Source organism: Neltuma alba, unplaced genomic scaffold (assembly GCF_004799145.2).
Source record: "Neltuma alba isolate B1F8T4 unplaced genomic scaffold, ASM479914v2 tig00011119_pilon, whole genome shotgun sequence".
Taxonomy (NCBI): domain Eukaryota; kingdom Viridiplantae; phylum Streptophyta; class Magnoliopsida; order Fabales; family Fabaceae; genus Neltuma; species Neltuma alba.
Window position 1 is genome coordinate 138,132 of NW_021635856.1, and position 141,062 is coordinate 279,193.

General features: G+C 35.6%; 14 protein-coding genes, 1 long non-coding RNA gene and 5 pseudogenes across 24 annotated transcripts in view; 9 read left to right on the top strand and 11 right to left on the bottom strand.

Annotated features, from left to right (window-relative positions):
• Positions 1–849, bottom strand: part of LOC114761397 (uncharacterized) — a 1,182-nt gene extending 333 nt beyond the window's left edge. Inside the window, exon 1 of the long non-coding RNA XR_003742143.1 lies at positions 4–849. This is a non-coding gene — a long non-coding RNA (uncharacterized LOC114761397). The remainder of the gene's footprint in view (positions 1–3) is intronic.
• Positions 850–4,127: 3,278 nt separating this feature from the next.
• Positions 4,128–4,977, top strand: LOC114761398 (lachrymatory-factor synthase-like). Its single transcript, XM_028950760.1, has one exon. The coding sequence runs from the start codon at positions 4,169–4,171 to the stop codon at positions 4,676–4,678; it is 510 nt and encodes a 169-aa protein (XP_028806593.1). The 5' UTR covers positions 4,128–4,168; the 3' UTR covers positions 4,679–4,977.
• A 14,199-nt stretch (positions 4,978–19,176) lies between these two features.
• On the bottom strand, positions 19,177–21,103 carry LOC114761390 (pentatricopeptide repeat-containing protein At1g77170, mitochondrial-like). The gene is made up of 2 exons (XM_028950746.1): positions 19,354–21,103; positions 19,177–19,266 (listed from the first exon to the last, which is right to left on the bottom strand). The coding sequence occupies exon 1, from the start codon at positions 20,994–20,996 to the stop codon at positions 19,584–19,586; it is 1,413 nt and encodes a 470-aa protein (XP_028806579.1). The 5' UTR covers positions 20,997–21,103; the 3' UTR covers positions 19,177–19,266; positions 19,354–19,583.
• A 2,641-nt stretch (positions 21,104–23,744) lies between these two features.
• On the top strand, positions 23,745–25,271 carry LOC114761350 (protein phosphatase 1 regulatory inhibitor subunit PPP1R7 homolog). Its single transcript, XM_028950700.1, has 4 exons — positions 23,745–24,140; positions 24,866–24,871; positions 24,977–25,096; positions 25,152–25,271. The coding sequence occupies exons 1-4, from the start codon at positions 23,745–23,747 to the stop codon at positions 25,269–25,271; spliced, it is 642 nt and encodes a 213-aa protein (XP_028806533.1).
• A 6,613-nt stretch (positions 25,272–31,884) lies between these two features.
• On the top strand, positions 31,885–35,316 carry LOC114761351 (protein phosphatase 1 regulatory inhibitor subunit PPP1R7 homolog; annotated as a pseudogene).
• Positions 35,317–40,142: 4,826 nt separating this feature from the next.
• On the top strand, positions 40,143–42,029 carry LOC114761381 (protein phosphatase 1 regulatory inhibitor subunit PPP1R7 homolog; annotated as a pseudogene).
• Positions 42,030–45,941: 3,912 nt separating this feature from the next.
• Positions 45,942–46,478, top strand: LOC114761382 (uncharacterized). Its single transcript, XM_028950739.1, has 2 exons — positions 45,942–46,190; positions 46,296–46,478. The coding sequence occupies exons 1-2, from the start codon at positions 45,942–45,944 to the stop codon at positions 46,473–46,475; spliced, it is 429 nt and encodes a 142-aa protein (XP_028806572.1). The 3' UTR covers positions 46,476–46,478.
• Positions 46,479–47,307: 829 nt separating this feature from the next.
• LOC114761380 (protein phosphatase 1 regulatory inhibitor subunit PPP1R7 homolog) lies at positions 47,308–50,859 on the top strand (annotated as a pseudogene).
• Positions 50,860–52,847: 1,988 nt separating this feature from the next.
• LOC114761378 (SNW/SKI-interacting protein A-like) lies at positions 52,848–55,808 on the bottom strand. The gene is made up of 2 exons (XM_028950736.1): positions 55,608–55,808; positions 52,848–55,041 (listed from the first exon to the last, which is right to left on the bottom strand). The coding sequence occupies exon 2, from the start codon at positions 55,002–55,004 to the stop codon at positions 53,202–53,204; it is 1,803 nt and encodes a 600-aa protein (XP_028806569.1). The 5' UTR covers positions 55,005–55,041; positions 55,608–55,808; the 3' UTR covers positions 52,848–53,201.
• A 945-nt stretch (positions 55,809–56,753) lies between these two features.
• On the top strand, positions 56,754–65,767 carry LOC114761402 (dolichyl-diphosphooligosaccharide--protein glycosyltransferase subunit STT3A-like). 2 transcript variants are annotated; one of them, XM_028950766.1, is made up of 23 exons: positions 56,754–56,950; positions 57,440–57,502; positions 57,838–57,893; positions 58,010–58,081; positions 58,217–58,322; positions 58,398–58,448; positions 58,994–59,089; positions 59,283–59,342; positions 59,424–59,537; positions 60,006–60,092; positions 60,435–60,538; positions 60,627–60,722; positions 61,028–61,148; positions 61,237–61,317; positions 61,407–61,538; positions 61,642–61,749; positions 62,265–62,408; positions 63,499–63,685; positions 63,761–63,858; positions 64,021–64,100; positions 64,189–64,276; positions 65,350–65,436; positions 65,554–65,767. In XM_028950766.1, exons 1-23 carry the CDS (start codon positions 56,834–56,836, stop codon positions 65,608–65,610), a joined length of 2,205 nt encoding a protein of 734 aa, XP_028806599.1. In that variant the 5' UTR covers positions 56,754–56,833; the 3' UTR covers positions 65,611–65,767. The 2 variants fall into 2 exon arrangements, with proteins under 2 accessions (XP_028806599.1, XP_028806598.1); XM_028950765.1 differs by having other exon boundaries at positions 56,755–56,950; positions 61,642–61,869.
• Positions 65,768–67,292: 1,525 nt separating this feature from the next.
• On the bottom strand, positions 67,293–72,785 carry LOC114761370 (protein unc-13 homolog). The gene is made up of 5 exons (XM_028950723.1): positions 72,043–72,785; positions 70,397–71,254; positions 69,582–70,037; positions 68,741–68,930; positions 67,293–68,655 (listed from the first exon to the last, which is right to left on the bottom strand). The coding sequence occupies exons 1-5, from the start codon at positions 72,517–72,519 to the stop codon at positions 67,721–67,723; spliced, it is 2,916 nt and encodes a 971-aa protein (XP_028806556.1). The 5' UTR covers positions 72,520–72,785; the 3' UTR covers positions 67,293–67,720.
• Positions 72,786–92,802: 20,017 nt separating this feature from the next.
• Positions 92,803–93,973, bottom strand: LOC114761400 (ethylene-responsive transcription factor TINY-like; annotated as a pseudogene).
• Positions 93,974–98,775: 4,802 nt separating this feature from the next.
• Positions 98,776–103,205, bottom strand: LOC114761344 (uncharacterized). 6 transcript variants are annotated; one of them, XM_028950693.1, is made up of 10 exons: positions 103,030–103,205; positions 102,418–102,609; positions 102,057–102,294; positions 101,767–101,871; positions 101,519–101,647; positions 101,251–101,300; positions 101,073–101,170; positions 100,631–100,915; positions 99,817–100,318; positions 98,776–99,500 (listed from the first exon to the last, which is right to left on the bottom strand). In XM_028950693.1, the coding sequence occupies exons 2-10, from the start codon at positions 102,485–102,487 to the stop codon at positions 99,346–99,348; spliced, it is 1,632 nt and encodes a 543-aa protein (XP_028806526.1). In that variant the 5' UTR covers positions 102,488–102,609; positions 103,030–103,205; the 3' UTR covers positions 98,776–99,345. The 6 variants fall into 6 exon arrangements, with proteins under 6 accessions (XP_028806526.1, XP_028806524.1, XP_028806525.1 ...); XM_028950691.1 differs by having other exon boundaries at positions 102,418–102,908; XM_028950692.1 differs by having other exon boundaries at positions 102,829–103,205.
• A 699-nt stretch (positions 103,206–103,904) lies between these two features.
• On the top strand, positions 103,905–107,249 carry LOC114761364 (CRS2-associated factor 1, chloroplastic). Of its 2 annotated transcripts, XM_028950717.1 has the most exons (6): positions 103,905–104,761; positions 105,018–105,145; positions 105,669–105,894; positions 106,002–106,129; positions 106,271–106,633; positions 106,664–107,249. In XM_028950717.1, exons 1-6 carry the CDS (start codon positions 103,945–103,947, stop codon positions 107,132–107,134), a joined length of 2,133 nt encoding a protein of 710 aa, XP_028806550.1. In that variant the 5' UTR covers positions 103,905–103,944; the 3' UTR covers positions 107,135–107,249. The 2 variants fall into 2 exon arrangements, with proteins under 2 accessions (XP_028806550.1, XP_028806549.1); XM_028950716.1 differs by having other exon boundaries at positions 106,271–107,249.
• A 2,021-nt stretch (positions 107,250–109,270) lies between these two features.
• LOC114761363 (sugar transport protein 14-like) lies at positions 109,271–132,987 on the top strand. Of its 2 annotated transcripts, XR_003742130.1 has the most exons (7): positions 109,271–109,409; positions 109,836–110,158; positions 110,255–110,884; positions 110,971–111,312; positions 119,201–119,202; positions 131,441–132,805; positions 132,841–132,987. XR_003742130.1 is itself a non-coding variant. In XM_028950715.1 (6 exons), the coding sequence occupies exons 1-6, from the start codon at positions 109,271–109,273 to the stop codon at positions 132,672–132,674; spliced, it is 2,670 nt and encodes an 889-aa protein (XP_028806548.1). In that variant the 3' UTR covers positions 132,675–132,987. The 2 variants fall into 2 exon arrangements, 1 of the variants encoding a protein (XP_028806548.1); XM_028950715.1 differs by having other exon boundaries at positions 131,441–132,987.
• On the bottom strand, positions 112,938–114,816 carry LOC114761399 (sugar transport protein 14-like). Its single transcript, XM_028950761.1, has 4 exons — positions 114,678–114,816; positions 114,257–114,579; positions 113,460–114,089; positions 112,938–113,381 (listed from the first exon to the last, which is right to left on the bottom strand). Exons 1-4 carry the CDS (start codon positions 114,814–114,816, stop codon positions 112,938–112,940), a joined length of 1,536 nt encoding a protein of 511 aa, XP_028806594.1.
• LOC114761346 (sugar transport protein 14-like) lies at positions 116,905–118,929 on the bottom strand (annotated as a pseudogene).
• LOC114761347 (sugar transport protein 14-like) lies at positions 120,876–122,800 on the bottom strand. Its single transcript, XM_028950697.1, has 4 exons — positions 122,662–122,800; positions 122,258–122,580; positions 121,416–122,045; positions 120,876–121,319 (listed from the first exon to the last, which is right to left on the bottom strand). The coding sequence occupies exons 1-4, from the start codon at positions 122,798–122,800 to the stop codon at positions 120,876–120,878; spliced, it is 1,536 nt and encodes a 511-aa protein (XP_028806530.1).
• LOC114761348 (sugar transport protein 14-like) lies at positions 125,189–127,232 on the bottom strand. The gene is made up of 4 exons (XM_028950698.1): positions 127,094–127,232; positions 126,655–126,977; positions 125,720–126,349; positions 125,189–125,620 (listed from the first exon to the last, which is right to left on the bottom strand). The coding sequence occupies exons 1-4, from the start codon at positions 127,230–127,232 to the stop codon at positions 125,189–125,191; spliced, it is 1,524 nt and encodes a 507-aa protein (XP_028806531.1).
• A 3,284-nt stretch (positions 132,988–136,271) lies between the features above and the next one.
• LOC114761366 (protein phosphatase 2C and cyclic nucleotide-binding/kinase domain-containing protein) overlaps positions 136,272–141,062 on the bottom strand; it is a 7,934-nt gene continuing 3,143 nt past the window's right edge. Inside the window, exons 4-15 of one of the 2 annotated variants that reach the window (XM_028950719.1) lie at positions 141,009–141,062; positions 140,479–140,541; positions 139,996–140,078; positions 139,226–139,457; positions 138,840–139,150; positions 138,648–138,735; positions 138,487–138,553; positions 138,012–138,292; positions 137,853–137,918; positions 137,597–137,718; positions 137,058–137,214; positions 136,272–136,952 (exon numbers count right to left, since the gene is read on the bottom strand). The exon at positions 141,009–141,062 is cut by the window's right edge and continues 72 nt beyond it. In XM_028950719.1, coding sequence (XP_028806552.1) covers positions 136,707–136,952; positions 137,058–137,214; positions 137,597–137,718; positions 137,853–137,918; positions 138,012–138,292; positions 138,487–138,553; positions 138,648–138,735; positions 138,840–139,150; positions 139,226–139,457; positions 139,996–140,078; positions 140,479–140,541; positions 141,009–141,062 — 1,770 coding nt within the window. In that variant the 3' untranslated portion in view covers positions 136,272–136,706. The remainder of the gene's footprint in view (positions 136,953–137,057; positions 137,215–137,596; positions 137,719–137,852; positions 137,919–138,011; positions 138,293–138,486; positions 138,554–138,647; positions 138,736–138,839; positions 139,151–139,225; positions 139,458–139,995; positions 140,079–140,478; positions 140,542–141,008) is intronic. The other variant, XM_028950720.1, reaches the window with a different exon arrangement.

The window sequence follows — 141,062 nt, forward strand, 5'->3', positions numbered from 1 at the left end:
TACCTTGTGAAATGAGTTGGTTATACTCTTAGTGATGATTTTATGCATTTACGTCATCACATAATACCCACATTCCACATCTTTTAGTTATATATGGCACTATAAATATACAACAAACAAAGGCAATCAATATAATTAATCTCATCATTGTTTAAATTTAAAATACATACCTTTAAATGGACCCATTGCAAAGAACAAAACCAATACATGGTCTAGTTACATGGATAGATAGCAAGAAGCCTCCAATGATCACTACAATATAAATTTATATGAATGCCACATCATTAAGAAAGTTTTGACTTAACTGAGAGATGAATTAGAACCATGTACCTTTCTATAATTGGTGCTAATTGGGAAATGAAAGAAATCATATGGTTATTTATACCTCTGTTATAAATTGACATTAGCTAATAAAAGCTTGAATCATATGGACACACATCCAGCTCATCAGACTCTTTTCTATAAAATACATATTCAAACACTTAACACAAGAACGATAGAACAATCCGTTATTATTAGGGACATTGTTTTTATCCAAATTTACAAGATCTACAGCCAGACATGACCAATCTAGACTTTCAAATCGAAACCGAATCATCTATTATTAAGCCTAGGAGAACAATATACATATATATTCAAGAATTGAATTTTTTATCCTACCATTTCAGGACCGAATAGTCATCAAAGGATGTATCTTTAATATCTAAAGTTATATCCCTCGTATAATTTGCAATGTAATTAAAAACCTAAATTACATATATAAAGAGGACAATATACCATAACATGTCACAGCCACCAAGGTTGCTCATCAATGCTCAACTCGATAGGCTTCAAGTCAATGAAAGAAATTTAATAACAAGAAACAGTGAACATAAAGTGTACATCATCATAAACATCATAATCAATGAGTTAATTAAAAAAAAAAGAATTGCTCGCAGATATGGAGTCTAATCAAATACATGCTTTGCTTCACATCTCAGAAAATCAAAATGTTTTGTTTTGTTTCTTTGATTGTTAAATAAAATTGACTATATAAGAATATATGTGTGTGTGTGTAAATAAATGGGAAAACAATTGAAATAAAACAAAGGGCATTCTCATATATATATATGTGTGTGTGTGTGTCTCCCTGCTAGCATCATTCGTAGAACAAACAGAACAGGGGTTATAGTTTAGGTAGGATAGATGGATTTAGTCCCTACACACACAGAGACATATGAAATTGTTATGATTTAACTCTCTAAAATGTAAATGATTTTTGCTCTAATATAATAATCAATTCAAATCAGATTTTTGAAACAGATTTTTATATATATAATAATCCACTGTAATCCATTCGAACACCAACAACAATTATATATATTCTCATTATAACAACTCTATTTTTGACTCAAATATTCATTTCCTTAGATAATGTCATTTGACAAACTGTTAATTGTTAAATTTATTGGTGCCAAAAGCAAAAATATTGCAGTGACTTGCCACACTTCAGCAAATTCAACCAAAAAAAGAAAAAGAAGACAAATTTCAACAAGAACCACACAGATTTCAGTAAGTACTTGAACTTTAGCCACAGTTCAACACAAGATTTCAACAATATAAGATACACAAGAACAAATTCTTTTAATAAAACAGCACAAGAATCTGACTTTCCTCAACTGATAAACTATTTTTTTAAGTTATAGCAAGAATCCAAAATGATTAGCATATGCAAAAATTTACTTGGACTGAAGCAACTGCGGTCAAAAGTGAAGAGATCACAAACAAAGACAGAACGAAGAAGGAGCCAAGACCCATCAAAGACCCATATAAACCAAAAGTAGTAGTTATATCAGTATTTTGCACTAGTGATAGCTGATAAATCATAAACATTAAGCATAACCAGACAAGCATTATGAATAATCACTTGATCATAAACACTAAACAAGGCAATCAAAGAACACCAAACATTAAGCCACTGCTTTTGTTAATTATTGAAGACATACCATTCATGGACATCTTGATTTGTTTCTCACTAATTAGTATCTTGCTTGTAGCCTTCAAATATAAAATCAAGGAAGAAATTTCTTATGATCAAGTCTAAAGAGCACTAAGATTGCAATGTCTCTTTTTTTTTTCTTGACTTTGCAGTCAATGAAGTCAGTGAAAATCAACGATCATAAATGAAAAACTTGCAGGTTTAGTTAACTTTCTTGTCAGATCATCTAGCCATAGTGTTAATAAACAGATTATGGGCATCCATAAAGATTACATGCTCAAGATAATTAAACAAACAGTACCTATGAGTATATAACACTAGTACAATTAGCAACGACATATAACCTATTTAAGAGTCCTAGTTAATAGCATCCAATCATCAGTCGCTGCCACTTTCTTTCAATGACATTCTGATATGCCTATTGCTTGCCCCACCCATTTCTCTTATTTCTCACGTTACACTATAGAAAACTTACTCTACTAGTAACTTCTCACTTCTCTAGTTTATTAATCAATGTTAAAACAAGCTAATATATGAAAGATCAAATTGGGTTATAGGTTTTGTTATTATTGATCAACCTTTGACTTAATCCAAAATATATTTAACTCTAATTGCATGGTTCTCAAAACATCAATTCACTCCTACAGAGCATCAAAGAACAAAAGAGAACATGAAAATTTTGCTGACCAAATTCCGAGTCAATTGAACAAAGGTTGCATAGAATAGCAATTGATTTATTTAACATATACGATCTTAAAAAACATTTACACAGAATCTCTATTTTAAAAATAGTTGAAAATGAAGGTTCAGACTATTTTGCTATTGGCAGGGAAGGGTTGCAATATGATTTATCAAATGTAGCTGTTAATCATGAAAATCAACAAGCCCGAAAAAGAAATATAAGAATGGGATCGAAAAGCTCACTCAAACAGCATAAAGTAGGAGGGTCCTTCTGCAAATCCTTGAGCTCCTTCAAGATGCGTTTCGATGCAATAGTCTAGAAACCACAAATACCAACAATAACGCTTTATTAACAATTAGACTGTGAAGGCTAGACGTCAATAAAATAAATTGCTGGCACAAATATCTCGAGGTCGAATGGATACCAAAAGAATAGGTAACATTCTCTTTTGATGACTACACAGAAATAGAAACAAGAGAGATAGGGCATGAAGGCTGGATTACTTGAGGTCCAATTAAAGCAACAGAACTCAGAGACGAAGAAATTGTGGATAAAGCTGTGAGAGAACAAAAATCGAACACGGTAGAGAAAAATAGATAAGGAGGACGAAGAAGCAATCAAAACAATAGTGGAACGAGTACCCACGGTGTGATAAGCAAAACCCATGGTGGTCACAGCATTGAAGACTGAAGAGGGCGAGAGCGACTGAACGATGGAGCGAATGAACAAAGCAGTAGCAAACCCGTGGCGATCAAGCTGAAGAACAATTGGGGCAGAGGTGTGGCCGCGCGAATGAAGTGCCTGGAGGCTTTATTTTTTTTTCCAAAAAAAAAGCTTTATAGCGTCAGGTCATTCCTCGACCAGACTCTATATGTCTTTAATTATGTTTTTCAAAGACAGATGGCGTCAGGTCTTTACTGCACTAGATACGAAAAGTTTTTTTTTTTTAATTTATGACTGATAAAAAATAAAACAAATGCCATATATAAAGAAATTTTAAAATATTTGGCCCGATATTAATATATAATGAATTCAATGTCATTAATATTAATTCATCATATAATTAAATATAGATAACTAATTATATTGTTGTATTATAATGTAATTATATTATTATTTTTAAATTGTTGTTCATTTATTTAATTATTATTTCCCGTGAAATATTTAAAATACATTTATCTTTAAAAATTTTCATAATTTTAACTAGTGGCATTCAATGTATAAAACTTTTAAAATTTAATTTATATATAATATAGTATGTACTGCTTGTGGTACTTGTGCAACAGATGCCATAAGTAATTTACAACTTCGGTTACTTCTGCAACAGTAGTCATAGGTTATATATAGCATCTGTTCAAAGTCGAACAGAAGCAAAAATATGAGACATTAACTATCACTTCTGTTCCTTAATTAACAGAAGTAAAATTGAGTAGTAAAATGAATATTTTGCACTAGTGCTGATACTGATCAGTGTGGGAATACAGTTTGGTTGGTTAATTGGAGGAAAAATGGAAGAAGCTGGTGGGAGAAAATGGAAGGGGAAGGCGAAGACGGAGGTAAGGGGACACAAAGCAGAGAAAGTATGGCCACTCATCACCGACTTCACTGGCCTCAGCAAGTGGTTCCCTACTCCGACATGCATCCCGGTGGAAGGCGTCTCCGGCCAACCCGGCTGCGTTCGCTTCTGTGCCGGCTTCAAGACGCCGGTGGATCATCAAAAGGACAGACAGACAACGAATTGGACGAAGCAGAAACTGCTGGCCATTGACCACACGAACAAGACCTTAAAGTATACGATCACAGAGAGCAACGTGGGATTCTACTCGTACGTAGCCACATGGAGAGTGAAGGATTGTGGAGAAGGAAGTGAAGTTGAGTGGGAATACGAAGTTCAGCCTGCGCAGGGATGGACTCTGCAACAGTTGGATTCCTTCGCTAGCTCTGGCATGAAAGTGATGGGTGAGAGGATGGAGGCTGATCTCACTGCTATGGAACAAGCTCTTCAGGCTTCCAATTGAATTAAGCCTCCTTCGGTTTTAAATTAAAGCTGATCTTATTGGCTGTTGCTGTGTGTGTGTGTGTGTGTTCGCAAGAGTTTAGCAGAATAATTTGGAAATTACTAATGAGTGTGAGTACGTTTGAGTTTCAGGTGGTGTTGTTGCTCTGTGTCGATCAGTGTGATATCTTTTGTAGCCATGTCTTCTTCTGCGCTCATGTTTTACTTGGGATCTTAGGATCTATAATTGATAGTAAATAAGAGGGAGAGGGAGCGGAAAAAGAGAACCATGAATGAGTTCAATATTTTGTTTCCTGGGCCTCTTTGCTCTTGCTTGAAAAATCTCACATTTTCATGGCCATAACATTTTGCTTGAATGCAATATTTGAAGCAAATTAAGAGACTGCCTCGTCTTCTCTCTCTCTCTGAGTTCCTCTTCCTTTTCGAGTGAGTGAGCCATATACAATTCAACAAAGGGTTTCCCTTTCTAATGTAAATTACCATTTTATCATTTATTTTATTTTTATTTGGGTAAGTTGCGTTATTTTATTATCTCTGTCATGGTCATTAAGGATAAAGACAACTGTCTTGGTTACGTTGGTGGTAGAAGTGGAGGATTAGGTGAACTGTTTTGTGGGAAGGGCAGGGCCCAGGATGATTTCATCGTATTTCTTATGATAAGAAAATGAGTTATTTCACAATATGGAGGTTTAATGTAAATTTTTTACATTCTATATTGACATTGATATTGATGATTGATGTTAATATGGTAGGAAAAGTTAACCTAAACCCCTTTATTTTGTCTCAGTTTTTTAGATGGGTCCTCATAGTTTTTTTTTTTGGGAGTATAATACTATCCCTAAGGGATACATGTCGATCAGCAAATCGCATCTACAATTTTTTTTTGGGGTGATTGATGAGGTCTTGGATGTAATTTTACTTTTCTCTTTCTTTTTTCTTCAACCTTTAAATATGACATATTCGATGAAGATGATGACTTTTTTTTTGTAGGTACATTTTTCTTGCTATGCGCACGTATTTTTCATATTGGAAGTAATTTTGTTTGAGGAATTATCAAATACTAAATGTTCTTTTTGACTAGACACGGGTATTATTGGAGGCAATTTTATTCGAGGTGTTATTAGGCATTAAATGTGAACACCTCTTCTAACGGAGATTTAAATTTTAGCTTATCATATTATGGAGAACTAACTTATTCCGCTAGACTTATTATTAAAATAACATTCTTAATATAATCCAATCAATGCTAATTTTGATTTCTTTCTTGCCCATTGGGCCTGCGTTCCTTCGTCTTAGGGCCCAAAAAGTCAGAAGCCTATAGCGCTAAACAATGAATGAATACCCATGCAATAATTTAGTCCTTGTTTGGCATCACTTGTCATCTATAGCTCGTAGTGTTTAACTTCTGAATTGCACAAAACGAATGGGCTGAATTTAATCCTCAGACTTCATGTCAACTTTTCCTCTCTATTATGCTCCTCCGGTCCTTAATATAAGACCCAATTGTTGAGTTGATTTTGGTCCTAAATATAAGACCCATTTCTCATATTTATCAGTTTTCTCTAAATTACCCCTATAAATATTCCCTCAACCATAATCAAGTAGAAAAGGGAGAAAGGTATTAAGAAAAATGATCATGATGTTTTAGGAAAAACATGTCACATTTCTTATAATTAACTAACTTACCTAACTTCCTTAATCTAATCAAATTAGTCAAATGGGTCTTATATTAAGGACCGGAGGAGTAGTATTATATATTGCTTACCATCATTCATTCCAGGTTTTCAACCTTAAAAACCGATATTGTTTCCGTTTTAACTGGACATCACCATTATTCAACTTCTGGAGGCGTATTCTTCCACAAACTAGCTAGTACTATAGTTGTTTTTCTTTTCTTAACTTAAACATCTGCCATTGTAGATGTAAACAACATGCAAACTAATGTTTGGACAGCATATGGCTCTCATAATAGCACCAGGTTTTGATCAAGATAATTCCACGTTTGAAAAGACGGTTTTTTCCAAACAAGTTCCTCAACGTGATAAGTTTTCTTTTTGAAAAACAGGGCAGCATGGATAATATATATTGATTAAATATGTTGCACAAATAGAGAACTAAAAGCTTCACTTATTTATGAAGCCAAGGGATGGGGCAAATACAACATTGGCCGAAGAAAATGAAAAGAAAAGAAGTTATTTCGTGTAATTCTCCATATATAGGAGGCAACAAAGGCTTAAGTGGCAATTTGAAGAAAGGGAGAGAAAGCAAGCCAAGTATAACAAGAAAATTAGTCCCAAATGTCACAAAAGGAAAAGCTGAAAAGGTAGAGCTAGCATACATGAAGCTTGGTATTAGCCAAATTCTTTCATGGCATTTAATTACATATTCTCCTCACAACTGTATATTCATCTAATTTCATGGCATCTTCAAGTTCCAGCATTACATAAACACTAGGAATTTACGCATGCAACAAACAGAACAAGTATTGGATGTAAGAATTGACTACGATTAATAAAAATATTAGGAATTCACTTAATCGGGCAGCGCCATGGGAAGCAGCAGAGGGCCGAACGCGAAGTACAGGAAAACTAAGGAGCAAGGTTTTTTTTACTAATTCTCCTCTTGTTTTACCTGGGATCTTAGAATTTATATGAGGGAAACAATTGAAGTAAATAAGAGGGAGAGATCAGAATGGAAAGAGAACCATGAACAAATTCCTTATTTACTGTGTCAGTTTATTATTATTATTTTTCAATAGATGTTTTACTTATTTACCTCAAAAATCTCAGATTTTCTTTTTCTCTCTTCCATCACAAACAAATTCGCACGCTTTCATTCGGTTTCCGGATCTTGACGGCCGATCCAGCCAGCTTCCCCCCCCCCAAAAAGAATTATATTAAAAGAACATTTGTTTTTTGATGTTGTATTAAAAGAACATTTAAGTTCCGTTTAATACGAAGCATTAAAAATAAAATATAAGAATTGAGGTTGAGAGTGAAAAATTATATTAAAAAAGTGTTTAATATGAATAATTGTGTGATACTTGGGATTAGACAATCTCATATATGTGGGATTGGAGAATACCATGTGTCCAATCCCACATATATGGAATTGTTTAATCCCATGTGATAAGAAATTACTCATGTTAAATATTCTTTTAACATATGTTTTCAACCTCAATCATAATTTTTATCTCCCATTTTTAATGCTTTGTACTTTAAAGTACAATGTTCAGTGTAATGTTCATATGACAAATAGCAGGAAAATAAAAGAGCTTGCCAGAAAACTAGGATCGTTAATATAAAAGCAAATATTGGAGAAAGAATTAAACATACGAAGAATATCAGGCCAAACAGCATTGAGAAACACGTCACAGTCCTGTTCTTTAGGAAATCAGATTTAGGGCAAATGACCATTGAGTTGTGGTGAGGTTGCCATTCATTACATTTGAGTATCCAATATGGCTTCTTTTCCCCTTAACCTTCAGCAAGATGGAATCCATCGGGCTATTATTATTTTATTTTTTTTGAAAAAAAGCTTTATAATAGGCCAAAAAAGATATAAAAACTAGATAATAAATTATGTGGAATGATGTAAAATGTTATGAAAATGTTAAAAAATAAAATTTAATTTATTTTTTAGTGTCATTAAAACAGAAACCCTTGGAAAATCAGAACAGGAGCAAACAGTCGAGTTCTTGGTCATGCTCATGAAACTTCATTGGATGCAAGATTTGAAGCAACAAACTGCCTCGTCTTGTATTTATTTGTCTCTTCCTCCCGGTTCCTATTGATATGCATGGTTGATATCACTTTAGGTAGAATTTAATTTTAGGGATAATTAATCTCCAAGTCCTTATAGTTTCATCTGATTTTTAATTGGGTCCTTATAAAATTTTTTCTTTTTATCAGATCTTTTTACTTTCGTGTGTTTTTAATTAGGTCCTTCTTTTTTTTTTTCTTTTTATCAGGTCCTTATAGTTTCACTTATTTTTTAATGGGATAATTAATCTCCAAGTCCTTATAGTTTCATCTGATTTTTAATTGGGTCCTTATAAAATTTTTTCTTTTTATCAGATCTTTTTACTTTCGTGTGTTTTTAATTAGGTCCTTCTTTTTTTTTTCTTTTTCAGGTCCTTATAGTTTCACTTATTTTTTAATTAGGTGCTTTGTAGTTTTTGAAAAATTATTTATTAACTTTATTCTTTAAAATTAATTTTATTTTTAAATTAATAATTATATAATTGGACAAAATAATTAATATAATCATTTAGTAATTAATAAATAATCAGAATAATAATTGTACTTAAATATAAATTATTTATAATCATATTTTAATTTTAGAAAAATTTATTATTATAATTTGAATTTTATAATTATAAAAATTCGAATTGAAAATAAATAATATATTTGTTTAACTAAAAATTTAAAAGAATATTAACATAAGATTGTTACAATAATTTATTATTTTTAAAATGTTATTATTTGTAAAATAAAGAATAAAAACTACAAGGACCTAATTAAAAACAAAGTAAAACAATAAGGACCTGATAAAAAGAAAAAAATTATAAGGACTTGATTAAAAATATATGAAAGTATAAGGACCTGATAAAAAGAAAAAAAATTATAGGGACCTGATTAAAAACCAGTTGAAACTATAAGGATTTATATATTAATTATCCCTTAATTTTATGAATACAATTTTTTTTTTTAAAAAATACATTTCTTTCTTCCCCATTGGGCGCAGGTTCATTCGTCGTATTAGAAAAAGATATAAGCCCATTGAATTAAGCATCGCATACCCGTGGAATGATTTAGTGTTGGACTTGTAAATATGTCCTAATTATGATGGACATATTTGACCCAAACAAAATCCGCACCCCTTTCAGAGTTCCTTCGATGGCCCATTTGGTAGATTGAAAATAACATGTTAGCTTTCTTACGTCCTATATTTCCTGAGACACTGAATATGAGGAATATAATCTATTCGTCTTGCAAGACACCTGGCTGTTCTGGCATGAAGAAGAAATGTACTACTTGTATATCACATTTTTTCAGAGCTCCATTAATTACTACTTCATTCTTGCAAGCACGCGTGGGATTCCATCTTGTGTATAGAAAAATCTTTCCTCTATAAAGCCAGCTCATTTCCCGATTCGAGGACTTGTTACTTCACTCTTGCAAGCCCGCACCGAGAAGATAATTGATGCGAACTACACTAATACAGTTGGTTTGTGATTACTTTCTGCGCTTGCTCGGATTAATATTATTTGGATCAATCTAAAGAACAGCTAAAAATTAAAAGTTAAGAAAAAATGTTACTCATAGCTTCCATTTGATTTTTGACCCAAAAATATTTCGGCTGCGTGTTCTGCTACGGCTCCTGCGGAGGGGTCACATCACAAGGCGATTTGGATGAAGTGATGGCCTAAAAAATTTGTGCTCAAATCGTCTTCTGCGGATTTCTTTGTGGACCTGGCTTCTCTCCGCTGCCAGGTCACCTCTGCTTCCCTCCTCTGTCCAAAACACTGCCGTATTGGGTGCAAAATAAGACGGGCTGATTGCTTCTTCTTTTTTTGGCATTTTGAAGTTTTTTTAATAACATCTAACATTCTGAAATAATTTTTAGTATACTTAATATATTAAAATATTTTTTTAAAAGCACCTTGCATTCTAAAGTAATATTTTCTAAAATATTTTTCCAGTAGCACTTAGTATTTTATAATAATTTTTGGTTCATTTATCACCCTAAAACATTTTTCCAGTAATATCCAGTGTCTTAAATATATTTTTTAGTAGCAACAAACACTCTAAATCTAGGACATTTTTGCTACTTCAAAAACACTTTTAAGGTAAAAACTACTTTATAAAATTGGATGTCACTAAAAGAATATTTTATAATACTGGGTGTAACGAAAAATTATTTAGAATATTGGATGCTTATAAAAAATATTTTAATATACTAAGTGCATCAAAAATTATTTTAAGATATTAGATGCTACTTAAAAAACTTCAAAATACCCAAAAAAAAGAAGAAGAAGCAATCAGCCCCTCTCATTTTCCACCCAAAACGACACTGTTTTGGGTAGAGAAGGGACGCGGAGGGGACCTGGCAGCGGAGAGGAGCCAGGTCCCCGTCGGGCGTCAGCATAAAGTAATGCCATATCAAATTTGTGCTAACATAAAATTTAATTTTTTTATAAAAATATTATAACAAATAAATTCCAAATTGCTTAAAAAAAAAAAAAAGAATCGAATGAGTGGGTCAATAAAAGGACAAAAGAATGAGCAGTGAACAGCCGTCCCCACCATCAACATCTCTCAGTCCGACCAACGTGAAATCCATATTGTGGAGGGATCAAATCGAAGGGTGCTTTATTTTGCCAAAATTACGTCGTCTGTGATTGCAAATTCCAAACATGATGATGATGCGAGACCAAGTCTACGGGGCGTGTTTGGTAAGAGGGAAATGGAAGGGAGAGGGAGGGAAAAATTTTAGTGAGATCGATTAAAAAAATTTAAAAAATAGAGTTACAAAATGTTAATAAAGAGAAAATGTAATACAAAAGAGTAAGAAAAATTAGTTAAGAAATTTTAACTCTATTTCTGAAATTTTTCGAAACGAGTTTATTAAAATATTTTCCCTTCCTCTTCCCTCCACCTCCTTAATACCAAACGGACCCTAAGTCCGGGTCCCAGTGGCCGTAGCCCCCTCCAAGAAGTTTCACATCCGCCTATAAATATATTGCTACGCCGAATGAAATCCAAGGCTCATGATCGAGTCTGCGGTAAAAGATAGAAGGCTGACGATTAAACGAAATCCCTTGTTGCTTTCTTTCCATCATCGTTGCCGCCATGGCTTCAAAGAGGAGTGAGGTTGCTCAGCTGAACAACATTGTGTGCCAGTACCTGGAGCGTCTAAGTATGAGCGAGGAAGCAAAGCTGGAGTTTACAAGCAAAGCTAATTCCATGCTACGACTTGAATCCCACCGCTCCGTCTGGTTCCGCAGGATCACCACTCAGCTCTCTCAAATTCTGCACCAAATCCAACAACCTCGTCCTGAAATCGATCTCAATGAACCTGCTGATCCCCGCGACGATAAGGTGTATATATATATAACTAACTCAACACTTCCTCTTCCTCTTCTTCTTCCTCTTCCTCTTCTTCTTCTTATATATATATAACTGTTATAAGTTCCACGTTGGGGAATCTTACAAGTGTTGTGCGGTTTATGAGTTCAAGGGGCTCTCCCTCCCAATAGGCTAGTCTTTTAGAATTGGGCTCTCCCTTTGAGTTTATGCTTATCATATTGGTGCTTTCATTGAGAGTTGGCCAATCGAAAAAGGCTACCTGCGGAGGGTTCTGACCAGTAAGAAGACCGAGTGAAATGCCGTAGAGTAGAGTCATCGGGGACGTTGGCTCTCGAGAGGGGTGCTCTGTTATAAGTCCCACATTGGGAAATCTCACAAGTATTGTGGGGTTTATAAGTTCAAAAGGCTCTCCCTCCCAATAGACTAGTCTTTTGGGATTGGACTTTTCCTTTGGGCTTATGCTCATCACATTAGTGCTTTCATTGAGAGTCGGCTAACCAGAAAGGGCTACATGCGGAGGGTTTTGACCAGGTAAGAAGACCGAGTGAAGTGCCGTAGAGTGGAGTCGCCAGGGACGTCGACTTTCGAGAGGGGTGCTTTGTTATGAGTCCCATATTGGAAAATCTCACAAATGTTGTGGGATTTATGAGTTTAAAGGGCTCTCCCTCCCAACAAGCTAGTTTTTTGGGATTGGACTCTCTTCTTGGGCTTATGCGCATCACATTGGTGCTTTCATTGAGAGTTGGCCAACCGGAAAGGGCTACCTGCGAAGGGTTCTGACCGGTAGAGCTGGGAAAACAGGCCGAACCCGTCGGACCGGCCCATTTAAGTTGAGGGCTAGACTTGTATTTTGAAGCCTTGAAAGGGAAGTTGAGTTTAAAAGGGCCGTCCCTGTAGGGTCGAAAAATAAACGGGCCGGCCCGTTTAGACCCGCCAATTTTTTTTTAATTTTTTTATTTTTTTTCTTAACTTAAAAAAGGAAACCTTAACATTTTAGACATAGCATACTCTTAGTTTTACTTATCCCAACTGCTCACACAGATAGCATTCACAAAAAAAAAAAAGGAATCATTATAGTTGTGGGAAAAATAACAAAAAAAAAACGTGAAAATTGCAAAATTTAAAACTAAGCATATTCACAAAAATATATTGTTATTTATAAGTTGTCAAAACTTATTAAAATATTGTATGTGTAATTTTTACAGTCTTTATTTATTATTCTCTCATATTTTTTATACTTAAAATATAATTGATCAAAAAATCTTTTGAACTAAAATAAAGATCTATATCATTTTTATAGTTAGAAACAAATTTAGAACTAAGGATGATGGACTCTTTTCTTTTTTGTCGATATGACAAATGTCTATTCTTTATGTATACTATGTTTGTTAGTTAAACTTTTTTATTAATTATTTATAATTAAACCAGATCATTTGCATTGTAATTATCTACTGAACTTAGTGCTTATTTAGTTGTTTATGTCTGTCCTCTATTTAGTTTGTTTATTCAATAGACTCTATTACACTGTGATATATGTTTAGACATGATGATATTTATATTTGTGAGTTAATTTTATTTATATTTATACCTTTTATTAGTAATTTTATTGTTTTATTTTTATTATTTTGATAAAATATGCAAAAACAATTTTTAAAAAGTTCATTTTAATTAAAAGGGCCAAAAGCCCGCGGGCCGGCCCGAGCCCGTCATCTCACGGACTGGGCTTGAAAAAATAAATCATTTTTGGAACTCGGGCTTAAACGAGCCGGCTCGTTTTTCCAGTATTACTGACCGGTAAGAAGACTGAGCGAAGTGCCATAGAGTGGATCCGCTAGGAACGTCAGCTCTCGAGAGCGGTGCTCTATTATGAGTCCCACATTGGGAAATCTCACAAGTATTGTGGGGTTTATAAGTTCAAAGGGCTCTCCCTCCCAATAGGCTAGTTTTTTGAGATTGAGCTCTCCCTTTGAACTTGTGCTCATCACAATAACTAACTCAACGCTTCTTCTTCTTCTTCTTCGGTAATGAATAAGGGCATGTTTGGATTGCCATTACAAAAGCTAAAAGCACATGGGAAAGGCTGTAACCGAGGTTGGTGGCTTATTTGAGGCAAAATGATTGTTTGGATATGTTGCTTTTGAAACTGACTTGTAACCAAAACTGACTTATTTTCAGACGCTACCAGCTCTAGCTTTTCCACCGTTCATAATGCATTTTACCGTTACCAGAGCAATTATTATTTCTCTCACCTATCATTTTCACCCAACCCCAAAGCTCAGAACACTCGACCCTCAACACTCGACCGAGCTCTCTTCCTCTGCATTCGGCCTTGGAGATCACTCTCGGCACTCTCTCGCCTTCTCCCGTGGGTCTCCGTCCGTCACTCTCTCCGGCGTCTCCGTCTGTGGATCTCGGCGGCTGTTCTCCCTCCATCACTGTTGCGACAGGTCTGTGTCATCCTTCCTTACCATCACCGGCGTGTGTGTGCAAAGAATCGCGGCTGTCTTCCTCCGTCGGTCAAGGTACCATGGTTGCCTTTCTGTTATTTTTCCTGTTCGACTTTAAATCCTCCGTTCTCCTCTTGTCGGTGCTGACCGTGGCTAAAGGAGGCGGGTGATTTTTTTTTCCCTTTCTCCTCTGGTAGTAGGCGCTGAAGCGCGGTTGAGAGAGGGCGGAGGCCAAAGGGATAAGATACCTAACTCTCTCGAGCTATCTACGTCTGAATTGAATCGCGAGGGAGATTTAGAGACTGCGTACTCAGAAGAAGAGAAGGAAAGTCGGAGATGGCGACAACTTCATTGTGTTCATCGACGCTTCAATCTCAAGTCAATGGATTGGCTGGGGGAGTCAAGCTTCACAAGACTTCTCTCTTCCAACCTCGTTCCGTCACTTTCTATAGGTATTGCTATCATTTATTAGAAATTGTGTAATTGGGAAGCAATTGTGTTGTTAGGAAAAATGCCAATGCTGAACATTTCATAAATCTTCTATGCATACCTTGAATTGTTGATTATAACCGCCATTTTCTTGAAACGTTCTTGAATCCCTTGTGCGGTGATGGGTGTCCATGGTAGTAACTTATTCTGGATGAGAGGATCTGTTTTTGCTGACGAGACCTGCAGAATTTAGGAAATTCTGCGCTTCTTTTCCACTGATTTAAATTAAAAAAAGATTTTACGAAAAGAATTACCTCTATGTATCACGCCTTACTGATATTTTAATAACCCCAATTCCGCATAGCGCCATGATTATGAGAATATTGTATGATTTAATTTACTCCACTCCACATGCATGCATTGTCATTTTTTCATATCCATTCAATAGGACATCGATAACCTTCTCTGGTGGTGAAAAAAGACTCAAATGGCTCTTGTTTCCACTTTCTATACTTAAGATCAACTGATGATTTTTGAAGTTAAGATCAACTGATGATGTTTGAAGTATTCCGTCCATACTATAATAGGCTTAGTACACGTTAAATCCACTGCTTTATTCAATTGAAATCCATCCACTTGTCAGTCACTTTATTTTAAATTTGTCTTGGTAACAAATATTTTTATCTTATAATCTCACAAATAAACTATTTTTATTTTATCATAATAATTTTAGATATTTTTTAACAATTATCACATTAAAAATATCAAACACTACTATTTAATAAAGTATATGTCCTTTTTAGTCATTTTACAACTGAACTAACTTTTTTATTCATCCAAACAACTTTTAACTTTTCCAACTGACTTTTTAAAAGCACCTATCCAAACATACCATAACTGACTTTTACTCTAACTTCAGTTACAAAAGTCAGTTGGACTAGAAGTCAGTTTTGTCCAATGCCAATCCAAACATACCCTAAGTACGAGTGACTTGTGCATGCCTCAATATATAACACCGTTTAGTGTTGATGATCATCAGGTGGAAGATGATTCCCATGGAAAACGTAAGAGGGTAGGAAGCCAGAGGATCACTGGTACTGCACTGCGCACCCGTAATGAGAGCAAGGAAGGACCATCGGGCATGCCAAAGCCCAACAGCGTTCGTCCCTTCCACAACGATAACGACCAAGTTTCGCTGATTCTGCTGTCAGACTCTGATTAACAGCCACAAATCTACATCCCAGGAAGGCTTACCCTCTCTCTTTTCTGTCCTGTCATGGATCCCCCCCAGTTTGTGTAGTGTTTCCTGTGGAGTCTTTTTATTGTTCCCTTTTTTCTACTCTTTCCCGTTTGTAGTAATGTCAGAAATTAAAAGGGGGAGTGATGTTTTGTTTATGAGCCTTTCATCAGCAGTGTTTTTTCCTTAATCTAGCCACAACTTTTTTGATTTATTTGAATTTAGATCGATCTTAACTTTATGATCTCTCTTTTTTTATTTTAACCAGCACTTTATGATTAATATATACTTATCTAGAAACATTTTTACCCTTAAAAAAATTAAACAAAGTTAATTTTCCCCGAAATTCTTAGATGAAAGTATGCGGCCTCCTGTTATGGTAATTAATTAATGTTGCCTATTATTGGCCTCAATTCACTCTTAGAAAATAGGAACAATTTCGGTACTTATCACTTTGATGAACACCTTAGATTCATCAAATTTAGATCGTTTATATTTCATTTGGATGACTCAGATTTGATTTCTTTTTTATTTTTATTTGTTCAAAATAATTATTTTAATATGTATAGAATCTAAAATAGAAATAATTCCTTAACTATCATTTTTTCAAAAAATAATTTTTTATATTTAAAAATAATTAATTAAATATTTTCAATTTGGACTGTTCAAATCAAATATAAACGGTACAAATCTGATGAGCTTAAAATACTTATCAAAGTGATAAGCACTAAAACTGATTCCAAATAAAAAACTTGATCGAACTTACTGGAAAATAATTCTCCGTGTCCCTAATACCACGAGGGGAAAACGAACTTAATTGTGCTTGATACACTTTTTCTTCACTCAATCCTGTAATCAACAAGAAATGAAGATTTGTACCAAAAAAACAAGAAATTAATATTGCAAAAGTTTATCCTTCGCCCATATTTGACATTTCATTTTTCACCCCTACTGTTGACAATGTATCCCCAAGTATTCCCATATGACACTGCCACAAAAGCTATAAAATCAATATTAAAAAAATAGACCGGTTATTGACCCAGTCAAATTAAAGTACTAGCTTATAATTCAATAGTGGGGCCGTGATCTAAGCTGTATTCGGATCTGTTATGAATAAATTAATACTATCTCCGGTTCTAATTATAAAAACTGATTGATTAATTTAAAAAAATTAAGAAAATAAATTAAGTTTGTTATATGTAATAAATAGGTGTTGTTCTTCCTAAAATATTCTTACTAGTGAAGTGTGTTGGTTAAAATTATTATTATTAGGAGGACTATCTTAAAAAAAATGCACAAATATTAGAGACAAAGTAGATTGAGTCTTATATTTAGAACTAAAATAAAAGTCAAACGAGGTCTTATATTAAAAACTGGAGGTAGTACTACTTTTTTTAATACAAGCACTAGTTAATTAATTTGAGTAAATTAAAAAAAACTAGTTAAATTAATAATTTATAATATATAGGTGTTGTTTTCCTTAAAATATCGTTGTTAATCAAGTGTACTGGCTACAACTATCATTATTACAAGAACTATTTAAAAAAAAGAATAAATATGAGAGACAAAGTAAATTCAAATTTTATATTTAGGACTATAATATAAGTCAAATAAGTTTTTATATTAAAGTCCAAAGGTAGTATATTTTAAATTATGTAAGCCTAAATTAAAGGTAAATAATTTTTATTATAATAAAATGAATGTTTAAATCGGAAACAAATAATGTATAATACATAATTTATAATTATAATTTGACAAACATACATACATATTTCTTGTTATGTTATTTTATTTTATTTTTCTTCATTTTTCAAAGCTTATTGAGTATAGATATGTGTAAATTGTCATTTAAAAACATGATCAAGGGCTTGTTTGGCAAATACTTGAAACCATGGTTTTGGCACCCAAACCATGGTTTAAGTCAAAAATTTGCCAAACAGGGGGGAAAAAAATCAGCATACCACAGTTTTGGGCTCAAAACCATGATTTTAAAAGAAGTGAATCAATTCTGTTTCTGGCTCAAATTAGAGAGTATGATTGTACCTATCAGAGTAGATCTTAACGATAATACGACTTTAACACACCTAAATTAATTTTCTATAAACATGTTTAATATTATATTTTATAAATACATATACACATTAATTATTAATTAATTATATTATCTTATATATTATTAATTATGTTGGTAAAAAATATATTATTAACAATTTTATTCCTTCAAATTAAAATATATTATAAAATCTATCTTTTATATAATTATCATATTAACTTATACCCTTTTAAGTAATTTACATATATAAAAAGTGCTTCTGATAACAACTATCCAAACACTTTCACTTTATCAGAATAACTTTTTCACAAAATCTATTATTAGGTGTTTGGATGAAACCAAACCATGATTTGGAGAATAGTTTCTGGAAAATAGATTTTTTGAAAAATAAATTTTGTGAAAAAGTAACTCTGATAAAATGAGAGTGTTTGGATAATTGTTATTAGAAACACTTTTATATGTACAAATTACTAAAAAGACATAAGCTAATATGATAATTATATAAAAGATAGATTTTATAACATATTTTAATTTGAAGGAATAAAATTGTTAATAATATATTTTTCACCAACATAATTAATAATATATAAGATAATGTAATTAACAATTAATTAATATGTATATATATTTATAAAATATAAGATTAAATATGTTCATAGAAAAATAATTGAGAGATGTTAAAATCATATTACTGTTGGGATCTATTTTGACAGACACAATCATACTTTCCAATTTAAACAAAAAATAGAATGGATTCACTTTTTTTGAAACCATAATTTTAATCTAAAATCGTGGTTTGCTGATTTGTGCCCCTGTTTGGCAAATTTTTTACCCAAACCATAATTTCAGATATTTTCCAAACAGACCCAAAAGCTATTCTCCAAAAGTTATTTTCCAACCATATTCCATCCAAACACCCTTTTCAAAAAAAAAAATGTGACCGATTCACCCACCAGTTCTACCGATTCTTTGTTTGGTCGATTTCCTCTCATGGTGAAACTGAACTCAGTACCTGTTTCCCAATTCAACTTGACACCGTTTTATAAACTACTACAATCATCATCATTATTCGGTAAAGTAACTTAGACCAATGAGAGAATTAACAAACTGTGGCATTAAATTCTGCCAAATATGTCCTGTGAACAATCCCCTACTCTCATCCCCGGTATGTTCGTATGGTAGATATGGCAGAGAAAGGAAGAGAAGGGGACGTACTACTTGGAAGGAAGTGAAAGCTGCATGTACAAAGGAATACCCCACTGTCATGAGCCAATGTAGCCATGCACAGACTTCAACTTCACCACAGCCGCAGTGGGATCTTATGACGGTCAACTATGAAAAGATGGAGAAGCTCAAGTCACAATACAATTAAATGATTTGTCACAAATGGTAAAAAGAATACTGGCATATCATGCTTACTTTTCAGGAAAAAGAATAATATAATGGGAAAACAATTCTTTTTGCTTTCTGGTATTGCATTCTGGCCTTTCAGAGTAAAGATGTAAAAACTGCCAATAGGTGGGCATTATATTACACTGCAGTGCAGCCGTACATGGGTCATGGGACAAGTCTTCTCCAAGAAAATATAAACATTTCTGTCCACGAGGTGAGGCAAATCAAAGTCAAAATAGGCTTCCACCACCGCACGTTTAATCTGACTTTGTTGCTAAGCTGTAGGCAGGGATTTTGGCAAGGCTTCTCCGCTTCATGACTGATCTTACATGCTCCACCTGCTTCCACATGCCTTCATTGGCATAGATATTAGACAACACTACAAAAGCCCCATCATTCCAGGGTTCCAATTCTTGCAAATGTTTAGCCACCCACTCCGCCATATCCACATTCACATATTTCTCACAAGCACCCATCAAACAACCCCACACTACTGCATTGGGCTTCATTGGCATCTCCTCCACCATTTTTCTGGCCTCACTGAGCAATCCTGCTCTACCCAATAGATCCACCATGCATCCATAATGTTGCAATCGCGGTGTTATGCCATAAATATTCCTCATCATGTCAAAGTAGAATCTTCCTTCTTCGACTGTCCCACCATGCACACAAGCACTAAGTACTCCAACAAAAGTCACATGGTTAGGCTTCACCCCTGCCTCTCTCATTCTCCAGAAGCATTCAAACGCTTCCTCTACATGTCCCTGCATTGCATAACCCACAATCATGGACGTCCATGATGAAATATTCCGTTCTTCCATCGATTCAAAAACTTTGAAGGCTAGGTCCATCCTGCCGCATTTTCCATACATGTCTATCAGTGAGTTAAACAATAAGATTTCTATCCGATCTGTGGATTTCACCTGCAAAACACATTTGTGGAATTGAAAGGCCATGACCAAGTCACCAAGGCTTCCGCATGCAGATGTCACGCTAACCATGGTGACACCGTCCGGCACGAACCCATTTCTCATCATCTCCACAAACTTGTTTATTGCCTCCTGAGCAAGTCCGGCTTGGGAAAGACCACCTATTATGGCATTCCAAGAACCCAGCTTTCGCTCAGGATTTTCCTCAAACAGCTTGTGGGCGCTTTCAAATTCTCCCGCTTTACAGTACAAATTTAAAAAACCACTTTCGCAGAACTCATTGAACTGTAGTCCAAGCTTAATACCGATAGAATGGATCTGCTGTCCTACTTCAAACGCAAAAGACTGGCAAACAGCCTTCAGAACGATGGGAAGGGTGTAGCAATCGGGGAAAGTTCCAGTTCGCAGCATCGCAACATGGACGCGAATAGCCTTGACTGGAGAGTCTAGCCTAGTGTAGGACCTTATGATATTGTTCCAATGAAAGGGAGCAGGATTAAATTCCAAGAAATGGGTTCGGATAATACGAGCATGTACTATGTCCAATTCCAGTAAACATCTGCAGTTTGACAAGCAGGTTGCTATATCTTTCGAGAAATCATTTCCAGAATGAAGGGACGACAAAGTTGTGGGGTATCGCTGACGGTCTTGGGCAACAAGAGCTAAAGTAGAGAAACTTGGATCGAAATAACGAGAAGCGGCCAGAAAAATTGGAACTTCGTGTTTCAAAAGCCTTATCATTAAATAGCAGCTGGCGTTTGAAACCAATCTCACTAATGTCGAAACATAGATGCCTCTTGATTTTACCAAATCGTTTGCCGGATCAGGGAATTCATCGTGATACCGGCAGCCTGCGGCCGTGCCTGTCTGAGGTCAGGGCAGGTGAGGGCTGTGCTTAGTTTCGATGTCGCACTGTGGAGAGTTTAGCGACCAGAAAATGAATTGTGGGAATTTTTCAAGGATTGAGGTCTGGATTTCTCAATCGGCCTTTGGCGATTAAAAAATTATTGATTAAAAATATTGGGTATAGTTATATTGGTTTTATCTTCTATTCATTCAAAAAATATAATTTTAATAACTGACGATATCAATATAATTAACGAAGTAGCTGTAAGAAAAAAATTTGTGAGGCTGCTACTTCATTGTCACTCCTCCATTTTTTAACAAGTTCTCAGTTAAAATTAAACTTGAGGGACAATTCTCAAGTAAATTCAAAATAATTAATTTTGATGATAAATCGTATGTCAATTGCATTTCTCCTAAACTCTCTTTTTGTTCAATTATCAAACGCGTAACCTAATGTTCAAGCCAGTACATGTAACTGTTAGCTTGAGCTTTATCCAATACTGACATATGTTTGATATATCTTTGTTTAATCATTTAAATATAATAAATATGAAGAAAATAGATTCCTACTATTCCTCAGATGAATTCCCTTTCTAACCCAAAATGCTTTTGGATGTATAATATCGAAACACTGTTTAATAAAATCAATTATTATTGACAACATTGTTTATAATGTTGTGGTTAAACGCACCTTGAATGTATAGATAGTGAACAAAATAATGGAGACTGGCTGATTTAATTATTTTTGCTAATTTAAAAAATAAGTAAAGAATAGATAAAGGTCAAGGCCATTGAATTTTTCAACAAAGTAAAAAATATTTGCATGGAGTTTAGTAATTATTTTATATGCAGTAACATGTGTGGAAAACCGAAAGCATGGACATATTTTTTTTTGTTTGTTAAAAAGTCAATATATATCAGAAATAACAAAATGAAATATCACTAGCAAAAAAAATGGAAACGATCATTTTCCATAAATTTTTACAGTTTATATTAATTATAAAATAATATGTATAAAAAGATAATATTATCGCATATTCTTAATCTTGTTGAAACTTTAAAATTCATCCCACCTAAGCCCTAATTTTTGCAAATAAAAAATTTCCTATAAATGTTAAGTAATTAATGAAAAACACCTAAGATAATTTAATTTGTTTTAAGTTTCAGTCAGAAATACTATGAAAAGATTTATACATTTTTTTCAATTTTTTTAGATTTGTTTTCTTATAATATTGACGAATTAGAATTAAAATTAAAATTGTCTTTACGCAGATTCTCTATAGACATGTACCATGATAAAGGGAAAGAATAATAATCAATCACTTTACCCGTCTACCGTCTTAACCCCGCAACGATGACGTATTTACTAATTATACTTCCACGCACTCGCAAATTTTGTAGCCTCCAATCAATTCAATCGATCACATACGCTAATAATCGAGGGAACGAGTTTCGGTGCGAAGCGGCTTGATAGTAGCTCATCACCACGGCACACCGTTTCATTAAGGTTATGAATGCTCTTAACCGTTCGATGATGAGCGATAATTTTTCATTAAAGTTATGAATGATCTTAACCGTTCAATGATGGGTGATAATGACTGCTTGTTGCGGATAAAAATTCTGAAGTCATGGACCGTTTCAATCCTCTCTCTTCTTCTTCAGGATGCTTTCATGTGCGGCTAAGCTAAATTTCTAATCAAGCGATTGAAGAAATGAGAGAGGGAGGAAGGAAGTAGGGGGCTAATGATTGTGACTTTTGCTCCTTATTTCACAAAATCTTTGGAGCCAATGTCAACAAAATGCTTCAAGTTTCTTCATCTCCTTGTTAATTCTGTTCTCCTGCACTTCATCTCTTTCGAAAGACACACTGGTTGGTGGTTAATGTCAACAACCAGGGTGAACAAGCACTACCCCAATCCCATCCAAATGGCTACTCTTTTGCTCTTCTCTTGACTAAAATCGGATAAACTAACATACCCGAATCATTTTTACTTTTCATGATCTCTCCTTCGCTAAAACTTCGTGGCAAACTGGAAACCGATCAATTGTATTTTTAGCCCAATCACTCACAAATTCAACATCCAAAAAACCAGATCAGTAAAAAGAACAATAAGCAGATAAAAGAGATCAACAATTTGAAACCCGTCAATTAGCAAGTGAAGAATGTCCCTAAGTGAGCGTAGGTTTGAAGGATCTTGCTGGATAGTTTGGGTGCAAAGTGCTGTGGCTTTGAGATACTTCTCTAACTTAAAAAAAAAAACTCATTACCCTGATCTGTCAGAGATATTTTTTCTCCTTCTGCTGAAGCTGGGGAGTTGCCATTGGTATTCATCTTCAAGTAGAAGAGACTCAACTGCGAAAATTTGGAGCTTGCTCATTATTTGAAAAAAACAAAAAAAGGTTGGAACTTGCCTTGCTAAGCGTTTTCTCTTCCTTCAGATAAAGAAAAATAATATCGTGAGCACAAATTTACAGATCCCAGCAAAACGACGTTGCTTGGCCACTGAATGATTATTAAAACGGTGCGCATAAATGATGAGCTCTTGGTGCTCATCATTATGCTTAGCATGGAAACTGAGTCCATAATCGAGCGGGGTATTGCATCTGTCCGAAACCATCGATCTTCAGCTTCAAAGATGAACGATGGAGCCCAATCTCCTGCGGCTCGTGATCCCAATGTTCAGGATTCCGGCAGAGGTTGAGGAGGATCCTTCTTCCACCCTCCTTGATCTCACCGGCTGTCAACTTCACGACCTCGACTCCGTCGACTTGCCTCCCTACCTCACCGAATTGGATCTCACCACCAATCGCTTATCCGCCTTGGACCCTCGTATAGCCCACCTCTCTAACCTCAAGAAGCTTTCTCTTCGTCAGAACCTTCTCACTGATGCTGCCGTTGAGCCCCTTTCCGCCCGGCACGACATTGCCGGTCTTGAGGTAATTCAAGTTATGCTTTTGCCTCCCATTGCTTTTTGCTTGCTAGAAAGGTTTGGGAAAATTGGTCCTTGTGTTCTCTATGCGTTTCCGAAGAGAAACATGGTACATAAATATCCCCCTTTTTTTTTTTTTTGAGGCTTAGGTGGGTGCGATGCTGTGAATTTGATCTTTGGTTGCTGGAAAATTGAGCGTCAATGAGAACCCTTTCAACTTTCTTTCAAAACTTTCCTAATGAGAGGAACTTAAAATTGTAAAGCAGGGAGGACTTTGAAGGATTTTGGAAGGTTTATTCTACCGTCTCTGTTAACTATTCCTAAGCAAGGGAAAGGTTACAGAAAACCTTCCCTTCCCCTCTCCATCCTAACATAGCCCCCGAGAAAGGCATGACAATGCAGGATGATTCAGAAGACATTTATAATGGAATTTGACGTCTTAAGTGAGATAGATATTTTCCTTAAAAATGTTCATGTTTATGCTCCTACCAATTTCAGATGATGGGAGTGAGTTAAGGAGTTAATTAGTTCTTTCATATTCTTCACACTCTATTAGTTGCTTGAAAATTTTAATCTAAATGGAAATCTATTTGCCTCCAAACATTGAATCTTCATAATTGGAACGAAAGAGGAAAAGGAAGTTTCCAGACCTTGTTAAATAACTTCGGATGAATTTTACATACAGTTGCTTTAATTTATAAGCCACAAAGTAGTTGGTGGTCTGTGTAGAATGCCGGTTAGAAATGCTTCTTTCTCATGTACAGTTGTTCTTGTCATTGGTTATGATTATCCTGTTTCTATATTTAAGCTGATGACAAACTGGTATTTATGCAGGAGCTGGTGCTACGTGATAATCGATTAAAAAAAAAAAATCCTGATGCCAGCATATTTAAGAAACTTGATTTTTTATTTTCTTTTAATGAAATTATTTCACTGAATGGATAGTGTCGGACTGTCGGGTCTCCAAAAGCGCTCCATGTACCTAGAAATGAAGTGATGAAGATGGAGGAGACTGATCACTTTCATGAACTGCAGATTCTTGAGCTCGGCTCTAACAAATTACGGGTGAGTAATATGGTTTGTTGTAGGAGAACCTATCACATAGTATTATTTGAGACAGATGCCACTTTGTGCTGGCGTACATGATATATTGGGTGGGAGCATGATTGTGTGCCCTGCGGAAAAGTGGGCAGTGACTTTGCTCGCTGTAGCTTCTAATGTAGCGTTGCTTGGGTTCTGATTTATTTGCATTCCTGATTGAGGCAATGGAGAATCTGCAGAACTTGACAAGTCTTCAGGAGCTTTGGCTTGGACGTAATCGAATTAAAGCCGTAAACTTGTGCGGGCTCACATGCATCAAGAAAATTAGCTTGCAAAGCAATCGGCTGACTTCAATGACAGGATTTGAGGTATTTAGTTCGATATTGTTTTCCCTCTAAGTTTGATACAGAGTATTGAGGGAAAATATTAAAAAATCAATCAAAGCCCTATTATGAGTTATGTCTTATCCTCTCGCGAAGCCCTTGATCTATATGACAAAAATATGTAATCAAGTGTTTTGAGAATTGGACCGCCTTTGTGATTAGACAGTAGTCAGACATTGAGAACCAAAACGAACAATGGAGAATTGGACGAGTAGATCTGGGGAGAAAAATAATTAGATACCACATTGTTCAGCTTCTTGAAGTGTATTCTTCACAAACTTGTATTGATATGCTACTCTTAAACATCTCAGTAATATATAAAAGGGCTGCTGCTTTCAAAAAAGGGTGGGAAAGCATAATATCGACCCATTAATCTAATGATATAAAAAACGGAAGTTTCGCTTGTTTTTAAATAGGATCCATCGAGTATGACTTGTATTAATTTTGCGGATTCAAAGTCCATAAGGAAACTTTTGAGAGTGAGTTTGCTCCTTTGTTTGGTTTTCATACAAAGTACAACTTCTTTGCGATGGTGTAAAGGCAATGAAATTTTTGGAGAAAACATAAAAATTAAAAGAGGAAAAAAAACGCTTGCAAACACAGTCATAATAGCGGCAGCAAAAAGAATCGGGGTCAAATCACATGCTCACATCACGATAATGCGAATCGAACTAAAGAGACAAAGTGATAAAATGGTCTCTAGATTTGTAACTCCCACGGTATTTTCGGTGGCATCAGCATCGTCATGAGAGAATCTCGTTTTCTTACCCACGCCTTCCCCTCTTTTCTTTTTCTTCATCTCCTAATTGTTATATTACTCTTCTAGTCTTTAATATAAAAACTATCTAACTAATTTAACAAGATTATAAAAGTTAAGTAACTTAGTTAATTATAAAAAATATGACATGATTTTTTAAAAATACCATAATCATCTTCTTTAATATCCTCTCTTATTTTTCTACTTAATTATGGTTGAGAGAGTATCAATAGGGGTAATTTAGAAATAGATATGATAAATAAGTCTTATATTTAGGATCAAGATTAACTCAACAATTAGATTCTATATTAAGAACATGAGGAGTAACATTTAAATGATTAAATTTTACTCTTTCATGATAATATTATAAAAAAGTTAAATTATAAAAAAAATAATTTCAAATTGCCAATTTTTTTTTTGAATTGTTTAAAATTATAGACAAAAAATTAAAAGCACTAAATTTAAACTGAAAAATATTAATTTAATTATTGAGGTAAAAAATGGAAGAGAATTTGTGGCCTGGATGGCGAATTATGAAAAGTAAAGCTGTATATATAAATCAAAAGTAAAGTTGTGTACATAGCCTCATATATTCGCCACTAGCTTGGGGGGTTTTAAATTAAAGCTCTTATTGGCTGTTGCTGTGTGTGTTCATAAGGGTCTGTTTGGTTCAATGAAAAGAAGAGGAGGGGAGGGATTTTAATGGAGGAAAGGTGAGGGGAGAAAAGTGAAAGGATTTTAATATTACATTGTTTAGATTTATAAAAAAAAAGGAGGGGAGGGGAGGAGTTTTAATATTACTTTGTTTAATTCATGAAGGAAGGGGAGGGAAAAAATTTTAATATGGACAATTTTGCCCTCATTTTATTTAAGATATGGGCATAATGGTCATCACATAGTAAAATATGAGTATAATAGTCACAACATGGCAAAATATTGCCCTTTCCCTCTAAATCCTCTCAATTTTGGAGGGGAGGTTGAGGTAGGGGTGTGCATGGACCAGACTACACTATGTTTGTTATCAACCCGAAGTCTGAGCCAGTAAAGGCCTTGGGCTAAAAATGACAGCTCGAGGTCTGGTCCAGTCCAGTACCAACCCGATGTCGGGTTGGACTGGACTTGGTCCTCTGGACTGCCTGGACTAGGACCTAAATTTAATTTTTTAAAAAAAAAATTTCTTCAATAGGAGACAAAATTGTGACTTACTATATAAAATTTTACACATATTTTAATCCACAGTTCATCAAATTTGATCATTTCCTTTCAATTTTCCAATAATGTCATGTTTTATTAATTAATCCTCGTTAATATAAATCTTATATTACAGAAAATATATATGTATGCTCATTACTTAGGAAGTTAATAGATAAATCTTGATTATTTGAATAGACAAAAAACTTATATGAAAAAATTATATAAATAATAATTAAAAAAATCGGGCTAGACTGAATTGGACCAACTGGTCTGAGGGGCCAGTCCCTAGTCCGGTCTAACCCGATGAGATCAGTTTGGTCCAGTCTGGTCCAGTTTTGTTTCGTGCTAATTTTTTCTTGACCGGATTGGACCGGGTTTGCTTAGATTGAACTGAACCATACCGAACTACCGAGTTTTTACACAACCCTAGGTTGAGGAGGGGCGGGGAGAGAAAATTTTTTTAAAATTTTTCCTCCCCTCCTAAAATTTTTATTGCCAAACAAGAAAAAATGATTAAAATCCTTCCTTTTCCCCCCTCCAAATCCTTCATACCAAACACATCCTAAGAGTTTAGCAGAATAATTAGGAAATTAGTGATGAGTGTGAGTAGTGTTGTGACTTGTGAGTTAATGCATGCAGTGTGTGCCGTTAACGCAGTGTCGTTAGTGTGTTCTTGCGCCCTCATCATGCTTTACTCGGGAAAGAATTGAAGTTAATAAGAGGGACAGATCAGAATGGAAAGAGAACCATGAATAAATTCCTTATTTCCTGTGTTTTTTATAGACGTCTGTTTATTTACTTAGTACTTCTGGTCCTAATTATAAAGTCTTGTTTTATAATTATGACTAGATGTGGTATTAAGAAACCTATTTTTCTCGCAAAACCCTTGATCTATGTGACAAAAATATGTAATCAAGTGTTTTGAGACTTGGACCGGATGAGGATTAGACAGTTAGACATTGAGAACCAAAACGAACAATGGAGAATTATATTGGACGAGTAGATCCAGTGAGAAAAAGAACCAGTAGATACCACAATGTTCCAGCTTCTGGGTGTAATTTTCTTCACAAACTAGCACTGTGACATTAATTTTGCGGATGCCCAAATTCCATCAACAACACAATCCGACCAAATGCACGTCCGCGAGGGATCAAATTCACATTTTGGCACTAAAACCCAAGTTTGGAGGGCAATTCCATCACTTAGCGAGAGAATTACTGCCCCCAAGCTTACTCTTTTAGTTCTATTTATAAAGTAGAGAGAAAATATATTTTTTAATCTTATTTATAGAGTATTGAGAAAAATATTTTGTATGAATGTATAATTTCACCATCCACTTATTATGGTGTTAGTTTTGTTTACATAAAGAATAATATATATTAAATAGTGATAAAATTAAAAAGTTGTTAAATGTAAATGAGAATTAATTGAGTTTAAAATTTTTTTAATCTGTATAAAATATATTAAAAATAACTTATAAATAGGACTAGAAGAGTATATCAGAACTACCCAACTCACCCATATTCGTGGCCTTCATTAAACGAGGGGCTCAGCTTCCCTTCGCTGACGTTACCATCCGCTGCGGATAAACGACAATGCGTTTGGAGTATTTTGTCAAACGCGGCAGAAGTGACGTGCCCTAAGGTCCAAGTCCTGACTCCTGAATTAAGGAAAAGGAGGAGTCCACTCTCATGTCTTTGATCCTTTGATGCGGTGATTGTCACTCATCAGCAAAATTTTATTTTCATCTAAAAAAATTATTTGTAAATAAACAAAGATTCCTGTTTGACCTAATAAAATTCTCCATTGAAAAAAAGTCATATAAACCAAGAAATGAATCCCATTAAATAAATTTTTTTTAACAATATTTATATCAAGTTTTTTTTATATTAATTATGTCAAGTTTTCTAATCATATATAACCATGTGTCATATTTTTAAATTATTAACATTTAATAGCATTTAGTCATAAATTTACACAAAATAAAAAGGAACATATGGTTATATATGATTGGAAAACTTGAAGGAACTTGATCGAGGTTTCCTCCAAATTTTTTGAAAAATATACTACCTCCAACCCTTAACATAAGGGCTGGCTAGAGATTCAATCTTGGTTTCAAATATAAAACCTCCATTTATTTTGTCTTCAATATTTATCAATTTTATCCTAAATAATCTTTATAATAATAAACTAATGTTTAACTGAATTAGTCGAAATTAACTGTTACCCATATGAAATCAGATTTATCAAGATTATAAAAATTAAGTTAACGTAAAATTTTGAAAGAAAAAAATAGAAGTTGAAAGATATTGATGTGTTAGGTCAATAAAATATGAAGTGTTATGATTCATTAAAAGATAAGTATAAAGTTCATTTTTTTCATTGAGAATTTTAGTTACTACATATGGTTCTTGATATATAAGCTAATTATCTAATTTTTGAAATTAAAAAAAATTAGTTATTTATAATAAATATATATTATCTTTTCTAAAATATTGTTCTTAATTATGTGTATTTGAATTATCTTTAATATATGCAGTTATTATAAAAATTACTTGAGAGTAAAATGAATAAATATTAGAGACAAAGTGAATTGAGATCTTATATTTAGAATCAAATTGAATCTCTAACTAGCTTTTATATTAAAGATTAGAAGTAGTATATTTTTAAAAACCTTTTATTAAATAGGATTTATTACTTAATTTATATGGCTTTTTTTAACATTGAATTTTATTACGTAAAACGGGAATATCCGTTTACTTACAAATAATTTTTTTAGATGAAAATAAAATTTTGTCCTGGGTGAAAAAAGTCCTCGTCCAACAAACAATCGAAGAGAGTGACCAAAATTAAAAAGTCCTCGTCCTGGCAGGCTCAGCCTGGCTCCGGGTATTGGATATTAATTTTGGTCACTCTCTTCGATTGTTTGTTGGACGAGGACTTTTTTCAGAGGCTCGGGTATTGGATGGCAGGCTCAGCCTGGCTCCGGGTATTGGATATTAATTTTGGTCACTCTCTTCGATTGTTTGTTGGACGAGGACTTTTTTCAGAAGCTCGGGTATTGGATGGCAGGCTCAGCCTGGCTCCGGGTATTGGATATTAATTTTGGTCACTCTCTTCGATTGTTTGTTGGACCCACCCAGGGGCACTTGCTTCCGCCTATATATTCCCTACGGGAAATGAAGTCCCGCACTGAGCTATCAGGTAGCCAGAGGACTGAACATCCAGTTCCCTTGTTGCTTTCTTCCGGTCAGCGTTGGCGTCATGGCTTCCAAGAGGAGTGAGGTTGTCCATCTGAACAACAGTGTGTGTGAGTACCTGGAGCGACTGGGTATGAGCGAGGAAGCCAGGCTTGAGTTTAGAAGCAAAGCTAATTCCATGGTAGGACTTGAATCCTACAGCTCCCCCTGGTTCTCCAGGTTCACAGCTCAACTCTCTCAAACTCTGCACCAAATCCAACAACCTCGTCCTGAAATCGATCTCAATGAACCTGCTGATCCCCTCGATGACAAGGTATAACTAACCATACACTTCTTCTTCGTCGTCAATGAATACGTACGAGTGACTTGTGCATGCCTGAATATATAACACCGTTTAGTGTTGATGATCATCAGGTGGAAGATGATTCCCATGGAAAACGTAAGAGGGTAGGAAACCGGGGTATCATCACCAGTACTGCACAGCGCATCCGTGAAAGCAAGGAAGGACCATCTGGCAGGCCAGCGCCCAGCAACGTTCGTCCCTTCGGCAAGCGTAACAGCCAAGTTCCGATGATTCCGCTATCGGACTCTGACTGACAGCCCCAATTCTACATCCCAGGAAGGCTCACCTCTCTCTTTTCTACCGTGTCATGGATACCCCCCAGTGTGTCTTGCGTTCCTTGAGAATGATTGTCTTTTTAGTTTTTAATGTTCCCTTTTTCTGCTTCCCCGTTGGTGGGAAGAATAATCAGTAGTCAGAAATTAAAAGTGGGGGACTGATGTTCTGTATGAGCCTTTCATCAATGGTGTTTTTTCTTTAATTTAACTGCTACTACTTTCTTATTTGAATTTAGATCCTGACTTTATGATCAAAGTATGTATAATTTGAAAAGACTAAAAAAATTATTAAATTACTTATTTGTAAATAGAGAAAATTGATTTGAAAAAAAAATAATAAATATAATACTTAAAAATCAAAAATACCATGAAAAGACTTAAAATTATGTTTTTACATAGATTCTCCATAGACATGTAACATGATAGAGGTGGTGTTTAGATAAAATCAAATTATGGTTTAAAGAATAGATTTTATGAAAAAGTAATTCTGATAAAATGAGAGTGTTTGAATAGTTGTTATCAGAAATACTTTTTATATTTACAAATTATTAAAATGAGAAAAAATAATAATCAATCACTTTACCCGTTTACCGTTTTAACCCCGCAACTATGACGTATTAGCTAATTATACTTCCGAGCACTCGCAAATTCTGTAGCCTCCAGGCAATTGCTCCCATCCCATAATAATCGAGCGGGGTATTGCATCTTTCCGAAACCATCGATCTTCAGCCTCGAAGGTGAACGATGGCGCCCAATCTCCTGCGGCTCGTGATCCCAATGTTGAGGATCCGGCTGAGATTGAGGACGATCCTTCTTCCACCCTCCTTGATCTCACCAGCTGTCAACTTCACGACCTCGACTCCGTCGACTTGCCTCCCTACCTCACCGAATTGGACCTCACCACCAATCGCTTATCCGCCTTGGACCCTCGCATAGCCCACCTCTCTAACCTCAAGAAGCTTTCTCTTCGTCAGAACCCTCTCACTGATGCTGCCGTTGAGCCCCTTTCCGCCCGGCACGACATTGCCGGTCTTGAGGTAATTCAAGTTATGCTTTTGGCTCCCATTGCTTTTGGCTTGCTGCAAAGGCTTGGGAAAATCGGTCCTTGTGTTCTCTATGCGTTTCCAAAGAGAAACATCGAGCATGAATATCCCCCTTTTTTTTTTTTTGGAGGCTTAGGTGGGCGCGATGCTGTGAATTTGATCTTCGGTTGCCAGAAAATTGAGCTTCGATGAGAACCTTTTCAACTTTCTTTCAAAATTTTCCTAATGAGAGGAACTTAAAATTGTAAAGCAGGGAGCACTTTGAAGGATCTTGGAAGGTTATTCTGCCCTCGTTATTAACTATGCCTAAACAAGAGAAAGGTTACAGAAAACCTTCCCTTCTCCTCTCCATCCTAACATAACCCGGAGGACATTTCTAATGGAATTAGACCTCTTAAGTGAGATAGATATTTTCCTTAAAAATGTTCATGTTTATGCTCCTACCAATATTAGGTGATGGGAATGAGTTAAGGAGTTAATTAGTTCTTTCATATTCTTCACACTCTATTAGTTGCTTGAAAATTTTAATCTAAATGGAAATCTATTTGCCTCCAAACATTGAATCTTCATAATTGGAACGAAAGAGGAAAAGGAAGTTTCCAGACCTTGTTAAATAACTTCGGATGAATTTTACATACAGTTGCTTTAATCTATAAGCCACAAAGTAGTTGGTGGTCTGTGTAGAATGCCGGTTAGATATGCTTCTTTCTCATGTACAATTGTTCTTGTCATTGGTTATGATTATCCTTTTTCTATATTTAAGCTGATGACAAACTGGTATTTATGCAGGAGCTGGTGCTACGTGATAATCAATTAACAAAAATTCCTGATGCCAGCATATTTAAGAAACTATTGGTTTTTTATGTTTCTTACTTCACTGAATGGATTGTGTCAGGTCACCAACACATTGAAAGAGCTCTATGTATCTAAAAATGAAGTGATGAAGATGGAGGAGATTGATCACTTTCTTGAATTGCAGATTCTTGAGCTCGGCTCTAACAAATTACGGGTTAGTAATATGGCTTGTTGTAGGAGAATCTATCATATAGTATTATTTGAGACAGATAGCACTTTTGTGCTGGCATACATGATATGTTGGGTCGGAGCATGCTTGTGTGCCCTGTGGAAAAGTGGGTAGTGACTTTGGTCGCTATAGTTTCTAATGTAGCATTGCTTGGGTTCTGATTTATTTGCATTCCTGATTCAGGTAATGGAGAATTTGCAGAACTTGACAAGTCTTCAGGAGCCTTGGCTTGGACGTGATCGAATTAAAGCTGTAAACTTGTGCGGGCTCACATGCATCAAGAAACCATTGATCTTCAGCCTCGAAGATGAACGATGGCGCCCAATCTCCTGCGGCTCGTGATCCTAAAGTTGAGGATCCGGCTGAGGTTGAGGACGATCCTTCGTCCACCCTCCTTGATCTCACCAGCTGTCAACTTCACGACCTCGATCGACTCCGTCGACTTGCCTCCCTACCTCACCGAGTTGGACCTGACCACCAATCGCTTATCCGCCTTGGACCCTCGCATAGCCCACCCCTCTAACCTCAAGAAGCTTTCTCTTCGTCAGAACCTTCTCACTGATGCTGCCGTTGAGCCCCTTTCTACCTGGCACGACATTGCCGGTCTTGAGGTAATTCAAGTTATGCTTTTGCCTCCCATTGCTTTTCGCTTGCTAGAAAGGTTTGGGAAAATCGGTCCTTGTGTTCTCTATGCGTTTCCAAAGAGAGACATCGAGCATAAATATCCGGTTTTTTTTTTTTTTTAATTTTTTAATGAGGCTTAGTTGCGTGCGATGCTGTGAAGTTGATCTTTGGTTGCTGGAAAATTGAGCGTCAATGAGAACCTTTTCAACTTTCTTTCAAAACTTTCCTAATGAGAGGAACTTAAAATTGTAAAGCAGGGAGGACTTTGAAGGATTTTGGAAGGATTATTCTACCCCCCGTGTTAACTATTCCTAAAGAAGGGAAAGGTTACAGAAAACCTTCCCTTCCCCTCTCCATCCTAACATAACACCCGAGAAAGGCATGACAATGCAGGATGATTCAGAAGACATTTCTAATGGAATCTGACGTCTTAAGTGAGATAGATATTTTCCTTGGAAATGTTTATGTTTATGCTCCTACCAATTTCAGATGATGGGAGTGAGTTAAGGAGTTAATTAGTTCTTTCATATTCTTCATACTCGATTAGCTGCTTTAAAATTTTAAGCTAAATGGAAATCTATTACCTCCCAACATTGAATCTTCAGAATTGGAACGAAAGATGAAAAGGAAGTTTCCAGACCTTGTTAAATAACTTCGGATGAATTTTACATATAGTTGCTTTAATTTATACGCGACAAAGTAGTTGGTAGTCTGTGTAGAATGCCGGTTAGACATGCTTCTTTCTCATGTACAATTGTTCTTGTCATTGGTTATGATTATCCTGTTTCTATCTTTAAGCTGATGACAACTGGTATTGATGCAGGAGCTGGTGCTACGTGATGATCAATTAAAAAAAAAAAAATCCTGATACCAGCATATTTAAGAAACTAATGGTTTTTTATGTTTCTTACTTCGCTGAATGGATTGTGTCGGGTCTCCAACACATTGAAAGAGCTCTCTGTATCTAAAAATGAAGTGATGAAGATGGAGGAGATCGATCACTTTCATGAATTACAGATTCTTGGGCTCGGCTCTAACAAATTACGGGTTAGTAATATGGTTTGTTGTAGGAGAACCTATCACATAGTATTATTTGAGGCAGATGCCACTTTTGTGCTGGCATACATGATATATTGGGTAGGAGCATGATTGTGTGCCCTGCGGAAAAGTGGGCAGTGACTTTGCTCGCTGTAGCTTCTAATTTAGCGTTGCTTGGGTTCTGATTTATTTGCATTCCTGATTGAGGCAATGGAGAATCTGCAGAACTTGACAAGTCTTCAGGAGCTTAAGGCTGGAACCTTGTGCGGGCTCACATGCATCAAGAAAATCATCTTGCAAAGCAATCGGCTGACTTCAATGACAGGATTTGAGGTATTTAGTTCAATATTGTTTTCCCTCTAAGTTTTGTACAGGATATTTGAGGGAAAATATTAAAAAAAAATCAATGAAAGCCCTATTATGGGTTATGTCTTATCCTCTCGCAAAACCGTTGATCTATATGACAAAAATATTTAATCAAGTGTTTTGAGAATTGGACCGGCTTAGGGATTAGACAGTAGTCAGACATTGAGAACCAAAACGAACAATGGGGAATTGGACGAGTAGATCTAGTGAGAAAAATAATTAGATACCACATTGTTCAGCTTCTTGAGGTGTATTCTTCACAAACCTGTATTGATATGCTACTCTTAAACATCTCAGTAATGTATAAAAGGACTGCTGCTTTCAAAAGGGTGGGAAAGCATCATATCGATCCATTAATCTAATGATATACAAAACGGAAGTTTCGCTTGTTTTTAAATAGGATCCATCGAGCAAGACTTGTATTAATTTTGTGGATTCAAAGTCCATAAGGAAACTTTTGAGGTTGCCATCGATAAGAATTAATGACTTAATTACATCTCCTTAATTCTAATCAAGCTAAGTGGTTATCCAAGAGACTATACACACGCACCCGAGAATATTATAAAAAAGAAGTTAAATTATAAAAAAATAATTTCAAATTGCCAAATTTTTTTGAATTGTTTAAAATTATAGACAAGAAATTAAAAACATTAAATTTAAACTGAAAAATATTAATTTAATTATTGAGGTAAAAAAATGGAAGAGAATTTGTGGCCTGGATTGCGAATTATGAAAAGTAAAGCTATATATATAAATCAAAAGTAAAGTTTTATACACAGCCTCATATATTCGTCACTAGCTCGGGGGGTTTTCAATTAAAGCTGTTGTTGGCTGTTGCTGTGTGTGTTCGTAAGAGTTTAGCAGAATAATTAGGAAATTAGTGATGAGTGTGAGTAGTGCTGTGAGTTAATGCATGCAGTGTGTGTCGTTAACGCAGTGTCGTCAGTGTGTTCTTCTGCCCTCATCATGTTTTACTTGGGAAAGAACTGAAGTAAATAAGGGGAGAGATCAGAATGGAAAGAGAACCATGAATAACTTCCTTACTTCCTGTGTCAGTTTTTTTTTTTTAATAGATGTCCGTTTATTTACTTAATACCTTCGATCCTAATTACAAGGCTTCATTTTATAATTATGACTGGAGATGGTATTTAGAAACCTATTCTTCTCGCAAAACCGTTGATCTATGTGACAAAAATATGTAATTAAGTGTTTTGAGGCTTGGACCGGATTAGGTTAGACAGTCAGACATTGAGAACCAAAACGAACAATGGAGAATTATATTGGACGAGTAGATCTAGTGAGAAAAAATCAGCTAGATGCCGCATTGTTCCAGCTTCTGGATGTAATTTCTTCACAAACTAGTACTGTGACATTAATTTTGCGGATGCCCAAATTCCATCGACATCACAATCCGACCAAATGCACGTCCGCGTGGGATCAAAGTCGCATTTTGGCACAAAAACCCAAGTTCGGAGGGCAATCCCGTCACTTAGCATGAGAATTACTGCCCCTGAGCTTACTTCTATGGTCCTATTTATAAGACAGAAAGATAATACATTTTTTATCCTATTTATAAGGCACTGCGAGAAATTTTTTGTATAAATGTATAATTTCACCCTTCATTTATTATTGTGTTGGTTTTATTTACATAAAGGATAATGTATATTAAATAGTGATAAAATTGAAAAGTTGTTAAATTTTAAATGAGAGTTAATAGAGTTTAAAATTTTTTTAATCTGTATAAAATATATTAAAAATAATTAATAAATAAAATTAGAAGAGTATATCAGAGCCACCCAACTCACCCAATATTCGTGGCCTCCATTAAACGAGGGGCTCAGCTTCCCTTCGCTGACGTTACCATCCGCTGCAGATAAACGACAATGCGTTTGGAATATTTTGTCAAGCGCAGCGGAAGTGATGTGCCCTGGGGTCCAGGTCCTGACTCCGTAATCAAGGAAAAGGAGTCGTCCAATCTCGTGTCTGTCAATCATCAGCAAAATTTTATTTTCATATAAAAAAGTTATTTGTAAATAAACAAAGATTCCTGTGTTACCTAATAAAATTCTCCATTGAAAAAAAGCCATATAAACCAAGAAATGAATCCCATTAAATAAAATTTTTTGAATAATATTTATATCAAGTTTTTTTATATTAATTATGTCAAATTTCTAATCATATATAACTATATGTCATATTTTTAAATTATTAGCATTTAATCATAAATTTACACAAAATAAAAAAGAACATATGATTATATATAATTGGAAAACTTGAAGGAACTTGATCTAGGTTTTCTCCAAATTTTTTGAAAAATATACTACCTCTAACCCTTAACACAAGGGCTGGCTAGAGATTCAATTTTGGTTTCAAATATAAAACCTCTATTTATTTTTTTTTCAATATTTATCAATTTTATCCTAAATAATCCTTATAATAATAAACTAATGTTTAACTAAATTAGTCGAAATTAATTTTTATCAATATGAAATCAGATTTATTAAGCTTATAAAAATTAAGTTAACGTAAAATTTTGAAAGAAAAAATAGAAGTTGAAAGAAATTGATATGTTAGGTCAATAAAATATGAGGTGTTATGATTCATTAAAAGAAAAGTATAAATTTCATTTTTTTCATTGAGAATTTTAGCTACTACATATGGTTTTTGATATATAAGCTAATTATTTAATTTGTAAATATTAAAAAAATTAGTTATTTATAATAAATAAATATTATCTTTTTTAAAATACCGTTATTAATTATGTGTATTTGAATTATCTTTAATATATGCAGTTATTATAAGAATTACTTGAGAGTAAAATGAATAAATATTAGAGACAAAGTGAATTGAGATCTTATATTTAGAACCAAATTGAATCTCTAACTAGTTTTTATATTAAAGATTAGAAGTAGTATATTTTTAAAAACCTTTTATTAAATAGGATTCATTACTTAATTTATATGGCTTTTTTTAACATTGAATTTTATTACGTAAAACAGGAATATCCGTTTACTTACAAATAATTTTTTTAGATGAAAATAAAATTTTGTCCTGGTCCAACCAAGCAGGAGTGACCCTCTTATTTCTGTCTTAATCACAAAACAATCCAAAATCGAAGAGAGTTTGTAAGAGCAGCAATGATTAAGACAGAATTTCTGTCTTAATCATTGCTGCTCTTACAAACTCTCTTCGATTTTGGATTGTTTTGTGATTAAGACAGAAATAAGAGGGTCACTCCCTTCGATATTTCTGTCTTAATCATTGCTGCTCTTACAAACTCTCTTCGATTTTGGATTGTTTTGTGATTAAGACAGAAATAAGAGGGTCACTCCCTTCGATTGGACTTTTTTCCACACCCAAGGGCCCCGGCTCCGGCCTATATATTGCCTACGGGAAATGAAGTCCCGCAAGGAGCTATCAGGTAGCCAGAGGACTGAACATCCAGTTCCCTTGTTGCTTTCTTCCGGTCAGCGTTGGCGTCATGGCTTCCAAGAGGAGTGAGGTTGTCCATCTGAACAACAGTGTGCTTGAGTACCTACGGGCACTGGGCATGAGCGAGGGAGCCACGAGTGAGTTTAGACTCAGAGCTGATTCCATGGTAGGACTTGAATCCTACCGCTCCGCCTGGTTCCGCAGGATCACCACTCAGCTCTCTCAAATTCTGCACCAAATCCAACAACCTCGTCCTGAAATCGATCTCAATGAACCTGCTGATCCCCTCGACGACTGAAAGCCATGACAGCCAAGTTCCGATGATTCTGCTGTCGGACTCTGACTGACAGCCGCAATTCTACATCCCAGGAAGGCTCACCTCTCTCGTTTCTACCGTGTCATGGATATCCCCCCCAGTCTGTCTTGTGTTCCTTGAGAATGATTGTCTTTTTAGTTTTTGATGTTCCCTTTTTCTGCTTCCCCCTTTGGTAGTAAGAATAATCAGTTGTCAGAAATTAAAAGTGGGGGATTGATGTTTTGTATCATTGAATGAGCCTTTCATCAACAGTGTTTTTTCTTTAGTTTAACTGCTGCTATTTTCTTATTTGAATTTAGATCCTAACTTTATGATCAAAGTATATGCCTGAAAACTAGATTGAAGAAGTGTGAAGCATATAAAAAGGGGACGAACTTAAAAAAGACGAAAGAGATTATCTAGCATGGTATAGACCAGAGGAGACGACTGAATGGTTGATGAGGAAAGGGGGGGAAAAAGATAAGATGAAAAGAAGACGCTAAATAGAATCGCAGAAGACCAAAGAAAAGGCGTGAAGTCAATATTAAATATAAAAAACTGCCATTTTCCCGAAGAATAATAATTAATCACTTTACCGTTTACCGTCTTAAAATGTAAACGATCATTTTCCATAAATTTTTATAGTTTATATTAACTATAAAATAATATGTCTAAAAAGATAATATTATCGCATATTCTTAATCTTGTTGAAACTTTAAAATTCATCCCACCTAAACCCTAATTTTTGCAAATAAAAAATTTCCTATAAACGTTAAGTAATTAATGAAAAACACCTAAGATAATTTGTTTTAAGTTTCAGTCATAAATACCATGCAAAGATTTATACATTTTTTCAATTTTTTAATAAATTTTTTTCTTATAATATTTACGAATTAAACTTAAAATTCCCGTTTTACACAGATTCTCTATAGACATGTAACATGATAAGGGGAAAGAATAATAATCAATCACTTTACCCGTTTACCGTCTTAACCCCGCAACGACGACGTATTTACCAATTAATACTTCCAAGCACCCGCAAATTTTGTAGCCTCCAAAACGATTCAATTGCACACATACCATAATAATCGAGCAGGGTATTGCATCTTTCCGAAACCATCGATCTTCAGCTTCAAAGATGAACGATGGCGCCCAATCTCCTGCGGCTCGTGATCCCAACGTTGAGGATCCGGCTGAGGTTGAGGACGATCCTTCTTCCACCCTCCTTGATCTCACCAGCTGTCAACTTCACGACCTCGACTCCGTCGACTTGCCTCCCTATCTCACCGAATTGGACCTCACCACCAATCGCTTACCCGCCTTGGACCCTCGCACAGCCCACCTCTCTAACCTCAAGAAGCTTTCTCTTCGTCAGAACCTTCTCACTGATGCTGCCGTTGAGCCCCTTTCTACCTGGCGCGACATTGCCGGTCTTGAGGTAATTCAAGTTATGCTTTTGCCTCCCATTGCCTTTTGCTTGCTAGAAAGGTTTGGGAAAATTGGTCCTTGTGTTCTCTATTCGTTTCCGAAGAGAAACATGGGACATAAATATCCGGTTTTTTTATTTTTTACTTTGAGGCTTATGTGGGTGCGATGCTGTGAATTTGATCTTTGGTTGCTGGAAAATTGAGCGTCAATGAGAACCCTTTCAACTTTCTTTCAAAACTTTCCTAATGAGAGGAACTTAAAATTGTAAAGCAGGGAGGACTCTGAAGGATTTTGGAAGGTTTATTCTAACAAGGGAAAGGTTACAGAAAACCTTCCCTTCCCCTCTCTATCGTAACATAGCCCCCGAGAAAGGCATGACAATGCAGGATGATTCAGAAGACATTTATAATGGAATTTGACGTCTTAAGCGAGATAGATATTTTGCTTAAAAATGTTCATGTTTGTGCTCCTACCAATTTCAGATGATGGGAGTGAGTTAAGGAGTTAATTAGTTCTTTCATATTCTTCATACTTTATTAGTTGCTTTAAAATTTTAATCTAAGTGGAAATCTATTACCTCCAAACATTGAATCTTCATAATTGGAACTAGAGAGGAAAAGGAAGTTTCCAGACCTTGTTAAATAACTTCGGATGAATTTTACATACAGTTGCTTTAATTTATACGCGACAAAGTAGTTGGTAGTCTGTGTAGAATGCCGGTTAGATATGCTTCTTTCTCATGTACAATTGTTCTTGTCATTGGTTATGATTATCCTGTTTCTGTATTTAAGCTGATGACAACTGGTATTGATGCAGGAACTGGTGCTACGTGATGATCAATTAAAAAAAAAAGTTCCTGATGCCAGCATATTTAAGAAACTAATGGTTTTTTATGTTTCTTACTTCACTGAATGGATTGTATCGGGTCAACAACACATTGAAAGAGCTCTATGTATCTAAAAATGAAGTGATGAAGATGGAGGAGATCGATCACTTTCATGACTTACAGATTCTTGAGCTCGGCTCTAACAAATTACGGGTTAGTAATATGGTTTGTTGTAGGAGAACCTATCACATAGTATTATTGGAGACAGATGCCACTTTTGTCTGGCATACATGATATATTGGGTAGGAGCATGATTGTGTGCCCTGCGGAAAAGTGGGCAGTGACTTTGCTCGCTGTAGCTTCTAATTTAGCGTTGCTTGGGTTCTGATTTATTTGCATTCCTGATTCAGGTGATGGAGAATTTGCAGAACTTGACAAATCTTCAGGAGCTTTGGCTTGGACGTAATCGAATTAAGGGTGGAACCTTGTGCGGGCTCACATGCATCGAGAAAATTAGCTTGCAAAGCAATCTCCTAACTTCAATGACAGGATTTGAGGTATTTAGCTCAATATTGTTTTCCCTCTAAGTTTGATACAGAGTATTGAGGGAAAATATAAAAAAGTCAATCAAAGCCCTGTTATGAGTTATGTCTTATCCTCTCGCAAAACCGTTGATCTATATGACAAAAATATGTAATCAAGTGTTTTGAGAATTGGACCGCCTTTGGGATTAGACAGTAATCAGACATTGAGAACCAAAACGAACAATGGAGAATTGGACGAGTAGATCTAGTGGGAAAAATAATTAGATACCGCATTGTTCAGCTTCTTGAGGTGTATTCTTCACAAACTTGCATTGATGTACGACTCTTAAACATCTCAGTAATATATAAAAGGACTGCTGCTTTCAAAAAAGGGTGGGAAAGCATAATATCGACCCATTAATCTAATGATATATAAAACGGAAGTTTCGCTTGTTTTTAAATGGGATCCGTCGAGTATGACTTGTATTAATTTTGCGGATTCACAGTCCATAAGGAAACTTTTGAGGTTGCCATCGATAAGAATTAATGACTTAATTCTGATCAAGCTAAGTGGTTATCCAAGAGATTATACACATGCACCCGAGTGAGTTTGCTCCTTTGTTTGGTTTTCATACAAAGTACAACTTCTTTGCCATGGTGTAAAGGCAATGAAATTTTTGGAGAAAACATAAAAATTAAAAAAAAAAAAAACGCTTACAAACATAGCCATAATACCGGTAGCAAAAAGAGTGGGGGTCAAATCACATACTCACATCACGGTCCTGTGAATCGAACGAAAGAGATAGAGTGATAAAATGGTCTCCAGATTTGTAACTCCCACGGATCATTTCGTTGGCGTCAGCATCGTCATGAGAGGATCCTGTTTTCTGACCCACACCTTCCCCTCTTTTCTTTTTCTTCATTTCCTAATTATTATATTACTCCTCTAACTCTTAATATAAAACCTATTTAACTAACTTCATCTATAAAGTTAGGTAAGTTAGTTAATTATAAAAAATAATATTTTTTCTAAAATAGCATAATCATCTTCTTTAATATCCTCTATTTTTTTCCTACTTGATTATGGTTGAGGAAATATCAATAAATAGGTCTTATATTTAGGACTGAGATTAACTCAACAATTATATCCTATATTAATGATCAGAGGAGTAACATTTAAATGACTAAATTTTACTCTTTCATGAGAATATTATGAAAAATTTAAATTATTAAAAAATAATTTCAAATTGCTAAAAAAATTTTGAATTGTTTAAAATTATAGACAAAAAATTAAAAACATTAAATTTAAACTGAAAAATATTAATTTAATTATTGAGGTGAAAAATGGAAGAGAATTTGTGGCCTGGATTGCGAATTATGAAAAGTAAAGCTATATATATAAATCAAAAGTAAAGTTTTATACACAGCCTCATATATTCGTCACTAGCTCGGGGGGTTTTCAATTAAAGCTGTTGTTGGCTGTTGCTGTGTGTGTTCGTAAGAGTTTAGCAGAATAATTAGGAAATTAGTGATGAGTGTGAGTAGTGCTGTGAGTTAATGCATGCAGTGTGTGTTGTCGTTAACGCAGTGTCGTCAGTGTGTTCTTCCGCCCTCATCATGTTTTACTTGGAAAAGAATTGAAGTAAATAAGAGGGAGAGATCAGAATGGAAACAGAACCATGAATAACTTCCTTACTCCCTGTGTCAGTTTTTTTTTTTTAATAGATGTCCGTTTATTTACTTAGTACTTTCGATCCTAATTATAAGGTTTCGTTTTATGATTATGACTGGAGATGGTATTTAGAAACCTATTCTTTTCGCAAAACCGTTGATCTTTGTGACAAAAATATGTAATTAAGTGTTTTGAGGCTTGGACCGGATTAGGATTTGACAGCCACACATTGAGAACCAAAACGAACAGTGGAGAATTATATTGGACGAGCGGATCTAGTGAGAAAAATAATTAGCCAGATGCCGCATTGTTCCAGCTTCTGGATGTAATTTTCTTCACAAACTAGCACTGTGACATTAATTTTGCGGATGCCCAAATTCCACCGACATCACAATCCGACCAAATGCACGTCCGTGAGGGATCAAAGTCACATTTTGGCACAAAAACCCAAGTTTGGAGGGCAATTCTGTCATTCAGCGTGAGAATTACTACCCCCAAACTTACTCTTTTGATTCTATTTATAGAGTAGAGAGAGAATATATTTTTTGGTTCTATTTATAAAATATTAAGAAATTTTTTTTGCATGGATGTACAATTTACCCTTCATTTATTATTATGTTGGTTTATTTACATGAGAAATAATATATATTAAATAAGAAAAAAGTTAAAAAATTATTAAATTTTAAATTAGAGTTAATAAAATTTAAAATTTTTTTTAATTCGTGTGAAACATATTAAAAATAACTTATAAATAAAATTAAAGAAGTATATTAGAACCACGCAACTCACCCAATATTCGTGGCCTTCATTAAACGGGGGGCTCAGCTTCCCTCCGCTGACGTTGCCCTCCGCTGCGGATAAATGACAATGCGTTTGGAATATTTTGTCGAACGCGGCAGAAGTGACGTGCTCTAAGATCCAAGTCCCGACTCCTGAATTAAGGAAAAGGAGGAGTCCAATCTCATGTCTTTGATACTTTGATGCGGTGATTGTCAATCATCACCAAAATTTTATTTTCATCTAAGAAAATTATTTGTAAATAAACAAAGATTCCTGTTTTACCTAATAAAATTCTCTATTAAGAAAAAGCCATATAAACCAAGGAATGAATCCCATTAAATACAATTTTTTGAACAATATTTATATCAAGTTTTTTATATCAATTATGTCAAATTTTCTAGTCATATATAACCATATGTCATATTTTTAAATTATTAGCATTTACTAGCATTTAATCATAAATCTACACAAAATAAAAAAAGAATATATGGTCATATATGATTAGAAAACTTAAAGGAACTTGATCTAGGTTTCCTCCAAATTTTTTGAAAAATATACTACCTCCAACCCTTGACATAAGAGTTAGCAAGAAATTCAATTTAGTTCTGAGTATAAAACCTCAATTTATTTTGTCTTCAATATTTATCAATTTTATCCTAAATAATCCTTATGATAATAAAATAATGTTTAGCTAAATTAGTCATAATTAATTGTTAGCCATATAAAATCATATTTATCAAAATTATAAAAATTAAGTTAACGTAAAATTTCGAAAGAAAAAATAGAAGTTGAAAGATATTGATATGTTAGGTCAATAAAATATGAGGTATTATGATTCATTAAAAGATAAGTATAAATTTCATTTTTTTCATTGAGAATTTTAGTCACTACGTATGGTTCTTGATATATAAGCTAAATAACTAATTTGTGAATATTAAAAAAAATTAGTTATTAGTTAGTTATTTATAATAAATATATCTTTTCTAAAATATCATTATTAATTATATGTATTTGAATTATCTTTAACATATATAATTATTATAAGAATTACTTGAGAGTAAAATGAATAAATATTAGAGATAAAGTGAATTGAGATATTATATTTAGAACCAAATTAAATTTCTAACTAACTTTTATATTAAAGATCAGAAGTGGTATATTTTTTAAAAAATTTTATTAAGTAAGATTCAGTACTTAATTTACATGGCTTTTTTTTAACAGAGGATTTTATTACGTAAAGCAGGAATATCTGTTTACTTACAAATAACTTTTTTAGATGAAAATAAAATTTTGCTGAAGATATCCTAGAAGTGAGATTGGCGGAAGCCAGTACCGATGAGCGTGGAAAAAAGTGCTCCAAAAAGAGAGTGTGGATGTTGCCGTGAGTGTGGATAAAAGTCCAACCTTCAACTTTGAAGTTCAAGGTTAACACTATACCTAATTTGAACTTTGGAGTTCAAGGTTAACATTATACCTAATTTTGGAGCATCCACACTCACTGCAACATCCACACTCTCTCTTTTTGGAGCACTTTTTTGGCGTCCTGGGTCAGCCCCCGCCTATATATTGGCTTACTCGAAATGGAGTCCCGTAAGCAGCTATCCGGTGGCCAGAAAACTAAACATTCAGTTCCATTGTTGCTTTCTTCGGGTCAGCGTTGCCGTCATGGCTTCCAAGAGAAGGGAGGTTGTCGATCTGAACAAGAGTATCTCTGGGTACCTAAAGAGAGTGGGTGTGAGCAAGAAAGCAAGGCTTGCGTTTAGAAGCAAAGCTAATTCCATGGTAGGACTTGAATCCCACCGCTCCATGTGGTTCCGCAGGTTCACCGCTCAACTCTCTCAAATTCTGCGCCAAATCGAACAACCTCGTGCTGAAATCGATCTCAATGAACCTGCTGATCTCCTCGACGACAAGGTATAACTAACCATATTCTTCTTCTTCTTCTTCTTCGGCAATGAATACGTATGAGTGACTTACGTATGCCTGCATATATGACACTTTTATGTTGATGATCACCAGGTGGAAGATGATTCCCATGGAAAACGTAAGAGGTTAGGAAGCCAGCGGATCACCAGTACTCCACTGCGCATCCCTGAAAGCAAGGAAGGACCATCTGGCAGGCCAGCGCCCAACAACGTTCGTCCCTCCCACAACCATAACAGCCAAGTTCCAATTATTCTGCTGTCGGACTCTGACTGACAGCCGCAATTCTACATCCCAGGAAGGCTCACCTCTCTCGTTTCTACCGTGTCATGGATATCCCCTCAGTCTGTCTTGTGCTCCTTGAGAATGATTGTCTTTTTATTTTTTAATGTGCCCTTTTTCTGCAGAATGATTGTCTTTTTAGTTTTTAATGTTCCCTTTTTCTGCAGAATGATTGTCCTTTTAGTTTTTAATGTTCCCTTTTTCTGCTTTCCCGTTGGTAGTAACAATAATCAGTAGTCAGAAATTAAAACTGGGGGGTTGATGTTTTGTATGAGCCTTTCATCGACAGTGTTTTTTTCTTTAATTTAGCTGCTATTTTCTTATTTGAATTTAGATCCTAACTTTGTGATCAAAGTATTCATAATTTGAGGAGACTAAAAAAGTTATTAAATTACTTAATTATAATATATATTTACAAAGTCCCTCTAAAATACTTATGTTATTATTAGATTATATGTCAATCTGTAAGTGGAGAAACTTGATTTTAAAAAAAAAGTAATTATAAATACTTAAAAAGTCATAAATACCATGAAAAGACTTTTTTTGACCGGATTACCATGAAAAGACTTAAAATTCTGTTTTTACACAGATTCTCTGTAGACATGTAACATGATAAAGGGAAAGAATAATAATCAATCACTTTACCCGTTTACGGTCTTAAGCCCGCAACGATGACGTATTTACTAATTATACTTCCACGCACTCGCAAATTTTGTAACCATTAATGTTGGCAAAAAAAAAAAAACTTGTAACCTCCAAACAATTGCTCACATCCCATAATAATCGAGCGGGGCACTGCATTTTTCCGAAACCATCGATCTTCAGCTTCAAAGATGAACGATGGAGCCCAATCTCCTGCGGCTCGTGATCCCATTGTTGAGGATCCGGCTGAGGTTGAGGACGATCCTTCTTTCACCCTCCTTGATCTCACCAGCTGTCAACTTCACGACCTCGACTCCGTCGACTGCCTCCCTACCTCACCGAATTGGACCTCACCACCAATCGCTTATCCGCCTTGGACCCTCGCATAGCCCACCTCTCTAACCTCAAGAAGCTTTCTCTTCGTCAGAACCTTCTCACTGATGCTGCCGTTGAGCCCCTTTCTAACTGGCATGACATTGCCGGTCTTGAGGTAATTCAAGTTTTGCTTTTGCCTCCCAATGCTTTTCGCTTGCTAGAATGGTTTGGGAAAATTGGTCCTTGTGTTCTCTATGCGTTTCCAAAGAGAAACATCGAGCATAAATATCCGATTTTTTTTTTTTTGGAGGCTTATGTGGGTACGATGCTGTGAATTTGATCTTTGGTTGCTGGAAAATTGAGCTTCGATGAGAACCCTTTCAACTTTCTTTCAAAATTTTCCTAATGAGAGGAACTTAAAATTGTAAAGCAGGGAGAACTTTGAAGGATCTTGGAAGGTTTATTCTACCGTCTCTGTTAACTATTCCTAAACAAGGGAAAGGTTACAGAAAACCTTCCCTTCCCCTCTCCATCATAACATAACCCCCAAGAAAGGCATGACGATACACGATGATTCAGAGGACATTTCTAATGGAATTAGACGTCTTAAGTGAGATAGATATTTTCCTTAAAAATGTTCATGTTTATCCTCCTACCCATATCAGATGATGGGAATGAGTTAAGGAGTTAATTAGTTCTTTCATATTCTTCATACTCTATCAGTTGCTTTAAAATTTTAATCTAAATGGAAATCTATTACCTCCAAACATTGAATCTTCGTAATTGGAACGAAAGAGGAAAAGGAAGTTTCCAGACCTTGTTAAATAACTTCGGATGAATTTTACATACAGTTGCTTTAAATTATAAGCCACAAAGTAGTTGGTGGTCTGTGTAGTGCCGGTTAGATATGCTTCTTTCTCATGTACAATTGTTCTTGTCATTGGTTATGATTATCCTTTTTCTATATTTAACCTAATGACAAACTGGTATTTATGCAGGAGCTGGTGCTACGTGATAATCAATTAAAAAAAATTCCTGATGCCAGCATATTTAAGAAACTATTGGTTTTTGATGTTTCTTTTAATGAAATTACTTCACTGAATGGATTGTGTCGGGTCACCAACACATTGAAAGAGCTCTATGTATCTAAAAATGAAGTGATGAAGATGGAGGAGATTGATCACTTTCTTGAATTGCGGATTCTTGAGCTTGGCTCTAACAAATTACGGGTTAGTAATATGGCTTGTTTTAGGAGAATCTATCATATAGTATTATTTGAGACAGATACCACTTTTGTGCTGGCATACATCACATGTTGGGTAGGAGCATGATTGTGTGCCTGTGGAAAAGTGGGTAGTGACTTTGGTCGCTATAGTTTCTAATGTAGCATTGCTTGGGTTTTGATTTATTTGCATTCCTGATTCAGGTAATGGAGAATTTGCAGAACTTGACAAATCTTCAGGAGCTTTGGCTTGGACGTAATCGAATTAAAGCTGTAAACTTGTGCGGGCTTACATGCATCAATAAAATTAGCTTGCAAAGCAATCGCCTGACCTCAATGACAGGATTTGAGGTATTTAGTTCAATATTGTTTTCCCTCTAAGTTTTATACAGAATATTTGAGGGAAAATATTAAAAAAATCAATGAAAGCCCTATTATGGGTTATGTCTTATCCTGCCAAATTATATTTATTAATCAAAACTCATTGGAATTAGGGGGACAAAGATTTTCTACATATTCAATCCATTATTAGACTTTAGTAAATATAATTGCAAGTTTTTTTCCCCTTTCCCTCCCTGAATGCAGAGTTGCGTGGCTCTAGAAGAACTATACTTGAGCCACAATGGCATCTCAAAAATGGAAGGCCTGTCATCTTTAGTCAACCTTCGTGTTTTAGATGTATCATCAAATAAGCTAACATCAGTGGATGATGTACAGAACCTAACACAGTATGTATACTCTTCCTTTTACCTCCATATTGATCATTTATGGCCTTTTGTTGTTAATTTCTGTGCTTTTTGTTAAATAGACTAGAAGATCTATGGCTTAATGACAATCAGATAGAATCACTTGAGGGAATTGCTGAAGCTGTTGCTGGTTCAAGAGAGAAGCTTACCACTATCTACCTGGAAAACAATCCATGTGTATGGTCACCTGCGAGCTTTACTACTTTTGTGTACTTTTATTTAATTGACGTCTCTTGAGATGGGTTATATGCTTTGATCACCAATGTATTGAGTTATATTTTCTATTTATCATGCCTCTTGTTAGGGTTAACTATTATTTGAGATTGTCAAAGAATTCCATGAGCATGTAGTATGGATGGAAAATAAAAGCATGCTTTAATTAATTTTAAGTGTTGAACTATAATATTTTTCTGGATCAAACTAAAATTTAGTTTTTTGGTTGTATGAGTGAAGTGTTTGTAATTCTTGAATAAAGTTGGAGCTTCGAGTTTTTGATAGGTTAAATTACAGTATCAGTACCTAAAGTTTTACTTTATATAATTTTGGAAATTTGTAATTAGATTTTTTTTATTTGTTAAGCCTTCATCAGTATGCTCTCAGAATTTACCAATGGGGTGAATCTGTGCTATCATGAATAATTTTAAAGATGTATCAGTCATGTCTATGAAGATAGGGAGATAGTTATGGATTTTTAAATTATTGGTTCCTAATTATAAAGTTGTGAACTATTTAACTGAGTGATTAACATTTTGGTTGTGTAGGTTTGTGATTTGTGGTTATATTAGTTTCAAAATAAACGGGGTGTTTTCACCATTTTCCTTGAGTTTTAAATATTCATTCATGTTTCTTTATGAACTACTAATTTAATCCTATACTGTTCTTTCAGGCTAAGTCTCCCGAGTATCTTGGCGTTTTAAGGCAAACCTTCCCCAACATCCAGCAGATTGATTCCAATGTATTTTCTTAGAAGGGTCATGGCTTAAGCTTTTATGAAAATTAATAGCTTTTGAAGCTTTGGCTTGTCATATCCTTGGGTGAGGTGCTAGAAACAAATATTTGCATGTTTAATTTGCATGTTTATTTTAGCCTAGTGTTAACGTATTGGATTGGACGTCAAGAAGCTTTCACAAAAAAGTCTTCTATGTGTGCAGGTTTGAGTTGAAAGATTTTTTATTTGAAACTGTCTACCTGATGAGAAGAAGGGGCTGTAAAATCCTTAGGCATTCATGTGGCCTGACCATCAGTTCCTGCTCTGACAAATACGTTTTGAGCTGTTATATTTATTGCCTGGCATATCACATTCCATTTTATTTTGGTACTTTCTCACAGATGGAGAACTTGGTTTTTAAAGAAATGCCCTTTATATTCAGTATACTAAGAAGGATTTAGTATAATGGCCTATCGTGTTATATTTACAAGTGCACATGTAGCAAAATAACAGTTGTTCATATTTCATAGGTGAGTTTATAAGTGTACATATGCATTTTGACAAGGTAAAATCCCACAAAAAGAATTTAGAAATTACTAAATCTCAAATTAGAAATTTCTAGAAACAATCATGATTTGGAATTTTATAATTTTTAGGTTCTTTTCGTCAAATTTCCCTTTTCAACCACTAATCATGACAAAATAGCAAATGTTCACATGAAAATTTACAAATTCTAATTTATGTTATAAGAGTTTATACAGAAATTTACAAGTGTATGTATACATTTTAATAATTAATAACAACAACTAATAAGCAATGGTTATGGTAGAAGGGGCTTTTGGCTTTTAAAAAGACACAAAGAAAGGGACTCTGTGTGGTGCCTCAAGTTTGAATCATTTTGAATGCAAAAATGCTTTTGGAGATCATGCCCGGTTGCGTGAAAAATGCAAGCACGTCACCTTGCGTGAGAAAGCCCGTATGACTAATTTAAAATAAGCTTAGTCTCACCCCCATTGGGTAAAAAATGTAACACCCTTTACCTTGTGTGAGAGGAAAACCGTAACTGAAAAATGAACCTAGTCATCTTGCCATCTAGTCATCTTGCCTTGATGAGTCGAGTTACTTGCAATCTTCTCATTCGAGCAATCCAACTATAAAAGTTACCTCCACAAATATTAAAAAGTATTTTTTTGCAGATTTTGAAATATATACAAAGATGAAAAATATAATTTTAAGATACAAAACTATTTGATTTTAAAATATACAAATATGACAACGTATGTTTTTTGACATTTTTACGTAAAAATACTTTTGAAAATTATAATATGAAATAATTTAGAATTTGGGAAAATGATGCATAAAGAAACCTGAAAATATGAAATGTCAAAATAAGAAACTTAGCAAATGCATTTCACATTTTCAGATTTCTTTGTGTCATTTTCCCTCAGAATTTTCCCTTTTTTTTTCTTTCCTTTTTTCATATTTTTTCTTCGTCATCCATCAGTTTTCTTTCCATCCAAAAGGATCATTAGTAGATATGCAGTGAGGAGAATGTTTTTTTTTTTTTCTCATTTGATTAATGGTTTTTCTTTTCGAGAGACTTGGAGCACAAAAACTTTTCACCTCTACTAACAAGGACATTTTAAAAAATTCAAACTTATATTCTCTAGCTTATAAAAAAAAACTGTTTACCTTCGGGGATGAGTAAAACCGAACCGTAACCGAAAACCGAATAGAACCGAATTTAATTTTGGTTTTTCGGTTTGGTTATTTCAGTTTTTGCTTATATATTTGATTTTTATTTTTTTAAAATAATTCAGTTTCGGTTAGTAGAAAAAAAAATTTCGGTTATAACTGAATAACCAAAATAAATATATTATATATTTATATTTAATAAATATTATTATAATAAATATATATAAATATATGTAAACTTTTTAAATATATTTATATTCAATAAATAAGGTTATAATAAATATTATTATACTAAATCACATTGAATGATGAAATATTTATTAACTAATGGTTGTAATTGTGTTTTATTATTTTTAATTTAAAATTATTTTTTATATTTATATATTTCGATTAATCAGTTAACCGAACCGAAATTTTCAATTAATTCAGTTTCAGTTACTTCGGTTAATTAGTTTCAGTTTAATATTTAAAATTTACTCTATTTAGTTATTCCGTTATCACTGATAACCGAATCGAAAAACTGAATACTCACTTTTAATTTATCCCTTCAACCAACTTGTTTTTATTCAATGGTCTGTCCCACGGTGATATTATCACTTTATCATTTTCCATCACTTAATCCAACAAGGTTAATAAGAAACTCAAATTTATGAAACCCAGGCACAGGTGCCAGAATAAATTACATGACAAAAATCCTAAATACCCTGCAAAAGCACTGTCTCTCTAATTTAAAGGCATATCGTACATGCACACTGGTGATTTTGGAAATTCTTCGAATTTATATATTTACAGATTAAAGAATTATAGATTATAGGTGGTTTAAAACTTCCAATTCTCCAAGACCCACCACTCCAGCAGCATACAAAAAACACAAGGACAACATTTAAAAACATGATTCCAGGGAAATAAAATAACAAGACTCATTCCATTCGTTCTAAGCGGGCAGTAAATTAAGTCCTCTGCTGTAGCAGTCAAGTAGTTTACAAACAAGATACAAAAAGGCTAGTTCATTTCGATTACTAGAAGGCGTCAAACACAAAGCTGAGTTGTAAACAGCTTATAGGATATCCATCCACAACCGGTTTTCATCCAATAAGCCACCATGATGGAAACCTCTGGAGACAAAGTTTGCATGAGAAGAGAGAACTGTGAAATGAATAGCAACAGACCAATCAATGCCCTCTTTCAAATCCAATACGAGTCCTACCAGAACCTCCCTCATGACCATCACGCATTGAAGAACCGCCACTTGCTCTCATAGTTCCTCCACTACCCACTTTTTCCATGGCTTTCTTACCCTTCTTCACTTCTGTCAAGAACTGATCCAGACCAAATGGATCAGCTTCTTCATTTTCAAATTCAACCGGCCTATCCCTTGGACCTGTCCTTTCAGAAGTACCGGCAAATCCTTTATCAGGTTTAAAGCGATCAGTCTTCATAATCTTCTCCAGTTGCTCATCCGCACCTCCATAAGCATCAGAATCCACATCTTTCTTCGGCCTGTACAAGGTTGAGAGTGTTGGCTGAGCAGTAAACAAGCCAGACTCATAAACATTATACTGATCATCAGTGGCAAACCCAGAAGATATTCCTTTATCCTGGTTGAATAGCCTTTCATCATACATAACTTCTGTCCCTGCCTTCGTAGAAGCCATGCCAAGAGCAACTTTCTCACTAATATCACGATCCCTATCTCTTGTAATCTTGCTTTTCTTCCCCATTGCTGCATCCTTAGCCTCTAATCTTCTCTCTCTTTCTCTCTCTCGTCGTCGTTCCTCACGAATTTTTTCCCGTTGCAGTCGTTCCTCCCTTTCCTCCCTTGTCTCCTTGGGGTAACTCTTCTCCCTTTCCCGTGAATGCTCATAATCAACTCTCATATCAGCATCTTCCATGCTGCTCTTTTCAGAAGGAATGGCAACAGCAGCTGGAGGTGCCACACCAGTTCTCTCTGAGCGTGCTTTCTGAGCCAAAGCTCTCAGCTCCTGCTCTTTCCGTTCCTTCTCCTTCAAAAGCATCTCTTTCTGAACCTTGGACCTCATAGCAACTGCTTCTCTAGCCTTCTGCTCTGCAACATACAATGCTTCTGAAAGCTTTGCAAAATTATCATTAATCTGAACATCTTGAAGGCCTCTCCCATCAGCCGCAAGACGCTTGTCAAGAGGAATTGTGTAACCTTTAGGATTCTTCCAATTTGAAATACAAGGGGGTATCTTCCAATCTTGCTGATCTTTCACAGTGACAGGCCTAGGAGGTGAATGCATCACTGGCACAGGGGGAGAGCCAGAAGCTTTTGGAACTCGCTTATGCTTAAACTTGGGAGGTTCAAGTGGATCCACAGGCATCTCAACCATCCTAATAATCCTTTCCTTTGCCCCAGAATTGAATGCTCCAGATTGTTGCGAAGGCTTATACTTGATAAACTTTGCGTCAGATGACTGTTTGGGCACATTCTTTGGCTGTGCAGCACTCAATCTCACATTAACTATCTTCTCAAGTGCAGCTTTCGTTTCCTGTGTCGTTTCTTCAATCTCCTTTTCCTTCTCCTCATCATCCATATCATCTTCTTCATCATTCTTCAAGAATTTTGGTACCAGGTCTTTCTGTTGTGAATATACAATTTTTTTAGCATTTTCATTCTGCTTGACTATTGCATCGTATGCTACATTCCCATGGGCATCAACTGTCACAGGAAGAATCTTTGACCCCGGTTTTGATGATTTATCCCTCCCCATGTCAAGGGGGTACTGTGCAATGTGGATCTCAGGAAATGCTCCCCCATCCCCAAAATCCTCTACCTTTCTAGGAACAAAACCTGCACGCTTTAAATATGGAGGGACAGGCTTATGCTGAATTACCGTGGATTTCTCAGCCTCCGATGTGCTAAATCTCTGCTTGAACCATGGATCACTACTGTGGTCATAAAATGAGGTTGATGTTGATTTCGCTGGGGGAAGAAGGTCTTTCAAGGCCGCCATAATGATAAGTATTTCACGCCCTAGGGGAAATCAGGACCTGGATTGAACCGAATTACATTATAATGAATTGCTGTAAACACCAAATTAAATAAATAAAGGAAATATAAAAAACTATCAAAGTATGACAACCTTACTCAGGTAGACAGCAAAAGAAAGATCGTATGTACAAAGAAATAGGACTCTAACAATTTGTTTCTCTAGAGAAGATATCCACGCATAAAGAAAGTTGCTCGAGTCCTAAAAGACAAATGATTAAAGGCCTTCTTGAAGATCTTTTTTCTCCCAAAAAAAGATCAGCAGTCGCTGATCTGAGACTCATCCACTCAGTCTAACAGTTCGGATCTTCACATGTAATATTGTTACTGTCATAATATCTAAACATCCCAAATCATGACTTAAAGTGTCAATATTTTTGTTTTCTTACGAGCAGAACAAGAAAGGTCGAAATCCAGAAACACCGACATAACATAGATCGCCACCCCGAAAATTTGATCAACGGAGTGGCCCCAGAGATAAAGAGTTTGACAAATAAAAAATAACAAAGGAGCAAAAAGGCGAAGCTCTCCCCATAGATCCAAAGCAGGAAGAACTGAAAACCCTAACCTGATTCGAACGGAGATTCGGCGGAGATGATCGAACAACGAAAACAAACAGGGTAAAGCAACGAAAGCTCTGCTGGATTCAGGATGACGGAGCGTTCAGGCCAGGGAATAAAAAGGGGAGAGCAAGATAATTATAGGTGGCGGTGGCGCTCGATGCGCGTTTTACTTCCGTCAGAGGGAAAGTTTCTCTCGGGAGCCAAGATGAGGACTAATGTTCGTATTAGGATATGGCAAAAGACTGAGATAGCCTTTACAAGTACAGAAAATGGGACCCTGTGCCAAAACTCCTCTCTCTTTTTTTAAAAACCAAATAATAGACTCAAATTGAAAATGAAAATTTATATTAAGAATTCAAACTAGAATTATTGCAAAAGTAATTATTCAATTTGAAAGTTAATTTTTTTATTGTATTTAGAATTTTAATTTATTATAGAATAAATTTAAAATTTTTTAAAGTTATTGATAATATTAAATTAAACTTTATTAAAGTAAAATTATTCTGATATATCTATTATTAATAATTATTGATCAATATCAGTCATTGTATTACTTTTACCTAAAAGATATTTTAGGAATCCAGCCTACAATATTTTCTGCCATTCCTTTATTTTCATCCCATATCACCATAATTTTATTCTTAGAGTTGATATTAAAAAAAGATTGTATAAGATCATCTATAAAGCATAAATTATGTAAGATAAATTGTAAAAAAGAAAAAAAAATGCTTTGGTGATTGTTAGCATCCCCCTATGGACTATATTTTTATGAAAAAAAAATCTAAATGAGTTGAGTCTTTGAGACTTATTAAAATTAGGATATGTCTCTACGTTCAAAAAATGCTCATAAAAACATAGTCTACTAATAAAGTATTTATGTCAGCAAAAGAATAAATAAGAGACCATGTTAACTCAACTTATGAAAAGAACATTTTTCCGGCCAAAAAAAACTTAAAACAAGAACTTTGATCCTAGTCAGTAATCATGCAAATTTAAGGTCTTAAATCACAAATCACAATGAATTGGTTCTCATGTTTTGAGTGGCTGCGCACACGGGCTGGATCGGAGCAGATGACTGAATGAACATACTGTTTTGGGCCTTTATTTTAATTATTTTCGGCCCAGATTTTGTCCTCGGTAAAAAACCCGGGATCACAGTCTCACTGGACGTACTCCTACTACCTTCTTCCCCCTCCCTCCCGTCTCCTCTTCGCGCCCAAGTTGGTCGTCAATGGCGACCGCTGATGCTTCCAACGGTACCTCCATCAGGAATGCTTTTGGGAATGTCCTTTCGTTTTTCATCCTGATCCTGATCGGTGTTTTGGCGTTCTCGATCCGACTTTTCTCTGTTAGTCAACACTCTATGTTTTGTTCCCTAGATCGGACAATCTACTTCTACATGAAATATTTTGTTTTTTTGGAGGTTTCCTGCCTCCGAATTTAATCGAAGGAATGAGTTTTTAATTCTAGCTGTTCATCGTATGTATGTAACCAGCAGATTCGTAAAACACTAATTACAGTATGCATGTATCATTTCGGACTAATGAGAAAGAGGTGAAAACTAAAGTCAGCAGAATGCCACTTACATTGGTCTACTATTTCGAAAGTTCGTTTGACTTGCCGGGTCATGTTCATTGTGAAGACTATTATCTTCTTATTAAGTTCGTTATTCTGGGAATTTTGGGTTCGAAGGGTTCTTTTTTCTTTTTTCTTTTTTAATATTTCAATTTCTTAATTTCGTTATTAAGCATCAATGTAGGCTATTGGCTATATATTATCACTTGTGAGTCATAGCTGTTCTTACCGTCCATGACAATTTCATTGCACTAATATCCAGGTCATAAAGTACGAGAGCGTTATTCACGAATTCGATCCTTATTTCAATTACAGGGTCACTCAGGTTAGCCTTATATTAATTGGAGCTGTTTCGTACCCGATAGCTCATATTCTTTGGAGGCATCTCTCATGTTGATGTCGTAGTGGATTTCCTTTAACCTTCTTAGTTGCTGGTTAATTGCTTCAGAAACTTGAAAGTTCTCATTACTGCATGTGAAATTTATTTTTGGTAAAGCAATATCATGAATATACAATGACAGCGATGTTTGTTGTTTTTATTATCTCTCTAACAAAGACCTAAATAGTTGATTTCCGGTTTAATTTTAGGAAGAGTCTAGTTCTTACATTGATTCACTTGGTTAACGCACAGAACATGACAGGCACTTTTGTTGGTTTCAGTATCTCACAAAGAAGGGGATATATGATTTCTGGAACTGGTTTGATGACCGAACTTGGTAAGAAACTGGAGTACGGACCGAAACACTTTCTTTATTGATTAACGTATTCATTGTAGCTACACTGTTGCCCATTGTTTGTAGACTAAACTTTTGTGATATCCTTTATTCTTAAGGTATCCTCTTGGTCGTGTAATTGGTGGAACTGTCTATCCTGGTTTGACCTTGACAGCTGGTACCTTATGGTGGTAAGTATTTGAAAAATACATTTTAGGATTCTTAATTTTCCTATTGATGGCTGGGTTGCTGATATTTTGGAGGCAATCATTTCAAAATTATTTAAAGGTGATTAATATATTTTTACTATTTCCTTCTGGTATCAGGATACTGAATTCTTTAAATATCCCTCTCTCAGTGGAGACAGTCTGTGTATTTACTGCTCCTATATTTTCAGCTTTTGCTTCATGGGCAACATATCTGCTGACTAAGGTGGGTTCATGCATAAATTATGCATTTCAGTTTTTAATGTGTTTGCTAATTTAGTGCAGCTGCCCTCTATTGCAGGAGGTTAAGGGTCCTGGGGCTGGACTGACAGCAGCAGTGCTTTTGGCTGTGGTGAATTTCTTAACTGATAGTGGCAATGAGATTTTCATCATTGAAATTTTCCCAAACATTTGATGGAATTAATGATAACACGTATTTTTATTTTTCAACCCTTTCTGTTGTTCAAGTAGAAGGCTATTTGATGATGTTTTAGTATTGCTTTGCAAATATGGCTACATATCTCCTATACCTTGTCTTAGTTTTGCCATATACTGATCCGTGTCTCATATCCCTGTATCACTCACTAAAGCTTGACTATCTTGGATGATGGAATTGCAATGAGACAAAGGCTTCAGAGTGACAAAGGATGTGGTTTTGATTTAATAGTTTATCATTCTTACATTGAATGCTAATAAACAGTGGATATGTTAGAATGACAATTATGTTTATGGACGTTCAGTTGATAATAGATTACAAGCATTATATGTATATATCTGGTCGATGCTTTTTTAATTTGCTTTTGCTTGATGCTCTCAAACCGCCTTTATGTATGTAATGGATTATTCTTCTCTTTATAACATTGTTATGGAATATTCTTGGTAATTACGTGTTTGCAGGTCCCCTCATACATATCTCGATCTGTTGCTGGAAGTTATGATAATGAAGCTGTCGCCATATTTGCTTTAATATTCACTTTCTATCTCTATGTAAAGGTTGTTATCTTTTAAATCTTGAAACTTCATTCTAAAGGGCTTTGCTTTTGCTTCAAAATTTACTTTCTCACTTGATTATGTGATATATCACCCTCGACATCACTCGTTGAATAATATTATATTCTGCACAACTTGTCACTTATGTACCTTTTCTTCTCTACCAAGTTACTGACTTGACTTGCATGTCTTTCAGACACTAAATACAGGGTCCCTCTTCTATGCCACTTTGAATGCCATAGCATACTTTTACATGGTAAGCTTTGTATGTTTCTGTTATCTAATTATCAATGCTTATTCATTTTAAGAATTGCTACCTGCCTTTTATGTCTTTCAGGTTTGCTCATGGGGAGGATACACTTTTATTATTAACCTTACACCAATGCATGTGCTCTTGTGCATTATAACCGGTCGTTATTCTTCTCGCCTGTATATTGCATATGCGCCTCTTGTAAGTATCTATTGCAATTTTTGGTTATAATTAATGCTAAATCTTGAGGAATTGGTTAGGCTTTTTAAACTGCCAATGTTGAGAATGCTTTATACTTTTATGGTTTGGCTTGCACTGGAAAAATAAGGTGCTACTTTTTAGTATTAAATGCAGATTTGGGATCGTTAACGGATAAGTAAAATGTGTGACAGATTTTCGCTGAATGATGTTTCACATCTGAATTTTACACTGCACCTGTTAAAAGATAAATGTGAATTATAGCATGATATGCATTCAATAATGCTGTTGTAATTTTTTTTCCCCTCAATGTGCAACATAGGTAATTCTGCCGCCTCTCATGGACATGTTTTAAATTGCAATTAGATGTCCATAGCTATTCACAGATTGGACATTATTTGTATATTTAGGAAGTTTTTCTGATCCAGCTTCACATGTTTCTGGCTCACTTGAACAATTTTCTCTATTCAGGTTGTTTTAGGTACACTGTTGGCCTCCTTAGTGCCTGTTGTTGGATTTAATGCTGTAATGACATCAGAACATTTTGCATCATTTCTGGTGAGTCCCCCCTACTCATGGGATCAGAACATTTAAGGCTGATTATAGGCTTAAACATTTACAATAAATTATCACTTTCTTGCTGCCATTATTGTTATTTTTGTAATGTTTGTAGAAATTTGCAGTTTATTCCTGTAACTTTGGAAAATAACAAGCAAGCAAGAATGTTTGCCCTCTTGCTTATGATTTTATGCTGATTCTGCAGTTGCTTGAGCTTGATTGAACCAATTTGATTGCAATTACGTAGAAATCAAATTCCATTTTGAAAACTTTTTGCCTCCACTTTATCGCTTGTTTTCTACATTAAACTTTATTTTCATATTGCCGATTTTTCTTCTGCAGGTTTTCATTATCATCCATGTGGTTGCTCTTGTATACTACATTAAAGGAATACTTTCCCCAAAAATGTTCAGAGTAGCTGTAACTCTTGTTGTATCTGTTGGCTTGTGAGCATTCATTTCTATGGTTTAGTCAACTGTTCAAAACTTAAAAAGGATTACTAATCCCCCTGCTTGGACTTAAATTATTTTGCAGGGCAGTATGTTGTGCAGTAATAGCAATACTTGTAGCACTGGTGGCTTCAAGCCCTACAAAGGGATGGAGTGGACGAAGTTTAAGTCTACTAGACCCGTTAGTGCCCCATTCACCACCTGTTTTATTTGTTTACTCATGTTACAATACTTCAACAAAATGACTATTTAATAAGAGCAAGTCATTTTTGCGGTATAGCATGGTGTTCTGCACCCATTTACTTCATTTAAAAAGCAAGTTTCCATTTGAGGTTTTTTTTTGCTATCTGAATTTCATTCTCATTATAAAACTTTCACCAAGCATTCCAGAAGAATTTCTTGATTCATCAGTTTATGTTTTTCCAACTTTGAATCGTGGGGTTGTGAATCAGCTTTCAAGCTTTAAACCTGTTTGCATTGTGACAGTACATATGCAAGCAAATATATTCCTATCATTGCTAGTGTTAGTGAGCATCAACCTCCTACCTGGCCTTCTTACTTCATGGACATCAATGTCTTGGCATTCTTAGTTCCAGCTGGCATTATTGTAAGTTTTGATTTTCGGTAGAAAAGGTGCTGTATCTCTTTTAATTTTGTTTTATGAAATATTTTATCTGGTTGCCTACCTGTTGCAGGCTTGCTTTTCACCGCTATCTGATGCTAGTTCTTTTGTGATACTTTATATAGTGACAGCAGTATATTTTTCTGGAGTCATGGTAAGAGTTATTTTGAGGCTGCATTCTCATCATACATTGTTTTTCTCCTGTTAATTTTGTTGAAATAATCATTCTATTGTCAAAATCAGGTCCGCCTGATGCTTGTACTAGCACCAGCAGCATGCATCATGTCTGGGATTGCCCTTTCTGAAGCTTTTGACATTTTCACACGATCTATTAAGTTTCAGTTACCGCACCATCCAGGTCATTCTCATGTTCATGTAAGGATTTGTTCTTGATTCATCACTTGATTCAGTCCTGCTTTAACTTCTTCGATTCACTTGATGACTTTGACTTTTCCCCATTGTGCTTTTAATAATTAAGGCTGGGAATGCTAGTCTTGACAGCATTGTAGAATCAGACAACGTGAGCAAAACTGAAAAAAGTGACGATATATCAAAGGAACGGGGCTCAAAAAAGAACAAGAAGAAGGAAAAGGAACCTGTGGAAAAGCCTCTTAGCAAGCCACAAGTTAAGAGGCTTTTGGTTTTACCTCTATATGCATCCATCATCGCAATTTTCTTGCTTGTGTTGCTTGGTGCCTTCTATGTGGTAATTTAATTCTCCCTTTCTCTACATTATGTATTTGAAGGCATACAATATTTTGATTGACGTATGGTAGGTTTGAACCATAACATTCTTCGGACTACCTACCAATTGTGAACCATGTATTTGTATCTGATTCAAACAAGTGGTTATTTCTCTCACCAGGAATTTACAAGATGTTTCTTCCTTTTTATCCAATTAATATATTTTATCCTGTCACTTTGCAATAGGGTTAATTCTGCACAAATCACAAGTTTCTTTGTCGTTAAATATTGCGAGGCTTTGTTGGTTACTCACAGGAATGTGATTGATGTCTTATTTTAGTGAATCCCTTATTGCTATCTTTTCTTAGATAATGTTTTGTATCTGAAGTGACGTCACTGCGTTGATCTTGCTTGTAGGTTCATTGTGTATGGGCGGCAGCAGAAGCTTATTCAGCCCCTTCTATTGTTTTAACATCACATTCTGATGATGGCCTTCACGTATTTGATGATTTTAGAGAGGCGTATGCTTGGCTGAGTCATAATACAGATGTAGATGATAAAGTGAGTTTCATGCCATTTCCTTTATTTTCTAGATCTTGTGATAGTGTATGACTTAAACATTCTGAAAAAGTTGTCTCCCTTTTCCTTTAATAATTCACATAACTAGGCTGGCTCTTTTTTTCTTTTTCTTTTTTTCCCTTCCTCTTTAAAAAGTTTAGTTTGGAATATATTAAGGATTTTAGGCTTGCTTGAATTCCTTTGTAATGATTACTGAAATTGTGCTTTATGCTTTGGAATCCTTTAAAAAATTTGCCTTAGCTTTTGATTTGGTTTTAGCGTACCATTGAGGTGCACTGATGATGACGATTCTTTTTCAATATTTGATATGTAATGTAGAATGCAAATGAAAATTTGATGATTTCATATTTCATATAGTAGACTCTCAGGGCATCATTTGCCTCTTACGTATTCTTTGGGTCCTGTGATGACTGTTCTTTTCAAAATTTGATTGTTAATTATGTCGATTTTGGCTAAATGTGTGTGAAGTCCCTTTTTTTATGCAGGACTTAATCTACTATATTTTGAAGAGCACATTCAGTTTCTAATTTAAAAAAAAAAAGACGAATGGAAGAATTTCGTCTCCCACTTTTTATCGTTGGATATTGGTGTCTGCTGAGTTGTTATCATATCTGAATTTATGCTACTCCCTCTGTTACGTTTTATAAGATCTAGTTAACCAAATCACAGTTGATTAAGATTAGTTGAGCGTCTTGATTTTTTCTAAATTTAATGTGATGTTCCAAAACTACTCTTTGTTTTCTTTTCACTAGAATTTTCTCTCTCTACAATTAGTATTGCTGCAAACCTTAATTATGAAAGACATTTTCGGAAGGATGTAATAAATGCTTCATTGCTTTTCATAAAAGATACAATATTTTGAAACATGCAAAGCTCCTATAGGAGATCTTATAAAAAGGAATGGAGGGAGTGCATTAACTAGATTAACGAGTGATAACCCTCTAAAGGCAATTTGCCTACTTTCAGCTTCCCTTCCACTCTTGGCTCCAAAACAAAATGAATTTTTGGCTAACAAACATCTATTGCTTATCAATGTCAAGAAATATTGATGCTTATTTAAAATTTTTTGTAGGTGGCTTCTTGGTGGGACTATGGATACCAAACAACAGCCATGGCCAACCGAACTGTCATTGTTGACAACAATACCTGGAATAACACCCATATTGCCACCGTTGGTACTGCCATGTCTTCTCCAGAGAAGGCAGCTTGGGAAATATTCCAGTCATTGGATGTGAAATATGTTCTTGTTGTCTTTGGAGGTTGACATCGTTTCTCTTTGTTGATATTATCTTAGTCAAATCATCTTGTTCTGATTTGTTAACTTTCATTTTTAGGATTGGTTGGCTATCCTAGTGATGATATTAACAAGTTCCTGTGGATGGTTCGTATTGGAGGGGGTGTATTCCCTCACATAAAGGAGCCAGATTACTTGGTAAATTCCACTGTGAGACAACATAGGTTCTTTTGTCAAGACTAAATATATTATTTAGGAAACTTGATGTTAATCTAGCTTCCTTTTGTGATTGCTTCTAATGTGTTGTGGTTGGTAATTATTATTCTTTTCTTTTCTTTCCTTCCTTTTTTTAATCTTTAGAGGGATGGTCAATATCGGATTGATTCTATGGCCACGCCAACAATGCTAAATTGCCTCATGTATAAACTTTCATATTTCAGGTTTGTTGTGCGGGATTTGATTGTTCATAAACATTCTATATTCATTTGTTTAGGTGACTTAACTTCCCCTGGTCATTTTTTGCGACAGATTTGTTGAGACGGATGGTAAAGGCTTTGACAGAGTAAGGCAGACAGAGATTGGGAAGAAATATTTCAAACTTGCCCATTTTGAAGAGGTGAGATGAACTGCTTATTTGACGCGTAGTGTTTTTTTTCTGACCAAAATAGTGGATCAGAGTTAGGGCAGACAATAGAGTTCTATTTCCATGCCCTCTATGGTGGTTGCTGAATTCACACCACGCCCAACTTTAAATCTTCCTTTGACATTTACCTTCTGTAGTAAAGCGAGGGCAAAATATACATGATAAGAAAGGTCATTTTAGTTTCAGCAGATCTTAAAAGATGTTAGTGTAATGCATCTTCATCTCAAATATTCTGGTAACTCCATTAGGGTCTGCGAACAGCAACTAGTCCCTGCTTTAGACTTACATGATACTCTGGACATGTTTATGGTTCTTCATGTGATTATTTTTAATTAGATGCTGTATTAATTAAGAATCTAAAATAACTCCCCGCCCTCTCTTGATGGTAGGGTTACACGGTATAATTTTTCACTCAGTTCATTATTTTATGCAAGACTTGGTCCTGCAGGACAATTTGTATTAAAATGAACTCTTACACCTTCATCAATCTGGATTACCTGCCTAAATATTAATTGCCCTCTGGTTCGCGTCTTGCATGCTTGCTTATATATGGATATCTTTAGCCCTGAAGCCTCCCTTAGTATTCTTCCTCAGATTGCTCCTTCATTCTTTCTTAGTTTCTTGTTGCTAAGTAAATTACTCGTTCGTATTTCTGTTACAAAACCAGACATGCATATATTTTTCCGTTTAGCATGTTAATTTGATCTCTCCATGTATCCACGCGTCCATCCCTGGATCCTCATCTTTGCTTTAAGATATGCAGCCCTACCAAAGTTGCTTTATCGCTTCATGTTACTATTCATCCATTGTGGACCCTGATAGCTTCTAGAAACACGCCGTGCATGCTTAACTTAGTTCCTTGCCAGTTAACCAGTATAGACCCGCGTATTGGAATGTTCATCAAACTAATAAAGATTGACCATTCTGCCTGTTTATCTCTGTGGTTAAGTGTTGCATCCTAGTTTCTGTTATTATATTAGTTTAATATATTGTTTACCTCGCACCTTTTAATTATCACTGGACGTTTGTCTTGTCCATGCATTCAGGTTTTCACAACTCATCATTGGATGGTTCGGATATACAAGTTAAAACCTCCAAAGAACAGAATTCGAGGAAAGAAAAAGTCAAAATCGGTATGCTATAGAGTTCTTTCTTTGCCTTAAATTCTATCTTCGTTTTTTTATATTTCATCTTAAATCATTCGGCTAGCCATAACTGTTCTTTTGACACCCCCTTCCCCTATTTGGCAGAAAGCAAACTTATCTACTGGTTCAAAAAGAAGAGGATCAAGAAGGAATCCATTTTAGTAGTTCTTTTCCATTTCTTTTTTATCAATAGGTGAACATATTTATTAGCCAGTATTCTGTATGCATGTACAAGGAAATGAAAAGATTTTGTCGGCAATATAGTCATGGGGTGCTTCAAAAGATTTTGAAAACACATCAATTCCACTAAATTATCTAACAACTCGTTGCCTGTATTATTAATCCCCATGATTCAGGTAAAAAAAAAAAAATCCCCATGATTGCAAATATCATTTTCTGCACATGAAATTAGTTGGTATGTCAAGCATATAAATAAAATTGTAAAAAAAAAAAGATGTGAATAAAATAAATATAACTACTTTATTGTTTAAGAAAACAAGTTATTACGTAATAAAAACCATGAAGATATAAATATCGTCAAATATTAATGCAACTGAACCGATCGTAGCCTCCTCTTTTTTTCGGGAAATAAGGACAAGCCGTGGCTTGGGAACAAAGCAACGTGTGTTTGGATGGAACCAAACTGTAGTTTGAAAAAGTAATTTTGGAGAATAGATTCTGTGAAGAATAGATTTTGTAAAAAAGTAATTCTGAGAAGTGAGAGTGTTTGGATAGTTGTTATCAGAAGCACTTTTTATATATACAAATTACTGAAAAAAAGACATAAGTTAATATGATAATTACAGAAAAAATAGATTTTATGATATATTTTAATTTGAAGGAATAAAATTGTTAATAATATATTTTTTACTAACATAATTAATAATACATAAGATAATATAATTAATTAATAATTAATATGTATATATATTTATAAAATATAAGATTAAATATGTTTATAAAAAAATATGTTTATAAAAAAAATAATAAGATACATATCATATAGGCTCTCACACTCTCCCTTTTTTCTCTAAAAGCAAAAAAATTTTGCTTTTTCCAAAACCATGGTTTTGACCCAAAATCATGGTTTTGGTTTTTGGGGGGGTGTTTGGGTGATTTATTCCCCAAACCATGATTTGGGGTCTCACCCAAACACACCCTAAGTAGAAAAGAAAAAGTACACGAAACAAAAAACACATAAAGCGAAGCAGCTAGCTCCAGGCTTCGTACACTATGCTGGTCGTCAGACACTATCTTCGCGCATCCTGCCGGCACATTATGTATTAATATCGTATCGAAAGAGCCATGATGTCCTGTCCTTGCCAAAAAATCAGCACACTTAATAATTTCTCTACCAGTGTGGTGCATTTCTACTGACCAATTCCCATAGATCAGCTCTCGTGTATCTGTGATGAGGGTCCTCAAAGGGTGTTCTACAATATGGTCCCTCATCAGTAAGTTGAAGGCCTCCAGAGAGTCCGTGCAAAGCATGACCCTGGGAAATCCCATTTGCTGGCACGTGATCGTAGCCTTCTCTGATCCGGATTTTTGTGGAATGTATAGCTACATGGGATATTGAAAATTAAAAAAAAAAAAAAGGTATGCGTACTATGGAAGGAAATCAAAAATATTTCTTGAAAAACAGTTCAGATATACAAGAAGTAATGCACAATAATGATTTTAAAAAAAAGAATTTAAAAATAAATATTCGTTCAAAAAAATAAAACGCAGTGACAATTCGACTTCATCACGTGAGAGAGGCAGCTGGCACAGCTCATCAGGGGGTTTCCGCACTCTTGATAATTGATTTTTTTAATAAAAGTCAACGACATTGTCAGCTTGGATGACCAATGTTATGCCACATCTCATGAAAATAAATAATCAAAACCCAAGATGGAGGATCAACAGGCCAAAAATAAACAACATCATTCAATGGCTCCAATCCATCCCCCCCCCCCCAAAAAAAAAAAGTTACTTCCCCCTGTACAACGTATAGTTTTTCCTCTATTTTAAACATCATTGTATTCCTTCACATGGTCAGTTGCTGCTCACGAGAAGACAGTTATCCAGACCGGTTTCCCCAAAAATCACAAGATTCTCACAAGCGTGGAAGTAACATCTTTCAGACGAAGCAAAGTAAGTCACCTCGGATATATACAGAATACATACTTCCAAGTTGGTCGATCAAGTCTCCCCAAAACTTTGAATTTGTCGGCAGATTCCAATATGTTAAAGGTTACTTGACATGTGATTGTGATCACGCCAAATTTTTTTAGAGTTTCGTAGGTAAATTGTATGTCTTCTTTAGGAATTTAGCTGCTGCTTCATCATTCCGATAACACAACACGCGGAGAAGTGTGTTTGGCTCTCTTGGACTCCATTGACCTGTAGTTGGAGGCATTGGAAGACGGGACTTGGATGAACCACCGCACATCTCCTTTGTGAGTTGACTGAACTGTTCAATAAGGCGCCCAGTATCCAGGCGAAACAGGGGAAGTATATCTCTTACAGTGGTCGAAAGTTTCCCTATCAATTCAGCTGGTAATCCATCTCCATTGGACCAGAACAAATCAGTCAAAAACTTGAAATCCTCCTCTATTATTACAGAATCCTGCAAACTGAAAGCACGGGAGGGGCCTCCAGCTAACAAAACCAACAGGAACCCTTCAAAAGATGCTTTCATTACATCTGTAATCACGCGGGTTCTCACTCTGTCATGCACTGTTGATGATATAATCTCCAAATATTGCTCAAGCTCCTGAAGGAAAGGCTCAATCCTAGAAGAGGAGACTTCCCCAACATACAGGCCATCCCAGAGAACATTACGAAGATCATGGAATACGACCTTGTGTGCTATGACTTCACAGAGGTTTTGGATGCCTTCCACACAGGCAGCAGGGGAACGCTCAAATTTAAAACCCGCCCCATTTGCTATATCATCCGCATGAATGGATTTAGAGCTCCCCAGATGGGCTGCTGTCCGCTTTTCCAAAACCCCTAGCTCCATGCGAATTCGTTGCATAGTATTGATACGAACGCAAAGCTGCGGTATCCCAAGAGAGTTGCCGCCATTTTTAGTTCCAACCTGTGATTTCCTCAAATGAATCCCTTGTGACTTCTCTTTCTTCTTGAAAACGCCATGAAATTTTGATTTTGTTAAGCACCTAGTCAAAGCAGGTATAGCTGGTAAGAAAGTATTTCGGTCCCCTGCATAAAACATAAAAGGAAAATCTGGTTAATGTGGGGGTTGAGAACTTTTTGGTAGGCCAAATGTTACCCAGTAGCTACATACCACAGCCAGATTTAGCCTTCCTAACGTAGTGCTCAAGAGATTTGTCAAGACCAAACATCAAATCAGGAAGCAAAACTGCATGCGCAGATATTGGCAACAGAAAGAATGCTTCTAGAGTGTCATCTATGATTCGCAGAACTTCAATAGCAGAAGGAGCAAAGCACTCTTTGTTTGCTCTTGGATTCCACACCTATTCGAAAAGGGATAGAAGAATGGTTAGGTCATGGATTTAAGTAAAAGGACAAGTTTCACGTCAAAAAATAGTGAGAAGCATTATTGAGCTTCAGAACAAATCTTTTAGCAGATACTGTAGCTGAGTACCCTCCAACAAAAAAGAACCCAAAAACAAAAAAGAAGAAGAAATTTATTTATTTACTAGGAGAAGAAGGAAATAATCCCCAGAATCCTAATGAGGTTCACCGAGTTCAACTATCAATAGTTTATTTTTTATTCCTTTTGAAGGGGCCTTAACAATCTCATTCAGGCATTGAGACAGAGCCAAAAACCTCTAGTAGGATATTACGCATGAAAATAACCATATTTTTGGTAGGAAGAAAGAAGGCAATACCAGAACCCTAATGTGGATTACTGAGTCCTTCTCAATAATTGATTTCTTTTCTATTGCCTTTTGAAGGATCTAAACATTCTTCAGTCAAGCACACACGTCACAATGAAACCATGCCAAAAATAACTAGTAACTACTAACATATGAAAAATATTTTTTGTGGCACTCCACTTTTGGATACATGGTATCCTTTCACTAGGAGTACATCTCAAGAATATTGTTTATCTGTAGGAATAAAGGAAGCTTGACTAGAAGATTAGCAAGATTCTGGAGTACCTCTTTCTGCAGATTTCTGTTAACCCATTCTTCCATTCTATCAACTCTGACCTTCGCCCATGACTTAACCAGATTGGCAATTACAGATTCAGCCTCATAAGGAGGCATCTCCCTTATAATAGATTTCCCCCCATCTTCACTGTCAACAGAATCTTCTACCGCTATCTGTACAAGATTTTTCTCCAATTTATCAGCAGCCATCAGCACTTCTATAGCATCAGGTGTCAACTCAGTAATACCCCTGACATATTGCTTCAACTCTTTCCCATAACATGCATGAAGGGTAGCTACAGCAACACCAGCAGCAAGATGATGCCAACTCTTGAGTACAGGACTATATATTGCCTTCTCATTGAAAGCCAATTCGGTAATGTCTTGTGCAAGGACCGAAAGAGTGGGAAAGGATTTATTCTGTTTTCTAGATGCATGCCTCCCAGGGTCCAGTTTCTCCAATTTCTGCCTTAGAAAACAGACTAAAAGAAGTTAAGTTGCATTCTTGCCACCAAAATTAAACTATAGATGTATTCATAAGCCATCTTTGTACTTCACAGAAGTTTCCAGAAGTTTTAACCTCCAGCAACAGGGAAAAAAGTTTTTAATCATAAAGGAAAGCAGAGATGATTTTTTTTTTTTTGGAATATAACAACGCAACAGAGTAAAACAACTCACTTAGATCGAAGGCATGCGCGTATACAATTACTAGTAGTTCATACCACCTGTAATGGAGTATTCCTTTTTCTTTTCTTTTCTTTTTTTTTTTTTTTTTTTTTTTGGGGGGGGGGGGGGGGGGAGGGGGATTGAAGAATGGAACTTGCCTGAGTAAAAGCAGCACGCAGTGATGATCTAATATATTTGTCAACTTTGCTGAAAGCAACATCAGTTTCCTTTCTCTTCTTATTGGACTCATCTTCTGCCAACATTTTTGCTGATAACACTGCCAGAGACACAACATTTTGCAGTGATTCAATATTATCATGATTGAAACTATCATGATATGAAAGAAGCCTTCTCTCTGCCCAATTTAACATCAAACTCAACGTAGAGCTCAAGGTTTTTGTGTAAATAGGATCTTTCCTGGCATTAGGATCTTTTTCAACTTCTGCCAGTAGATTACTGGACGCAAACAGTAGATCATACTCCACTTGCCCAGTGGCAACGTACTGATGAAATAAGACCCAAGAAAAACAAAGATTATGCAGCATGTCATTCATTCCAAGAATAATCCAGGTCTTCTTAATGAGCTCTAAAACCTCGTCAACCTCTTCAATAACTGAAGTTTCTTCATTAATATCAAAACATGCTTCTAGTAGAGTCTGGTAGATCTTGATATTCAATGGAAACCCGTCAGCCCAGTGACATGCCTCGGAAAATGATCCATCCGAGGATCTACAAGCAAGAGACATTACAGCATTCCGGAGGGCTTGCATTGATTCGCCACTCCCTGCTATATCTATGGGTTTCTCAAGGGCTCCACGAATAATGCGCTGAAGCTGCTGCGCAGAAGGGTCTCTCTTGTTTAGCGGCAGGTAAGAATGCAAAAGCAATCCTGCTTCAAGAACCTTTAAATTTTTCCTTAGCCAAGCCTCATACTCTTGTGGAGAGGGGAAATCTGAAGACTTGAGCTGTTGTATCAGTTCTAGGGGAAGAACAATTGACTCCATGCGTCTTCCAAGCTATTTCATAAACAGAGTATTAAGCTATCATGAGCGGATGCGAAGTAAAGCAGCCAGAAAAATGTACGTGCTGAAATTTCACATTTTGGTCCACATATTTCAATCCCAATTTATTTAAATCTTAATAAACGGAAGAGTCACCTTTTTCAGTGGCAGAAAGCCAGGAAATACCATCCGAGCATAACGATCAACAACCAAAAAATATTAAAAGTAAAATAATAAAATACAAGTTCTAACCCGTATAACAAAGGAATGCACAGTAAAAGAATGCAATAGTCTTCATAAAATTGGCATTCGCTATTATTGCTTTTGCAGCAGAAGAAGAGTAATTCGAAAGACATATAGAACATCTTCTTCTCGTATCTTCCCAGACACAACTTAGACTTAGAAACATAAATCGCCCCTACGAATTTAAAATTTCAAGTACGAACGATCAGACATATACATGGTTCGAAAGATGTATGGGGAATAAAAACGTTAAATTCGAGGTCGTGTTTCGAAATCAGGAATAAATTTAAAAAGAATCAATTAAGAATAAAACAAAAGGCTTTTAGCATAGACAATTATAAAGTTTGTTTCTCCTTCATCTTCTCTCAGCAATAAGGCAAGTCAACAACTGCTAGACTGCTAGGCTGTTCAGCAAATCAAACGAAATTCAAGTCCCGAGCTTAAAACAAGATACAGATCTATCATCTCCCCGCTTATACCTTCCGCTATTTCTTAACTACAGGTTTCTATACTGATTTTCCGAAAGAGGAAAAAAAGATTGCACTTAACTAAGTTCACACCTGACCCGCCGCCACTCTCAGGAGGGCTCGACGAATTCTTGTATCCGTCTGCTCAGAAACCCTCATCTGTAACCTCATCAACTCCCCCGTCGTCACCGCCCGCTTACTCTTCACCTGACTCGCCAACTCGCCCTTCTTCTTTGACGACGAGGTTTTGAGACCCAGAGCCTTCTTCACCTTGCTTGCCGCCGTCGAAGTCAGCGACCTATGAAGCGACGGAGACGGCGTCAGCGCCGAAGAACTCCGTCCTCCTTTCTCTGACTGAGAAATGAATGTCAAGGGCTTCCCCCCGGTGCTCCGACAAGCAGCAACCAAGATCTCATAAGCGGTTTCCCGGAGCTCCGAATCGGACAGATTGGGAGCCGGATCGCCGAAGGGAGAGGGAAGGTCTTCAATTGGATGAACGGGCATGGTGTTTTGGAGCGACTGGTGTCTCCTAGAGCCGCCGAGTGCTCTGTCCCTGAAGCTAATAGACATTCCTTATAGCCAAAAAGCGAAAAAGAAAAAGGAAGGAATGCTTTTTTCCTCTCTCTAGTGTGGTACAAGTTGCTTTCTTTGGGCCAGTGATGCCGATCCCCCCTCTCTCTCACTGTGCTTAGACGTCAGAGAAAGAGTGAAGGAGTGGAAGGTTGAGTTGGTTATTCTTGCTTGCCTTTGAAGGTAACAAGATGATGCTGTGTGGTGGGGACAGAGAAAGGGGAATTGAGAGGAAGGAGACTCGTGCCCTGTAATAACAGTAGAGAGCGGTTTTTGGGGTGAAGAGCAAAAGAGAGCTTCCAAGTTGAGAAATAATGGAGTTCGGAGGTGAGTAGAGAACAATCCAAGAGGAGACAAATGACGAGGAAACTGAAAGAAAACGCAGGAAAAATTAAGCTATAATTCTTAGTTTTAAATTTAATTCACAATTTTTTTGCTAACGGATTAACTCATAATCTGGCCACTAGTCCAATTTGTTTGAGTTTTTTTTGACCGAGACCAATTTGTTTGAGTTGGAAAGAAAAGTTTTAATTCTTCTGGTAAAGTATATTTTTAATTTTCTAATTTCATATAGATTTTTTGTTTACTCTCTTAATTTTATCAAGCATTTTCTTTCAATCATCTAATTATCTTTAACATGAGTAAATAATGATTTATTGCGCTAATTATTAATTATTTTTAATAATTATATTTAATGTATTATTAACATTTTGTAATATTTTGTCGATGTTTAAAATTTTAATACAATCTTTTTTATAAAATGAATAGTGTTAAAATTAAATAATTGAAAATACAGTTTAAAAAAATTAAAGGATTAAAATTAGAATTTGCTCAAAACTTTAAAAACAAAGTACATTTTTCCAATTTTTTAAAGCAATAATAATAATAATATCATTGCTGCGCCAAACAATACATTATTGGCGCATATTTCATTAGGTTTCCATGGAATCTTTCGTAACTGTCCTTGCTGGATCCGTGCCAATTATTAAGTGCATACGAAAAATCTATCGCCTAAAAGAAATAAAAATAATGAAAACAAAAATAGTTTATTTATTAATTGTAATATGCATGTTATAAGAATTGTGTTTTTTATATGCAAATGCAATCCTTCCACTTCCTTATTTATTCAGTTGTTAGTGCGAGTTAGATAATTTTTTTAATCATAAATACCTGGTTCTAAACCTAACATCCCGTGTTTTAGTAGCTGCTACCAACAAATACTTCTGGGATAAAAATATCGTTTAATTCATTTTTTTATTTAGGCATATCATATGTCAGTCAAATATATATATATATAATTATTTCTATGGAGTTAATATTTGTTCTCTCAAGGCAACCTTACAATAATTTTGATTATTAACTGGCAATGTTATTTCAATATGCATTTTGAGTTAGGAGTTACTCTTCACAGATTTTTTTCTGGGACAAAAATACCTCTTCATCTATTACTATTGTTTTCAAACTCCGTTATACTAATAACGATGAACTGAAAATATGTTTTTCTTGATATTAAATTAAGGACTAAATGGCAAAAGATAGAAAGCAACACAAACTTCTCTCTTTCTGGTTTCTACCATGGATTCAAATTTCTCTCAATAACAACAACAATTGAAGTTGTTATTTCTTAAACTTATAATTTAGTGTTTTAAATTTTGCAATAGTAGCATTTTTATATTAAAAAAAAAAACAGTACCGAAATAAAGAGATTGTTATTATAATATAAATTAAGAAAGCTAGCTGTATTTAAGTGATGAGTTATGAAATAATGTTAGGATATTTTTTCTAGTTTCGGGTCAAAGAGTAATTTATAAAATACGAGACTGATTCCTTTTTTTTTTAATGTAAATAGGAGACTAATTCTACTACTACTCCCTCCGTTCCTTATTATAAGAGACATTTGATGCTTATGGCATGTTCCTATATATAAGAGACACTTAAAAGTTATCTCTATTTTTTTGTATTGATTTTCTATTTTACCCGTATTTATTTTGTCTCCAACTCATACTCTCTCTCCCTCCCACTTTTCTTTCTTTTAATTATTTAATTGTTCTCTCTCATACTCTCTCCTTATTAATGGGGGTATTATTGAAAAAAAACATTATACTTTTTACATATTAATTGTCCTCAACTAATTTTAACTTTTTTTTTTTAACATAATTTGATTATTTGTCTATTATAATAAGAAACGGAAGGAGTACTATTTAAGAAAAGAAAAGAAAAATTGACGTAATAAATAAATGGATATACATATGTCAAAGTCATCCCCCACAAGCAGCTAGCATATACCAGCTATCACGATCGCTTTTCTCATTTTTAATTCCTAATTAATTATTTGTTCCAACATCATGAACAAAAGTTCTTTTAAAAAAATATATATCGTAAGGTTCAAATTTTAAAATAACTAGAAACGAACATTTTAGATATAATAATAATAACTAGACAACACCACACAAGATTCTCACATTCCGATCCTTCTATTCTGTATGACAAGCGCCGGCAACCGGATGCTCAGAGCCTCGGACCTCGTATGGCGACCGAGGTCTTTCACCCTTTAACAAGTACTATTTGTAATTGCTGACGATTTACGATAAATACAACTGCACAACTGAGTCCATGTGCTGTCCGTAGTGTACGGAAAATGAATAATGCTTTGAAACATTAAGATCGTACTTTTTTAGAGAAAATAAATATAATCTTTAATATAAAAACCAATTAACTAATTAAAAATTAATTAAATTAATCATTTAATACATAATATTATTTTTTTAAAAATATTTTTATTGATAATGTGTATCAGAATCATTGTTTTATGAAAGCTTTTAACATTTGTAAGAAGTATAATGATTTTTTTTTGAAAATGTGAATAAATATATAAAACAAAATAAATTAAACCCTTATATTTAGACTTAAATTAAATATTAAATTCGTCTAAAAATAAACAATGTCCACTTTTTTGCTTTTAATTATGTCGAAAGAAGGGTCAAATTTGAACAAGCGGGGACGGTGGTGAGAAAGCAGATGATTGCGCGGGGCAATATGCTGGGAAAACCAGTGACATTTGTTCAGAAATGTCTGAATCGGGATAGATTTGGGAGCAGTTTTTGTATTTATTATGAAAATTGTTTATCATTTCACATTCATCATTCGCTGCTTCCACTTTTCTGGGGCCCTTTTGTTACCATTATTATTAGAAAACATATGAGATTTTTTTTTTAGAAAATTGTAACAGAATCCTATAATCTATCAAAAAATCCTATTAACAAGTAAGAAGTTGCTAATTCCTATTCTAAAATTTGTCTTTACAAACTATTCGGTTGTCATTAAGATTTTATATTATTTTTTTAATTAGAACTTTACCACAATTTTCTCATTTTTTGTTGACCGCTCTATTCTGCAGCTTAAAAGATTTAGGCTGATTTTTTATTATATAACTTTAGTAATTTCTGAGCTCAAGACTATTCTTTTTATTCAATAAATTCACTTATTGTCACACATTTTACTGCAAGAAATCATAGGTTATCAAATAATTTGATCAGATTAAGAGAATATCTAGTGCGGGATGACATTGCATATGTTATTTATTTTTATTTAACTGTATTCATTCATGATTAATGTCTGCTATCTATGATGATTATATAGAATAAATTTAAAATTGGAAAAAATACGCTAAAATATCCTCAAAAATGTCAAAGAGGTGAATTTCAAATCCCAAATTAAAACCCTTGTCATATTTTGTAATTTTAAAATGTTATAAAATGACAACACTATCCTAATTCTCAGTGACTGCTTTCATATAGCTATTAACTACTTTTATTTTTAAAATTTCAATGACTACTTTTACATAACTATTGACTACACAAGAATAGTAAATAACTAAACAAAAAGTAATTACCAGATTTCTAATAACACTTGATGTATTTTTTGAAAATTTGAAGCAAAAGTAGTTAATTACGAAACTAGAGTAGCCATAGCTAATTAAGAGTGGTCACCAAAATTTTAAAAATAAAAATAGTCAGTCGTAATACTAAAGTAGTCAATAACTAAACAAGAGTAGTTGCTGAAATTTTAAAAATAAATATAGTCAATAACTAAAAAAGAGTAATCAATATATAAGAAAGAGTAGTCATCCGAAGCTCCAGCGACTGGTCATCCGGAGCTCTGGCGCCCGACCACCTGTAGAGTTATTGGTTCTAGAGCTCTAGCGAAGTGCTGAAGTGGCAATATTTAAAAAAAAACAAGAAAAAAAATAGTAAAAGGTATTTTTGTAATTTTATAAGATTTGAAAATTTCAAAATAGTACAAGAAGTCTAAATTGAAATTCTAAAATTTACATATACTGATTTATCCTTTGACAATTTTTAAGGTTTTATTGTTTTTTTTTTCCTCTTAAAATTTAGCCAGAGCTATCCGCAAAAGTTATGCCTCGTTTGGTACAATGGAAGAGTTTCTGATGGAAATGGAAGTGGAACTGGAAATGGAAGTGGGTTTTAAAGTGTGTTTGGTATGTTGGTGGAATTGTTGCATTAATTTATATATTTTCAGTGTAAAAAGACCAAAATACCCCTAAACTAAAAAAAAAAGGAAAAAACTGTAAACCCATCACTCCATTAGCCGAACACTCTTTCTTCCCACCACCCACAAAGCTTCGCCGCCATCAATGGTGGCCATAAAATTCGTGGCTTGAAGCTAATGATTCCAAGAGCTACTATCACTGAAAAACACAAACCAGACCAGCAAAGATGATGGATTTTTTGAAAAAGCAAGTTGAAAATCGCAGAAAAAAAATTCCATCGAAGCCCATAACCACCTCTTGCTCTCAATCGTTTATCTTCTCACCGCCGTCAAACATCCCTCTTTTGGTTGTCGACAATGCGCCTGGTTTTCTCTGTGAAGGAAGTTGTCAAGGTCGCCGTCGAACAAAGCTGTGGTCTAGAGTGTGGGAGGTTATTCTCATGGGTCACCTGCCTTCGTCCCTTCTTGCCCCCCTTCTCTCCTCAGACGATCCCATCGATGGTGTAGTGAGGATCGGCGCAGGTGGAGGAGCGTCGCCGCCGTTGATGGTGGAGGAATGTCGCCGCCGTTGATGGGGGAGGATCAAGGTTGCCATGGAGCCAAAGGATAAAATGGGGAGACCCCCAGTTCGAGGAGCTGGAACTCGGTTCCTTGGGGGGGATGATGGAACCCACTTCCATCATTTTTGATGGAACTGGGTTCCATGAGGAACTGAGTTCCATGACACCAAACGAGTCAAAAGCAGAGTTCCACTTCCACTTCCACTTCTCCAGGCCCAATTCCATGCTACCAAACGGGGCATTAGTGTCTTATGTTCCAGATGAGGAGTAATTATTCATTCAGATGGTGATTTATATTTTGTTAATCTCATCATGACTGCTTTTTTTTCTTTTAAATTAAGTTTTATGTTAAAAAGTCCCAATAAGTAAAACAATATAGGGCTTGTTTGTTTTTATTCTTTGTTTTCTTATCCTCAAAACAATTTTATAAAATTGTTTTTAAGAACAAGTTTTGGAAACAAAAAACAAAAAACTTTGTTTAGAAAATAATTTTTAAAAAATCACATTTAAAAAAATATAAAAATTTACACTCTGACAAATGGTAATTATCACCGGTAGTGATAAGTAGTAGGCAGTAGCGGAGAAGAGAAGAAGATTTCTCCAATTTTTCAAAACAACAAATAAAAAACACAAAAATAAAAATAAAAAACATATAAAAGTTGTTTTGGTTTTTCAGTTTTTAAAAATATATTACTGTTTTTTTTTGTCTTTTTAAAACAATCAACTAAAAACAAATTGTCAAACAAGATTTTTTTCTGTTTTTAAAAATAAAAAATCGTTTTGAAAATAAAAAACCAAGTCCATAATATCTACTTTTTGAAATTACGAAAGTGTATAAGCAAACAACCAGAGAAGGTTGCACTGAAGTAACCTTATTTACACTTTAACCAGCCGTGTGAATTTTAAAGAATACTACTCCTTTCGTCTTTTATTATGGGTCTCAGTTTTCTGATTTATTCTGTGTACAAGTTGCACATGATCAGCCTTCCCCCCCCCCCCCTTCCCTGGATACAGATCAGCTTGTGTTATATGGAGCGAAGAAAAATTTAGTTGGAGTTTTTTTTTTTTTTAGTTATAAACTCAGCTGAGAAAAATGAAGTGGGCCACATGCTGTGGTCGTAGAAGCCCAGTGGTTTGGGTAATCTTGCGGCTCAAAAGCATGGGCTCCTCAACAGTCATGTTTCTTTTTGCCCACCAACGAACTAGTGTGATGTTAATCTCATCAAATACTCTATCAGCCCCCAACATCGTGGGTCTAGCAAAAAAAACTAGTCTCTCACGACATAATAAACTAAAATTTAAATTTTTACTGAGAAAAGTACTTAGATTTAGTATCCGACAGTACCTTGAGTATAATTGTCTTCAATAAAAAGATACATGTGCCTACAAAAAAAAATTCCATCAATCTAAATACGACATTAAGTTAATTTGACATTCAATTTGATTATAAGCATAGCACCTCAATTCATTTTATTTCTAATATTTTTTTAAGTAATTCCCATTGTGATTACATATGTTAAGGAGTTTTTATCAATTGATAGTTTTCAATACACATGATTAACAAAATTATTTTAGGTAAAACAATATTTGATTGTTATAAATGACTAATTTGACCGGAGGTAGTATAAAATTTTGTTAGAGCATTTGTTTTGGTTTTAAATATAAAATCTCAATATATGTTGTTTCCTAAATTTGTGAGTTTTTTAGAATTATCCTTATTGATTCCATATATGAAATGAGTTTCCATAAAAGTGGTCAAAACTCAAAACTAAAAGATTTATTTTAAATAAACCAATATATATTTATTACAGATAAATAACTTAACTGGTTTTTTAATATTCATATATTAGATATCTTTCTTTTATATTTAGAACCGGATGGAGTATAATTAAGAACAGGAGTTGTCATGGGTTTGGGCCAACCGAATGTTTACTTGGGCTGCCATAATGGGCTCACCTTAGTAGTCCATTTTATGGCCTATTTCTCTTCGCCCAATGCAAGATCATCGCACGAGGTTGTGTTCAGTTAGGTCCCGAGATGTGCTAATTTTACATGCAGATCATCACTTGCTATTTTATGATTCATGTCTCGCTAAAGTTCTAACCTGTCAGCCTGCAAGGGTCGGGTCCGACTGGTCGCAAACGGGAACGCAAGGCGCCTTCCTTATCATGTCATGGGCTCATACCTGTGAGTGCACCTGGGATTAGTCTGGCCGGATGGGTGGGATACCCTGAGTTAGCGATACCATTCTACTTGAAAAAGTTATAACCTGTCATTTCTCTAATTAAAAAGAAATACTGATATGAGAGCAATATCAGCCTTAAATTCTGAAGGTCCATACATATCTTTTTAGTCCGCGTGTATACATAGTCCTTTTAAAAAAAAGATACTGCTTCCGATCCTTAATATAAGATCTTGTTTGATTTTTATTTTGGTCCTAAATATAAGATTCCAGTCCACTTTATCTCTCATATTTATATATTTTTTTAAGATAGTCATTCTAATAATTATAGTCATAGCCAATATAGTTGATTAGTAAAGCTATTTTAGAAAAGGCAACACTTATTTATTACAAACAACTAATTTAACTTATTTTTTTAATATCCTCAAATTAGTCAACTGGATCTTATAATTAGGACAGGAGGTAGTAATATTTTAATATGTGGGTGTCCAAGTTTTCCCCCAAGGTCAACATTTGTCAACTAGTTAAATTTGATGATTGACAAATCACCGTCATTTTCAGAAAAATTAAAAAGAAAGGAAGAAAGTCCACGTCATGAGCTCACTTCTAAGTCAGCCTAGCTTATAATGCCTCTCTCCTCTGGTAAATTTATTGAGTAATAGTAAGTTCTGCCTCACGAAATCACCATTCCGACTATATATATATATATTTAAAAAATCTCCATTAGAAGGAGAAAATAAGCAAAATAATCTTGAAAGAATGAAGAAAATGGAAAAGGAGAAGCCCCACGAGGTGAAATGTCCAGAAAATATGGTCGGCACCCTACTCGACAAGAAAATCTGCACAAATATTCTGTGAATGTATGTATACATATGGATTGAAGAAATGTGTGGAAGAAGGGCAAGTAATAGTAAAGATAGAAGAATGGCAAGTACTATTGTACTAACATAGATTGGGAAGAGCGTTCAGGGTTGACCAGAAACAATGCAACTCTGGCTTTATGCGACAAAAGCTGGTGGTCTTAGGACATGGAGTGGCGCCTCAAGGATCAGGCAACCACTCCCTCCCTCGCCAATATCATTATTATTATTATTAGTCCCCTAATCCTACCACTTTTTGGTCCAAATACAACGAAACCAACCCACCGTCGCTAACCACCTCATCACTTATTTTTCTTATTTAATGAAACACGTGCGGCGGTTGAGCGGAGTGTGGGACCCCGCAGACGCCGCAAATCCCAGAGTGGCCCCACAACAACATGGTCGTACGCCTTCTACACCGCCCCACATGTTGCTGCCACCTGTCCCTGCTACGTCACCCTCATGCGCGTTGCTCCTCCTGCTTCCGGACAGGAGAATAATTCGTGGTGGCCCCCGCTGTTTGCGCGATAAGTCCCTTCGTCGGCATCCCCCACTAACTAAGTAGATTCCTTAATTACTAACGGTGTTTTTGGGAAATCACACTTTTTAAGTTTTAATCACTTACTCCCCTCTTTTACAAAACCTCCCCCCCCCCCCCAAAAAAAAGAAAAGAAAAGAGAGGCCCTCTGGGAAGATGCACACTATACTTTTAGGTAAACTCGGGTAAATAGTAAGTAAAGTGACTTTGACCTCAAGTAAACATTTTATTTTTTTGGTCAAAGTAAATATTTTATTTTAAATTATACAGTGAAGTGCAAAAGATCTTACAAATAGATTTGCTCTAGTTTGCTACAAAGATATCAATTGCCATTGTTCTATGCCACGTCATCGGATTTAATAAGTTGATCTAGAGAGAACATGCACTTAATTATCGTTTTTTTTTGTGGGTACTGGAAAGTGCATTTCGTTGACCAACAAGGGGCCGGGGCCGGACAATACGGACACCTCAGTCTCTGGAGCTCACACAACAAGAAAAGATGAGTTAACGTCAAGTTGTGAACGTTAGTGTACATCTGTAAAACAGTCGGACAATAAGTCTTGATTTGATTAATGACAGTCTCTTATATGGTGATAATAAAGAGAATTAAACAGGTCTTGCATGTTTTACTTACATAATACGATGACTCTCAAGTACCCGCTACACTACCATAAATCAGTTTTTTTTCAAAAAATAAAAAATCCGGGAAAGATTGAATTATTCCCATTCATCAAATGCAGTTTAACTTAAAATATATGAGATGTTTTAATGGCTGGAAGAATCCCAAAAAAATTATCTTTGAATTTCAAAATTTTAAATTAATCTTGTTTACTATATTTTAATAATAAGTAATAACATTTGAAAAGTCAATAATAACATATTTTTATACTCATTTTTTATTTGAAAATTTGAAATTTTAGAGATATTTTTTTGGATTTTTTCCTTGATGGCATGTTGTGTTTTTGAAAACATTTGCATCTCTCTTCGTGATAAAGAAGACAATTTGTTTCAGGGGAGAGAACATGCTTTGCATAATGCTACTCTTTCTTACATTTAATATAAGAGCTAAATAATTAATTTGTAAACATTATAAAAATTAGTTAAGTTAATTACTTATAATAAATACTTGTCCGGTTTTTAATATAAGACTTAATTAGGACTTAATATTGGTCATATATGGGAGACTTATTTTATAAATTTATCAGTTTTTTTTCAAATTAATCCTATTGATATTTCCTAACAATAATTAAGTAGAAGAGCGATGGAGGAAATTAAGAAAGATGTCTAGGATGTTTTGAAAAAAATATATCACATTAACTAATTTAACTAACATTCTTAATCTATTTAAATTAATTAATTATATCTTACATTAAGAATAAGAAGAGTATGTGCTAGCAAGGACGTAGTAAGGTGGCCATTTGGCGGGTGATGTGAGGTCTGTGATTGACATTGTGAAGAAAAGAAAAGATAGAGAGACAGGGTAATATGGCTGTGAGGGGAGAAAAGTAGGGAGAATAGAGTTGGGCCCAACTAGTGAGCAAGATGATATCTGCATGGGGTCCATGGGCCTTTTAGAAGGCCGCAAATATTGAATTGGATACATCTAGCCACCTTTCAAACTCAGAGAGAGAGAGAGAGGCCGACAGAGAGAGATGGAGAGAGGGGTCCAGTTATATATATATATAGATAAATGCCAAAAGGGCATTAGAAGGCGAAGAAGCCACGGTTCCAATGGCCGACGCCTCTGTCTCTGTCCCTATGAAAATCCAATCTACAAACTAGAAAAAGAAAAAGGCGTGTTGAAGAAGTCCATGGCTGCCCACAACCACACACTCCCCCTTGCCAGCAGGAGGGAAGCTTAATATCGACCTAGTTACACCATCTCAAAATGCATCACAACATATCCTCTTTTTTCTATTTAGATCCCTTCTAAGAGAAATATTACTTCCAGTTCTAAATATAAGATTTAATTTGTAATGTAATTACAAACTAAATTTTATATTTAGGATTGGAGGGGGTATTAATTAGTTCTAATAATGCTCATCACTACTAAACGGAGTATTAACTTTTTTTTTTAGAATTGTTCCCTTTGTAATTTTCAATGAGTACATTTAGTTATTATGATATGAACTCACTACTTTAGTTTTATTTCATACCTTTAACGGTTAATATAATCTTTAGTCCTTTAAATTTGTTATTATTTTAGTTCTGATCCATCAAGTTTTAAATAATAGGTTTTACTTTCTTAGGTAAAAAAATAATCTAGTTTTTTATTGAATTATAGAGAACAATATCACAAATAAAAAGAAACTTAAAGAATCAAAATATGTTGTTTGAAACTTGAGGAACAAAAAATTATCTTAACCCTACTTTCAAATATGAGCAAATTTAGTTTTTTTTTAATTTATAAATAAAGTTAATAACGTAACGCAACTAATTTCTTTCTTATCCTGATAAGATTGTTAGAGGTAAATTATAGTATGGGACCATATAATGCCATATCTCTTCGCATTTGGTTTTATTATGAGGAGGGAAAAAAGGAGGAATTATGGGGAACTGGAAAAGGATTAGGAGATAGACGGATCATTAGTACACATAATAATAATGGCTTTGAATTAGAGAGACGAGATCACGTTTAACGAACAAAATCCCACTAGGCCCCATCATGTTTGGACATAAATAATTTGAGAGTGGCTTAATTAACTGCTCTTAGACTAAGAATATAAAATCAACAAGGTTCCATCATTAATTTATTGCGTCCATAATTAGAATTAGAGATGACGGGAGCAAACACATAATCAAGAATAACTCCAAAAGTCAAACAATTTCAATGCCTTTTTTGTGCCCATAGATCGACGACTATGACAGCTCTTTAGGGTGCACTCCATATCTTTTTCGTCCTTCTCACCTCGCAATATTTGTAAGAGATATGCGTCTTGTCATATTTCAATTGATTTTTTTCTGCCAGAAATATTTCAATCGATTTAAATTAAATATAAATAAGGGTTAACCTCATCCTTAATTCATGATGTTTGATTTCGTTTTTATTTTAGTTTTTAAAGTTCAAAACTAGTCATTAGTTTTAAAATCTGATCTCATTTTAGTTCATTCAAAGATTTTTCCCCCCTTAAAATAACACTTTTGGTTCCTAAAACGTTTTGAAGATCAAAACTATTGATTTCAAATTTTAGAAATTAAGATCAAAATGAGATCAAATTTTATGACTAAAGATAGTAGCGTCAACCTTTATTTTCAATTGAATGCCCTGAAAATTTATATATATGTGGGATTATAGATCTCTCGTAAAACATGTCTTTGGAGGGGGAAATAAAAGAAAAAGAGTACGTTATTTAATAAATTAGGAATGTCGACGTGTGTGCATGAGGGTCACCTCACGTAAAGCTGAGATCAGAGTGATAACACACACGCATGGTAATTACAACGAGACACGGTATAACTTAAATAAATAATTTAGAACCTACAAACCCAAATATACAGCGTGTGTATCTTAAAAAGGTCATGTGCACTGTTACCAAAGAAAAAAGTCATGCGCAAATTTGCTTCGAAAATTTTCACTCAAGAGTACGGAACATCTGAGAGTTTTTTTAAGTATAAATTTATACCAAAAACCAAAAATCATAACAATGTTACTTTTTATTGTTAAAAATACTTATAATCAATGTCATTATTTAACGATTAACGTTAGTTTTTTAATAACATTAGCATGATTTTAACTTCTTGTATAAATCTGGACTTGAAAATTTTTTTGGTGTCCAATACTCCAGAATAAAATCTCCGACACAAATTTACACCTTAATCTTTTTAAATACACAATTTCAAGTCCCTGAAAAATTATAAAAAGTTAAACAAGCGGGTTATTATTAGGTAGAAGAGGGAGCGATAGTGACAGAAGCAACTGATATAGATGACGACAACTCTTTAGAGAGCAGCCATTTGCTTCCTCCTCATGCGTCCCTATTTATATGATATATGCATCTCGTCATCAATTATTCAGAAAGTTTAAGTTTTACGTATAATCATACACTCTTTTCACTTTTGAAAATAAACTAACTTTTGCTTTTCACCGTGAGCGTGATAATAAATCTTTTTAAAATGTTGAATTCAATAATCAAGGGTCTTAACTTTTCCACTTTGCTTTCGATTAAAATTACTACACAAGTCAATGCATCATTTTCAAGTGGACGGGATATGAATTAAGATTCATGTAAAGCCAAGTCAGGTTGAGGAATGGGAATGAGAGAAGTGAGAGTGTGAACGAGCTAAGAAGAAATAAACCAAACACCAATAATTATTCTAATTCTTTGTTCAAATCTGTGGGAATTGTGGATGATGCCTACGTGCGTCCGTCGGCATGTGTTTGTGGGAAACAGAGACACAGTAACGTCAAAACGATGCCCTCAAAAAGCTGCACAAACTGATAAATAAAAGTAAAATGAAATGATAGATTTGTTGCATACCGTATGAGATGAGATAAGCAAAAGGATTGAGCTACATGAAAACACAAAAGATTCAGGGGAAAATGACCCCAAAATTTTTTTGAAAATAGGAAATTTCAAAAAAGGATGATGAGAAAAGAGAAAAACCTAAACTGAAATTATGAAAATATGAAAAGTGACTGATATAGTTTGAAATATATTTGATATACACACACATAATAAGATTGCAACATAAACTAAAAAGTTTCAAATATAGAATAACACCATTTTCTGAGTAACACAAAAGGGCCATATTGTTCATTTTTTCACGTTTTCACAAGTCCAATTTGGGTTTTCCCTCTTTCCTTTTTATTTGAAATTGTTAACTCCCCTTTTTAGATTTCCTACTTCAAGGTTTTTTTAGTCATTCTCCCAAAATTCAAAGCCTAAGCTTTTAATCACATTTTTTCACGAAACATAAGATATTTAATCACAAATTTTTACAAAAACAAAAGATAGAAGGATTATATGTCCATACATTTTTCAAGTGTAAACATATACACGCACTTATTAGTCATCATTGCCATGGTCGCGTCATGGAAAAGAACTCTTTTTTTCTGTTAGCCTACGATTATTATAATGTTATATTGCTGCTACATATGCGCATTTAAATTTCGTATTTCACTCTAAATTATATTATTTATACACATTAAAAATATAGTCCGATTAACTTTTTAAATGTTGCGGATCTCGCGATAGTGGCATCTGGTTTAACGAGGACCCTTCCCAACATGATGATCAACAAAGTGGGGTCAAAAAACTTCTCTGCAAAAAGCCAGTGGGTCCAAAACCAGACCTTGTGTAAGGGTATTTGAGCCATTTCCCCCTAGAAATGAAATAGAAAAAAAATTGAAAGTTACTTAAAAAATTGTTAATCTACTTTGGCGTATATGCTAGTTAGTTTAAGTATGGAGTCAAATGAAATCTTTTACTTTTCTATAATATTTCATGAAGCTTTACTCCCAATAACAGACGCTTAGATGGATCCATCATACTTTCTCAAATGGTCATTTTGTCGTCATTATCATCGTGAAATCATTTTTAAGTTTCACTTTATATCATATATATAGAGATATATGGCACGTTGGAAAAGTGCTAATAATCTTTTGCGATGACCATTATAACTTTTGTGACCTTGTGACCCAGATGCACCACAGAAAAAGGTTAGAAATCAAAAGGGCTTTCATCTTGGCAAAAAGGTGTCATGTATATGTATGATCACGTTCCAATTTCGATCCTGTAATGGGTTAGTGTAATAGTAGCATTAAGCTATAGAATAGAGAGTGGGGCCTGCTTAGTGGCCTGCGTTTTCAGGGTGCATTATAAAAAGTTCCAACAACGCAATCTCCTAAAATGTGGGTCAAATGATTGGAGCTTAAAGCAGTTTGCTTTTTAATAATAAGATTCTCTTAGATTTAGGCATTTAGCTTATATCTTCTTTCTACGGACAAATATTTTATAATTTGCAATAACATTTGCATTATCACATGAATTGGCCAAGCTATATGTTTCATAATTTCATTGGCCATTTTTAGGTTTGAAGAGTGCAATGCTAATAAATCTCACTACACCCTGCTTTAAATAACGCATTTATAGCACTTCGTCATAATTAGCAAAGCAGATATCCCTGCAAAAATAGAAGGAATGACGCACACCTTTATTAAATTTAGTTAAATATACACATGCCTCTCGGAACAAAGAAAATACACGTATATCTTTTTAACAAATAGAATTAAATCTTGTTCAAATAAAAAGTTCACATGTGTTTTATTCAAATCAAGGACAAACGCAGTAGTCAAAAACGAAGTTGAGGGCAGAATCGAGATTGAACAACGTTGTTAATAAGAATGCCCAAACCATCATCAGAAATGATGTGTTGTCGCCGAGGACGAAGGCTGTTTGGTATAGCTTTCGAAGAAAGTAGGGTTATAATGTGAAGGGCAAACTTGTCAATAAGTTACTTCTATGGAATTCATTCAATTCCATGGGTTACAGAGTAGAATTGAGTTTGATCAACCTTTCTAACGGAAGTGTGATTTTCTTAGAGAACTATTACTTCTAATTCTAATTATAAGATCTTATTTGTAATCTATAAATGAGGTCTTTTAAATATAACTAAAGGTAGTATATTATATATCCAATATGCCAAACACCCATTTCTTTAGTGTTCTACTCCCACCACTTCCACTTCTTCCAATCCCAATTCCACGTTATCAAAGATGGCGAAAATTAATCTTTCTGGCTGGTACTTCAAGCAGTGACCAATCTAAAAGCCTTAAAAGAAATTGCCCCCATTGAAAAAGACAGTGGTGAAATTAATAATTTAATTGCTTTTAAGTACGCCTTTTCCCTTATTCTATGTTTAGAACCTGTGCAGGGTTTCCATATGTAGAGAGCAATTAGTTAATAAGTGGGTTCACTCATAATCTCACCATGTAATTTGCAAATACTGACGATGTTGCTACTTCTTTTTTTTTAACTGCAACATTACTGGTGATCAATCGAATAGGATTAAGGTCAAATGAATTAACCGATCAGACTGCAAATAACAACAACAATAATGACAATAATTTGGGAGAGGTTATGTGCATGGGACAGTGATGACATAGACATGGCCTGCTTGGCACGTGGTTGACGAAAGATTTGATCACCGTGTAATTGTTTCACTATCATATCCATCCCAATCAATGATGTTCCTCTTTTTAAAAGATGAAATGCCTTTTCCTCTCTCATATTACTGTGCTTCCAAACGCAGACTGATACAAGACACAATCATATCCTGAAATGTCGCTGCTCCTTGCGTTCTCTTTGAACTTCGAAGTGGCCATGGTGTACACAAAACGCACTTTCTCATCAATTATTTCTGCACATATATATTGCTTTATGGATTAGATTCTTATCTCTAGTTAACTATGGAAAACTCCATTCCCTATTTACGGGTTCTGCACCAAAAGGCCAGAAGTTTCGCACTAGTGAGAGAGAAGAGGAAAGCGAGATAAAGGGGAAATATAATTTTTTGTGTTAAAAAGCTGCTGTAATATGCAAGGCTTAGTATAATTTTTAGTCTATTGGGTTTAAAATCATGGGTTTTAGTTTTTTAATAGGTAAAATGATCCATATTTTTATTGAATTATAGGAACTAATATTTTAGATGAAAATAAGCTTAAGAGATCAAAACCTATTATTTGAAATATGAAAGACTAAAACCAAAATAAGAACAAACTTGAGGGACAAAAATTGCAATAACCCAATGTGCAATATCATCTTTGGTTTTGAGTTAACTATGGCCCTTGCGCCATTAAAGCTGACTAGGTATGTTGGAAGTTAACGAGACAAGAAGCTTGAATATGCATGAATCCCCTTCAGATCAGAGCACCACAGAACTTAAAGATTAAAACTTTTTTGGACCACTTTGACACTGAGACGTAAATATGCTTCTCTCTTCCTTATTGCTGGAGAAATTAAAGATGGCTGCGGGGCACCCGTCGTCTCTCATTAATTTGATCCTTGCCATTTCTGAGGTGATCATCCTCACTGCTCCATCTGGACAATGATTAAGCGTAAGGAAAAGGGAAACTTCACTGCTACTAATTAAACCAGAGTTTAAAGACTAATATACTGTCATTTTTGTTGCTTTCACAGATCAGCAAGAGTTGTTTACTGTAGAGATAGTGTCTTATGTGCCAGAGATGGCCCAGAAATCTGATTCAGCTGTTGGAGTAGAAAACTTGTCTCAATATAGAATGAGATTGTTTAAATCCATATTTACGGACAAAAACATTTCAGAAACATGGTTCTCAGTTCTCTGCACTCTTTTGACTGGCCTCCACCCAGAAAGTAAAAAGAAAAAGAAAACCAATGACCTCTATTGTCACTGCAGCCACACATCATTTATTTATTTTATCCTTCTGTTGTATTATATCATCGTGTTTGTCACACTTCGTTGTCCCTGTCTTCTATGGCCAGTTTCAATGGTTGATATAAAAATCAGACCAGGAGGCCTCAGTATTGATGCACATTTAGATTAGAATCAAAGCCAAAGAAAGAAACTTGTGGAATGAAAAATAGCTTATTTAGAGGGAAATATCTTTTCTCTCTTGACAGGCAACGAGGGCGGTCTTAGCAATAATTGAGCCAGTCTGTTGTTGTCTCTTGCATCTGCCAGTGGTTCATAATTCTCTTGTTTTTTTTGTTCGTTTTTCTGATGAAGATTACTATATTCTTTTGTTGGTAATGCTAATTAAAGCAAAATCACTGACTCGATCCTTTTGAAGTGCCTGCAATATTATGCAGAAGCACGTGACCTTGGAATCCTAGTTATTCAACATCAGAGCGATTAGCATTTTCTTAGGTAAATTAAATGAAAATTTTAATCATAAACGTACAATGCGTGCTTAGTGCTTCATTGGGATTTTCCTCAGCAATCACATGCATGGTGGTGTGAATATATAAACTCTTGACAACATTACTAGCAGTCCTATGTGGGAACAAGGCCTTTTCACACTGAAACTGATGAAGAAAGTACTTTGTTTTATGTTAAGCTAAGCGTTTTATGACTGTATCAGTCATAATAAACAAAAATCATGGCTACTATATATGGTGTGTACATCGAGGCAAACACTTGACTAATTAAGATTCCCAAGTAATTCCCTTTATTAATTATAAGTCAACCTCGGAACTAAAGAGCACATGATGTGAGCCAATAAGATATCAATCTGATTGGGTCAAAAAGCATCGATAAGCAACTTAATGTTTGATCTGTTGACAAAAATATGAAGCTTAACATGACTTGGAGAAAAAATTGTTGGCAACACCAAAGGCCAACTCTTGCACTTCTGTACAAAGGATCCAGCCTTTTTTCTTCACAATGAAGCGCGCACACGCATATCTATCCGTGTATTTTGGATGCAATCAGGCCGACTATTAATATATTAAAATAATTCTTGATAAATGGCTCGTTGAAGATTAATTTAATTCAAACCAACGTGATTGCTGGTTTTAAGGAGTTTTGGCATTTCCAACCACAAATAAAACCGAGTAAAATAATAGACCCAAATCTAGAGTAGAAGACAAAAATGGGAAGCAAAGAAATGGTTGTCCTTTGGCGCGCTCCTCTCACATCTTACAGCCATGTAATGGGGCCATCCATAGTTTTGACTTGTATTCTATTTGATTATTATTGATATATTATATATATATATATATATATATAGAAATGAAGTGAATGTAAATTGAAGATGGGGAAAACCAACAGTGAATAAAACACAAGATAAGATGTGTGGGTCGAAGCTTGTTGTCCATTATTGAAAAAGGAGTCATTACCGTGTGCCAAGGTGTCCACCTACCATTGGGTTTCTTGTTCTCAGTGTTGTGGCGTTGAATTATATGTATGTACCTTTTGGTGAAGCTGCATTTGCACAAGCAGGAGAGGATTGTTGCGCTCAAATACTAGGAAAATTGTGTGAGCGGGGTTAAAGACAGAGACAGCTTTTATGATATGAGCATAAATTCAGCTTCCTCTTAAATTCCATGTCTTTCCCCAGAATGATAGGGGCATGTTCTGCGATCTGCAACTTCTTCCGATCAAGATCGTCGTCACCATTGTCATATTCACTATTATTATTGTTGTTACGACCCCTGGACCATTTGGAAAGGTCCTCTCAATGCTCTAACGCTCACACCGGATCATGATGTTCTAGACCCAACTCACGTACGGCTTTCTCATTAACACATTTAGTATGATGAATAATATAAATGCCAGATGATAATTGCACACGATGTTCCCCCAATCCTAATTCGGTTGGGCCTATGTATTCAAGTTGTTATTTCGCAGGTGAAAAAACGCGAAGCTTTGAGCATTTTGACGATGCAGGTGTTCTTGTTTCTCCCTTCATTCGAGTTTTCCTTCACACCCACATTCACATACCCAACAACCCCCAACTTGATTAAGGGAGGTTTTGTGCCGCCACTGTGGCATAGCCTAGAAAGAAACCCTATTGACAGTAACTACTACCGCAATTTTGAACCTTTAGTTATCTCAATATTTACCGCTTTTTCAATCCTTAATATAAGATATATTTAACTAATTTGATTAAATCAAAAAGTTAGGTAAGTTAGTTAATTACAAGAAATATGACATATTTTTCTTAAAACATCATAATCATTTTTCTTAATATCTTTCCTTTCTCACTTGATTATGGTTGAGGGAGCATCCATAGGGGTAACTTAAGAAAAATTGATAAATACAAGAAATAAGTCTTATATTTAGGATTAAAATTAACTTAACAATTAGATCATATATTAAAGATCGGATGAGTATTATATCACTCCCTCCTCAATTTAAATACACGAGTTAAATATCTAATTTACAGATGTTAATTAAATTAGTTAGATTAGTTATTTATAACAGGTTTGTAATTATCTCTTAAAATACTCTTTAAATTATTATCCTTATTGATGGAACCCTTCTTAATATGTGTAATTAATCACGATGGTTTGAAAAAAAAATTAAAATTAGTATTGCCTAGTTATTTGGAGAGAGTATTTACAAGTTCGTTAGTAGGCAGGGACTACACATCAAGTTTTATTAGGATTCTATCTTTTGGAGGACCGTTGATTAACGAAAATTCCAAGTTTCTTCCGCCTAGGCAATGAGACAGCTCGATGGCCGAAAAGAGGCAAGGAGGCAGCTCTTTTAACGTGAGGTGGTCTTCGTTATAATTAGAGAACAGATATCAATTCAAAAGTAACAATCTTTATCGTACTACCAAAAGTGAGGAGAGGAAAAAACGAAGTAAAAATCTTGGGAGTTTGTCTCAACACGTTTGTTCTGGGGTGGAGCATAAAAAACCGCGTTGCTGGGGGGATAACTTGCAGCTAGCCAGCTAGCTGTACGAGTCGTACCATCATTGCTATAGGGTCAATTCCTTCAAAGCTTGTTCCGCCTTTGGACATTCATGGAACTACCCTCTCCACTTTAGGCTGCATTAATTGAATCTTATCATGAAGATTTTGGAATTCCCTTATGCCAGCTATGGCGATTCACCCACTGTTTTTTCTCTGCCACTGATTTTAATGACCCGAAAAACTTGTTCCTTACATAGGAGTAATAAAATAATTAAGCATGAGCTGTATCCTCAAGCTTCTACAGTTATTGGCAAAATCAGAAACACGCCAAATTCCCTGTAACTTTTACAGTGAGATGAGCGGAACAATCAGGTCTGAATTACAAACAAAAAAGGAAGTGGGATAGAAAATATAGCATACACAAGCAGAGTAAGTAATATCTACTTGAGAAGAGATAAGAAACGTGTTTAGTTAGCGCTTGGAAGAAAGAATGATAAAGGGTTCGCTTTGGGAACTCCAGTACAGTGGAACTGTGGAAGTGATTCTTCAGAAGGGGCGTACACCGATGGGTGATGTTAATATTGCCACAGCGAGCCCTCGAATCCACCCAGAGCCATACTCTCTGCTTCTTGCATTAATGTATCATCCCCGAGGAAATACTCACCGCAATCGTGTTTTCGTCATAAATGTTGTGATACCATGGGTGAGGGTAGAGCCACCCGTCCACCGGGTCCAAGAATACGAATTCGTTGGCCGGTTCGGGCGACTCGAAACTGCTTCCCAAGGGCGGCAGCTCCACTATCTCCCCAAGCTCCTCCGGGGTGGACGGGTCGCCCGAAGAGTCTCCCGAGGAGATGGACATTGCCAGTGAGGACGATGAAGAGGAAGACGAGAGTGACGCCGCAGGAGGACTTGGTACCTCCATGGCAGCTGCCTTAGCTGCGGCGGCCTGGACATCTCTAGGCGAGTTGGGAAGCAGGTCGGGGCAGAGAACCCGCAAGTTCAGGGAAGTTGAGAATGGCAGAGTTGCCTTTTATAGCCAGCGCGGCCACGTCGTGAGCACGCGCCGCCATCTCCGGCGTGGCGAACGTGCCTAGCCAGATCCGATTCTTCTTCCTGGGCTCCCTGATTTCGGACACCCACTTGCCCCACGCTCGCATTCGAACCCCTCTGTACAGAGGGTGTTTGCTGTTGTTGCTATCTTGGCCTCGTTTCAGCTTCCTCTGTTCCGCAGGTAATGGCTCAGAAGCAGAGTTTGGTAAACATTGAGATAACCCAGACGTTGACGACGACGACGACGACGATGATGGACAGTGTGAAGACCAGTTAGTGTGAATGCTTGTCTCTGTCTCTGAGCTGGGTAGCTCAGCCATTGATACTGATCAGGACAAGCAACTGCTAGCAAACAATAGTTCAGCTTAATGAAATCCAAAAGCTTTTTTTTTTTTAGAAAAAGGTTCAAAATAGGAACTTTGTAATTTATTATGAGCAGAATGAATAAGGGGGAATGAGATTGAGGAAGGGGAAGCTTTGGAGGGTGAGAAGAATGGGGAGAGGAGAGGGGGGGTTTTAGTAGGGGCAGGGCAAGTGAGAGAGAAAAGCGGGGCTGATTTGGAAGCCAGTGACCCCCACACGAATGGTTCTGCTTTCAATGCCCGCGTCTTGCCTTGATCAGCATATATTACTTTCATACTTTAATCATATTATGTACATCCGCTTCTTCTAATTATTATATCATGTCAAGTTCTTTATTTTCTTTGTATTTTTCTCGTTTGAGAAAGGGAAAAAAAAACATAATGTGGAGGGAGGATGAATACAAAAGATTGGAACAACCAACGGGGTTGGTCCGAGTGGTAAGCGGCTCGGTTCCGCTTAAGTGAGTCTCGAGTTCGATTCCTCATGGATGCAGAAAACCTCCACTGGAGACTCTCATACCCAGGTGCGCGACGCGGGTCGGATCCGGATGTAGTCAGGGCAAAGATCTGGTGAACCGGGTGGGAAAAAAAAAAAAAGAAGACTGGAACAGTGGGAGAGCACCTTTGTATGACTAGATTTTGATTCCTCTATCTGCACAAGAAACATATGAAAAATAAACTAAACATATTCAAAACCTTTCCATTTAATTAAAAAACCTTTACATTTATTTATGATTTTTGTATTTTATATTTGATAAAACATTCCATTCGGTTTATGGGTTTTTTTTTCCTCACAAATAATCATGGACGTGTTGGCCAAAGAGAAAAGAAAGAAAATCATCATTAATGTCATGGTTATAAATATTCCAAAGTATTAAATATATAAAGGCCCGAACTTGCCAGGTCAATGGTGACAGAGCCGACGCAGAGGATTTTCCCTCTTGATTTACCTTTTACTCTGTGCTTGTGCATGCTTATGGCTGTAGAACAACGCTATTGTTGTCCCCTGCTCTGTTCTTTTTTCCTCCCTTCGTTTTAACTAATTAATTTGCCCTCTTATTTCATTTATTAGTTCTTTCTTTGCATTTTAGGTATTACTTACTGCTGCTTCTTTTTCTTCTTGTTTTTTCTCGGGACAGCATTGTTTTTTCTACTTAAAAGACTGAGCTTTGTCTTCTTGCGAAGAATAAAAACAGAGTACCATCTTTCCGGGTTGCGTTTCTGTCGCGAAATTCACATTGTCCACCCATTTCTTCTCTGTTCATCAGGGTTTTTTTTTAACTTTTTACCTTCTCTTTTCTCTTTTCTGTCACGGTGCGTGATTCCTCAGTCATCGTCAATTAGGTTTTGGTTATTATCATTTTCCCGGGGAAAATTACAAAACGACAAGAACAAAAGAAACATATCTAGTCTCTTGGCTCAGGAAAATTTGGATTCGGTCAGTTCCAGCTAGCGCTCGAGCGTTTTCCATGCACTGCATTCCTCAAAATGAATTTTAAAACGTGTTTTTTGAAGGATAAAGGGCGATAAAGCTTGAGAATTTTTCGGCATTTATGTTTCAGGTTCATGGATGAACCTGAGTTTTGGGGTATTCAATTGAGTTGGCCCCAGCACAATTATCTCTGCTCTCTAGGGGTACGTGGCATTTTTAGTGTGCTTGGAAGCCGTATGTTCTTGGTACGAAGGAACTGGAGATTTTCCCCAACGACAAAATCAATAATTCAGTATTAATCCATCTAATTCGAGATATTTTATCTTCTGACTAATTAATAGATTAAGAAAAATAATTATATTGAGGACCAGACAGTAATAAACTAGCCAAATTCTGAAATTTAGTATCTCCTGAATGAAGGGCAACACAAATTTAGAGTCAACCTTCATTTATTCTTCTCTTCGTGATTAGCAACGAAGGATCTTATCAGTGCCAGACGACGGCCTTAATTGCAGGAATTTGAAAAATGTGATTAACTAATAAATCAACTTCAGTAGTGCCATGAAACTTGACTTTAACCCATTTCCGGACATCGCACACAGGAAATTGAATAATATGAGCCGGCATGAATTTCCTTTTCTTCCACGTTCCGAAGTACAGACGAGTCTGATTCTCCAAGATGATCATTAAACCAGGGACCATTCCATAGTACAATCACAGCTTGAACTTCCTCAGCAGATAAATGAACCACAAGTCTGAATTTTTATTTTAAGAAAGAAAGAGTTCAGCTTTAGATTTTTAAGGACCTGAAAGATGCGACTTTGTTCAGCAGATCAGCATTACTTTCCTGCGTGCTGATGCAAACCGAAGTGACGAAGTTGATGAAAACTGAATTATTAATGTACAGATCCTATTCCTAACCCAGATTGGGGACTAAAGCGAACCAAATTTGTGGCAAACAAGGTTGTTGTGGAAGTAACCTCAAATTCTGTTGCACGTAACGAAATTATGAAAGCAAGATTGAAATTCTGTTGAATAGTCTTACTGTACCAGGATCTTATACTAAAACTCAAGGCTTTGCTGCTAGGAAGCTTCTGTTTTCGCTTCACCAGGATCACTTAATGATTCGTACGGTGTACCATACAAATATGAGCTGTCAATAAACAAAGATTAGTTCACTCAAATAAAAAAAAAAACAAAGGTTAGTTCAGTGATCAGCTTCTCTCATACGAATGCTTGCTTTCTTTTTATATTTTCTCCTTTGGACAATGTTTGAGAGACACAAACGTCAACCCGAGTTTGAATAATTTGCCGCTAGATGATAAACAATCTCTTCAGAAGCTCTGTTCTCTCAAAAACTAAGTATAGTTACCATGAATAATATTACATCTGATCTTAAATATAAGAGTTAATTGACTAATTTAAGGAGATTAAAAAAAAGTTAATTTAGTTATTTGTAATAAATAGATATTGTTTTTCCTAAAATATCCTTACTAATCAAGTGTATTGGTTAGAACTACCATTATTAGAATAATTATCTTGGAAAAAATATATAAATATAAGAGATAAAATATTGGAATCTTATATTTAGGATTAAAATAAAAATTAAATAAGATTTTATATTAAAGACTGGAGGCAATATAGGAGATGAATTTAACACAATCTAGTCTTAAAATACTACATTTATTGAGCATTTTGAAATCAGCTTGTGCGTGGTAGAGACACGGATTAAATTCCCATGTGTATCGAAACCCCACAAGGTACGTACTGCACCTCAAACTCTATTAAATCAACTAAACAAGATTAGACGGATTTGTTCCTTACATTAAATAATTGGCCAGTTAAAGTTGAATTTGCTTCGCGAGAAGGGACACCATTAATGCATAAGCTTGATCATACATGAGAGGTGGAGTTCTCTAATTGATAAGTAACTGCTAGTTTGCCTTCTTCTCAGAGAGAAACGACAGTGTATGTGTGTTTGTGTGCCAAGTTTTCTGTCATATATACTTAATGATGTTCCCATTTGTTTACAATATCTTCTCATTTATTACTGCATTCCGGAAGGAAGGATCAAGAATAAACTTGAAACTTTTGGTGTCCAGAAATTGATTGGATCGAGGCTGTCACTTGTCATAGAGATTTTACTTAAGACTTCGGTGAAATCAGTGCCACATAAGAATCTGGAAAATGCTGTCTTTCCTAGATTAGAAGCAACTGATATGAACAGATATAATATATATATATCTGCAGATGCACGAGGGTAGTTGCAGGTTACTACAGAGGGGGGCCAAGGTGAATTGAATGAGTGGAGCCATTAATTTATGAGCTCAAAATGTTCTTAAGAAAATGGGATGAAAGTGAAACATAACCAGTTGGAATAACACACATATGAATAATGTCATTTTTGAGCAGGGTGCTATTAATGGATGAAAAGAAATATCATTGTCATTTTGACCCCATTATATATTTTTTTTTGGCCCTTGAAAAGAAACAAATAATACCTTCATAGTATAGTATGCCACCATCCTGCAGAGCAGAAAGAAAGCTCCAAAAAGAGGTAGATGGTGCGATGATGCATTGGTCCAGAAGTTTAAAGAGGTAGACCCAAAACACTTCCACCATTAAATGAATGTGGAGCCATATATATGAATGAGATCTATTTAGGTATGCGATGATGTCCAAATCACATGGAATTCAGGTGGCAACCATATTGGGTGGTTTTGGGGTCCTCACTCTCCTCTAAGCAAAAGTGTCAGTGGTTTTAAAAATTTGATGAAATGGGTAACAAATCATATGGAAATTAAGTCAGGATATTTATAATAACACTACTTGAGGAGTTTGTAACAATCTCTCTGCAAGGAATAACAAAATGGTGATGATCACCTGGAATGTCATTTAATATTTTCTCCCCATGCGCTCTTATCTGTGGCATGGCCCTCTGGCTACCTGCTGGTTTATGGAATCCATCAGATAAATGCCATATGCAATTTGTACAATTCAGTCTCATTGTTTTCTCCCCAAGTCAAAATTACTTGGCATTTGAATTTTATTCTTATATAATATAACTATGTACGTTTACCGTATAACTATGCAGAAACTTTGAAATGAAACGTTCTTTACTATTTATAAATAAAACAGCTTGGTTATAGATTTTATTGGACAAATTGAATTTTCAAAAAATTAGAATACTTGCTCTGTGCGGATAAAATTTGGAAAGTAGCCGTTTTTTGTTTTCCCGCGTGTATGTATTAGGGTTTATCCATAAAATTTTTAGAATTATTCCCAAGTAATTAAAAAAAGTCCCAGAGGTTGTCATTCTCACTGTAAGACTTGTTATTTCCTGCTCAGGTTATTACTTGGAACTTTGTAGTGATTATGTATGGGAAATGTAATTCTCCCAATTTTTAATGGAGACTTTTTCCCAATTTTCCACGTGAAATGTTCTCCGAGATGGAACCCGTCCCGCTGTCAGAGCACCGTGCTTCCGTTCGAGGCCTTTCGTTTCCACCAAACCAGACGGTACCTCGGTCTTCCACTCTCTTTCTTGACTTGTCATTGTTATGAGAACTGCCAATAGAAAATGCTAGCTGATCTGTTGAGAGAAAATGACTTGTTATGCACCCAGAGATGGCGGCTCTCTCTCTCTCTCTTCCTGTGTTTTGTTTTTTCTCTTGGGACTTCATACCGACGATGATTTCACTGGGAATTTTAAATGAGAAATCTACCACATGTAGCATTCGTAGGAGCTTCATTTTCCATGTCATGAAGATGGTCTCATTCCCTCATGGTCCTCAGACCCGAAGAAAACGTTTGGAATGTCACTGTCAAAGTGGCTCCCATCTTTTCAAACTTCTTTTTGTCCTCTTTCACACACTTCTGAAGAGAGCAAAGGAATCATTTGCAATTCCTTCAAACAAAAGGTTGATCCCTCAAGAGATAGAATGTGAAACAATATACTAAATCCTAACAACATATTTGGGCCAAATCAAATACCAATGACGAAGGAAGTAAGGCCAATCTCTTCCTTAAGGTAACATGTTGGTATCCCAATTATCAGATGAATGGCGGAAGCAGTACCAAATGGAGGCCATCGCATGGTCAGAATTGAGCCCAAAGAATAGCTCATCTTCTCTGCACACACTGCAATATTTAATATCCTTAGCAAGGTCTGCATACTTAAAACCATGAACATATACAAGTGCATCTGATGATATATTTTTGCTTTATGGTCAGTTCCGCTGCTTCTCACATGAAGTTCTCTCATTTAAAAGGGTTCAACATTTTTGGCAGATGCAGTGATTATTTAGGTACTTTAATTTCCAAATTTCTAACTATCAATTTCTGATAAACCAGATTGGCCCAAGTCATAGATTATGTTTGAGAAGTGTGCTTACATATAATATGCATGTTATCTGTAATAAGAAACCCCAGAAAAACATGTATATCACAGTCTAACTTGCTCCACTACTTTCTTTAGTCCTACCAAGCTCTACAAGTAGAGTCAATAAAGCCTCACACATTTCACTTGCGTCAGGTTCACTGGGATTTCTCCTGTTTGAAGAGTACACCATCCAGGCATGGTCAAGCTTCCTATCCGGTCTCACAACAACAGATCCTGGAACTTCAGCATCACGACATGTGACTAGGCCGTCGCTTTTTTCGCCATACCTGAGCTGCAGGTGGAGGGCACAAACTGCCATGGCGGCAGAAAGGGGCATCACTACAGGAACTTGGCGTCTGGATTGAATGCAAATATTAGAATCTTCAGCCTCATTGTCTTTCAGAGTGAGCCAGGGGACTTCAGCATGAGCAATGCGAGTCATTGTTGCCAGAACACCAGGAGCAATGCTTGCTTCTGAATGGAAGGATATCAGAGGAATTTCTAGCGGGAGCTTGTGTTTCATGATGAAGTCCTTTCGCCTCTCGTATGTGAGATCCTCTAAAGCCCTCATGTCCCCCTAAAATGTATAAATGGTACACAAATAAGCACAAGAACCGGCACCAAATATCATTTCAGAAATAAACTTCGATGCGTGACATGAAATCTTGGACTGAAAATGAATTAAAAAAGGGAAGGGACCAAAGTCAGTTGCATCAGTCAAAGAGGATTCCTGGACACAAAGATTGCTTAGAACCAACTTCAATTTTCAACGCACAGGTTTTGATGGTCTTAAGTAAAACTATTAATAGTTTTATTATAATTTTAAATAAAGACAAGAAATAAGCAACTATAGGCATGAAAGCTTCAGGGTAGGAAATGATCCCCTTACCCTTAATACTTTGCAGATAAGAAGTTCCATGATTCTGCGAGTTTCTTTGTCGCCAATTTGGTCCTCACGAAGCATATCAGAAGCTACAGGAGTTCCACCATAAGGACTCTGCACCACTGCCAAACCAGCAACTTTGTCTTTCAGGTCTGACCAATACAGAGACAATGCAGCCGCAGCATCTACTCCACCTTTACTGTGTCCAAGAAGCATCACACGCTTCCCAGAACCCCAGGAGAGCTCCTCAATGTATAGCTTCAGTTCCAAAGCATTGTGTTCTACTGAAGCCTTCGACGAGGGGGAAAACAGGAAAATCAAACATAAGTACATTTCATTTTCCTTTTGGTGCATTATGAGTGAAATAAGGTTATCAGTAACTGCGCAAAAGGCTGACAGGCATGAAAGAAAAATTGATTTCCATGGTTGATGCGTGCTGCTTAGTTACCTCGCTATGAACTTTAGCAATGTGGCAGGCAAGACCCATCTTTGAAAAGAATCTCTTAGTGGCTACAAAGTACAAGGGTCCATGATTGCTGAAGAGGCCTGAAATAAGCGAATCTGTTAGTCGGAATCATATGGCACAACGAATGAGGATAGAAAATGATGCATGGATCCCACTGTACCTGGAATCAAGAGATAAACAAAAGAGTTGGGTAGTGAGTGCTTCCCATTCCTGTTGAGTTAAACCAAAATATATTATGTCAAAGTCCATAATTATGAGATTGACAAACGTGAATGAATCTCCATTCGAATTTCTGCAACAACTTACAAACTGAAATGTGAAAGAATTGACCAGCAAAACCATGATCTTCGGAAGGGAAATGAGTAGTACAGAAATAAGCCAACATTGAGGTCAATTTGATGTTGGGACTTTATGACAAGCTATTGTACCTTACGTCTGATAGCAATTCCAAGAACCTTGCAGTACCATCCTCCACTGGAGGCACGCTGGGATCTTGTTGCAACCATCCAATATCATCCGAAGAACCACGCAATGTTATCCATGCCCGAGATATAAATCTGAGAGGTTGCCAATAATTATGGATCACTAACAGTAATGATAAAAAAGAAGCAAGATCTAATTTTTCAAACTGTCATCGTTCCTACCATTTGGATTTGAAACGACCAACTTCTTTTACCTGTGAACTTGAACTTGAGCTCTTCTAATGCATGAGAAAAAATATCTCCACGGAGAAATTGCTAAACAACTAGCACATTTTAGACCGACTATTGGAAGTGTCAACCTGCATCCAAGTGAAGAAAATCCAGCAGCAATTGGAAAAAGTTCAAGATATTGGCCATTCCACTTCATCTAACATAAGCATTTAATCTGAAAGGTTTAATTTACATACTTGACTTCTCGGAAAGTTAGCCGGGAAATCCTTTTGAAGTGTAAATTTAACCATAAAGGAGGAAAAAAGATCATTACCCTTTTAGAAATAAAGGAACAATGATAGTAGCATAACTGTTATGTAAAATTACAGATCCTGTATCATTGGTACTATTAAAAATGCTCCTTTCATAGATATCATGGTTTGGACTAACTGTTTGAGGCTGTGAAGGTGAGCTGCTGGTGTAACTTTTTGTACAATATACTGAAGAAATAACCGCTGGATTGATGACAAAATCTTCTTTCCATCTATCTAAATCTCTAAGTACAAGATTCTCTGCAATATTGGCAGCAAGCAGAATATAGCTTGATCACGCTTTACATGAAAATAACTTCGAACAGCACATAATTCTTGGGAAGTCATGTCTGTTTACATTTTTTGTGACTAGCAAGAACTCACCAATGAATTGTATGAAACGATCATTGAAGAAACTTGTCAATCTCAAAAGATTGTCGTGTATGTCATCCATCAATTAGAAAAATCTAATCAGAGAATTGCCATTGGTCTGAGAAGATAGGTCCCCTCAGATTAGACTCCTTATTGATTAAATACGGGCAAGTGAACTAGCAATATCTTAGTCACCTTCACTTCCTGCAGAATGAAACAACGCCTACAGATCCAAAGAACAAGCAGGAAACTCGCAAGAAAAAGGATTTAAAACGTCTGCTGCAGTCCAGTTCCTGTTGAAATAACTCTGGAAGATGTTCTGCTAAGATTGAAGCTTTCCTAGTTTTGCATCTCTATTGATAACCAATAATCACCAAGTTATACATGAAGAGTAAGGTATGAGTTCTCAAAGAATTAACTGACCAAGCTTTAAGAATTTCGTGACCATAGTCATGTATCAAAGGCGGGAAAAAAAGGGGCAACAGAAACAGTATCCAGTATCACTACGGATAAAGGACAAACAACATATAGATTTTCTGAAAGAAACAGATAGATCCAAGCTTTGCGTGGCCAAGCTGCCAAAAGAGAACACAAAAAACCGAATACAAATAGAGAGGCTTAAACCTTGAAGATGTTCCCAGCTCAATAATCAAGGTGGCTGCAATCTGCAAATAGCCGGATACAAACACAGTGAGTAGTCCACAGTCCACTATCAAGACCAACATGGAACAAGGGAAAAGATGGATTCAGCGGAATGCAAGGCACAGCAGTCACAATAGTGATGCAGGTTGGGACCGACTGGAAATAAAGCAAGGTGTGTGATCTCCATGAAGATGGGGCAATTTCTGGTCGTTATCCTGATCGCTTTTAATGCATCATTTTAATATTATATCGACCGTGGATGGATGGCCCCGCCTGTGGTTATCTGTACTAGCAAGCGATCCCGCGAGTCAGCATTTGCTGTGAATTATTTTTGGATTACGGTATCAGTTATTTATACTCCCATCAATTATTTTATATTCCCTCACTACATTTGCACCCTATTTATCAGAGATGCTTCGAGGGATGCCACATAACTATGAGTTCTCTGGACTTCGGAGAAGTGCGAGCAACTTGATTCTCTCTTTTTTTTTACCAGGAGCAACTTGATTCTCTGCATTCATATGTAGAAAATAGTTAACTTTGAAAAATAATCCAATCAATTGCATGCTTGAAACTTCTTATAACTTGCTAGGTAACTTCTAAAACTTCAATGTTAATTTATGAGCAATTTGCAACTCACCTTTCATTTAAAAAAAAATCAATTGTTCGAAATTAAAACTTCTCATAATTTATTCCCGTCAAAAACTTGTCATAATTTATAACCTGACTTCCTAAATTTGATCATAATTTATAAATAATTTGTAACTCACCTACTTTGTAACCAAAAAAAAAAAAAAAGAATCTCATGGCGCTAGGCTATAGCGTTCTGTCATTTACATTTCACACACAACAGCAGCTTTGCGCTCGAAATGTAAAGCGACAAAAATCTTATCAGCTATGGCGCTGAAGTTGGCAGTCCGGTTCCCTTTCCTGGCGCCAGACCCCAACCCCAGTTCTTCTCAGCCCCCACCGCATCGGCCGTCTTCGGAAGTTCGGTTCTCTCGGTGGAACAACGCCAACGCCGAGAGATTCAACATTCGTCGACGGACGCAGCAGCAAATCGAAGATGATATCCGCCGCGAGCGCCGCTTCGACTCTGCTAACAAGATTGCCAATATGGATGACGATTCTTCTCCTACTTCTTCATCGGTTGAAACATTCAGGTCCATTGGTACACCTTCCGCTCCTTCCAGACCCTCAATCCCTGGGAAAAAATCCAAGTACTCCAAGCCCCCAAAACCCAGTGTGGAATCTCACCCAGCTTTTCGGTATTCCAATATACCTAATCCCAGAGAAACACCAGTTGTGCGCACACCTCCTAATGTTAAAGTGGCAGATGATGGAGTCACCTATGTGATTGACGGCGCTCCATTTGAATTCAAGTACAGCTACACCGAGACTCCGAAAGTGAAGCCCCTAAAGATGCGGGAACCGCCGTTCGTCCCTTTCGGTCCGACCACGGTGCCGCGCCCGTGGACCGGTCGAGCTCCGTTGCCCCCAAGCAAGAAGAAGCTGAAGGAATTCGATTCGTTCGTGCTACCGCCTCCGCATAAGAAGGGAGTTAAGCCGGTTCAGAAGCCCGGTCCTTTTTTACCCGGGACGGGCCCTAGGTACGTGCAGTCGAGAGAGGAGGTCCTGGGCGCGCCATTGACACAAGAGGAGATCGATGAATTGGTTAAAGGGTGTAGGAAAACAAAAAGACAGCTAAACATTGGTACCTTTTTTAGTTACATTTATTTTTAGCTATACATTAACGTGGTTATTTTTTTAGTTACATTATTTCTTTCAGATGTATTGAAATTTTAAACCTTGCGAGCAGGATGTGCTTGCTTTGATGTTAAGCAGTTATATAATGTATCTAGTATTCTAGGGGGATAGATAACACGAAAAGGAGACAACTTTAATCCACTTATCTTTAATACATTATTAATAAAATATTTTTTTAATATGCGTTCATATTTCTCTTTTAGGCAGGGATGGTTTGACACATAACATGTTGGACAACATACATGCTCACTGGAAACGGCGGAGGGTGTGCAAGATAAAGTGCAAAGGGGTTTGCACCGTTGACATGAATAATGTGTGCCAGCAGTTAGAGGTTGGTTCTTGTGCTTATCTCCTCTCATCCTTCATGCTTTGTTAATACTAATTCATTGGCTTTGTAAATTTCATTCCCATGCAATAAGAAGTTTACTGGATGTTTTGTTCTGTCTTTATTGCTATTGTAAATGTTTCCTTTCAGCTATTCACTTTTTTTATCCCTTAAAGCTCTTTCCAGTGAAATGTTAGTGGCTTGATTGAATGTTAAGTCGTGATGGTCAGCATTTCATATAGGAGAAATTCTGAATCATGTTTCCTAGTGCTGTTTAGAATAGTTTAGTTTATAAGGGGATGAAAGACAATTTGGTTGGTTGCTCTTTCACTCTCCCTTTTTCACTAGCAACATCTTTGGCTTCTTAGTGGGCTTGAACTTTGACTTCTTTATTTGTTCTCTTTGATCTTCCCCTGATTTATTTATTGTCTGTGCTCCATGGACTCCTCAATCAAAAGAGAAAAAGAGAAAGGAAGTTGATCATTTTTCTTAAGTTCTTGCATCATGTCATGTCGAACTTTTTTTCCAGGAAAGGACTGGAGGGAAAATTATTTACAGAAAGGGTGGCGTTCTATACCTCTTCCGAGGTAGGAATTACAATTACAAAACACGACCTCGGTTCCCTCTCATGCTGTGGAAACCTATCCCTCCAGTATATCCGAGGTTAGTTCAGCGAACTCCAGCAGGTCTAACTCTTGAAGAGGCAACTGAAATGCGTAAAAAGGGAAGACAACTTATTCCCATACGCAAACTAGGTATTCTCTTTTGAATGTCCATGACTGCTTAACAAGTAAATAAGAAACGAAGATGATTGTTTATTCTTCTGGCAAACTAACATTTTGGCCATCTTCACTGGCTACAGCAAAAAATGGGGTTTACTGTGACCTCGTAAGAAATGTAAGGGAGGCATTTGAAGAGTGTGAACTAGTTCGTATTAATTGTCAGGGACTGAATCCAAGCGACTACAGAAGAATTGGAGCAAAGCTCAAGGTATAAGCAATTTCACATTTGCCTTTGAAAATTATACGGACTGAATCTTTTTTTTTTTTTTTTAAATTTTTATGCTGGGCTAATCATGTGTGTTATGAATTATGACATAAAATATCTTTCTTGTGCATTCCTTGTTTGTAGGATCTTGTTCCATGTGTACTGCTATCATTTGAAAATGAGCACATACTTATGTGGAGAGGACGAGATTGGGTTTCTGCTTTACCACGTCTTAGTGATAACAGCAAGGAAGCTAACAAAAGTGGTTCCAACATTAAGAACTCCAATACATTGCCTCCAGATGCTCTAGAAGAACATGCAAGCCCTGAAGAGCGTGACTCCAGCATTTCCCAGAGTTCAGGGGATGTGAGTACACAGAAGGTTGAGGTGCCATATCCCACGGAAGACATCAGCCTGTCTGGGTCTGTATTTACTGATGCAACTTCACTTGTTAAGAGAACCAATGAAGTTGAAGTCACAACAGAGTTCCATGGCTCCTGCGAGGAGCTGGATCCTAGCATGAACCCTAGTCCAGTTACAACCTCATCTGATTATAATAGATGCTCCAAAAGTGATGAGGAAGTTATCATTGAGGAGGATGAAACTAGTGATAATTCTAGTGAGGCCAAGGTAGATCCTGCGCCATGTACAAAAGGCATTTTATTACTGTTGGAGCAAGCTGTTGAGAGCGGGAGTGCGCTTATTTTAGATGATGGATCTTTGGATGCTGATATTGTTTATCGAAGATCCGTTGCCTTAGCCAAATCAGCTCCTCCTCTACCGGAATTTAGGCTTCCGCATAGAAAAACCATGGTTCAGAAAAGTGATACTGGCACGGACGAGCAGGAAATTAGGAGCTCAGATAAGAAAGAAATGAGTGATTCGTCGATGAAAGGTAAGGAGAAGAGTATTAAAATTCGAAGAAAAGAAGATTTTGATGGGCCGTGTTTGAATGTAGTACCACAGGGAACATTAGGTGTCGATGAGCTTGCAAAGCTTTTGACATGATAGAGATTTATATTGTACATTTGTTAGCAGTATTGTTTTTTTTTTTCCCTCATTCAGCTGCTAGCATTCTTCTGTGTATTTTTCATTTGGTTAGAGCATGTTGGTTCATCTTTTAGTTATGGGTTCGATTCTGCATGCATCATGCTCAATGTGTGAAAGGGCTTTGATCAGATGAACACACCAAGCGGAAGCGTATATGCCAACTGCGCAAAACTGGGTCCCGTGCGCAGATGTATCATCCTTAAGCAAGAGCTGCTTAACTGGTTTAGTAACTTAAGGAAGTTAAATAAATTTTTTAATTTTAATAAATATGATTTGATAGATGAATTGGTTTGGAAAAAAATTAAATATAATGAAAAATATGGATTTTTTAGGCACATTTATAACGAAAATTCATCTTTAGAAGTGGAGTATTATTTAGATTTAAATCATGCTTACTTGGAAGCCTTTTGCCAATGTTATTTTTTCTCATTTTACTGAGTTTCAAATCTCATGAGCTTTCTTTATGTGAACAAATGTCATGGGTTTGGATTCTCTCAAAATTCTTTTTTCTTTTTTTCTTTTCAGAATTTCATTTTCACTGGATCAAATAATAGATAGTTCAATTTAATATTTTAAGAAGTAGATGTTCACGTTCTTTCTCCTCTTTTTCTTGTCTTTCTCTTTTTCTTTTCAATATTTGATATCTGTTATTGGATCAAATAATAGATTATTCAGATTTAATATTTTATAGAATTATTATTATAACATTATATAAATAGGAGAGAGAAAGTGAGTGTCTATTTTTTAAAATATTAAATCTGAACTATCTATTATTTAATCTAACAGTGAAGATGAGATTCTGAAAAGAAAAAGAAAAAAAAAATTGTGAGAGGATCCAAACCACAAAAAAAAACAGATTTTGAGAGGAACCAAACCCCCAAAATCATAAACCTGGTAACCATGGGCTGCTGGGGGACCTTGCGTCGTTACGTCCTCTTGTCAATATTGAACTGTCGGAACAAACACGCGCGCGCGCACACATATATATATATCACGCATTGTGCATGAGAGAGAAGTTTGTTGAGAATTTCGTATATTCTCTCACAGTCTCATCGTTATTAGATTAGTTATAATAGGAATTATATCAATATCTATTTTATCTTAACAAATATCTTTATTATCTTATTATTTCTAGCAAAAGATTATGGGCTATTATCATCTTTTATCTAAAGCTTCTATTAAAAAAAGGTTCACTAAAACCTTTTGTTTTGTATTAATAATTTTTTAAGATTATATAAAATTTATTTTTGCCAAGGTATATGATGTATTCAAAATACTGTTTTTTTAGTTGTGCTAATTTTTTTTTCAAAGCAATAAAATTTTTTATGTAACCTTCTTCTTGTTATAGTTTATATATAATCTATTGATTGCGCGCGCGCGCACACATATGAAGGAGCAGCTTATTCACAATAACTCATCTTTTGCACTAAAATGTAATACCTTATATTTTGTTGTCAAATAATATTCAAAATGATATGATATATTTACAAAACAAAAATAGTATGTCTTAAACATCGGTAAATAATATATTGGTTATATATAATTAATAATTAAGTAATAGGATGAGATTTTACCATAAACTAAAATGGGGTGATTAAATTAGATTTTTTAAGCATTTCGTGTTTATCTGTTGTGATAAATACCACAGTCAGCATAGACTTCTTTAATAAGTTATGACGACAAATCTCATCTTATATAATCTTAAAAATGGTAACAAATGATTCTCAGAATCCTATCTCAAAAAAGATTTACATTCATCTATTAAAGTTTTAAATTCATTAACCAATTGAATTTCTGTGATAAAATTTTTTTAAAAAAGGACAACTATACATATATACGTTTAATTTACTGGAATAGGATAAATTAAATTATTAATAAAATGTTCTTGATTTGTTAATTATTTAAAACAGAGTAGTATAGTATTTGGGTGCGAGTATCTCTTCAATCTCCATCGCAATCTCCATTTTTGATTTTATTATGATAGAAGAGCACCTGCCTTGTATATATATAAAGGCTGCAGTACTCAAGCTGTATGAGTGTGCCTTTCTTATAAATCTTGCTGAGCTCCAAAATCTCCGGTGAAGAGGAAGAGCCATGGCCGGCGGGGGGATGGATACCAGAGTCAGCCAACGGGCGGCCTCGTATGAATATAAGGTCACCGGTTATTTGATCTTCAGCTGCATAGTTGGTGCCGTGGGTGGTGCACTTTTTGGTTATGATCTTGGTGTTTCAGGTGCTCTATTCCTCCTTCTGTCTCTCTTATATCATCTCTGTTACATGATTTCTTATGAGTCTAATTTTCATTTTGTCATGAATTTTGGACGAAACCGGTTCTTAGTAATTCGTTGAACACTGAATTGACACTGATGATTCAATTTTCTTTCTAATAATTGCTTAGTAGAAGCGATTGCATTAGTGCTCTGTTTTTTCTGTTATTAAATAATAATCAATCGGAGTTACTCTGTTTCTCAATCCAGTCTGAAACGTTTCCTGGAGCAGGGCTCCAAGAGTTTGTTATTGATCGCTAAGTTACGTACTGGGAAAATATTCATTATTTAATTAAAAAGATGTTTAATTTCCTATACACTAATCGTTGATTTTTTTCCCCAAGTAGATTCGTAAATCGTTTGGATAAAGTTGACATGTCTTCCTTTTTCAGGAGGAGTGACATCTATGGATGATTTCTTGATCAAATTTTTCCCACATGTCTACGAAAGAAAGCATTCACATCTGAAGGAAACAGATTACTGTAAATATGACAACCAGATTCTGACACTGTTCACTTCCTCCCTCTATTTCGCGGCCCTGGTGATTACGTTTGGAGCTTCCTACCTTACCAGATGGAAGGGAAGAAAAGCCAGCATCATCACTGGTGCCCTCAGCTTTCTCGCCGGAGCTATCCTCAATGCAGCCGCCCAGAATATCGCCATGCTCATCATTGGCAGGATCCTTCTGGGCGCCGGCATCGGATTTGGCAATCAAGTACCTCACTCTCTTTAAACCCCCCCCCCCCAATTTATTACGTATGATCAATTGAGAGATGATATGATTGATTTTTTTTTGTTTGTCATTTGTCAGGCTGTTCCTTTGTACTTGTCGGAGATGTCACCTGCAAGAATCCGAGGAGCGGTGAACCAACTGTTTCAGTTCACAACATGCGCCGGAATCTTGGTAGCGAACGTCATTAATTACTTCACAGATAAAGTTCATCCTCATGGGTGGAGAATCTCGCTGGGGTTGGCCGCAGTCCCGGCGATTCTCATGTTGATCGGAGGCATTTTATGTCCAGAGACACCTAACAGTCTAGTGGAACAAGGCAGGTTAGAAGAAGCAAGACGAGTGCTGAAGAAAGTGAGAGGAACTGACAACGTGGAAGCAGAGTTCGCAGACCTGATCGATGCCAGCAAAGAAGCACAGGCCGTGAAAGACCCATTCCGAAACCTTATCAAGAGAAAGTACAGGCCTCAGTTTGTGATCGGAGCTCTGTGTATCCCTGCTTTTCAGCAGCTCACCGGAAATAACTCCATTCTCTTCTATGCTCCGGTCATCTTCCAGAGTCTGGGTTTTGGCTCCGGTTCATCCCTGCTTTCATCACTCATCTCTAGTTTGGCACTCATTGTTGGCACTCTCATCTCTATGGCTTTAGTCGATAAATTCGGAAGGAGAGGCTTCTTCATAGAAGCTGGTGCTGAAATGATAGTATACATGGTAACCCACAACTATAACCAATCTCTTTTTCATATATTTACAATTACAATTATAAATACATGAATGGCACTCACAAACGTGTGCAGGTACTTGTGGCTTCAATTTTGGCTAAATATTTTGGGCATGGGGAAGAACTGTCAAAACCTACAGCTGCAGTTCTGGTGGCGGCGATATTCCTGTTCGTGTTGGCCTATGGAAGATCATGGGGTCCGTTAGGGTGGCTGGTTCCGAGCGAGCTGTTTCCATTGGAGATAAGGTCGTCGGCGCAGAGTGTGGTGGTGTGTGTGAACATGATCTTCACGGCGTTGGTGGCTCAATTGTTTCTGGCTTCATTGTGCCATCTCAAGTATGGCATCTTCTTGCTGTTTGCGGCGTTGATAGTGATAATGTGCACAGTGGTGTATTTCTTCTTGCCGGAGACGAAGAGGGTGCCGATTGAAGAGATATATCTGCTATTTGAGAATCACTGGTTCTGGAAGAATTATGTGGGACAGCGTCACCGAGATACAGTTGCAGAGCCGGACAAGGTGGGAGACAGCAAGCTCGAACAGGTCAAGCCTGCTGATTGCTGAGTCTTTTAGTAGACTTTTCATGAAGTCTTCGAATCAAATCAAAGTCACCGTATATCTCTGTTTTTTTGTCCCTTTTTTTTTCCGTAGAAGTAGGTGGACTTGTTCCTTCTCTATTTCTTTTTTTCGTTTTTCGTTTTTAAATTGGTATAGCTTGGCTCTTTGTTACTGATGACGTTTTAATTGATTATGGCGAAAAAATTTGCGTGTTTATTATTATGGTCAAATGCAATTCTGGCTTATGTGTTGAGTGTTGGCAACAGTACGTACGGATAATGGTGGCCTTCTATTTTATTGAACCATAAAAAATTATTAGCTACTTAACTTTGCATTTACTTGCTTTTCTCAATTCATTTTTTCAATGCAGATTACCATATTACTCATTTTCTTTGCTTCAAACGAATAGGCAACTTCGTTAAAATTTGTACTTCACTTAAGTACCAATAAAGATGAGATTTTAGGAAGAAAATGAGAAAGAAGGATTCTCCATGCATAATGTATTTAATAAAATACTCAATAGCGCAATCACTAATATAAAATATAAAATTTACAATACATCATATTATTTATAATTTATATATTAACTAATATTTTTAATATACATTAGGACTTATGGGTAGTTGCAATTTAATGAATGAATATTTTCTGTTAAATTTTGAAAACGTAATTGTCAATTATTATATAATCAATTATAAACCTAAAAAATTGTAATCATAATAAAAATATTTATAATCAGTAAACAATGTGATGTTTTATAAAATTTATATTCACATTTTAAATATTAATATTGGTTGCTAGAGTGATATAATTTTACAGTGAAATAGTATTGCTGCCGAAAACAAAAAGATCCAACAAAACAGTGATATGATGTGTTGGAGGTTGTTTACAGGACCAATTAGCAGTGGGCTCACATGTTTATTAGTAGACTTAAAAAATGGGTTAGTAGGCCAAGCCCACTGTTTAAACGGTTAATCGGTCAACTAATCACTTAGTGGGTGTTCCCCATGCAAACATGGGTGACATAATAGATGCTTCAAAAGTAATTTCACGTCCCTGTAATGTGATGAGGTTAATCTGGTTATTTTTAGTATCTGATAATATATCATATCGAACAGATAAGATCCAATAAAAAGACATATGTGCATGGTTAAAAAAAAAAATGTATGTCGTGTTATTCTGCAAAAGAAGTTTTGTCTTAAATAGAGGCCGTTTGGCGTAAGAAGCGATCAAGCGTATGCTTCAGTCAGCGGCTGCCCAAGAAAACATCAAATTAAAAAGAATATTGTGGTTTCCGGGACAAGTTATATACAGTTCGTGACACAACATTAAATCATAATGCCGATAGTGTTCTCACTCCCCTTGCTTTTGTTTCCGACGGAAATAGAAAGTCACCTTCATTTGTTACAATAGGAGGGCTGCCAGCCACGCACCCGTCATCAGATTACTGTACAGCAACATATAGGAATTGGCCTTCATTTGAAGATCTAGGCAATACTATTTTGAAGCGATTGCGAAGGGTCATCCTCTGTAAATCTTTTCCAGAACCAATGGTTCTGAAATAGAAGATATATCTCCTCAATGGGAACTTTCTTTGTCTCCGGCAACAAGAATAATACGAACATGCTCATGATCACAATGAACCCCGCGAACAGCAAGAAGATTCCATATCTGAGATGGCACAGTGAGATCAGGAAGAACTGAGCTACCAACGCCGTGAAGATCATGTTCACGCACACCACCACGCTTTGTGCCGACGACCTTATCTCCAGAGGAAAGAGCTCGCTCGGAACTAGCCACCCCAGTGGACCCCACGATCTTCCATACGCCAACACAAACAAGAATATCACTATCACCAGAAATATGCTTACCCCTTTTGAGAGTTGCTTCCCTTCTCCGAATTCTAATGCCAAAACCACTGCAACAGCCACCTGCATACATATTATCAACTTGATTTAGGAATCGTCACACTAGGGTTAATATATGGAAGGTTTGTACAATTATATTACCAAGTAGATTAGCATTTCAGCACCGGCTTCCAAGAATAGGGCTCTTCTGCCAAATTTGTCGACGACGGCCATTGAGATGAGAGGAGCCACGACGAGGGCAACACTGGTAATAACAGACGAGTATAATGAAGCGCCATTTCCAAACCCTAAACTCTGAAAGATAACTGGAGCATAGAAGAGGATTGAGTTATTCCCAGTTAGTTGCTGGAAAGCAGGAATAGCTATACCCCCAATCACAAGCTGAGGTCTGTTCCTTCTTAGCAATAGATTTTGGAATGGGTTCTTTATAGCTTGAGCCTCTGTGCTTGCCTCAATCATATCTTCAAATTCTGCGTCTACGTTAGTGGTGCCTCTGATCTTCTCGAGTATGGTTCTCGCTTCTTCCATTCTGCCTTGTTCCACCAGGCTGTTTGGTGTCTCTGGGCACAAGACGCCTCCGATAAACATTAGTGTTGCTGGAACTGTGGCTAAACCAAGAGACAACCTCCATCCCCATGGATGCAGCTGCTCGGTGCCATAGTTCACCAAGGTTGCAACCAAAATTCCCAAACAAGTTGTTAACTGAAATAGTTGGTTTACCGCTCCTCGTACTTTTGCCGGAGACATTTCAGAAAGATACAATGGAACGGCCTGCATATTTGTTTTTGAAGCATTTTTTCCCCCAAAAAAAAAAAATTAGCATTCTAATTAGCCTATCTTTCGGAATCATATGTATATAGGTTTAGCACTTTTGACGTTAAACACAAAAGGATCCTTAATTTGCATGTTAACAAGATTAATGAATAAATGTAACATACTTGGTTACCAAATCCGATGCCAACACCAAGAAGGATACGCCCAATGAGTAACATGGCAATGTTCATTGCAGCCGCATTGATGACAGCTCCCACAAAGAAGCTTATAGATCCGACGATGATGCTGGCTTTTCTGCCTTTGTTCTTTGTTAGACTCGAAGCAAAAAATGTGGAAACCAGGGCGGCAAAGTACAGAGACGAAGTGAACAACGTTAATATCTGATCATCGTATTTGCAGTAATCTGTCTCTTTAAGATGCGCGTGTTTGTTGGCATATACACGCGGGAAGAACTCTAGTAGAAAGTCGTCCATCGATGTCACGCCACCTTCACAAACATATAATTCATGAATATAATGAACCATACGCGTACGGTGACAAACAAATTACACGCCCACAGATATATATATGATCGCCGGAACTCACCGGAAACGCCAAGATCGTAGCCGAATAGAGAGCCGCCCATAGCACCGACTATACAGGAAAAGACGAAGTAGCCTGTAATCTTGTACTCGTAAAGATGAGCCCTTCTGCCTCCGGCATCGGTAAATCCACCACCAGCCATTTTATGTTATCAATATCTTGTTCGCAATTTGAATGCCTGTGTGTCACCCTACAGATGAACTATGGTTAAATACTGATGTGTTTGCGGAGAGATAGAATTTGAAAACAGAAAATGGTTAAATGAGGGTGATTTTAATTTGCATATATGCGGTGTCCGTAAACCATATTTAACTAAGATCCAGTGCTGGATATGATCTTCTATATGCACACACACCCCTACCTCATAATCAAACCTATTTATTTTTCTATCTTCTAAAATTTGTTCGTTTACCATGAACAAAATATAAATTGAAGAAGTTTTTGAGAAAAATAATATTTTAACTTAAAATTAATAAAATGTTTTAATTTTGACTCACCCATCTCCGTGGACGAGTGTATATAATACTCAGACGAGGTACGCTCTGCACAATTATTCTAGAACCGGCACTGTTGAGATTGAAGATAAATTTTGGTGACTGTGTCCTATTTCATGCATGTTTTCTTGTAGCATATGAAATATATATCAAACACCAAATATAGTTTTCAAACAATAGTTACTTCAACGTTATACTCGCAGATTAAGAAAATTAATAAACAAATATAAAGTGCAATTCTCAAGTGATGATTGATAACAAAGAACAGGTTTCGGATCATTAATTGTTGTTGGTTTGATTGAATGATAAATAAGTCGATAACTTTGCTAAGTACTTTTCCAGTTTTTAATATAAGACCTAATTAATTAATTTGAGTAGATTAAGAATGTAAGTTGAATTAGTTAATATGATAAGTTTTTTTTAAAATACCTTAAGCATCTTTTTCAATTCCTTCCTTCACTCTCCTACTTGATTATTATTAAGAGAATATCAATAAGGTTAATTTAAAAAAAATGATAAATATGTGAAATAGGTCGATATATAGGATCAACATTAACTCCTCAATTAAGTCTTATATTAAAAACAGGAGTAATATTTTTCTTATTATTCTAGAACCGGTACCCTTGAGGTCTGACCAGACTTAAATTTAGATTAAAATCAAAATTCAACATACAAGAGTTGCTTTTTTTTTTTTTTAACAAAGTTTTTATGACAACAACCATTTTTTTCGCCAACAACGACAACCATTATTGTTGTTTGCTTTTGCCATTTATATACTCTTATGTTATAAAAATTCCAACAGACCAAATCATATCTCAGATCATGCCACATGACCCGCAATAGATTGCTAATATAGGTCCTGCGAAGTTAAATTATTATTAATAGATCTTATGAAGAAAGAAGAATTTGCGCAGAAAAACATAATAGGCAAATTGTACATTTCTTAGTTTTACTAATAAATATCGGCGAAGAATTTGTTTTTTTTTTTTTGTCTTATTTACATGCACACCTTCAAAAATTTTAAGTTAAGAAATTTACAACTTGCTCTGCGTTTTATTATGTACACATATTTCCAATGATCTATTTATTTGGAACTAATATGTGACTTTTTATATTTATTATAATCATATCATTGGTGTTGGTTGATAATGCTATATATCTAAAGCCGATTTATAAAAAATAAGTAAGAGTTAAATTTATCTATCACTTATTTATTATAAATATGATGGAGGTAATATATCTATATAGTGAAATATTAATTCACATGCCGGGAAGTTTTCTTATAACAAAAAAAAAAAAGGGACTCAATACAAATAAAACATTACTCAAAAGTATGAATAAAGATCCAGAGGTTTATTTTGCACAATATATCTTTAACATAATGTCAAACTGGGATTATAGGTTTTTTTCTTTTACCAAGAAAATAAAAGATTTTATAACTGGGAGGGGGATTGCAGGTTACTCGAAGTTGGGGAAGGAAGCTTGCAGTTGTGGGCTTTAATTAATTGGCTGAGCATTTGATAATCTATATATAGACTTTCTACATATTTAGGACAGAATGTACGTAACTACGTATACGTTCAGATTGGGGGGGGGGAACCAAAGAAAAAGTAAAAGAGATGATGAATAACATGAGATATATATCGGAATATTACATTGGTTAGGCGGCCTCGCACACAAAACGAGACTACTCTACAGGAATATATGGGAATTCTTCACTGGATAGCACAGAAGCACTAATTAGCAGTATTAGAAGGAGATTGGGAAGGATCCTCGTCAGTAAATCTTCTCCAGAACCAGTGGCTTTGAAATAGAAGATAAATCTCTTCAATGGGAACTTTCTTTGTTTCCGGCAACAAGAATAATACGAACATGCTCATAATCACAATGAACCCCGCAAACAGCAAGAAGATTCCATATCTGACATGGCACAATGAGACCAGGAAGAACTGAGCCACCAGCGCCGTGAAGATCATGTTTACACACACCACCACACGCTGTTCTGACGATCTTATCTGTAATGGAAATAGCTCACTCGGAACTAGCCAACCCAATGGACCCCACGATCTTCCATAGGCCAACACAAACAAGAATATCATTATCACCAGAAATATGCTTTCCCCTTTTGATAGTTGTTTCCCTTCTCCAAATTCTAATGCCAAAACCACCGCCACTGCCACCTGCATATATGTCATCAACTTCATTTATGAATGATCACGTTATAATTTTACCAATAGGGTTATTTTTTTATAGTATGGAGAAGTTGTTATTATAGATTACCAAGTAGATTAACATTTCAGCACCGGCTTCCAAGAATAGGGCTCTTCTGCCGAACTTGTCGACGACAGCCATTGAGATGAGAGGAGCCACAACAAGGGCAACACTAGTAATAGTATAGAGAAGCTCCATTGCCAAATCCTAAACTCTGAAAGATAACAGGAGCATAGAAGATGATAGAATTATTCCCGGTTAGTTGCTGGAAAGCAGGAATGGCTATACCCCCAATCACAAGCTGAGGTCTGTTCCTTCTTAGCAATAGGTTTTGGAATGGGTTCTTTATGGTCTGAGCCTCTTTGCTTGCCTCGACCATATCTTCAAATTCTGCGTCTACGTTAGCGTTGCCTCTGATCTTCTCAAGTATGGTTCTTGCTTCTTCCGTTCTGCCTTGTTCCACGAGGCTGTTTGGTGTCTCTGGGCACAGGACGCCTCCTATAAACATTAGTGTTGCTGGAATTGTGGCTAAACCAAGGGATAATCTCCATCCCCATGGATACAGCTGCTCGGTGCCGTAGTTCACCAAGGTCGCTACCAAAATTCCCAAACAGGTTGTTAACTGAAATAGTTGGTTCACTGCTCCTCGTACTTTTGCAGGAGACATCTCAGAAAGGTACAATGGAACGGCCTGCATATATATATTTGTTTTGAAACATTTTTTAAAATGAAAAAATTAAAATGGGAAAATATTAATAGTCTATTACTGATAAGCACACATCCTTGATGACATGCAACCCATGGTACAGTAATTGTAACATGAAAGTGAAGTAAGTTAAAACATTTAGCAGAATTCTCAATTTTTCAATTTTAATTAGCCTATCTTTTGAAGTCACGCGCGCCCGCGCGCGCGCACACACATATAGATACAGGTTTAGTGCTTTTGCCGTTAGGGTCCTTAACTTTTTATGTTAACAGTACAAAATGAATGAATGAACATATACTTGGTTACCGAATCCGATGCCGACACCAAGAAGGATACGGGCGACAAGCAACATGGCTATGTTCATTGCAGCTGCGTTAATGACAGCTCCCACGAAGAAGCTTATAGATCCGACGATGATGCTGGCTTTTCTGCCTCTCTTCTTCGTCAAACTCGAAGCAAAAAATGTCGAGACCAGGGCCGCAAAATACAGAGACTAAGTGAACAAAGTTAATATCTGATCATCGTACTCGCAGTAATCTGTCTCTTTAAGATGTGCGTGCTTGTTGGCATACACACGTGGGAAGAACTCTCTTAAAAAGTCATCCATCGACGTCACACCACCTTCACAAATATGTAATTCATGAATGAAGCTTACATGCGCCGCAACTAACTAACTATATATATATATAAAAGCAGGAACTCACCAGAAACTCCAAGATCATAGCCGAATAGAGAGCCACCCATAGCACCGATGATACAGGAAAAGATAAAGTAGCCTGTAATCTTGTACTCGCAAAGATGGGACCTTTTGCCTCCTGGCATCGGTAAATCCTCCACCGGCCATTTTGTTTTGTCGATATTTTCTTCGTAATTTGAATGTCTGTGTGTTACCCTGTGGACAAACTATGGTTAAATACTAATGTGTTTGTGAAGAGATAGAATTTGAAAGCAGAAAAAGGTTGAATGTGGGTCATTTTGGTTTGTATGCGCTGTTCATAAGCCTAATTTAAGATCCAGTGCGACCTGGAGATCTTTTATATACCTCTAAATCAAACGTATTTGTTTTTATCTTTTAATTTATTTTTATTTTACCATGAATAAAATATAAATTAAAGACGTTTTTTACAAAAAAATTTTAAATTCAAAATTCATACAATACTTTAATTTTGATTCAAACCCATGTCATGGACGACTCTATATAATGTTCATTCGAGGTATAATTCTCTGCACAGTTATTCTATACAACCAGTACTCTTGAAATAGAACTTGATGACTTTGTCCTATTTCATATATGCTTGTAGCATAAATATATATCAAACACAAAATATAATACTTCATTTGTTTTCAAACAATAGTTGCTCTATTCAAGATCGTACACGTAGATTAAGAAAATAAAGCTAATAAAGATAAAATGAAATTCTCAAGTCACAATTAAGAGTGTGTTTGTTCCAGCGTTTGGAAGAGAAAACATGCTTTGGGAAGTATGAAATGTGAGTTTGGGAGAAATATAGAGAGTGGACTTATTTTGGATGAGCGATAGGCTAGAATGACTTTTAAGTCAAAAACTCTCCCAGCGTGAAAACTGTTTTGAGAAGTTTTTGTGCTCACAAAAACCTGATGATGCTGAGTAAATAATTAACTCAACACTATAATCCTAAGTTGAAATAATTATAAAATTATAATCTATATCCTTTTCCACTTTAATTGAAGTCTAGTAAAAGATAACCATGTTGCATGTGAGCCTGCTGCTCTGTTTGGACTTTTGACAAACACATTTTTTTTCCTTTGCCAAAGACAAACCCATCTTTGAATGATGCATTTCGATTAAAATTAGATGGGCTCTCATGCAGAGGATTATTTGAGAAATATGATAAAATGTTTATGATTTATGACTATATAATTTGTCATGAATTTCAAGTTGGGAAAATCACGAAGAGATCTCAAATAAACAAGTTAATTACTAGTACGCGCAACCTTTATTGCTTGTTGGATCAAGCTATTTGTGCATGTTCATTTGATAATAGTGGAATGCAAGTTGGCCTTCTTCAAGTTTCAGTTGTTTCTGGTCTTGGTTTTTGGTTGTTTTCTCATTAGCTTTTTATTGCTTGCTAACTTTTGTTCAGTTGGTTTTTGGTCTATTTTAGTGGTTGTATTTTGTTTTTCACATAATGAAGTTACCTTTCCGCTGGCCAAAAAAACTAGATTATTTACTATAAATAGGATGGAGATAGTATTTCACTATATCGTGAAACATTACTTGACATGTCGGAAAATTGTTTTTACGTAGGTGAATGAGTTGTGGGCCCTCGTTATTCGGTTATGGTTCTTGACGAGGCCCGACTGAGATATACAAACAGCATTTCCTTTTATTATTTTATTTCGAATGCATAATTGTAAAGAGTTCAAATTAAGTCCTTCTCATGTGAGGAAAAATAACTTATTAATTAAATGGATCCAAATTATTATATGTTGCTGCTTGAAAACTTAATTTGAATTATTTACGTTTTTTTAACTTTCAATTATCTATTTTTCTTATTTCTAAAACAAATTAAAGCATGTAATTAAAACGAAACATGTGATTCCCACGGAATAAATAACGTCAAAATCCCACACAAAATAGATTGAATGTGAATAGTGTTCTCACTCCCATTGTTTCTGTTTTGGTGGAACGCTACCATCTTTAATCACAGAAATAGACAGGCATATTACATTGGTCAGGCTGCCTCGCATACACAATCAGACGACTCTACAGGAATACATGGGAATTCTTCATTGACCAGTTCAGAAGCATTAATTAACAGTATTATAAGGAGATTGGGAGCGTTCATCTTCAGTAAATCTTCTCCAGAACCAGTGGTTTTGAAATAGAAGATAAATCTCTTCGATTGGAACTTTCTTTGTTTCCGGCAACAAGAACAATACGAACATGCTCATGATCACAATGAACGCCGCGAACAGCAAGAAGATCCCATATCTGAGATGGCACAGTGAGACCAGGAAGAACTGAGCCACCAGCGCCGTGAAGATCATGTTCACGCACACTACCACACTCTGTGCCGACGACCTTATCTCTAATGGAAATAGCTCGCTTGGAACTAGCCAACCTAATGGACCCCACGATCTTCCATAGGCCAACACAAACAAGAATATCACTATCACCAGAAATATGCTTACCCCTTTTGACAGTTGTTTCCCTTCTCCGAATTCTAATGCCAAAACCACCGCAACCGCCACCTGCATATATATTGTTAACTTTATTTATGAATGATCTCACAAGAGTTTTACTATGCTAGGGTTATTTTGTTTTGTGGAAAAGTTGTTATAGATTACCAAGTAGATTAACATTTCAGCACCGGCTTCCAAGAATAGGGCTCTTCTACCGAACTTGTCCACCACAGCCATTGAGATGAGAGGAGCAACGACGAGGGCAACACTGGTAATAACAGATGAGTATAATGAAGCTCCATTTCCAAACCCTAAACTCTGGAAGATAACAGGAGCGTAGAAGAGGATAGAATTATTCCCGGTCAGTTGCTGGAAAGCAGGGATAGCTATACCCCCAATCACAAGCTGAGGTCTGTTCCTTCTGAGTAACAGGTTTTGGAATGGGTTCTTTATAGCCTGAGCCTCTCTGCTTGCCTCGACCATATCTTCAAATTCTGCATCTACGTTAGTGGTGCCTCTGATCTTCTCAAGTATGGTTCTTGCTTCTTCCATTCTGCCTTGTTCCACGAGGCTGTTTGGTGTCTCTGGGCACAACACGCCTCCTATAAACATTAGCGTTGCTGGAACTGTGGCTAAACCCAGCGATAATCTCCATCCCCATGGATGCAGCTGCTCCGTGCCGTAGTTCACTAGGGTTGCTACCAAAATTCCCAAACAAGTTGTTAACTGAAATAGTTGGTTCACTGCTCCACGTACTTTTGCCGGAGACATTTCAGAAAGATACAATGGAACGGCCTGCACATTTGTTTTTCAATAGTTCATACGTATTTTTCTTAGATTATCAAATAATTAACCTGGAAAAATATGATTTGTAGTCTATTATATATATCATTGATACGCAAACATACTTAACGTGCACCCTGTAGTTTAAAACTGCTGACGTTAAATGGGAAAAGGACCCTTAATTTGTGCATAAAGATCACATTGAATGAAATGAACGAAGATACCTGGTTACCAAATCCAATGCCGACACCAAGAAGGATACGACCAATGAGCAACATAGCGATGTTCATTGCGGCTGCGTTAATGACAGCTCCCACGAAGAAGCTTATAGATCCGACGATGATGCTGGCTTTTCTTCCTTTGTTCTTTGTCAGGCTTGAAGCAAAAAATGTCGAAACCAGGGCCGCAAAGTACAGAGACGAAGTGAACAGTGTTAATATCTGATCATCATATTTACAATAATCCGTCTCTTTAAGATGCGCGTGCTTGTTCGTATATACACGTGGGAAGAACTCTTTCAGAAAGTCGTCCATCGACGTCACGCCACCTTCACATCACAGATATATAATAAATCATGAATGTACATATGACAGACCAATTAATTACGTGTGTGTGAGTAGGTACTCACCGGAAACACCAAGATCGTAGCCGAAGAGAGAGCCACCCATAGCACCGACGATACAAGAGAAGACGAAGTAGCCTGTAATCTTGTACTCATAAAGATGAGCCCTTCTGCCTCCGGCACCGGTAAATCCTCCAGCAGCCATTTTCTTTTGTCAGTATTGATTTTCGTAATTTGAATGTCTGTGTCACCTTACGGGACGATCTATGCTTAAATACTAATGTGATTGTAATGAGATAGAATTTGAAAACAGAAAATGGTTAAGTGTGAGTCATTACAGTTTGTATACAGCGTTCATTAACCTTAATTAAGATCCAGTTTACGTATACCTCTGAATCAAACGTGTTTCTCATTATCGGAGCTCTATATGTTCCGTTATTTTAGCCCTAATTTCCCGTCTAAAACTTTTTTCATATGTAAACTTTAAATTTGTTTTGCTTTTGACAAAGTTATTTCAGCTTAAAAAATTTAGAATAAAAATTTTAATTTTTGACTAAACGAATCCGAAGAACGAGCCTATAACTATAATACTCATAGTTGAGAAATGTCCTAAAAATTTACTCCTGAACCAGTGCTTCTGTAATAGAAGATAAATCTTTCTGACCATGTCGTACTGGAAAGTATATGACAAACTCTAAATATAACACTTTCTTCATTTGTAATCAATAGCCATTTCGAAATTATTTACACAGATTAACAAATTAATAAATAATTACCATTTAATTAAATAATAAACAAAGCCAAAACCGCAAAATGAGATTATTATTCTATGTTTTTGGACGATATTCATGGAATTGGATTTAATATTAAACAATTGAAAGGCTCTTAATCAATATCTTTATATGATACAAATCTTGTGGATAGAATATATACATATATATAATTAAACAAAGGCAAAGTTTTGAAATTAACATCTCATTAAAGAAAACAGTTATTTATTTCTCCAAATATTGCATACCTTTATTTGGGCAGTCCCTTTTTTTGGCTGTGATAAGAACCATTACTATTTACTTTTGGCAAACTGTCGTTTAAGTTATAAACAAGGGGACTTATTATTTCTCAGATTATGTATCTAATCAAGCTTATTAAGTTCAAAGCTTCTAGTCAATGAAATTATGAAATGATAATTGAGTCTTGGATTGGGGGCAAAAAAAACAGAGATGATTGAGTCTTGGAGCTCGATCGGACTTATTCATAATGTTGACCACCCACAGACTTGTTTTAAGGAGTGAATGGGTATGTACGTTCTCCCATGGAAAGAAAAGAGAGAGATATTATGAGAAATACTCCCTCCTCTATTTCAGATTATAAAGTGTTTTTAGTTAATTTTAAATACCAATAAAAATAAGTAAAGGTAGTTTAATATTTAAATTTTCTCAAAAAGAGTTTAATATTATAATAATATCATTGACTCATGACTAACCTCTACACCTTTTCATTTGTTTGTTAAGCTAAAATTATGAAGGACATTTTTTTCAAAAAATAGTCATAAATGCTTCAATGTTTTTTCGTAAAATGTGTTATGTTTTACTTTGGAACATGAAATTTTTTTAAAAAATATATTATAATTTAAAATAGAGGGAGTACTTTTCCACTCTTTAATATAAAATTTTTTAATTCAAGTTACACGGATTAAAGAGTAATATCAAGATCAGGTAATAATCTTGTTTTCTTTTTAAATGAGTGTCTTATTAAACTAACCTTCTGAAAATAATATTGGGCTTTGTTCTTTTTGGAGCACTTTAAGGTGAATTGAAAAGGTTCTAAGGATTTTTTTTTTTCAATACACTATAAATGTTACATCCTAACACGCGAGGGTTCTATATTCAGGATCAAGTGAAGAACGCTATTGGGAGTATAAACAGTAGAGACATATTTATCTTTACCTCAATATAGAGGTATAAATTTGACCAACCACATTTTTAATTTTTTTTCTTTTATAAAAATATATAATTGTAAAGATCTGAATTTGAGTGGTTCCCACGACAAAACAGATAATACTCTCTATAGATAAGAGATTTTTTTTTTTTTACAGCTGATATATTCCTACTTATAAGACATAATAATAGTTCGTCTGAAATTTTTATTTTATTTGTCTTTAATAATTATTTGTTACTCTCATTGTATTAATTACCTACATGTTCTCTCATTCGCTAACTTTCTCTCTTGATAAATAAATAAAGAGAAAATTAAAACAAAACATGAAATTAAAACGAATCTTAAACAGTGATTTTTTTTTTTTTGGTACATCAGGAAAGCCAAGACAGCAACGAATCAATCTTGTGATTTTCTCGACAAATGATATAAAAATCCCACACAAAGAGAACACCTAATGCGAATGGTACGTGTTGATCTGCCATTGTTTTTGCCTTTGGCGGAACACCAGCTAAGCTAGCATCGCTAATCCCACGCAAATAGAAGCACGTGCACATCTGATACTTAAGATGGGTTGCCTCGCACGCGCGATCAGAGATTATTGGATATTTATAGGACTTGGCCTGGCCAGTTATTCATCCAACAATACTGAACCACATTAAGCAATCGACTGGGCGGTATTGTCCTCTGTATATCTTTTCCAGAACCAGTGGTTTTGAAATAGAAGATAAATCTCCTCGATCGGAACCTGCTTTGTTTCCGGCAAGAAGAATAATACGAACATGCTCATTATCACAATGAATGCTGCGAACAGCAAGAAGATCCCATATCTGAGATGGCACAGTGAGACCAGGAAGAACTGTGCTACCAGCGCCGTGAAGATCATGTTCACACACACCACCACACTCTGTGCCGACGACCTTATCTCTAATGGAAACAACTCACTCGGAACTAGCCACCCCAGTGGACCCCATGATCTTCCATAGGCCAACACAAACAAGAATATTACTATCACCAGAAATATGCTTACCCCTTTTGATAGTTGTTTCCCTTCTCCAAACTCTAATGCCAAAACTATCGCCACAGCCACCTGCATATTCATTGTCAATTAGTTTATGAGTCATTGATCGTTTTATGATTTCACCAAAACTATGGTTAGTATATTGCATGGAAGGAGTTGTTAGATTACCAAGCAAATCAACATTTCAGCACCGGCTTCCAAGAATAGAGCTCTTCTGCCAAACTTGTCGACGACAGCCATTGAGATGAGAGGAGCCACGACAAGGGCAACACTTGTAATCACAGACGAGTATAGTGAAGCTCCATTCCCAAATCCTAAACTCTGAAAGATAACAGGAGCATAGAAGAGGATCGAGTTATTCCCGGTTAGCTGTTGGAATGCTGGGATAGCTATTCCCCCAATCACAAGCTGGGGTCTGTTCCTTCTCAGCAATAGGTTCTGGAATGGGTTCTTTATGGCCTGAGCCTCTTTGCTTGCCTCCACCATGTCATCAAATTCTGCATCCACATTTTTGGTCCCCCTGATCTTCTCAAGTACGGTTCTTGCTTCATCCATTCTGCCTTGTTCCACGAGGCTGTTTGGCGTCTCTGGGCACAACACGCCTCCGATAAACATTAGCGTTGCTGGAACTGTGGCTAAACCTAGCGATAACCTCCATCCCCATGGATGTAGCTGCTCTGTGCCGTAGTTCACCAAGGTTGCTACGAGGATTCCCGTACAAGTTGTTAACTGAAACAGTTGGTTTACTGCTCCTCGTACATTTGCTGGAGACATCTCAGAAAGATATAGTGGAACGGCCTGCATTTTTTTTTTGAACATTCATATTAATTTGGTAAATGTTTATGTGGGTGTGGGAATCATGTTTCTAACCCTTTGGGCAAGTGAAATGTAGCATTACATCGTTAATATTAATCTCTCAAATTATTTGGTGAGATTGAGTCTGTATTTTCCTCCTCTTGCTGTAAATTTTCATTTTCCCGAATTATCAAAATTATATATGTTGTATCTACAAAATCATGCATATATTTTGACGTTAAACACAAAAGGACGCTTAATTTGTGTTGTCTATCGATGACATTTAATGAATGAATGAAACAACATACTTGGTTGCCGAATCCGATGCCGACGCCAAGTAGGATACGTCCAATGAGCAACATGGCGATGTTTATGGCAGCTGCGTTAATGACAGCTCCCACGAAAAAGCTTATAGATCCGACAATGATGCTGGCTTTTCTGCCTTTGTTCTTCGTCAGACTCGAAGCAAAAAATGTCGAAACCAGGGCCGCAAAGTACAGAGACGAAGTGAACAACGTTAATATCTGATCATCGTACTTGCAGTAATCTGTCTCTTTCAGATGCGCATGCTTGTGGGCGTACACATTCGGGAAGAACTCTTTGAGAAAATCGTCCATCGACGTCACGCCACCTTCACAAATTATGATTCATGAATCAACCACGCACGTACTGCAACTAACTAATTATATATATTCATATGTGTGTGTGTGTGTGTGTGAGAGAGAGAGAGAGAGAGCAGGAGCTCACCGGAAACGCCAAGATCATAGCCGAATAGAGAGCCACCCATAGCACCGACGATGCAAGAAAAGATGAAGTAGCCTGTAATCCTGTGCTGGTAAAGATGAGCCCTTTTACCTCCGGCATCGGTAAAACCGCCACCCGCCATTGGTTTTTTTCAAAGATCAATGTCTTCTGTGTAATGTGAATGTCTGTGCCAACCTACGTAGTAACTGGGGTTAAATACTAATGTGTCCGGATGATGAGATAGAATTTGAAAACAGAAAATGGTTAAGAGTAATTACAGTTCGTGTGTCGTGCACAGCTGGTGCGTAAATCACAGACCTTATTTGCTTAATGTTCTGTTTGAGAAGATGAAACAGAAAGGGAAGTTAGTTTTGCTTGATTTAGGAAGTGGGATTGCATGACTATTTATATACAAAAACGGTGACGTGGAAACAGCCTTGATCGGTGAAGTCACTTGACTTATTCTTTGCCTTTTTAGAACTTGACAACACTTGTCCTCTTATTCAGTCCTTCTCTTCTTTTATTTTCTTCCCTTTTTTTTAATAATTATTATGCTCCTTTCGTTTTCTTTTATGGGAGTATTATCAAGAAGTTTCAAAGAAGAAATTTAATCACTAAAAAATCTCAATAACAAATGACTAACATAAACCTATTATTATTTCCTACTTATTCACTCTTCACTTGTCCATGGATTTTAGGACAATTAAATCTCATCCTTAGAACTTGAATGTAAATCTCCCTTCTTTTATTTTTCCTTTTTCACAGGCACAGGACCTTGCATCCCGTATTTTCAAATATTATTTATTGGTAAGAATTATAGAATACACACACACACATACAAATTTAACCATAAAATATGGAAGAACAAATAAAAAAGAAATTCATAATTTATCTAGCAAAGTTAGATCGAGAAAAAATATAATATGTACATATATATATATTCTTTTTTTGAGATTTTCAGTAGCATCATAGCATGACTATCTTATTTTGTTATGTAAGCAATGGGCGATACAAAAAGATACATTTTTCTTCAAACCATTCAACTTATTACAGCTTTGGAAATGAGCACTGACGGAAAAGAAATCAAACACTTGATTTCTTTTACTTCATTATGTCTATGCTTCTACAGTCTTTAATTACTCCCTCTAATCTTAAATTATACTATAAAATGGGTTTTATATTTAGAATTGAAAGATGACTATATATGATCCTTAATATAAAAACTAGTTAGAAGGTTAGATTTGGTCCTAAATATGAAATCTTAATCTATTATATTTCTCATTCTCCCTAAAATATTTATATTGATTGTAAGAGGTTTCCTAAAAAGAAATCCAATGAATATCACTAATATCGCAAATTCACAGTATGAAGGGGAATTCGGTATTCGGTTGTCTCTAATTCTCTTCTCTTTGCCTAGTAAGCTCTCGTCTAAGATTCTTAAAAATAATTAAAAGAGTTGAAAATAATACGGGGAATAATTTAAATTTTTTTTATTTTTTTCCTTCTTTCTTTCAATAACTTTGGTTTCATTTGTCTTTTTCCCCCCTGCTAATCACCAAAGTCAACGTTTAGTGCATGCCCTCTTTCAGAGATTAATCTAAATAGATGATTCTTGTTTTTTTTAATATATATTATGGTCAGAAGATAAGGCATTTAAAAAAAAATTCATATTGAAAACGAAAAGGTAAATTGATTTAATTTGTTTCATGTGACAGAAACATGTGAGACGTCAAAATACAGTAATCAATTATTAATTAATTATATCTTAACCCGTAATGTACTCTCCTTGATGTGTTAGCAAACAATCCCCTTCATTTATTAAAAAATCTCAAAATGTAACCTGATCTCTTCCTCTGCTTCAAAGTCAATAATATTAATCGCCATTTTACTTATTCCATTTATTTGTTTTCTTTAGCACAACACAAAACCATGACACAATTATGGTAGTTTCACAAAAATCAACTTAACGGGTCAACCAAGCAAGCACTCCTTATTAGGGAGGATGGTGGGTTGACTCCGTCAAAATATTCTAACATTAATGATAATATTGTTTATTAGTCTGAAGAAATAAATATGTTGTAAAATTAAACTTGGTTTAGCTCCCATGTTTTGATATGTTACATGATTCATTAATTTTTATAGAGCATAGCATAAGTCATCATTGTCTATGCTATTAGACCTGCCATCTCGATGAGTCGTTCATGTAGAACAGTCTTGATAAATGTAATAAACGTTATTAGTTGAAAAAATTATATTGGAATAAATTAAAGAAATCGGGAAGAAATGACGGATTCACCAGTAATTAATTTACATGGGAAGAAGATATACCGTATTAGACCAATTTGTGGGCGGGGACTTTATGATGTCTTATTTTTCAACCTCAAATTTAAAATTGTCCTTCAATTTATTAAGGGGGGAAATTTGACTTGGGAGTTGCAAGTTGTATTAAACATATAGAGCTCCTTAATAGCATTGACCCTAATAAATAAACGCTGAATCTCTCAGCTGTTACATGAAGTATTGTACTCCTCTTATTCTATTTATAGATTACTTCCAACGCGTTTCACATAGAATAAAAAAAATTTTAAAATTTATTAACTCTTATTTAAAATTTAACAACTTTCTAATTTTATCCCTATTTAATATGCATTACACTTTATGTAAATAAAGTCATAATAATAAATGAACGTAAAATTATACATATATACAAAAAATTTCTCTTAATACCTTATAAATAGGACCAAAAAGTACCTTCTCGCTACTGATTAGAGGAGTATTTAGAACTACTAGGGGGACGGAGTATTATATTCCTCTTTTCTCTCCTTTAAATAACAATGGGCTTCTCACTACGTTAGGCTAATTTTTAACGTTACATGCACACAGAGTCAGGTCAGTGCTACATCATCGCAAATCCAAAATTTAAACCCTGTGACAGGTGCCTTCACGTCCATTTGTTGTTGCTAACAAGGCTTAGGTCTAATGAAAAGAATTAATCTCTCATAACATGGCGAATTTAAATTCAGATTCTTAACATAATCGTCTCATGAGATGAAGTGTTTATATTTAAACAAAATCGTCTCAAATAGAAAGATACTTGCACTTAACATAAAAAATCCATGTAATCAGCATGCAAATGCAGACTTAATCCAAATCCTTCATTTATCCAAAAAAAAAAAATCCAAATCCTTCACAAACTTTAACACTGATGTGCTACAGCAAGAAACTTTGGCTTTCTTTCTTGCCATTAGGGGTGTTCACAGGATAGATAGGACGGAACGGATCAGGATTTTTGTCCCGTGTCCCGTCCTATCTCGTTTCTTTTTTTAAAAAAAAAATTATAATTTTTATATGAATTTTTTATGTTATATTCTTATTTTTTATTGGACTTCTAAAGATAAAAACATTATAAAAAAATTTATGCAGAAAGCTCAATTATATAGTATAAAAAAAGTATAAAAACAATATTGTAAAAAAAAACACTATATAATGACTTTATGAATTATTTTATTAAGAAAAGAGATTTTGTTGAGATAATACTACAACTTAAGAGCCAAAAATCACTATAATAATAATAATTATTATTATTCTTAAGTAAATTGAATAATCTAATAATTATTATTAATAAATAATTTTTAAAAAAAAATCCCAGGACTGGACAGGACGACCCCATCCTGTGTCCCATCCTGAATTTTTTTTTTTTTGCCCGTCGCAAACTCATCAAACCGAAACGGAATGAATTGAACACCTCTACTTGCCATTTATCAATAAACATCTCTTCATTTTTTTTTCTCTTAACTTTGTAATCCAAAGATATAATAAATAGTTATTGGGATATGACAAAACTAATCTCTTCGTCTCAATGTTTGGATTGTTCTAGTCCGGAGAGCAACCGGTACCCCAAATACAAAAAATTTTGGGAATCTAAAAATGGGCAGATAAAATAAAAACAGAGTCCTTTTCTGGAAGAAAGGCCAAAATCAACACTGACATAGCTTAATTTATCTTGTAATGAAAGATGGCGAGAGCATGGAAATTGTAAAATGAAGGGATGTGATCGGTTATTTCTCAATTCATTGAATTGTTATCAAGGCCAACGACCTCGGTTATTTACAATTATAAGACTCTCTTTCCCCAACTTGTTCACCACTACCAAATTCAACAATTATATTTAAACGCACGGTCTCATAAAAAAAGAAGAGAATCAAATTAAGACGCAACAGAAAGAAAACAAAAGAAAACACAGACTTTTAAAAGAGGTTACTGTTTGTGAGGGAAAAGATGTTTTGAACTTCTCATTAAAACCAATCGCATAACAACTCAAATCAACAGATTTTGAAGCAGAAACATGAGCCAGCTGGGTCTTCTTCGTCTTTCTCTTGTCTTTCTAGTTTTCTTCCATGTTACAGCACAACAACAGATCAATGATAGTGCACCTTCACTGGATGGCATCACTGCTTTCCAACCAAGTTTAGCAGTTGTCATAGGAATCCTATGTCTTATGTTTTCACTTACATTCATTCTTCTCTTGTATGCCAAGTTCTGTCAACGCAGAGCTTCGGCTCACGTTGACCCTGAAAACCTCCCTGCACTTGTGAGATCAAGGTCCAGATTCTCAGGAATCGACAAGACTGTCGTAGAATCTCTCCCCTTCTTCAGATTCTCTTCCCTCAAAGGATCAAAAGAAGGTCTTGAATGTGCAGTTTGCTTGTCAAAGTTTGAAGATATTGAAGTCCTCAGGCTTCTTCCCAAATGCAAACATGCCTTCCACATCGATTGTATTGATCATTGGCTTGAGAGACACTCTAGCTGTCCTCTTTGTAGGCGAAAGGTCAGTTCTGATGACCCCACCATGCTTACCTATTCAAACAGTTTGAGGCTTCTAACAAACCAGTCAGAGAATGGTGAGGAACCCAACATAGAGATCTTTGTTCAGAGGGAAGAAGAACGTCATGGGTCTTCTAGATTCCGAATTGGAAGCAGCTTCAGGAAATCTGGAAAGGGTCTAAAAGAAGAAGAATTGCCGATCCAAGAAGAAGCAGAGCATGATGGTGGAAAGTTGTATCATAAACATAACCATAAGATTACTGTAAGTGATGTGGTCTTCAAGCACCGATGGAGCAACGTGAGCTCTTCGGACCTCATGTTTCTGAATTCAGAGATGATTAGTTCTGTGCAAAGCGAAAGATTCGAGCTTTCAGAACCATACGGTGAGAAGATTCGAGCATCAACATCAGGAGAAAATGGGCAGATCATCAACATAAAGGAGGAGATGGAGAGGAAGATATCCTTTGGGACAAAGTTCGGTTCATTAAACTCAGGTTTAGATGCTTCAGATTGTGCAGGAACTTCATCTTCTAGTCATACATCAAAATATGTGAATCCGGGGGAGAAAAGATCCATGTCAGAAATCACTGGTGTGTCTAGATTTGGAGATTTGGGTATGAGAGACAGAATGTTTAGGGATTGTTCAATGATTCCAAGCGATGTTAACGAGGAAAGAAGGAGGCAGCTATGGCTGCCAATCGCCAGAAGAACTGTTCAATGGTTTGTGAATAGAGAAAGATCTCAGCCGTTAAATGTATAGTTTCATCAATAATCTAATCACCTTCTCAAGGTTAGGTGTGATCTGCTTCAGTTCAAACATTTACTGAACACTGAATAGCCACGTGTTGATCTGACAGCTTCATGTACATTTTGTTTAGCAATTTTCTTAGAGTATAATATAGTTTTTTTTTTTTTTTTTACCAGAGAGTATATGGTTCTATAGAAACGGATAAACCTTTCTTGTTTTTTTGCTTCATTTCAATTTATGCTGTTCCTGATTTCAGAATTTATAGAAAGAATGTAATATAGTTAGCGTTAATTTTGTAACTAATACTAACCCATAATTTTTTTAATAATAAGACGTACATGAAAACTTGTATATAATTTTTGTTATTGTCATGTTTGGCTTATCTATTTTTAATATTAAAAAAAGTTAATAAAAATTTTGCCTTTTGCATAAAAAAAAAAAAAGATACGTAGAAAATATGCTCTTGAAAAAAAAAACGACATATCTTTTATTTTCTTATGCTCAACGTATGAATATTATAATATTATAATAACAACAATTTAATAGTGAAGTTAAGCAACAAAGAGCTGATTACATGCCAACCTGTTTCCACGAATGGAGCATGTCCTTTGTCTTCAACTTTATCATCAAGCAAGCAAGAGATCAGATCAGAGAAAGTATCGTATAAGACTCTTGCTTATCTTCTCTAAAGCATTTGCAAAAGCCTAAAAGCAACTTTAACAATGCTAAAGAAGTCATTCATCACTAAAGATCATAACCAGAAAAAAAGAAATAGTAGTACCAGTTTACCCATGTTAGTTATTGGGTTAGTTTACTTTCCGTGATTTTTCAAAATCCATACATACTTACGCTCCTTCTAGCTAACACTTAATTTTTACATAAAGATTTCTTTCCTCTTAAAAAGATCAAAATGCTGGTTTAATGCCAAAAAAATATACATATATTGGGAGAAATATTAGTATATACTAAAAAAAATTTTAAATATATATCTGAAAAAGTAAACATGTGCCCTCTAAATCCGTAGATTGAATCCAAACGATAACTGTACACCTTTCACACAGTGATAATCGGCCAAGTTGACTCAAGGGAGGCACCAAAAACACAGAGATCAAAGCCTGCAATTTGCGTTTTATAAAACTGTTGATATAATTATGAACTTTTTAGTTTTAAATGCATAATGTCAACAAGTTTTGCAGGGGATGTGGTTTTGGTCAATTTCTTGAGGGACAAGTATGCATCGGCGCAAGGCAAGTAATAGTATAAAACAAGCGGCACATGTGTGGGCCCTCTTCCCTTGTCCCCACCATTGTTTAAATTTAATGACACATGCCCAGAATATGCGAGTAAAACAATGTGCTCTCAGGTGCACTATGCATCGAGGGAGAGTATGAAATGCGCAGATTATCTTGTGCGGGAGGCCCACCAACTGATGGAGGAATTTAGAGTTTTACGGCATCCCCCACCGGGATGTATACCATTTTTGATCACGGATTACCCACAGATGTAGAGTTTTGAAAGTGTTTGTGTCTGTATTTTCAAGACTTTAGTCTTGCCTTTGTAAAAAAAAAAAAAAAAACAATGTGCTCTCATCAAGGAATTAAAAAATCGAATCAAACCGGCCGATCCAATTGAAAACTCGGTCAGTATTTAGTTTTGGCATTAGATAGGTCAAGAGTTGAATCGATTTGATAAAAATAGTGATGAACTAGTTTGAATGATCATATTATTATTGGTCTTATTTTTTCTCATCTAGTTCTAATATCTCAGTCACTATATATTTAATTAAGTTTTAATGATGATTTTGTCATTTTGGTATCAATTATTATTAATTTTAATTATTGATTAACCATAAAGATAACAATTCTAAATATTATTATACTTTGTTATTATTATAATTTAACTATTGTTATATTTCTTTGTATTTTATTATTAGTTATTATTAATATTGTTGTATTTTATTATTTTTAATTAAATTATATTATTTTAATATGATCGATTTGATCTCGAGTTGATTTTAATTAGACCAATTGACTCTTTAATTACTATTTCAATCGATTTAGTATCTAGTCTAATTTTTTGTTTCTTTAACTCTCACATGACCCAAAAAAATTAAAAAAGCCAAGGGCACTTATCTTTTAAAGTATTGTCTCACACGAACCAATATTCTAAACTTAATTTGTGGTGCAATTTGAGTCAGTCTTGCATGAGCTTGAAGCAATTTAATAATTAAAATTACATCATAAATAACTTTAAAACACTGATACATTCAAAAAAACTGCTTTTGAGTATTAGGTGGATCGAAACACAGTTAAAGTTTGCTATTTAAGTTTATACAAAATTTTTAAGCTCAATAAGGACTGTTATGTCGTCACGAGCAAGCTGCCATGCATACATTAATAGTCACTTCGGTTATCATTGTGGTTCAGTTAGATTTGTGTTAGGTTAGGTGTGCCTCTTGTCCTTTCTCTGATTATAGTACTATGGGGAATCAAACCCACACAAAATCAATTAAAATACTGATGAGAACGTGTGGAGTTTTATGAGCCATGTGATGACTTATTGACATGATGTGATGTGATGCGCAGTAGTTAAGATGCCGCAGGCCTAAGTCTGCCTCTTATCTTCCGTAATTCTAAGGTTTACCCATAAAGAAGGGTATTCTTGAAGTCTGATAGCCCGTTATACCTGTCTAAACCGACAAAAAAAATCCAACCTGTCCTTAAAAAAAATAACCCGAAAAAACTATTAGATATGTTTGGACTGGATAAATTGTTGAGTAGGACTGGATATCGAGTACGGTATGCTGTCTTGCCCATTTGGCTCTCATCCCAAAAATGTATATAATTTCATTTGTATATATTTTATTTGTTTTATTTTTATTTCTTGAATTAAACACACTGTTGTATCAATATTCAGTGTGGATTATACTTATTTATTTTTGAATGGTTTTGAGAGTTAGAAACTAAAAAAATAATTAAGTTTAATAAAATATATACAAACAACATCTTTTTTGTCATAGTCTACTCCTTCTAGCTATTAGAAAAAGTAGTTTCATAGTATATTAATTAGTAATAACAAAATTAAGGCTAAGTTGTCATTTTAATATAAAATTACATTAGATTATTTAGAGTGACATAAATAATTAGTTAATTGGTATAATATCTTGACTTATTGGGCATAGAAGCTCATTCTGCCCAACTCGCATTTGTCCAGCCCAAACTTAATAGAGTTTTTCATGGATAGGACTAGACAACGGGCTACATTTTTCAGCACGTTTATTCTTCGGACTGGGCATCAAGAAAAAGTCAAGTCTTGTCCTGTCCAGCGCTAGCCATGTGCAACCCTACCCATAAATCTGGTTTTGAAATTTTTGCTTTATGGAATCAATGCCTCACGTTTGTTCATCTGCAACTTGCAAAGAGCCTAGAGCATATTATATGTCTATATCTTCTTTTACCTTTTTAATTCATGGAAGAATGATGAACAAGCCATATTTTTAGAGGCTGAATCATGTAAACTCATAGTTAATAATTAAGACATTAGACGTATCTTTGAGGGGCCACGCCACTAAATAATAACTCCGTAAAGTTTTCAAAAATACATAATAGATAATTTGTAAATTGATGAAAAGTAGGCATTTTTCAGTTCCAAATGAAATAAACTCGCTCCTGTACATTCTATATATGAAATTTACACAGGAGGGAACTACCTCGAAAGAAAAAAGGAACTGAGGATGGTGTGAGAGGTATATAACCTACCTACGCTATCTATTCTCCAATTTTCAATAAATGCAAACAAGAAAAAAAAAACAGCAAAGCAAATAGCATATACTTGGATCCATTGCAGACACACGGCAACCACATAGTCATGCTGCCAAAAAAAAAAAAAGGAATTATGGAGAAGCACTTGGATATGTTGGTTTCTAAGCATTTTTCCATGCAACTGCCTTCTAAGCGATTTCTTGGGTTGCAAGTGTTTCAATGAGCCATGGTGCACGGCAAAACATCAAAATGTTATAAGAACATGAAACCCTGAATCATTCTGCTACCAGTCCTCAAGCCATTCAGGAATGTTAAGTTCATCTACCTCCTGTGAGGGGGAAACTTGGGAACCAGTGCAATCCTCAGAATGAATTTCCATGTATTGACTAATACGGGAGATAATTTCTGGAGGAGCAGGAAAGCTATGGCTTCTTATCCCTTCCCAGTCAACGCCACTAAACCAAGGATGGCTTTTGACTGAATCAGGACCGTGGCTACCAAGTCTGGTGCTTTCGTCACCATCAAGTAACTGATCAAATTAGTCAACCACAATGAATAATTCTTCTCCTTTCCACGTCTTGAATATCAAACAAGATAGAAAGAGACAGAAACAAAGCTGCAATTCTTGCAATACCTTAGTGATGAGATCAACAGCCTCTGGGCTGAAAGTTTCTGGAAGGTTTAGCTTCCGTTTTGCGATTTTGGCCACCGTATCAAGTTCATTTTCTCTCCACGATCCGAAAGGCATCTCACCCCGTAACATAAAATAAATAAGAACTCCCAAAGCCCACCTGCATTATCATCACCAAAGCATGTGAGCTGCACATCCTTCCAAAACAGTAGTCAAGGCACATGGGACCATAGCCATAAACTAGCTTTTAATTCTAATGATTCAGAGCCACCTAGACACCGATGAATCACACAAGCCATTGAGATTTCTTTCTAGTGAAAAATAACAACCATGAGCAGCATGAATACTTAATAAAAGAATAGTTTAATCATCTTGCTAACATGTTGAGCTAATATGCAGACCACATGAACTTGCCTTTGCTGAAAAAATATTTTAGTTTATCTTATCTTGTTTTTTCACAGCAACCAAGGAAAGGAAAGCACCCACAGCCGAGAAACTTTGGGTTTGAAATGAATCAACGGTCATAAAAGGCCTTGTCATACCAGTCAGCAGGGAAGCCATGGCCTTTTCCAAGAACAATCTCCGGAGCCAAGGAGTCTGCCATTCCACAAATTGTGAACGTTCTTTCATCTGAGAGCTTCTTCCCAAACCTGAAGTCCACTAGCTACAAGCAGAGGCATAGTTTAGCACAGGTGTGTATAGTTTATGGGTTTCTCCTTTTTATGGGCATATGTTGGGGAAAAATATACGAATACAAAGGATCCACTGCATCACATTAAGACCTTAAAATCTCCTGACCTGTATATATCCAGTTTGGTCCAAAGTCAGAAGACGAGGTGATACCCCTCTGTAAAGAACACCATTCTGAAATTCAAATAAGAATGAGAACAGTGAATAAACATGATGACAATTCAAAGAAGGAAAAATCAAAAAGAAAATTATATGCGGACATAAGACCTTGTGTAAATCTTCCAAGGCGGTAACAACACAAGCAGCACAAAATCGTGCAGATGATTCACCAAAAGGACTTGTAAGTATGGAAGACAATGGACAGGCAAGGCATGTATTTAATAGTATCCCAGCATATGCTCGATCAGCACAGGTGCACACAACTTGTGGTATACAAGCCGAAGAGTTCATGCCTTTGATCAAAGCTTTCTCTTTGAAAACTTGTGCTTCCTTTCCCAGCATTTTCACCTTTTGCTTAGAAAACCTCTTCAAAGTAAGCACATTTTCTGCTAGCCAACCACATTTGCACAGCAAATTACATCAGTGAAAGCACGCATGCTTTGTTTCATTGCAACATTAAATGCTCCAACAGAATGAAAGAAAAGCCACCCAAGATAACAAAGAAGAAGACTGTGTGCAAGGAGAAGCTAACATGCAACTATATCCAGACAACAACTGACAGCATCAGTACAGAGAAATCTACCTGAGTCTCCTAATAGAGTAAGCCCAACCTCAGAACAGTCAGTAGAATATACACACTTTTTCCACCCCTAGAAAATAAAAACCATAAGCTAGTTTGAGAACGCCATGTCCTTTGCATGATACATTGGATGACAAGCAAAAGCAGGACAGAGCACCCCTTACCAAATCTGAGAGATGGATTTTATCAGGGGAAGAAAAATTAAGACTTTTAGTTGATTCCTTCAAATAGTCTGAGGAACTGTCCCTTGACCTATCATCAAATTAATGGTATCAAGGATATGACGTTTGTCAGTTAGGTTTAGCATATTAACAAATAAACAGACAACAAAAACTGTAACATAAAATAAGACTTACTTCTGATCTTCCTGAGAAAACAATTTCAAGGGGCCAATGTCTGATTCAAATTTTTCCTTCGTTAGTACGGTACATAACACGTCACCGACAGCAATAGCCCTAAAGGTTCCAATATTTTCACCAAGAAGAGTCCATTCACCAAAATAACTCCCCTCAGGCTTCTCTATTGATAGCTCCTTCGTGCTCTGGAGATCATTCTCATTCTGATTGTCAGGCTTCAGGCTGCAGGCATTTGGGTTTCTCAGTAAATCTGAATCAAAAGTTATTCTCACTTGTCCCTTCTGAATTATGTACAACGCAGCAGCTTCATTCTGCCAAAAAACAAAAGCTCAATACGTATAAGAAAAGAAGGAGGTGTAAATGGGCTTAACATCCCAAAATCTTACCTCATCAATTATTGTTTGACCATTTGAGAAGGAAACTTCAGAAAGGGACTCCAAGATCTGACTGAGTTGCAAGATTGTCAACTTTGAAAGGAGGTCTACAGACCGAAGCAACTTCAATGATGATAAGTTAGAGAATTTTGACATTAAAATTCCTCGAAAGTCTTCTCGCCTTAAGGACCACAGAGTTCCTTCTGTTACAGCACGTACAGAGGCCTGAAGTGGTTTATTATACCTGTAAGACCACAAATTTCAGAACAATTGATATAGTTGCAAGGCAAAAGAAAAAACAAAGGCTTTCTGCCTTTTCTTTTTTTTCCAGAGAGAATCTCCCTTGGGATACTGAAAAGAAAGGGTAGACCATTCCCAACTAGGTTTTATTACATACATAAAGGCTCAACAAAAAATAAATGAGAATAAATAAAATATGCAGCTTCAACTCAAGTGTGGAAATTTCCAACTCTATCTTGATTCTTGACAACCTTTGTAAAATTTGAATGGCCACAATAATACAACTAAATACGTTTACTTAGTGTCTGGAATGATAAAATTTCACCAAAATTAAGTATTATAGTTGCAGAGAGACGGAAAAGATGTCCTGAAAATGAATTGAAATATTTTCAATTAAAAAGAAGAGAAACTGCAAAAGCATCTCACTCAATATTTTTCTATTTTCAAGATATGTGCCTGTTATTCCAGGAAGGCAATTCTCAAGAAAACTAAGTCCTGTGCTTGAGAAAAGTTAAATGGGGAAGAGGGGATGAGGAACTCACATTAGAGCAAGTTCTCCAAAACAAGACAATTTTTCTGCTGTGTAGCGCTGCAAAACCCTAGGCACTTCCCCACTTTCTTCCTCCTGCAATTTGATATATGTTGAACAAGCATTCAAATCCAATCACGTCACATGAAAAATACAAAATTTAAAGAGAATATCAGGTAGAACAAGATGCAGCATCTATAATATGAAAACTGGGTAATCAAAACATGATTGCATCTGGAGATCCTGGACTACATGGGGGTGAAGTTATAGTATCAAGATTTTGGGGGGTGGAAGCAAAATGAAAAGGTAAAAAAGTTTAGGGGGTCATTGCCCTTGAAATAATGATGGCATGAAACCAAAAGAACCATTTGGACATTTTAAAGGCCTGGAGGCACCACTCCGATTGAAAGATTCAGTATTTCAAGAAAAGAAAAATTGTGGCCTTCATATAGACAAATTGAATGCCCAATGCAAACAACTGATAAAGATTATAAACCTGAGTTGCCAAGACCTCAAATTCTCCACTACCAACAACATAGAAACAGTCACCTTCACCACCCTGCAAGGCATATCTGTCATAACTCTCGAATTATAATTCATATATCAGTATATATAATAGACTTTCAAATAACTAATTCTAGTTACATCTAAGATCACATATTTCTCCATTTTCTGCTAGAGATTATAATATTTGACAGCTACATATAGCGGGTAGAACATCAATATTAGGATTCACTTTCCTCCCCGAGTATAGCAATGAGTAATAATTGAAAAAAGTAGCTGAGGAACCTCATGCAGCAGCAGATTTACCAATTCTCAATCGATAATACTTCAGGTGAAAAAAAAAAAAAAGTATACTGCAGAAATATCCGTCCACAAGAACAATTTTGAAAGCCATAAACCAACCTAAATATGAACCTCTGCTCATTATGCATCTTTGAAAAGTTCCCTAACCTTAAAAGTTTACAGACATATGTAAAAGCTGAATAATCATTATACTTAAGGTTTTCAAGTGGAAAAGCAAACCTGTTTGACTATAACATCTCCAGGTTGAACTTCAATTCTTTGCATGCAATCCAA

What these genes read in the sequence shown, in the direction of transcription:
- LOC114761398 (XM_028950760.1), top strand. Translation starts at nt 4,169, where the DNA reads ATGGAAGAAGCTGGTGGGAGAAAATGGAAGGGGAAGGCGAAGACGGAG.
- LOC114761390 (XM_028950746.1), bottom strand. Translation starts at nt 20,996, where the DNA reads ATGATAAGGCTTTTGAAACACGAAGTTCCAATTTTTCTGGCCGCTTCT.
- LOC114761350 (XM_028950700.1), top strand. Translation starts at nt 23,745, where the DNA reads ATGGAGCCCAATCTCCTGCGGCTCGTGATCCCAATGTTCAGGATTCCG. An exon ending in TCGGCTCTAACAAATTACGG is followed by an intron (nt 25,097 to 25,151) that starts GTGAGTAATATG and finishes TATTTGAGACAG; the next exon opens with ATGCCACTTTGTGCTGGCGT.
- LOC114761382 (XM_028950739.1), top strand. Translation starts at nt 45,942, where the DNA reads ATGGCTTCCAAGAGAAGGGAGGTTGTCGATCTGAACAAGAGTATCTCT. An exon ending in CTGATCTCCTCGACGACAAG is followed by an intron (nt 46,191 to 46,295) that starts GTATAACTAACC and finishes GATGATCACCAG; the next exon opens with GTGGAAGATGATTCCCATGG.
- LOC114761378 (XM_028950736.1), bottom strand. Translation starts at nt 55,004, where the DNA reads ATGGCGGCCTTGAAAGACCTTCTTCCCCCAGCGAAATCAACATCAACC.
- LOC114761402 (XM_028950765.1), top strand. Translation starts at nt 56,834, where the DNA reads ATGGCGACCGCTGATGCTTCCAACGGTACCTCCATCAGGAATGCTTTT. An exon ending in AACATTTTGCATCATTTCTG is followed by an intron (nt 60,093 to 60,434) that starts GTGAGTCCCCCC and finishes TTTCTTCTGCAG; the next exon opens with GTTTTCATTATCATCCATGT. An exon ending in GAAAGAAAAAGTCAAAATCG is followed by an intron (nt 65,437 to 65,553) that starts GTATGCTATAGA and finishes CCTATTTGGCAG; the next exon opens with AAAGCAAACTTATCTACTGG.
- LOC114761370 (XM_028950723.1), bottom strand. Translation starts at nt 72,519, where the DNA reads ATGTCTATTAGCTTCAGGGACAGAGCACTCGGCGGCTCTAGGAGACAC. An exon ending in TGCGTGCTGCTTTTACTCAG is followed by an intron (nt 70,038 to 70,396) that starts GCAAGTTCCATT and finishes TTTCTAAGGCAG; the next exon opens with AAATTGGAGAAACTGGACCC. An exon ending in ACAGAAATCTGCAGAAAGAG is followed by an intron (nt 68,931 to 69,581) that starts GTACTCCAGAAT and finishes CTTTTCGAATAG; the next exon opens with GTGTGGAATCCAAGAGCAAA.
- LOC114761344 (XM_028950693.1), bottom strand. Translation starts at nt 102,487, where the DNA reads ATGGATGACATACACGACAATCTTTTGAGATTGACAAGTTTCTTCAAT. An exon ending in GTTCCTTTATTTCTAAAAGG is followed by an intron (nt 101,872 to 102,056) that starts GTAATGATCTTT and finishes ACTTGGATGCAG; the next exon opens with GTTGACACTTCCAATAGTCG. An exon ending in GCTCAAGTTCAAGTTCACAG is followed by an intron (nt 101,648 to 101,766) that starts GTAAAAGAAGTT and finishes GCAACCTCTCAG; the next exon opens with ATTTATATCTCGGGCATGGA.
- LOC114761364 (XM_028950716.1), top strand. Translation starts at nt 103,945, where the DNA reads ATGGCGCTGAAGTTGGCAGTCCGGTTCCCTTTCCTGGCGCCAGACCCC. An exon ending in TATTCCCATACGCAAACTAG is followed by an intron (nt 105,895 to 106,001) that starts GTATTCTCTTTT and finishes CACTGGCTACAG; the next exon opens with CAAAAAATGGGGTTTACTGT. An exon ending in GAATTGGAGCAAAGCTCAAG is followed by an intron (nt 106,130 to 106,270) that starts GTATAAGCAATT and finishes CCTTGTTTGTAG; the next exon opens with GATCTTGTTCCATGTGTACT.
- LOC114761363 (XM_028950715.1), top strand. Translation starts at nt 109,271, where the DNA reads ATGGCCGGCGGGGGGATGGATACCAGAGTCAGCCAACGGGCGGCCTCG. An exon ending in GCATCGGATTTGGCAATCAA is followed by an intron (nt 110,159 to 110,254) that starts GTACCTCACTCT and finishes GTCATTTGTCAG; the next exon opens with GCTGTTCCTTTGTACTTGTC. An exon ending in CTGAAATGATAGTATACATG is followed by an intron (nt 110,885 to 110,970) that starts GTAACCCACAAC and finishes AAACGTGTGCAG; the next exon opens with GTACTTGTGGCTTCAATTTT.
- LOC114761399 (XM_028950761.1), bottom strand. Translation starts at nt 114,816, where the DNA reads ATGGCTGGTGGTGGATTTACCGATGCCGGAGGCAGAAGGGCTCATCTT. An exon ending in GCATCGGATTTGGTAACCAA is followed by an intron (nt 114,090 to 114,256) that starts GTATGTTACATT and finishes ACAAATATGCAG; the next exon opens with GCCGTTCCATTGTATCTTTC. An exon ending in CTGAAATGCTAATCTACTTG is followed by an intron (nt 113,382 to 113,459) that starts GTAATATAATTG and finishes ATATGTATGCAG; the next exon opens with GTGGCTGTTGCAGTGGTTTT.
- LOC114761347 (XM_028950697.1), bottom strand. Translation starts at nt 122,800, where the DNA reads ATGGCTGCTGGAGGATTTACCGGTGCCGGAGGCAGAAGGGCTCATCTT. An exon ending in GCATTGGATTTGGTAACCAG is followed by an intron (nt 122,046 to 122,257) that starts GTATCTTCGTTC and finishes ACAAATGTGCAG; the next exon opens with GCCGTTCCATTGTATCTTTC. An exon ending in CTGAAATGTTAATCTACTTG is followed by an intron (nt 121,320 to 121,415) that starts GTAATCTATAAC and finishes ATATATATGCAG; the next exon opens with GTGGCGGTTGCGGTGGTTTT.
- LOC114761348 (XM_028950698.1), bottom strand. Translation starts at nt 127,232, where the DNA reads ATGGCGGGTGGCGGTTTTACCGATGCCGGAGGTAAAAGGGCTCATCTT. An exon ending in GCATCGGATTCGGCAACCAA is followed by an intron (nt 126,350 to 126,654) that starts GTATGTTGTTTC and finishes AAAAAAATGCAG; the next exon opens with GCCGTTCCACTATATCTTTC. An exon ending in CTGAAATGTTGATTTGCTTG is followed by an intron (nt 125,621 to 125,719) that starts GTAATCTAACAA and finishes ATGAATATGCAG; the next exon opens with GTGGCTGTGGCGATAGTTTT.